The sequence below is a fragment of the Astatotilapia calliptera genome, chromosome 2 (assembly GCF_964374335.1).
Source record: "Astatotilapia calliptera chromosome 2, fAstCal68.1, whole genome shotgun sequence".
Taxonomy (NCBI): domain Eukaryota; kingdom Metazoa; phylum Chordata; class Actinopteri; order Cichliformes; family Cichlidae; genus Astatotilapia; species Astatotilapia calliptera.
In genome coordinates this window covers 36,100,311-36,244,489 of record NC_137423.1, presented here as the reverse complement: position 1 = coordinate 36,244,489, position 144,179 = coordinate 36,100,311, and the positions used below count along the sequence as shown (strand labels likewise).

The window sequence follows — 144,179 nt, the reverse complement described above, 5'->3', positions numbered from 1 at the left end:
TAATATTGATGAGAGACAATTACCCCTGATGGCAGAAAGCACTTTCTAGTCTTTGTCACCTATTAGCTTTTGGCAGCAAAACCTGGACGATAGTGAAGATCTATTGCTTATATCTTAAAACTTGTCCTAGTTATATTGATAATGCACTACCACTGTAGCGGTAGATGGCATTGTTCAATGTTTCATTCAATTGGATAGACATATTACAAGGTAATGGAAAGGTGTACAAATTCATAGTTAGAAAATGACAATAGTAGTGCTGAAAGAAAGTGGCTTAACATTCAGCGGGCAAGGAAATTATTTGCTACCTTTCAGAAAAGCTTTCTCTGAAAACGATTTCTGACATTAGCCTGTTCCATTCTCTGTTATGACTGTTTACTTTTTCTTATCTATTACATGGAAACTACCATTATATAGACAGCAAATAACAGCAAAAACAACATCACTACAAAAAAAGTATTAGACAAACTCAGAATAAGTTGACACTGGTGTCATATGTTCAGTCTTTTGGTGAAATATAGTGGAGTAATGCCACTACTGGCTCATATTTTTTTTCTCTACTCCTATAGTATGTGTTTCTGGTCCTTAGTTTCTCTGTGGTCTGTGGTTACACTACTACAACATATTCGTGTTACTTCGGAAATTGACCTGAAACACATTGTCACATAATTACCAGTTACACACATCAACACAAATACCTATTCTAGTGAGGACACACATAGTAATTTCTATTTCATTTTAGGGTATGAACACAAAAACCAACAACACAAAGCAAAGGTGAAAAGCAGGCTCAGTTAGGCTACTGTAGGAAAAGTACAGAAACAGAGGCTACTACAATGCTGCAAGGTTGACTGCTCATCACTGCCTTTGTTACCTGTTGAAGTTCAGAGTCTGGCTGCTAAGCTGAGGTTGTAAATCACTCAGATCTAATAGCATTTTGAATTCTTGGCTAGCTTTGTGTTAGCATTCTGTCAGTCCAAATGCTTGTTGACAGAAGTTCTATTTGTAGTATAATGAGATTTCCTGTCTTGGATGCAGTTTCAAAATTGTACTCTTGTCCTTTCATGTGATAACAATAATATCCATATCTTCACTCCTCAAACGCTGTAGATTACCCCATCATTTTCCTCCTCCCTGCACATAAACGATAATCGGCTGATTATATGGGAAGCAGGCAGGAAGACAAAAGTTTACTCAGATTTTTTACATTCTGTGCTGTGCAGATAACTCAAGTAATGGCATAATTATAACTGCAAGGTAATTACTGAATTTAGTACAGTAACATGTTACATTACTGCTTTACTGAAAAAATGTAATGTGATTATACTTACTTTGTCCATGTCCCAACTTTTTTTGAGATGACATCAAATTTCTTAAAAGCATACATTTTTCTCAGTTTAAACATTTAACATGTTTTCTATGTTCTACTGTGGATAAAATACAGGTTTATGAGATTTGGAAATTATTGAGTTCAGTTTTTATTTAAATTTTACACAGCATCTCAACTTATTTGGAGTTGGAGTTGTAAAATTACACCCTGAAAAAACTTCTTAAAGTAAATAAAACTCACTTTAAATATCTTTGCCTTGGTTATTTATTTATCCTATTCACTGGTGCAACACACTACACACACAACCAAACCCTGATTAAATAAGAAAAAAAAAAAGATGTTAATAGTTTTTAAGCCACTGGCTTATTCAATTGGTGGTGCATGGGGACATAGGACATACAGTAAGAGGAGGTTTTGAGAATCCAGTGTGAGCAAGTGAAAATATGCTATAGCTGTGATGAATAGCTATGTCAGCCTTGGTAACTTTGGACCTCAGTAAGTATAAAAGGTGGGGAATGTTATCAAGACATTCAGTTGTCTCTCAGTAGTGTTGTCTCTAATCACTATCTCTACTTACTTTATTCATTAATGCTTCTTTGCAGTATGTATATTTCTAAACATATTTATTTCTGTGGAAGACTTCAGCGTCCTTCAGTTTGAAAAAAGTGATTCAAAACAGCATGCTACTGATAAAGCACACAGAATGAAACTATACAGGGGTGTCATGGACACTTTGTCACTGTTTGAGTCATAGATGTTGCCTAACATTGCATTAAAAACATAATAGCCTTGATCTGTTGAAATGTTGAAGACAGAGAATTTAAAAATATGTTTATCTGAAATTTTAAACTCTTAACAGAAACTACACATTACCTGCAACTTTCTTATCCATAATTTGGAAACTAAAGACAACGGGCTATAACACAAAGGGGATTTTGTTACCAAAGCAGCCTCACTTTTTTCGGCTTTGGGGCTGAACGTCGGAAAGAAAAATATTTACACACACTGATTCATTCAGTACAAGGTCTTACATAATTATCCTTTTTTTTTTTTTTTAAATGAGTTCAAGAAAGCCAAGAAGAGAGGTTAAATAGTGAACAGAAAACCTATGCGGGGACAGCTGTGTTGCCCAGTTATGTAAGCGCAATATTTTACATTTTACGGGACTACTGTAGCAGGCAGAAATGTTGTCACTCGTTCTGCCCACCCAGCCTGCCAAATGCAAAGCACCAGTACTGGAAACAGAGGTTAACTGCAATATAAGCTTACCTAATCACCTTTAAGAGACATGCGGCGCAACATCCGTGTACTGGATCAGGGTTAATGACAAGAGACATTCAGAAATTAAATAGAATATATGATATGATTGACAAATCATTATGGTACGGCTACGTCTGTAGCTTGTCCGCAGTTCGGACTCAAGCATTTCACTACATGTTCAATATATGTTGTACTGTGTATGTGACAAATAAAAATTTGTATTTGTAAATCATGTCAAATCCATAAAAAAGATGTAGGTTTAAGGAAAAAGAAGAACAGCTCCAAGTTAATGCAATGTAGGAAAAAGCAATGACCCAAGAGCAATACAACCTTATTTTCCTAGAGTACAATAAGACATTGTGGAAGTGTGGCAATGCAAAACCCTTAGAAATAGACTTCAGCTTCATGTATTTGGTTGCACTTCACATAAAAGCAAACAGCTATTCTAATACGATTGCAGGTGAATTTTTATGTCCAGAGCTTTGATGGGCTTTTAAACACAATGTAATTTCCTTCAAACTGCCAGTGCAGTCATTAAGAATGAGTGTCATTCATTTTAATATAGAAAATGCTCACACTTTTTAATGAAGACAAACTATGCCACTAACATAAGTGTATGAAATAGCTGATCACTATAGCTTCTGGTACATATGTATGACATACAATCATTCAAGCTAACAGACAAAATAAGCATTTCCAGTGTCGGTGCTCTGACTATTGACTTACATGTAAATTGCAGATTGAGGAAGTTACGAAAAGTTAAATTGTTCACTTTCTACTATTTAGTATTGATATTTAACTCTAAAACGTCAAATTACTAGAAAATTGGTTTTGGAACGAGTATGGGAATTGGTTAGCGCCCAACCATCTGAGTGTCAGTTTCTTTTTTTTTGTCTTCAAGGAGGGAAAAAGATCACTGACAACAATAACCGAGAAGACACAATCCCACCCATCAGTCATTAAAAGCCATCGATTTGTAACAGCCGCTATGAACGGCTTCAGATGAAAATTGCTGCAGCAATTGATCCGTCAGCCTGCTGTTAACTACATACAGAACATCAGTCCAATCAAGTACAATTGAGAGATGTTTAAGGATATAGCCTTCTCCCAGAGAGCCTCACAGACTATTACTATCAACACGTCTTCAGGTAGCTCTGCTAAATAAAGCTGAGAAATAATTCCCTGCTAAAACCTTTTTGAGTAAAAATTCATTGCACAGTATAATTAAAGATTATTATACAAATGATAATTGATTACGCTTCAGGCCACATTTTCAAGTATGATTTTTTTTAATTATTGTCATGTCATTGGTCATTTTAACAGAACATTTTAAAGTAAAATACTAAACTTTTCATGTTTCTCAATGATTAATATTTTATGTTTTAGTTCTAAAAGATAAAAAGCTTGACACAATAGCATCAAGCCTATTACATTAGCATTCTTGGTAAATATACTAATTGTAGAAGCAACCACGCATGATTTTATATGTTGAGCAGAGATGTACATGCAGGAGAAGCTAGTGATGATGGGACTCATAGGAATCTGAAAAAATAAACAGGTACCCTAAAGGCACACCAGTGTCAACTTATTCTGAGTTTGTTTCTGTGTAAAAGGCAGCATAAGCCAGCACAAGCACTCACTGATGTATTTGGGGATGCCAGCAGTTTTATGAGTGCACTACGTGTCAGTTTCTGTTTGTGTGACATAGACTATCAAAGTTATGAGAAAGAGAGAAACAGTGAGAGAAACAGATTAGGGTAGCCAACAGGGGTCCTAGGGAGAAACTGTGATTAGTGTATTAAGCATGCATCAGAGTCTGTCCCAGCTGTCTTTGCAGAGGCAGGACATCTAGATAAATAGGTTTAATAACCCTGTATTGCGATAGAGGAGCAACAGTTGTTTCCCATTGATGGCTTAGGGCTATGACAGACATACCCACCAACCTTTAGAAAGCAGTATGACGACCCCGTGTCCTTTCTATTCCAAAAGCTTGTGACCCATTGACGGCCTGGGGACAATGAACCAGCAGTACCGGTGGGAGAAGCCCATGTATGTTAAAGGAACAAAGGCCCGGCTAATGCATTGCCTTTTCTTTTCAAATCCTGGTGGGGATACTCTGACCTTCTGCCTGTTGTTCCAAGATGGTGAAAGCACCAGCGGTAAGACACTGACCTCTAGAGCCTTGTCTTCAGTGTCCCAACCCCCACCCCCATTCAACATGCAATTTAAACTTGAGAATTGTTGTCACCAAAGTATATGCAAAAAAATCTGATGATATTCCTGTATGACAAAGTACAAGGCAATTTCAATAAAGTATGATGTTTAAATAGCCTACATTCCGACGTTGTAAAGGAGACCATGCAAATTATTAATCAAAGCGCCCCGAGAGGCCCCTCTCTTTTGGGTACAAAGAATCCATCACAATCCAGCACACCTATATGGAATGCATCGATTCCACATGGTGGTATTTGTTCTCCAACACGTTTCATTAAACCTTTGAACGTAGATATAATCGACTTGAATAAGAACAGCTTGCTCTGTGATTTTAAAAATAAAACCTGCTCTTTGAAAGCCAATTTACATCACTGCTGGGTAACTGCGATTTTTCTCATGCCATCAACTGATTAATGGACAACTTAACAGACAAAATCAATTAAAAATAGATACATTTGAAGTAAGCAAAAAATAGCATTTAACACAGTGTCATTGGCAGTTTTTCTGACCTAAAAATAGGTTCATTTATCTTAATTACAAGAAATGAATCCTTTGAAAATATGTGCAAAGGAACAGTTTGAATATTAGGAAAGAAAATGTTTTATCTTAACACAATAGAAGTGTAAAAACATGTATTGTCCACTGACATCAAATAGATATGAAGTGTTCCAATCTTACTTTTCCAACTTCTCCAGATATTGACACTCAAAAAAAGCAAAAAGTAATCTCAGTCATCTTCCACTTTCTATATACCCTCTATCTTTCCCCCCTTTTTCTTCACAAAAGACGGATTTGAGTTGTTCAAGTGATAGCTTGAGTGATGGCCATCTTGGGAAATGAAATATTTGCTGAAACTCTGTGCCCTTGAAAGTTAATTCACAAGAACACAGGAGGTATTGCAGAAACCGTGAAGGATGGAAGTAATGGGTTTTCTATCTTTGTCAACCTTTCTCTTGTTTCTTTGGCTTTACTTTAACATTCATTTAACGTTCTGAATACATATTCTGATTAAAAACGAACTTGAAACAAATATTTTTGACTAAACTTGGTTACACAATGCACACATATCGTTAAACAGCTATAGATTCTGCAGTTAATTGTAACTATTTTGAGGGACTCTTACTAAAAGTGTCATTCCTTTTTTTCCTGCATTAATGTGGCCCTAGAGCTAAAGCAATTAGCTGGTCAGTTACCAGAAAATCAGCAGCTGATTTGCTACTGGATTTTTCCATACATTCCACAGTTATAGCTTCTCATTCTTAATCAAGTTGGACTTGAACTTATAGGGGGTGTCTCTTTGCTTACATAAATGGCTTTGACAGATATCGCCGACACATTATAATTAATTGTTATATGATAGGAGTAGTAGGATCTGTTGAATCGAATCATTGTGATGACATTATGCTTTCTTACAAAAAATGGAATTTACAGTATGCTGCTGCCAGTGTTGGCGAGTAACGGAATACATGTACCGCCGTTACGTATTTAAAATACAAAATATGAGTAACTGTATTCCGTTACAGTTACCGTTTAAAAAGGTGGTATTTAGAATACAGTTACTTTGTTGAAATAAATGGATTACACGGCGGTACTTTCCTGTTTCATATTGTGGCGGGTCAGGACTGTTTGGGTTTGTTTGACAGCTACGTTCTGTTGTTCCAGGCGGCAGCGTTACGGTTGCCATGGTTACAGGGTGATGCTCTCTCTCTGCGTGTTTCCTGGGTGAGAGAGGCCTTTTTGTTGTTGTTGTTGTGCTAAGCTAACAGGCAGAATGCTACAGGCATAGCTCTAAAGAATGTAGCATCATGGGCAGTGTAGTCCGTGCTGCAGGGAGAATGGACTGCCATACCCGTTAATGTGTCTGTGAGCGAGGGAGGGAGAAAAAGAAAAAGTACGAGTTGTCATCGAGCAAAAACGGGAGCTGGAAGCATGTAAATATAATAATAACCACTGCAGCCAAGAAGAGTGCCTGACGAGCCCAGCTGTAAGTAAGCTATTTAGACTCCACTGTACACCGTGTTCGTGTTTTCCTCCGAAAACAATAAGTTCCGTTGGAGCAGCCTTTCAACGCCTCTCTCTGTCTCTGCTAGCAAAGTTGACCCACACAACAAAGTAGAGCTAGTTTTCAGCTACGAGCCGACAGGGACCCCACCGTATTAGTCAGAGGTCCCTTTACTACAGTTCGGAGCTGCGGACCTTCAGTAATAGTAATAAATCACACAGCAATAGTACATTCACGTAGTTGTAAAAAGCATGAAAATATATTAAGTATTCCGTTACGTTACTGAGAGTAACGTAACGGAATACATTACAGAATACATTTTGGGGCATGTAATCTGTAATCTGTAATGGAATACATTTTAAAGGTAACCTTCCCAACACTGGCTGCTGGAAGTCAGTTTTTTTATGTTATGTGAAGGATGATGAACATTTCCTTTTTGCATGGTTCAGGTTTGGCCAAATGTGCAAGGTGATGGATCCGTGGTATTTGGAGATAATTTTGCTGATTGGTAAATCTAAATCTTTACTGGTGTCTGCTACGTTTGTTTACATAAGAATATTTTAAACATTATAACTTTATAAACAGTAAATCAACTCTATATGTGTTACAAATATGTTAGGAAAAAATGTGTCAACAACAGAGGCTTGTACAACATACTAGCTGCCATACAAACGAACTACCATCAGTGAGTCCATTCTATTCTATTTAAATGTAAGTTACAATTTTGAAGCCTCAATTCACCATGAGGGCAGCTGGCTATAACGCATCTAAGCTGAAAAAATGACTCTTTCCAGTTCTGTGCAGCATCACAATCAAAAAATTCACTCAAATGCACATCTCTTCTAATACCTCTCTCATACTAGCCAGTGTCGACTGTGCAGTTCTGCGTAGGCTTATGTTTTACTGTAAAAAACATGGATGCAAACCTGGCCAAAGAGTGCTGCTACCTGTACACAGCAATGCTTTTTAAGAGACTTAATAGGCAAAAGTCAATCTAAAAAACAAACAAAACCAAAACACAAAGAAGCTAGTGCAAATCTTGATGACAGTACAGGCGTTGTCACTTTCAAAAGGCACATGTTTGTTTGTTTTTAGTGTTTTATGGTATTCCACAGAGGGACATATCAACCATTTATCTAAAAATAATCTTCAATTCCAGGTTTATACTATAAAATCTTGAACAATTGTTTGTATGCACTAAAGGCATGGAGGAAAACAAAACAAAATTATATTTATTGTGGTTGGACCTCAATGATGTTTCACTTCAGACCCATTTTCTCTTTCCAGACAGCCAATTGTAGACCACAGACATGAGTAATTGGCCAAAAGTGTCAGTGGTACATCTAAACCAGCTCTTTGTTTACACTTACTCACTTTTTCAGCTCCTGCAGATGCAACAGCAGCACAGTGTTCTAGGATGTAATTGCAAAAGGTGAGAGGGCCAAGGCTCTCAGTGAGGCACATAGTTGACTCAGAGGTGACTGCAGTCCCTACAGTTTGAAGACCTGTCTGCTTGAAAGGGAAGTTGACCCAGACAAGACAGGAGCCTCTCTTTGCCTTGTGGAAAGCAAGTGGGAGGGCAAAGGTCACCTCTGTCTGCCCACATAGCATTACTAAGACCTAATAGCAAATTGTCACCATGGAACACACCTCAGCTGCAAAGAGATGTTTCAGGGACAAAGCCAAACACGAGCTCTCCAAGGCTGGACAGTCCTTGCCAATGGGGTTGATTCCAGTGGCATAGTTTGTGGTCTGGTTTTCAGTGGATAAAGCACAGCCCTAGTTCTTTTTATACTGTACTGCATGTTCTTACAGGTCAGAAAAACTCCAAGCAAGAATTTTGGTTTAACTTGTGCATATTTGTTACATTTTATTACTGACTATAGTAATTACCATTCTCACTTTTCAAGGTCTTATCACCATTCCATATGACTAAACCTCATTTGGATTTGAGAGTCCTAGGACCATATTTGTTGTAAAAGTATATTTACTTCATTGTTTTATTTTGCAATTATTTTTCATGCAAAAGACAGATTTTATTGCAGATCCAGAACTATAATTATAGTCTATCTGAAGTGTATCTGATTATTGATGCAATAGAATTTTAACTAGTATGTTCTACAGATCTTTGTGGAGCTTGTAACGTGTACTGTTGCGCAGTACGCATTACAAGGTCATCACATTACAAGGCCTGTGACACAATTAGGGAAAAAAAGTAGATTGGAGACCTCCTGGGACTTTTCTAACTACTGGTCAATTGTAATGGGAGTTTCAGTGACCCAGGAGTAATTATTTTAACAGCACTATCATGTTGCTATTTACTTTATTTTGCATTTGATAAAGTACAGCAAAATGAAGACAAAATAGCAAAAATTAAAAAAATATTTAACACAATTATGTGCAGTGGCCTTGTTAGACAATTTGCAGTCAATTATCTTAAAATGACATTTAATCATGCCAATTAGTTAATGTCAGATTTTGATGCACTGTATATTTTACTACAACAAATTAATTTCTCATGGAGGAGTAATGTCCACTCCCATTATTCTTGCAGTTTCATTTTCAACAAGTCAAGCACCCACAAAAGAAAAGTAGCTGAGTCTTACAGTGATCTCATGATATCCTGAAACTTGACTGAAGAAATATAAAGAATGAAGAATGCTCTTTTTTTCACATGACATTCATACCTGCACATAGAGCTGGGCGATAGAACGATAACGATATGTATCGCGATATAACTTTTACTCGATAGAGAAATTAAGCTTTTTTTTTTTTTTTTTTTTTTTTGGCCTGTCCCGTTTGGCTCTTTTGCATCAGAATTGTTGTCTAAAGGCAAAGAAAGATGCCCAACGGATTTACTTTACCAAACTGACCATCCCAGCCTTGCCGTAATGGTCCATTTGATTCACCTTTTATTGTTTATTTTATTTTCACTTACTGAATACGGGACAGACTTGACTGGGGGAAAGAAGGGGAGAAAGAAAGAGGGAAAGAGAAACAGCTGAGAAGAGGGACAGGGGAGAAGGGCAAAAGACAAAAACCAACAGAACGGGCAGAGAAAAAAAATGCGTATATCAATCACCTGGATCACCTGCTGAGAAAGAAAAAAAAGCAAGCAGAAGAGAACAAGAATAATAGAATAAACAACATCACAATGATATATGGGAATATGACAGTAAATACTAAATGTTAAACATTATTGTGCAGCACATAAGATCAACAGAACACAGTGTGCTTTGAGGTAGGAGCCAAAAAGGGTGTAGTTTGTGGGTGTGATCACCCGTGTGTACACCTGTGAGCATGGACGCGCTTGTTTTTTGTTTTTTTAAAAGGTTCCTTCATGTAATAATCTGCTAGAGGGTGTGGGGGGGCCACAGCCCCGTCCTCCAGGGCGTGAAGCAGGTGTGGAGGAGATCAAAACTCCAGACATCCAGAGGCCCCCAGAACACAAGAGACCAAGGAAGACCAACAGAGGGGCAGCTGCGCCACTGTCCCAGAAAGAGCTGAGGAGAGTCCCAGATGAGGGCTCACTCAGCAGCCGCGGAGCAGAAGCCAGGGGGAGTTGCAGTGACGCGCCCGTGAGCTCCGCCGGCAGCCAGCTGCGCCTGAGTGACCGAGCCCCAGGCCGAGAGGCCGGGGGCACCCCACCTCCGAAGTGGCCCGAGCGAGCCCCAGGCTCCAGGCCCCGATAAGCGGCCGCCAAGGAGTGAGCCGGTGTGTACCTGGACGCCCATCCCCGGACACAAAGAACCACCAACGCACCGATGTCTGAGGGGGTCCGCCACTGGCAGGGGAAGTGCTGGTAGGGGGAGATAGGCCTCCAAACCTAGAGAAATTAAGCTATCGCGATAGACCTCGCCGCTCTTGTCCTCTTTAAAGAAAGAAAGAAAAAAAAAAAAAGGTCAGCCAATCCAAATTCAGTAGCGCAGAGCCGAACCAATCACAGCCGCAGCGTCACGTCGCGTGACTTGTTACATACAGCACAAGTGCCAAACCGCACGTGTGTTTGTTTGGGAAGCAGCCAGTGGGTAATGGAGCCAGCGCGTAATGGAGGAAATGAGTGTGCCGACTAGAAAAATCAACCGAGCGTGACCGAAGAGAAAACAGATGATGGTTCCAATGCCGGAGAGATTGTCGAACAGAAGAGCCATAGAAGCTCCGTAGGGTGAAGGTATTTCGGCTATTTCAAGTCTGACAAAAACAGAGTAGCGTGCACTGTAAATTGTGCCGAAAGCAAGTCTGGAAATACAATAAACTGGTGCATGCGTCACACTGTGCGCCACGTTATTGTTTCGGTGAAATGAATTTCTACAATACTGTTAATTCTACTCTCTGCAGTGTTTACATGCTTACATATACACACAGTTACTGTCCCTCCACACATACGACTCGGTTCTGCTTCTATGCCCCAGCTTTGTTTACTTTTTCCCACCGAGGCTTCTAGACTTCTGATTGGCCAACATTTCTGCACGGTTAGGAATCTAGCGCCACCTGCTGCTTTGGCATGTTCATAGCAGCGTTTTCCTTCATTTCTGCCTTTATGTGTGGACGAGATTATTTTTTAAAACGAAAACGGAAAATCTCCGTTTTCAAAAATACCCGTGTACGTGTAGACGTAGCCTCAGTCTCTGACTGGAAGCGCTGATTCGTCATTCGGCTTTTGTCAGACTAAAGTAACTGTTAAAACTGTTTGAAAAGCTCAGCTATACAACAAGGAGAGATTGAGAATTTCCTTTTAGTTCTCAGTTTATTTGATATTGACAAAAGTTAGTCAGTTTTGTCTGTTATTCTGTAAAACAAACTAAGATTTATTTTTAGAATTAATATTTTGTTTCTAAGTGGAATTGACAATTTAGTCTGTTTTGTTTGTTCTATTTTGAAACTTAAACGCTTTAGCGGCTGCCTTTTGTGTAGTTTGTAATATTTGCCTTTATTTATCTGAAAAAGTCTCATGTTCCTTAAGTACATCTACCCTGTTGAACTTATTATGGGAAATAAATATTTAAATAAAAACAAGCTGCTGATTATTTCACATTTTACTTGTGAGCAACGGCACATTTAAATCTTACAAATATAGTTATTTGGCTTATATCGTGATAGATATCGTTATCGCCTGAAATGAAAAAAACATATCGTGATATGAAAAAATCTCATATCGCCCAGCTCTACCTGCACATAAAAGAAACCTAAGGATGGCACCTTCTGCTGCTGAAAGAAATCAAGTTGAAAAAGCTAGTGTGGTATTACCACAAATTCCTGCACAAAATCTCAGAAAAAAGTAGCATCATGTTAATGGAAACCCCAGATAGCTTTACTCCATCAATACACTGGGAACAAGGTACACACTTAAGCAATATTAGGAAGTAATTTGGCTTTATGTAATTACACAAAGTTGATCAAGTACAGAAAAATACTTTTTCAGTAGCGAAAATAATCTTTTGTGCAACATTACACACACTTGTTGAAAAAAAAGTTACATGTGTTCAACTCGACCCTCGACCTGAATCCTCTGTATATTTGGTTAAATTCCCCTCCACAAAATATTTTGATTTTTCAGTATTTCAGATTCATAAATACCCCACTGTTTAATCAGATGATAACTGGAGACATAAATATCAAAAATAAAAACTAAATGGTAGAAATAGAAAATTAAATGTAACAGTTTAGAGTTTTTTATGAATGTAGTAAGTTTTGTCCTGTCCAGTTTACTGGATACTTACAGTAAAATATATATACTATCCCATACTTGCTGTGTGTGCTAACTACTATGGTTGACATTATGCATATTGTAACGTATTCTGCTGGAACTGCATTTTAGTTATATGTGTAGTCACATCACAGAATCTTTCTAGGTTTGACAGCCAACAGACAAAGAGGGAAACCAAGCATATCTTACTTACAGCATAATTAAAGAGAGTCTGTCTGAAAGACTGCTGCAATTCACAATCACCTGAGCTCTAAGCAGTGCTACTTCACTCATGCGAGCAAAGGTAAAAGATTTTCAAAGAGCAACCACAGAATCACTGAGCACAACAACAGACTGACGTGACAGTCTTGTGGAAACAATCTCACATTGAGAACAACCAATATAAATATGCAACACAGATTTCCCAGCACAGGCAGCCCCACGGACGGCTTTTGGGATTCTCTAGCTACCTGTATGGAAGTCATGAAACCCCTGTAGCACCCCCAATGATTTTCCATGATTCATTAATATAATTCTCATTTTTTTATTGTGTGAATACTATAATTAAAAAATAAAATAAAATAATATTTAGACTAAAACACAAAAATATTTCATTTAACCCATTGGCCAACTGGTGTAATAGGTGTTGAATTTTTGACCTACGCCCACTTAGTTTTTTGGTTTAGCAGGTGCGTGTGTCATAATGGATAATGTATGATGCCTCAGTTAAAACCTGGAAATGAGATTTTGCAGAGCTCTACCTGCTGCGTAAAAAAAGAATAACATGCACATGATATCACCAGCCCTCAAGAGTTGCTCTCCTTAATGAAGCCCTACAAAGATGCATTTATAGGCTTGTACTGAATTGAAAAGAACATGTTTGAGACTTCCTATCACATCAGTAAGTGTGCCATTTGAAAAACTACTTGGAAAAAGAGCAGTGGGGACTCTTGAACCGGTAACCTAGCACTGCTGGCAGTAAACACTGCCCCTGGACTGTGACAAAATCATCAATGTCTTTGCATTTTCAAATGACAAATATATATTTTTTGTAGAGGTCTCATGGTAAGCCTTTTATTATTTTCTTTCTTTATACTGTTGCTTTTGGTGGTTGAGAGACAATTTCCTAGGGTCTGTTTATGTAGGTAGGGTCACAAATCTTATGTTTCCATGTCAGACAAAGAAAGAAAGCCCTAATTACCACAGTCAGTACTGATATGTGAAGGTGTGTGCGCATCTATGTGTGTGTTATGGGTGTAGCAGTAGAGTGCCTAGCATATTAATGGTAAATCTTACATTTCATAACCCGCTCATTAAAAGTCAAGCAACCTCAGAGCACCAGTAAAAAGACCAACAAAAATAATCTGTGACATTGCCATTGCACACCACACAGAAACCAGTTATGCTGAGCATTGAATAAAGCACAAAAATTAAAAAGTATTTATTCCTTTTCCTTTTGCAAACATATCTATCCAGTCTTCAAAGTCATTATGTTTACACCAGTTTGAAACCGTGATAGTGCAGAGTTTGTTCTGAGCTAATATAATCTGAGCGAGTCAAAGATGAGACTAGGAAAAAAAAAAAAAAAAAAAAAAAAAACACAGACACACACAAAGAAAAAGAAAGCCTTCTTTCTCTAACCTGCAACAGGTTAGAGATGAAATGGCTCCTCAAACAGCTATAAGGCTGCAGGGCCTTTTTTCAGAGTCTTTTTTCCTTGGTTAGAACTGATGAGATGCCATCACCATTTCTCCAGACTCCACCATCACTGTGTGCAAACAGCTTCTGCTGGCACAGTTCGTCTTGTGGCTTGTCCTGACTCTTGGCCCATTCTCTGATTTTTGCTTTATCTGACCCTCGAGAGCTGTCGTTTACAAACCTTGCCAAGCAAACACTACTTCCATTGCTGATGATAGCCCTGATGCTGGCAGTGGGACTAATGTGTCTGCTTCAACTCTACCTCTATCTTTACTACAGATGCCTGACTGTGACTATTGCTAGCAGCGACACTAACTGATGATGGCACCTGTTGCTCATTATGTGATTTCAGAAGTTCTCACTACTCTGCAGTGTTTCTAACTGAAAAGCTGAAGTTTGGGACTCATTTTTCATTTTAATCCACAGAATGATGTGAAATTACCTATTATCGCTCTCTAGATCAATTTTTCCACATATACCGAGTCAGGTCACCAGCATCCACCATTGTATAGTTAAATAGCTTAGCAGAAGTCTAAGGAGCTTGGAAAGAAAAGCGTCTGGAGTTCTTTAAGTTTCCTTGAAGACGTTTCACCTCTCATCTGGGAAGCTTCTTCAGTTCTAAGAGCAATTGGTGGAGAGTCCCAGATTTTAAGCACTATGGGAGTGTCCCCAAGAGGGTCATGGACCTCCTATTGATCCTCTACCTAATCACACAAGCCAAGTGGTGAAAATGGGTCTGGGTCACGCACGATCTCATATTGTCGTGTTGGTGTTGTTCCCACATCAACATAGTAAATGTTGTTCCAGGATCAACATTGCAAGTGACCAATCAGAATGTTGTGACGTCATACTTTTGCGACTTTGGGAAAAACCGCCGTAAAACAAAAAACTGTACTTAAGCTGCGAGAAACCGCCTCTGTCTGCCGATCAATGGACCCTGACCCTAACCCTTTAATAAACGCTAAGCAGAATTGATATTGTCCTTGCAACATTGGAATTTCATAAATGCACGAATGGCTTGGCGCGCCAAAGAATAACGTCACAACAATGTGATTGGTCACTTGCAATGTTGTTCCTGGAACAACATTTACTATGTTGTTCCAGGAACAACACCAACACAACGATATCAGATCATCCCTGGGGCACAATCAGCCAAGGTTTCGGGTTAACCCATTGTGAAACCTAGCCCCACCCTATCATGTGATTTACTGAGGCCAAAGGCCCAGGATGTGAGTGGGTGTTAACGGCATCTGTGAAGGGATCTCAAAACTGGATTATAGATGGCAGACAGTTGGTGTTGTAAGCCACCACCTCTGTTCGAAGATGGTCGCTCACAGTGGACATAGATGGCTTCTTTCACTCCTCTTTCAAACAGTCTGTCCTCTCTGTCCAAATTGTGAACATTGGCATCCTCAAAAGAGTGACCTTTGACCTTTAGATGCAGGTCACTGAATGGATGAGCGGTGAAACATCTTCAAGGAACGTTAAAGAAGTCCAGATGCTTTTCTTTCCAAGCTCCTTAGTCTACAATGACCTGGGTAACTGAGAACCTTCACAGACATATAGCTTAGCAGAAGTGCAGTTGGATTCTCCTAGCGCTTGCATTTTCTTACTGCTTATGAATCCTCCTTAAAGTTTTTCCTTGACCCTATGACATTTCCACCGAGATCAAGGAAAAGAGTTAACTTCTTGTTAATGCAATTCCACAAGAAATGCCATTAATTCTCTAGAGGGCACAAGATACTGCTCAGTGAATAAAGGTGAATGAGGTGAAGGGTAAAAAAATAATTACATCTCCTTTAGACAAAAAGACCCACTTTTTAGTTTCACTTTACAAATGTAATATTGATTTTATATTCATTCTATTTTAAAATTGAAATAGAATGATACTGATGTTCTACCTTTCATATAAAACACAAGCATTCTTCTCATAACTGGACATCGCCACTTTATTCATGTTTCTAAATGATAATTGCAACAGATCTTAGAAGCACAGTTCAATTAAGATATAAGCTTGTATATGTATAAAAAGCAGCTGGATTTTGTGGTTCACAATGACCGCTGTCAGGTGGCTCTTACTAGTATTTTTCAGCTTCTGCATACAGTATTTGAAGTGTGAGATCAAACTGGTTAATGTCATAATTTGGCTTTGGTGCATAAAATCATTAATGCACTGAGAAACTCTCTCAACTTCCACTGTGTGTGTGTGTGTGTGTGTGTGTGTGTGTGTGTGTGTGTGTGTGTGTGTGTGTGTGTGTGTGTGTGTGTGTGTGTGTGTGTTTTGTTTGTTTCACCAGTCACCTTTGGTCTGAGTGTTGTCTTCCAGGATGGCTGCCCTTCTGCCATCTGGAGAAATCTCAAGCAAAAACTTTGGACTTATCTGTTATTTTTATTTGTTTGTTATTTGTTCATTTATATATTTCCAGCATGTTCAAAATTTTCTCTTTTCAGTCGGTCTCAGTTCTTTAGCTTCGTTTATACTTACAGTGCAATTACCTATGGCTACCTTGCCATATAAATAAATTAATAATAATTTAAATAAATTATTGTCACTCAGTTTGTTATGTGCACCTTGTGTGCATCTTATAATTGTTCACACAAGGAATCATTTGGATTGGTTTAATATAAGTCTCTTGTGCTGTAACACCATAAGTGTTACATAAGTTAACACTACATGATGTAACTTAAGTATTTTTTTCCAGGAGATATAACGTGAAGCTGTAATTACCATCTTCTTTGTATGAGCTGTGACTAAGGATGTAACTCTAAAAACAACACTTCCTATGACATTCAGCTGTTTGATTCTCTGCAGTAACCTTGGCAATTGCCTCAATCACAGAAAATTAATTCCAGTCATGCCACTCCCTCCCCTGAGTTGTATGAGGCCCATGCATTGCACTACTGGCCTTGATTCACCCTGAATACCAGCCAAGCCCAACGATTTTCAGGTCCCCAGGCCCCTATTGGTATCTGTCTGCATCCGTTCTAGAAATGGGCCAGTCTTTTGTCTGCACACACTTCTTGGCTGCCAGATTGTGACAGATTCAGTCCTTTTTAATTTCCATATTATACGACAATGTCAAAATACTAGGATTTTCTTACAGTGTTCAAAATACGTTGTGGTTTAGAACTTTTATCAAGCCCAAGATGAATTTCAGCACAATGTAAAACAGAAAAAAATAGAAAGAATCTTCAGAAATTACAATGTGCAAGGAACAAATCACACTGGCAGTAGAGTGTTTCAGCAGTCCATCTCTCTATGGATAGGTCGCGGGGGCAGCAGTCTAAGCAGAGAGGGCACAATTCAAAAACCAGTAAGTGCAATGGGTGCATTTGTGCAAATGTCGTGGGAAACTCACTTTAAAGGCACAGATAATCCTGTGCGATATATACATATTTTGGAACTATATATACAGTGCATAAGGAAAGTATTCACAGCTTTTCATTCTGTGATTTTTTTCCTCATATCTTTTCTTTGACTTTTCATCAAGTCTGTCTTTGTACGGACCGGCATTGTTCTCCTTCGTTTTGTACATACCTTTTTTGGGGGGCAAAGAAAAAGCAAGAAGGTACTGGAACCGGAGAATGAACGTTTTGCGGTTCTGCAAATGTTTGCGTTTGATGCATTGCTTGGATTGTTTTGCCACGAGTACCCAGCATGCAATGCGTGAAAGACACGTGGTCTGTCAATCTCTATAGCCTTATTCCAAAATGGTCAATACCATCCCTGCAGTGAAGCGTAGTGGTGGCAGCATCATGCTGTGAGGATGTTTTTCAGCTGCAGGAATTACAGCAATGTACAAAGACATCCCTGATGATAACCTGCTACAAACTGCTCTGGACCTCAGAATGGGTGAAGGTTCACCTTCCAACAGAACAACAACCCTGAGCACATTGCCAAGATAACAAAGGAATAGCTTCAGGACCACCCAGTGAATGCTTTTAATTGACCCAGCCAGAGCCTAAACTTGAACCCAAACTAACATCTCTGTACAGATCTGAGCACCATCCAACCTGATGAGCTTGAGAGGTTGTGGAATGCATTTCCTGAATGGATTTTTGTCAGAGAGAAATGACATATGTATGCTCATGAAAAGGAATGGCGACTCGGGGTGGGGGTTGAATCTACAGTGGGAGGTTGTCTAAGACCAAAGGCATCTGTCTGGGAGTGGCTGTAATTGGCTGCAGTGTGGCATTGTCTCATTAATATGGAGCCCAGGGGAAGGAGACAGCCAACTTCCTCCCTCTGTGTTTGGTTGTTTGACTGTATCTCCATTGATGCTAAACGCAGTGCTCCCGAGGCACCCCATGCTTGTTGCCTGCTTCGTTAAAACCAAGAAAATGAATATTAATGTTATACAGACTGGAAGCTTCACTAGTAGAAGGGGTCGTCAGTCTAAAAGGCAGTTACTACTGATTTCTAGGTGTACTTAATGGGGTCTATTCAAGAGGGTCCGATCCTGCAGGACTGCGTGCTCGATCAACAACCAACCCTTATTTTCTTCTGGAAAGGGAATCAACTAATAAATGCACAGGACACGTCTGGTACAAATGGAAAATAATTAATAACACAAAATCTAAAATGAATGACACTAGAAATAGTTTTATGTTCCTATTATTAGTGGACTCCCATTATCTAAAAACAAATATTTGTAATATTTACTTGTATTCATGGTGCAGAATAAAGTAAAGTGAACAAACTCTAAACTGACAAAACATGGGCAGCAGGAGAAGCAAAACCTTGAACCGAAAAGGCTGCAAATAGCGTGTGGAACCACCACCCTAACATTTATGACAGCTACCACTGCCTGTTCTCAATTTACTTGACACCAGTAACACCAGCAAGCAGACGTGTCAATTAATCCACAGATATTAGTAAACACCCACAGACAGCAGCATTATACACACTTTCTGCAGCTGACAAACTTGTGAGCACACACATCTGATCAGAAATTGTAGAATCTGTAATAAAAAGCTTTCAAAATTATGTGCACATGTTTGCAGGGGCATAGATCCTATTCTTTCATTCTGGGAAGACTCCTTTTGTTCCTTAACAAGCTTGGCTCTGTATACATAAAGCACTGTGCAAAAGTCTTAATCCACCCCTCATTTATTTATACTTTGTTTCCAAGGAGCCAGACTTTCTTGTACTTTTTTTTTTTTTTTAACAATCATCTTTGAATTATTCAAGAATAAAGGCACCCAACTCAGAGATGAACCTGTGTTGTGTCATTGCATAACTGACAACTTAGCAAATAATTTAAAATTGTATCTTCAGGCACTTTGTTACTAGCAGTCTGTGACAAAAACACAGGATTTGTTCCCATTCATTTTGCTCAATCTATGAACGATGCCAGAGAAAATATAGTTTCTCAGGCATAAGATAGTATTTTGTTGCAGCAACAAAGTTATTGCTAAAGAGGTATCAAGCAACTTGGCATTGTGATCAGTGTGTGTTTAACAAACAAATACAGAAAACTAGACAAATGCAGGACAAAGAAGCATTTAGGGATGGGTATCGTTTAAGTTTTATCCGATACTAGTACCAAACCGGTACTTTTGAAACAGTGCTGGTGCTAAAACGGTGTTTGAACCGGTGCTTAAAGAATGGAGAACACAAACTTGTCCAAAAACCTCTCATGTTCAGCTGTTTTTTTTGTAAAAAGATAACAATGTTAGCCTTTTCTGTAGCTATGGGGCATATATGGTATCACTCTTGGCTGGAAGCAGTGCTTAAACAATGGAAAAAACACAAACTTTGTCCAAAAACCTCTCATGTTTAACTGTTTTCCACTTTTTCTTTGGTCATTTTAGTCTTTTTGGCCAGGGTGAAGGGAGCATCTGCCATCAAACAAGAAGACAGCCGCATGTAGCTATGATGATGTTTGCTAGTTCACCTTACATGCATTAATGTAATCACGTGGTTAGCCTACTCAACGTAAATTACACTCGAACAACATGAAGCTACTCACGCAGAGAAGAACGGCTGCTGCTGCATCATCATCCTCATCATTTCTGCTACACTGGCAGGGCTAGGGGCCAGGACTCTCCTCTTCGGGTTTTTGGGGGATGTTGCTAACTCCGGGTCCGATAACAGGCACCACACCCGCAGTAGATGTGCTCGGTCTTGCAGCAAGCTATCAAATACAGCGCATTTCTCGGCTTAAAACCCCCGCTATGCGTCGCCAGGTGTTTCATCAGATTTGAGGTGTTACCTCCTTTGACAGTATCACAGTATCAGCTTAAAGTACTTGTTGCTGCTGAGTTTGCATATTTTGCTGTGAAGTACAGCCAGACTTTGACCGCTTCGCCTTGGGCATTTTTAATCTGTAGCTCTGCTCTAAAAGAACGTACGTACCTGGACCCGCCTACTATCCTCGGAAACGTAAAATGATTGGCTAGAATCCAAAGTGTATCACAGCTCAGGGGAAAAAAGCACCAAAATAAAGCACAGAAATGTGCGCTGCTTTTCAGTCTGGTTACTACCGTTTATGTCAGAACCGGGTACCCATCCCTAGAAGCAGTAGGACAAAAAAAATGTTAGGTTTATCTAAAAGTCATATGCTTAAGAAAAGAAAAGTGTCAACCAATAGTTAAAATGGGATACTATACCTGCTACCAGTGCAGTAAAAGCATACCTGGATAGAAAAGCATACAGTGGAATACTCAGTCATACATTGGCCTCCCCATTATTATTATTATTCCTAAAGACTACTTAAAAAATTCAAAGAAAGCTTACCTAAGGATTTTCAGGTTCAGGTTAAGGCTGTATATTGAGGAACTAGTGACTTTTGAGCTCACTAATAAAAACTGTACTGTATAAACTTTGTCCTTTGTGCTGTTTCATGTTTCAGTTCATCTTTCCACCAATTTTCCTGCAAAATGTAAAGAATGAGATGTAGCTTAAGACTTTTGCATGGCCAATCACATAGCTGATTAGATTTATACAAATGACACTTATAAAACACAGTAGTTGTTTCCTTGTTTTCTTGATATAAGTTTTATGTCCTAACTGTTTTGAATTCAACAGATCAGAATTTGAAAATGCAAATGTAGAACTCAGAAAATGGAATCCTTTGGTTTTGGGTAAAAGGTCCCTTTGACTAATCAGTTAAGGAAGTCTCAAAATTACCAATGTATTCTTCAAATCTACTGATGAATAAAATTTGTTATGTGAAAAGCATTCGAATATTATTAAAAAGTTAATCTGAAAAGAGAGGATCGTCTTTTATCTCAGTTGTGAATCATTCTGACAGCAGTAGAATAGAAAAAGTCTGAATATACATAGTATTGTTACATAATCAACTATAAACACCTCATTGAGGGAGAGTGAAGAGACTGTCCCAACCTACTAATGTGTCAGTCTCTCAGTAGACTGCTATCTGTTAGCAATGATCTGATGAATTATTAATTATAGAATACATAGAATTCTCACCAGGGAGCTACTCAGTATCCTCACAGCAGACAACCACAGAGGGACATCCAAGGTCAAATAAAATAGGTTTCTTTGCCAAATGTATAAGGATAAAGACATTGGAAAATACCTGTAATTGGTTTAAAACACTGCAATGTGGAAGGCTCCCTGCCAGCCCTGCGGTCATATTGGCTGCTTTTCCAGTTGAATTTCAGTAGCATTAATAAAACTTCAATTAACCATCAGGGGTCCGTCTTCCAGCTCACCTTCCTAATCTAGTTTGATGGAAGCAGTTAAAGCATCAGTAGAGCCTATTTGTGCTTCTTCCACCTTAGCAGTGAGTAGCAGATACTTGTAGTTATATGGTCGACACTGCTTCCAAGCTTTCAAATGTGGAAGGCTGCATCATGTAGTGTCAAACTTTCTTAACCTTTATTCTCTTTAGCTTTTCTAAATAGTTTGGAGCTCTATAAAAACTGCCAGTGTAGACCTGGTGTCAAACTGGTTTATAGGATCTCACCCCTGATGGTTAAATTATTTAGGTGCTTTGAAGAGAGGAACCCAACAAGCCTCCCTAATTGATATACCCGCACACAAACACTGACACTGCTGTGAAAGGGTGTGCAGGTCCTCAGCACTGCAGATGCCTTTTGGGCCTATTTTCATTGTTCTTTCAGCAAATGGGAGGTTTTTAATGAGCGACCACCCTGTTTCTGCAACATTGTCTACAGAACAGCTACCCACAGCTGGACTTTGGAGTCTGGAAGACCTTCCATTATGCTTCCTCAGTAAATGAGATGAACTGCAGTAATAGGTTTTCTTTCTGTGCCAGATCAGTTCTCAATTATAGTTTCCTCGTAGTTCTTTTCACACACCATTTGCATCAGTAACAGCACTTTGCTACTCCGCAGTAATGTTTTGTGAAATTATCTTGAAAAAAAAAAAGCTAATTATATTTGTTAAAGAGTATATTATTGATTGCAGTATTAATTATTTTATTCATTTTTTTTTCACTCTCTAGCCTTTCTGAGTTAACATTGCATTCAGCATTTTATTTCTTATTTTTGGTAAGAGAAGCAATTGCACTGGTCTCCTTGTTCAAATATAGAGCTGTGTTGAAGCCCAGCTGTGCAGAGTTTGAATCTTAACTCGACGAAAATACAGTTCATATACTGTTTATGTTTTCTTACTTTTCCATCATCATTACGATTTTAGCAAAATAAGAGTTGTACAGTTTCTCTAAAAGTAATTTTGGAAAAACAGGATGTTTACACGTTAGCAGTGGCTGGACAGCGCTATTCAACATATGAATATTAGCTACCTGTGTACACGCAATATAAGCATTTCAGCAGTCAAGAAAATTCAAAAGGAATATCTGTTAGTATTACAGTGTACCTGGTTCTGTTTTTTTCCTACATATTTTATATTTAACCCCAATTAGCTTTCCAGCAGACTCCCAGGAGTTAGCTTTTTTAACGTTTTAATGCTCTCCTTTAAACAAAGAGAAGCAAATTGCCACTTTGGGATCCAAATCACAAAGAGTAATTGATATAAGTTTTCAAACTTATCTCAGTATTTGCAGCACAAGTGAATGCATACAATATGATTAAATTTAAACCAATTATAAAGTAATTTATGTGGTTTGTTTAATGGTAAAAGCTATATCCATTTGCTAATGCTAACTACCAAGTCTATCATTACTTAGCAATAAAAGCTGCTGGTCAACACAGCACTCTAAATCTTGAGACTGGCTAAAAGAAGTTTAATTTATTGCTCTCGGTGGTAATTGTCATGTTTTTATGTCAGATAATTAATTAATTTTTTAATGGAAACACTCCCTGTCAGTATGTGCATGGAGATAGGAAGTGGGTCTTGCAGATGCCAGTTTGTCAAGTGAGGTAAGGCTGATTTAATGCTCCTTCCATATGCTTAATCATGTAAAACACACAAACACGGTGGTGATTTGTTGGCTGCCAGTCTTCCCCACATTTAGGGTGAGCCAGTGGATAGATCTAGCCAACTGGATGTTCCAACTCTGCGTTCCCTTTAAAGCTATTAATCCAGGCCAGTCTTCATGCCTTTGCTTTGCAGTTGTTGATGGTAATAATAATGATAATATTCCAGTTTTTCAATTATTTTTTAGTTAATTTGGCAGTGTCCAAACATTTTAGTGTGTGTAATTACATAGATTAAATCAAATCAAATCAATATACACCATGTAATGTCCATGAATTGCAGTTTTGAATTTACAATTCTGGATCCCTAACAAGTGTAAATGTGTATGCGTTATGCACTCAAACTCCATTCTTGTTCACTTATGTAAAGTGCTGTGAAGAGCTGGGTTCAAGAGCCACATATATTCAAGGTATATTTAGAGACAGAGTATGGCCATGTGGGTGAACCTCTGTTTGTTGTATGTGTCCTAGCTGTCTCTCAGCGATGTATTTATGTCAAAATATATTTTAAAAAGAAACCCAAGCATAATGCACTGCTACTAACTACATTGTGAGCTTAATTAACATAATTCATGTGTGTGTGTGTGTGTGTGTGTGTGTGTGTGTGTGTGTGTTTAGACTGGAGAAGGAGTATTTAAGCCATTTATTCCAAGATTTGAAAAGGTTAAATTTTCTGGGATGTGGGTCTAACAAATATCAAACACAGGAAATGTCAAAGTTGGTACCCCTGATCAAATGAAATGTCAGAGACAATACCTCAGCTCAAGCCTTTCCTCACTTGGCCCATCATTCTCACATCATTATATTTTTAGTCAGGTATAAGAGGACTTTCTAAATAGGCTTTCTTTCAATGATCACACCTATTAGCACCATATTGTTTGTACTCCTGAATAAAACGGGCTGGGGTCCTTTAGCCCACAGCTAAGTTAAGGTCATAAAGTAAAATTCTCTTGTACTTTTCTCCGTCCTTTGGCTGCCAGCTCGGCTTTCTCCCGTTTCCTCTGCCTGGCACAGAGCCTTGATTCATCCCAGTGTGGACATTCTCCCATGCAGCAACTCTGACTATCAAAACAACAGTCATTAGGCAAATTTGCTTTGGTGCAGGATTACGTTAATTATCATGGAATTATCACTTCATTAAAGCAGGCAGAGATAAATTATCTCTGATGAAACGAATGCAAAATGAGGAAATAATGATCAGGCCCACCAAAAAAAGAGAAAAAAATTAAGAGACTACTTGTCGAAAGAAATCAAGTCGTTGTGTTGCAGAGCGTTGATCCCTAAGAGGAATTGCAGCACAGCACAACATCACAGAGAAAGTGGGGTTTCACAGAGAGGAGCAAGGACCACCCACCCCTTTACCCACTGCAGACACATTTCTCTGTTCAGACCTCAACAGAGCCTGCACTTTTCCTTGCAAATTGCAAGTATCATTAATCATGCCAAATACCAGTTTTAATGAATGCCTGCATAAACCCAGTAACATTCTTTGTTTCCGAGGAAAGTCTTTACTTTATTTTGCTGGAACAGGACCAAGATGTGATTTTACATTTATATATTTTATGTGATTTTATAAAATATAATGACTTTGGTTTTTCTTACATAGCATTTTCAACCCTGGTCAACCACTTTCATATCATTTATTTGCTCACAAAGCAAATTTTAATGTTAGATTTAAAAATGTCTGTAATCTTCATTCTTTTTTTTAATACATTTTTTTTACCGATAGGTATTTTTTAAACCAGTCCCGAGTATTTTTCTTAAGAACCCTGTTTTTCCATTTTGCAAGACCAGAGTGGTAAACAAAAAGATAAATAAGATCTAAAGCATTGAATTGTCTTGTGTTAAATTGCGTTTGTAATATAGCCAATTACCTGCTTGTTTGAATTAAATTATTATTTCCACCATGCTCTTTGTAAATAGGAAAAAGCTGATTTTTTGTTATCCCAGTATTGATGTAAATCACTGCAGCACAAAGACACTGGTCTCTGATTTATAATCATGACAACAATCATATTTCTATGGCAACGTTATGCAACAGCAGGAGCCCTGTCATTCCATTGCTTACCAATATCCACTGTGTAAGAAATAAAGTGTCCTATTAAAGCTGGTTGAGAGGAATAATGTGTGAGAATAATAAAAGAAAGCATTGCCTTAAATTATGTTTGACCTTTTATCTCTTGTTTAATTTATTTGTTCAGCCAGTCATTGTTATGCAGGTAAAACAATAGTGATTGCCATTTGTGATGCAGCAGATTTCATTATTCATTTGTTTCTGTGAGAGCATTTTGATTGATTGCTGCTCTACAAGGTGGTTTACTTGTTGTCAGGAGACAGAAAGAGCAAGACTTTCTTATAATCCTGCCACAGTTACTGTCTCTAAATGCACTGAAAAACATTCAATAGGCCATTTCCTTCAAAATGTCTGTGTTAGTGAATGTAGACCCTTGTATAAGAACAATGGCCTAACCTTTGGTTGTGTTTCAATAAACATTAGCTATATCCTAATTCCCACTTCCACTGCTCTCTTATATACTTTGCTGATCAAAGGTCTTGATGAACTGCACCACTTAAGCTGTGATATAGACTTCCCTTAATCCCTTAAGGAGTTCTTAGACTAGAAGTTCTTATAATGGTGGCACATTGTTCCATGAAAATGCTAGTTTGCATTGGAAATTGGGGTCCAGGTTTATTAGAATCCATCCTGTTGAGTCTGAGAACAAGTTCCCAAGTGAGTTAGAGAGAGAGGCTAAAGGATCCAGATATTAAGGAGTGGAATTTCTAATACTCACACTTTGTCAAACTGAATCCCTGGAAGCCTTTACTGCCCTCACACTCCTGCAGTGTTATCACCCAGGCCTTCTATTATTGAAGCATTTTGGGGGTAAAAACTCACACAGGCTACTTATTCTTCATGGGGTCACATTAAACAAAGACACATACTCCCTGGGGTTTTCTGTGACTTCTAAAAGCATTGCATTGAGCTGCATTGGTGAGATGAGGTTGAATAGCATTTTCCAAAATGGAAAGTGTGTAATGAACACTGAACTGTGAAAACTGAAGCTCATACACTTAAATGATGCTGCTATTAAGCATGGTGTTTGACAACAAATATATAACAAGTATAATACTGGACATGAACGAGTCTTACAAGAATATTAAACCCAAAGAGGGATCACAGGTGTTGATAAAGCTCCAGTTATTGTATGCGCTACCAGAGAATTGTACCAATACAATACAATCACAGCATGAGATATACACTCTGCTGTGCTGACTATCTTGGTGTCGAGTAGCAAATTACATAAACCACCCACAAGAAATCTGTGAAGATGTATTTGTGATGATACAGCCACAATGGCCAGATCAGAGCACACTTTTTCAAGTTTAATATTTCATTCCAGCCTATATTCTTCTTCTTCTTTAATGTTGAGGACAATTCTGCATCAGACAAATGTACAATAGGCAAAAAAAAAAAAGGTCCAGTTTCTTCCAGCAGCTGCCTGGAAGCTGCACGTGTCTGTCGTTGAAGCTGCGAGCTATCCATTTACTTTTGTTGAGAGATTTAAGTAAAACAGAGAACAATAAGTAGCATGCACTCTACACACCGTTCCAATTTCAGCTCTCGGAGTAATCTCTCATTCTTCTCTTCAAAATGGTGAGATCCATTCAGCCATTTTTTGACTACCTAATGGCATTTATTTGCAGAAGCCCTGTGCAAATGTTATGCATATATGTTGTATGCATAACATTTGCATAGTAATAGTAATTCATGTGCATGTTTTTTATTTGTTAATAATTTCCTTTAATCTTTTAGTTGTTGTGAGAAAGACCATTATCGGCATTATCAGCCAGAAGTCCAACATTCTATATTTGCAATAAAAAGAATGAGTCACTCGTGTATAAGACTTGATATATTTTCATCCTTTAGTGGAACTCAGAAAGAAAAAAAAAGTCACAATGTGTGTTAAAGCAGAATTATTCAGGTGGTATATAATGCAAAACAGTGGTTCTTAAATTTCAGCTACCAGGCATTTATCTTTAGTGCTGTTTAATATGTCGCTTTATTTATTTATTAGCCAGAAACTTGGCATTTCTCATCATGGTGTACTGCGTGTCCTTAAAAATGTGAGGAAACTGGACAAGTGGAGGAGAAAAGAGTAAGTAGCTGCTTTTAAATAAGCTATCAACAGCAGCAAATTACAAATAAACTGGACTGAAAATATGTGGCACGAGGTCTGACAGAGTGATGTATCCAGATTTTTGGTTCAAATCGTCATCAATATGTACAGAGAAGGTCAGGAGAGTAGTCCAACAGTGAGTGCTTACACCCATCTGTAAAGCACAATAGCGACATGGTTTGAGACTGCATTTCAGCCAATGGTACTGAGGTTTGAAAAGGTTTTGTTACATTGTTAATAAGTACAGATTGATTCTGAGAAATTTCATTTCTATCCGTCCATTCAAAAAATGTTATAATTCTCAAAAGCATATAATTGGTACAAAAGGAATAGTAGCTCACAAAAGAGATAAACAAGGTTATAGTAGAGGAAACAACAGCAACAAACAATAAAGGTTCTGCATTATAAAATATAATATTTGTCTTTATCCTTGAAAGATTTTATTCCCCATTAAGCAGCTCCAGTGTTTTGTTATGAAAGAAATAAGAGTGCATTCCATGCAGTGTCCATTCATTTAGAGTGATTTTCATTTTACCGCCGAGGAGGCCTTGAAATATATGTTATGTTAATTTCTAGACCTTCCAAAATTAAACTTCTTTGACCAAAGTTATTCAACTTGGGGCACTGATGTATTTTGATAATGGCCAATTTTAAGAGCTTTATTTAATCCCCAAAGATGCACGGGTCTAGTACACAACATGTGCATATACAACATGTTTATCTCCTGGCTGATAAAAAGAAATCTCTCTAATGAGTAAATCACAATTAAAAACTCACAGTGTCAAAGACAGAAATGAACGAACAGCTCCGCTTCGAAAAAGCGGAGTTGTTCGTTCTTGCCTTGTGCTCAAGAAATAACTGTCAGCTAAATGGTCAAGAAATTCCCACTGGGCTGGTTTTCAGAAAATAATTCTTTCCTTGTACCGACACAAAAGAAAAGGCAGAAGGACAAACACAGAGAAATGACACTGAATGAATGTTCAAGATCTTTTCAGCTCTCTTTCTCATCACCTGACACTTTAGTTTGCATTTTGTAACCAACCCAAAGGTGTCAGAAGAGCTCCAACTCAAAGTGTTGGGTATACTGCAAAACCTAATGTGCGTTCTCATAGTCATTCCCCTTTAGCTTGGTGACTGATAAAGAATACAGAGTTTTTCAGGCATGCCCGACGCAAAGATTTATGTGCACACAATGGATGCACTGTTTCCCCCAGTGATAAAACCATGCATTGTTTGTCTAATATGCTGTGTTGCGCATTTGCTCAGGGAAAAAAAAGTATAAAATCAATATGCCATCAGCTATTTAGTAAATTATCAATAAAACAATTCGAACAGCATTGCAATATGAGTCACAACAGGATAAAAAGAAAGTGCTGAAAACACTCATTTTATATTTTGTGTAGTTTGTTGTCAAAAGATCACAAGAAACACAAACACAGCACGTAAAATAACAAAGACCTTTTCACTCCTGCAGAGGTTTTTGAAGATATTGCATATATTTGAAAACTAATCTCTTGTCTGCAAGCAAGCAGACAAGAGAATAGTTTTAACCAGGGGAGCTGACATTTGAAGTGACATGCTCCTTTGGTTTTAGCTTTTCACAGCACATTTTGGTCTCACGCTGGACTGCAATCCATCTTTCTGAATTACAGCACCGGAACAATTGATCCAGTCTTTTTAGTTCCCAGTATATTCCTGTAAAAAGCATCATTCCACAGAGACAAAAAACAGATTGAGATGGACTAAAGAAATGGATTCTCAGTTCTTCTTTTAAAATGCGTACGGTGTTTATACCGCTTATGAGCCAATATTCAAAAAACCTGACATTTTCTGTCACTCCAAGAGGACAGAGAGGTCAGAGAATGTACCTGTGCCAGGGTAAAATAAATCATTGCCAAGCAGAGAGTTTAGGTCAAACAATCACCCCTCTGATAATGCATGTCCATGGAGAGGCTGGCGAGATTCATTGCTGTGCTCCCTCTGACAATAATAGAGGCTTTCAAAGGCCACAGTCTTTAATTTCTAGTCCCTGCTATCAGGGATTTTACCCTCTAGAGAGGGGGAGGTCAACTGCCCCAGTTCCACAGCCCTAGAGCCGACATCCTGGGCATTAAGGGCTGAGAGAGGTGACTAAGGTCAGGCTGTGATTGCTGCTGGAGATGGCATGCTGTCGGGTCCAGGGGCTCATTGGACCCTTTTTTTTGGGACAAAGAAGCTTTATAGAGCAGCTCCTTGGTCAGTCTTATCAGGCCATCACTAATGGTTATGATATGATCTGTCTAGCATCACTTCCAATTAAAGCTTGCTGGGGGAATGTGGCAGACACTGCTTCCCATGTCAGTGAGGGCTCAGTAGCGCTCTCTGACTGTAGACTATTGTTTGAGCCGCTCATTTCAGTGGTGATCAGAGTTTTGTTGTGACTACCACAAAAGGAAATGGCCACTGGCCAACCCTGTTAGATGTGGTTGTGGTGGGGAGATGGAGAGGGTAATCAGTCTTCTTATTGATACCATGACCAGCCGGCTTCTCATTACGACAAAGGCTAACCTCTCCTATACAATATGAAGCTATAGCAAGAGGTTGTTCTTTTTGTGCAGATAGCAGTACCTTCTGACTAGAAAATTACGTCTCTGAGACTACTTATAATTTCTAAAAACTTTCTGGCCTCACACTATAGCCTCTGAGCTGATATCCCATTCTTGGAGCTTGCCACTTTCAAATGACTGTGACTGCAGCAATCCTTAACGGTGGCAAAGGCTGAACTTTAGATCCACAGTGCAGTGCAAGCCAGAATCCATCAAGGACCTCTTATCTACATCCAGGCCTAGGTTGGAAGTTGTGCAGACTTGGTGTGATGACACATATGAGGCTAGATGAACTCGGCTCTGTGCTGATATGAATTTGCTCAGGTGTGGACCTGGGAAACAAACCATCATCTGTTTGGCAAATGGCCTAGAGAGGATATAAAAATACCCAATTGAGAAAATGCCTAAATACTAATAAAAAAAGTAGCACTTTCCTTATTATCCATTAATAGTTTTACATAAATTAAGGTGAAAAAGCTTTTTTTCTATCTTGTGACTAAAAAGTCTTAACCAGCTCACCTGCTTTTCAGTGGTAGAAACATTAGAGAAAAGATGTTAACCTTGTGATGTGAATTTTAGTTACATGCCTGATTTAGAAATCTCTTGGCACACTGCAGTGGACAAAAATGAGTGGATTTTCTAATATGCAGACACAATATTTGTGGATGAAGTTACTGAACTAACAAACAAATGGCACCAGTGTTTACATTTTAAGGCATTAAACATCACATTTGATTAATGTTTTCTTTCTATATATATATTTTTTCATCAATTTTCTGGTGTTTAAAGATTGCAACAGGTTTCAATATGAGATTTAGCACGTTACCTCAAACATGTTGTCGGCTGTCACCTACTTCAATGGTCAACCTCCACCAGAGGTTAGTGAATGGAATAGATGGTCGTAATGAGGCAAGAGCAGCTGCGAGCCCTTTTGATAAAATGAGGTCACTAGAGCGTGAGCTATCAGTGAGCCTGAATGGGGGTTGGTCAGGGGTGTGTCTCACTCAAAAGAACCGGCGACAAACTATTTTGTATTGAAGGAATGTGAGGCTGCAGGCACTCCTTCTGCTCTTTTTCAATGGATGCCTGTGTTCAAAATAAATCATTTTAATTGATCTCAGATTCCCCCTCTCACCATTTTGCTAAATGATAATTGAAACATTAATAGGATGTTAATAGGATGTGTGTCCTAGTAACCTTTTATATAAATCTTACCCTAATGGAGAATATTCTCCATGACCACCATGAATCAAGAGTAATTAAATATGCATGGAAAAACACTAGTTTGGGAATTTCCTGCATTGCAAATAAGGTTTGACTGAGTGGGATAATGGATTGATGCAGGAGACAAACGCGCTACATGTATTTGTTAGAAAATAAAAATGGATTACTGCAGTATTGTGGCACCGAGTCTGTTTTTCAGGTTAATGCTAATGAGACTGGGTTCTCTAATATGGATTTTAAAATGCATACTTTGCCCTTCAGTTGGAGGCAGGACTGTACCTTTGGTTCAGGCAAGTTTGTTATGGGGACCCAAGGGTCTAAACACTGCTGAAAGGGCATGAGTAATTCATATGAGTGAGGCAGGGCTAGAATAGTGGTTTTGCCCATGAGGAGAGACTTTAGCTGGAAGAAACAAGATCCTCCTTATAGACTAATGGATGTGTTAGCAAGTGTGCTTTCAGACCAGCTTTCATGTTGGCTCCACCAGGGGGTATAGAGGGAATGGCAAATTAATTATAGAAATGAAGCCAACCTCTTTTCTTATCATAGAGGGCAGCTGTGTGGCATGTGTGTTTCCTCTTGCTTGTTTGCTTCGTTCAGTCGCTACAGTGGCAAAAAGTGTCCTGCTCTGTATCTAATCTCTGCTTCCCTTTATCAATCCATACCGCCTTACTCGTGAGAAAGACCTGCTGTCTGCGAGGGAGGTGAAGAGTGGAGCCTTTATTGAGTGAAAATTTCATATAAAGTGTTTCAGACTTGCTGAGAAAGAATCCAGCTTTGTCTTGCTTTTCAACTTATTTCATAGCTTTTACAACCTTCCACTCAAAGTCGACTAATAAATCAATGTTTCAAGTGGGATCTAGTGTTTCAGTGACATCATACTGTTGGCTGTGAAAGCACATTACCCACCAGTGGAATGTGAGTCTCGATGACAGCCTTCGTGCTCCTGATCAGTGTCTACGTTGTAGTTTTTTTGAGAGACATTTACAGTGTTAAATCTCCTAAAAGTGGCATGTTTGACCCACTGTTGCGGATGAAGGCGCTCTGTCTGAAAGAGACACTAGCACACACACACACACTAGCCTCACTTTCTGAAAGATTCCCAAAGGTCTGCTTTGGAAATAATGGGAAAGAACAACAGTGAATGCATGGAATATTAATGAAGGCTTTAAGCCAGCCTCAGCAAAAACTCTTAATATCAAACAGATATCACATATCAAGCAGAAAGGACATGTGCTGATGTGTTATCGTGCTGTTTTCAAGAACAGCGTGCTGAAATTCACTTTGTAATACAAAATGTTAATGTATTGTGGAAAGACTGAATTGTCTCATAATAAAGAGCCTGTTGCATTCTCCACTCACCTCCTACACCGGCTTACTTATTACTGATATATTGCTGCATGTTGAACATCAGCGTCAAGGATGAACTGAAATTACAACAATTCCTGGCTGAGAAATATCTTCACATGTCTCCGTTTTTTGTTTCAGTCTGAATGTGAGAAAAGTGTTGCGCCACCACTCATTTGTTTGTATTTTGATTCCAAGGACACAGACTTCCTTTGAAATTTTTAAGTCATCTTGGGCAATAGTTTTCCAGGCTTTCCAAAAGAATTTTGTTTTTCTGTGGACACTGACCAGTTTGACATATGAATCATTCAAGCATAAAAAAGAAACCTAAATAGAAAAGACGACCAGTGGTATGTCCACACATTTCAGACTAACTAGCAAAGAACCTATTTTAAATAGATTCTTTAGGTCATTTGTTTCTATCAAAAACTACTGCAAAAACAGAATTTCTTCTCATTTCTTCAGCTGAATCTATGAAAAATGCCAAAAATATCACAGTTTTACAAAAAGCTATTAGCTGAAAACTTGGCATGTCCAGTGTGTCCTTAAACCAACTGGGGAAACAGGGCAAGTGGATGACAAAAGAAGAAGTAGCAGGGCTAAAAAGTATCTACAGCAGTATCTGAGAGAGTGACACAGGCCCTGAGAAATGCATCTGGCTCTTCAGTCGAGAAGGGCCAGATGGTCTCGGAAATGGTCTCAGTGGAAGCGCGGCTGTCAAGAAGCCGTTCTTAAGAAAGGGAAACAGGAGAACAGGGCGCGGTACACGTACAGTGGAAGCTCTGTCATGGTATTGGGGATCTTGTCAAAATTGATGGAATTCTGAACATAAAGAAGTACTGTCAAATTTGGATCCACCATGCAATACCACCTGGAAAGTTTCTGATTGACAGTGGCTTCATTTTTCAGCATGACAATAATACTGAACACACTGCTGCCAGTGCAGTGAATTTATACCTGGATAGAAAAACACACAATGGAACACTATCAGTCACGGCCTGGCCTCAGAGCCTAGACCTCAACATTATTGAAGCGGTATGGTGTAATCTTGACACAGAAGGAAACAAAAGAAAAAACTATTCCCAAAGACGACCTAAAGAAGTAATGAGAAAGCTCAGCAAAATAAAAAAGGGGAAGTGGCTCAATCCTTTTGCACAGTACTATACTTATAGCACTGTGATGGATAAAGTTCAGCTGAGAACTTCTTTCAGTACACAAAGACACAATGGTTGTTAAGAAGCAGTGGATTCAAATTTCAGTTCAACCCGAAATTTCACCGGTGTCGAGTAAAAACAAGAAAACAAAGCAGAGAACATTTAATAGTTTAATTATAAGCTGCTGTATACATTCAGTGATTATTCCGATTTTCATGTTGCCAGAAGCCATGGGTGAGACCAGCAAAACATTCAGCTACAGAGATCTAGTTTGTTGTATGCAATTTGTCCATTTTCATTCATATTTTTCCACATTGTACATAGTTTACTGCAAAGCAACATAAAACCACATTGCTGATGTGCAACACGGTTCTTCCAAGACCTTAGTTCCCTCTCGCATGATTCCACCCAGTCTGTTGTGTGGTGCTCATAGTAAGGGAGAGCCCTGCTTATGCCACTGTGGTCTCAACCTTAGCTTTGAGATCAGGAGAACACAGATGGTACAGGGTGACAGCAGTGCTGAGTAAAGCTAATCTGCACATCACAATGCCCTCATCTGAAGTTGGAAAAGTCTTTTTTTCCCCACGTGATTGGGCCATATAGGAAAGCCAACCTATTACACAGATAAAATAGGTGGAACCTCGTTGCAGCCTGGAGAACACTGGAAGCTGTTCTTCCTCCTTTGATACTGAGATGAAGCAACATCCTGCAATCATTAAGGTTGTGTTTGCATCTTTTTTGGTTTCTTTTGCTATCTCACTCTAAGCTCATTGAACTGACACACTAATGTTGGTGCTGAAATCGCTTTTTTTTTTTGTCGTTGTTGTTTTATGTAATTTTTTTTGTCTTTTTACATTTTCTGGTAGCCCACACAGAAACTGGATGGCACAAGAACTGACCAATAAGAAACTCTTTACAACAAGGTAGACTGCAAGTCAACAGTTGCCAGGGATCACACAGTAAACAAAAAAAAAAATCCAAGTTTTGAACATAAACAACAAAAAAAACCCCCCAAAACAAATCCGGTTCAATATAAAAGCAAAAGACAAATGAACGAAAAGCAAGTTAATTTCAAGTATAACTTACTGATAAAATAACTACACAGCATTAAATATTCTCATTATACATTTTAAATTATTTATAAAATATATTTTGGCATATATGTTTTTTTTTATTTTTGTGTTTGTGTAACAAACGCTACTGTAGCTTCAGTTGAACACCAATGTTTATTCATTTTTTTTCTCTTGAAACAAAACATTAAAGGGATTGTCACATAACAACAGGTTATTAAAAATGATAATAGTAAACCCTATACAGAGTTTCACATAGCAAGACATGAGTGACGATCCCTTCTATCCTAGCCCCATAGTCAAAAGTCAAAAAAAGTACAAGACCAAAGCACAAAGTTCTAATTTGTGCTCCACTGGCTACAATCAAGGTTGGGCACAGGAGATTTCAAAAGCAGAAAGTCTTTTTTTTGTTTCATACAACGCAATTTGATCACAAGTATCTGTCTGTCCCCACCTCCTGCAGTCAGAGCGGCTTGGCAGACAACGAGAGTTCAATCAGCTCCATCCGTGATAAAATATAAATACTGTAAGGACCTCACAGTCTGATGACACGAGGATGTCCTCAGGGACATGCAGAGAAAGTTTCTCTTATTTGTCAGGGACAGGAAGACATGAGACCGGGAGGCCTCACCTTCCTTCTCCTGAATGCACTGCAAACTTCTGAAGGAGTAAATTGATGATATTTTTGGATGAATCCTGTGTGTATTTGTTTTTGTTTATTACAGTGACAGAACTCTATACAAAGGAACAAAGAGCGATTTTGGCAGCTAAAACAGACTGCAAAACCAAAGAAGGCAAATATCAGTTCGTGATACAAAAGTAGTTCAAAAGGCATAACTGTACGTATGAACTGGCACCTCAGGTGTCCAAACATGTAAAGTCCTGCTTTGGGTCGAGGGCTGGAGAGCTCCACTGGCCGTGTCCATGCAGTCGGCAGTAACCTGCCTGTCCACTCATCGCAGGCTGATAGAAAGAAATCTGAACAAAAAGCAAACAAGGAAAAAGTACTGCGACTACAACGAAGCCACATCCACTACCTGGGCCTGAGCACACAACTAGCTGCAGCATACGTCAGTTTATCTTCAGCCCAGGCTGGTTTTTCAATTTTGTATACTGCAAATGGGTGTGTCTCTCTACTGCCACAGCCAGATTTTCTTCTGTGTATACACAGCTATTGCGGGGTATATATATGTGAGTTTACACTGGATGTGTGTATACATGTTGGTGTGTGTCACAGAGAAGCTTGCTAAAGCACAATGTCCTTCAGGCGCTTGCTGCTGGGGGATTCCTTGTCTCGGCCGTCGTGGAGAAGCGTGTTGATCTCCCTTACAGCCGGCTCACTGTCCTTCCCCTCCGGCTGCCGCAGCAGGCTGTGGTTGGCGATTCGCTCTGCGTCACGGCATTTAAGCGTGTTGTAGGCAGATGACGGCTTGCACATTGGGCTCTTCAGGTGCACAGGGGAAGTGATGGGACTGGCCGCCTCCCGCCCATTGCCAGCTTCACGAACAGCCCCTCCATTGGCCTTGGGGCTACACACCTGAGACTCCTGAGTCCGCTTTCCCTTTATGTCTCCTCGTTCCACATCTTCAGACCCATCCTTGCCAAAGGTGGCAAAAGTCCTCTTTGTTGTGCCATCCTCATAGTGTGGCACGTCCACCGTGGTGGCCTCGATAGACAAAGCGATGACGTTGCGAGCGTGCTCGGGTGACTTGGCGCGTGCTGGGACTGTAACGCGAGGCATCCAGCAGCGGTCAGAGTGGCCTAGGATCCGACACTCATCCTGGCAGTGAAAGCCCTCACTGGGATCTGTGGGGAAATAAAGAGACAACCTAATTGTTATATTTGTTCTTAAAGTTAATTGATTTTCGTCTTTATTCTGATAATCCCCTCACGATTTAAGTATGTCAGAATTGACTTGAAAAACACATGAAAACTCAGTTAAGCATTACTAAATGATTTTTTTGCAATCTACATGAGCGCAATATTGCACTCCCTTTAACACTACTCCATGATAACTAGGGCTGGATGTTAGGGGCACGTCTAATATGCCAATTAAATTATGAATTGTTAAATCAAAAGTCCATTTGCAGCTGTTGTATAATTGAGTTTTCTGTAGCAACATTAGATGAAAGGCAGGTTTAAACATTGCAATCAGATATCTCACAAAGACACCAGACGAGTTGCGGTGCCGCTGCACGGTTCATATCTCTCTCCCTCTTTGTTTCTGTCATCTGGCGCCGGGTTATAAATATGTAATGATGTTTAACGCTGAAGTGAAAAAAAGATTTGTCTGAGTCTGTATAACTGCGTCTTCTGCATTTTGTTGTGTTGAGGGAAAAACATTTAAGAACATTTCTGCATCATTATAACAACAAAAGGAGCCGAAGTCTCTCAAACTCAAATGCTTTAATTCTTGTTTGTTCTTTAACAGTCCAAAGAGCAGTACTCAGAAATCTCATGTACACATAATTTTGTTTGTCCTCTGTCAATTTCATTTAGAAAATGTTCACGGTGTCACATTTCTAGCTTTAGCAGCAGAACGTTGATATTTTTTGGAAAATTTCAAACAAAACTCATTTTTCCTAAACCTCGATATGAAACCGAACCCCCCACCTGCTTCTTAGGAAGAAACCTGCCACACACATGCACAGTGACATATTTCTTTTCTCCCCTACTGCTTGTTTTACTCTAAGCAAGAGCCATCCTACTTTTCAGAGGCCCAAGGTGACAAGAAGGGATCGTGAGAGGGATTGCGATCGACCCAAATGCATACACTTACATCTGGCAATCGCAGCTTGACAGATCACCTAATTAAAATCACTAATGATCTGTTTTTCTCTCTTCTTTTCTGTACTCATGAGAGGCACCTCTGCTAAGCCCCCGGGGATCGATATTTAAAGACTGGAGACAGGCTTTTCAGGAGCAGATATGCCAGAGTTGTCTCTCATAAAGTATAATCTGATGAGACTGACAGATATGACCGGTTACCATGTCATGGAATAACTGAATGAGTATGTTAGGGATATCACGAGCTGTCTTAAAATTGTGAAGGAATCATCGCCTATGGGCACCGAAATCGCAAGTCATGAGTTACCAATGTCCATATGACAGAAGAGGATTTCTCTCATCATGTCTGTCTAATTGTGCACAGGCTGACATGCACTGACATGACATTCTCTCTCAAATGAATGTGGATGAAGAAATCCCGTTGTCTTTGAAGCATCTGAACTATACTTCACAGTAACAATTTAAGTACACACAATTTAATAATATGTAAAATGCATTTTTGAATTATTATCACCCAATACTATCCAAATTATACGTAACAGGCATAACGAGGCTGCTTTATTTAATTACCATACATTTAAGCTCATTTGATGAGGCCAAGAAGCAATAATGTGTGAAAACTGAATATTTCCCACTAGTTATAGTCCTGCATCTATGGAAATGACAATGAATGCTGATTGGTCCACGAAACTGCAATGGCAGCAATCAGGGAGACAAAAGGCATTGAGTTGGGGGTTTTGTTTAAACATTTCCAATCAGGATGTAATAATGCAATCACAACAGAAAGTAATTTTTTCCAGGTACCAAGAACATAATAGAGGATGATGAATAGAAAAATAAATAAACATAAAAAAGCACAATTTCAAAGCCTTTTTAACCCCGCGTAACTGCTTTACCTGTAACGGCACTTTAAAACGCATTTTTTTAAATATAAACTCGAAGAGGCAATGTAAAGATAATTGTTCACATGAGCATTTAGTGCTCTTATTGAAAACTTTTGTTTTACATTCATTCAAAAGTTGAGCTCTATATTTGGCAATCTGAAATCTCACCAAAATTCTTGTTTGGCATGTTTGACAAAGTAGATCTTTTGCTGCACTGATTAAAAATTTACAAGCATCTCGGTAATGAATTCAATTTCCTCTAAACACTTTGGCTTATTTCTATAGCCTAAAGCACTTTCTAAGGCGTGAAAAGCCTTGAGGCACAAAGAAACATACACAAGTTGTATGCTCTCTACTGCGCCGTGCGTGCAAATGCAGTGAATGCCATTTCTCTCCTTTCCTTTAGGGGTCTATGAGCGAGCAACTGGGTTGTAAATGACATTGTTATGAAAGCCAAGTGCTATTAACACTCACACATCCTGCCTTTCCTTGCAGCTTCATAAAACGCAGATGTTGCTCTAAAAGGCCCCAAAAACTGGAGGAGACAAAATTTAAATGAAAAAAGTGACAGGCCATCGACCTTTAACAAAACGTAATCTCCTCCCATTAAAAGATAAGAGAAAAACAAGCTTGTGTAAGGTAGGAGATGAATTAAAGGCTTTTACAGCACTGCTTAGATTTAGAAGTCAACAAGTACAGAATAGAAGACAGTAAAGGCCCTCCTGCTGTGCATGTGTATTCAAAGTTATCAGGAAAATAAGCTTGCCAATCAGCTCCAGGAACAGATTTAGAGTACGGAACAGAGAAGGATGTCATTGGGAGCATTTCCGATCCACAAAATTAATTACGAAGGGAGCTCCACCAGGAGGTACAGGCTGGGCTGCAGATTTTGTGTGTGTGTGTGTGTCTGATTTGTTCATTTAAAATATTGTGCAATATAATGGTAATAAAGTACAACTCTAATCATGTATCAAGATCACAACACTACTATTATATCAAACATGCTGCACTCTAATGTTGACTCCAAGGTAGTAGAAAGGACTTTATATATAGGATTGAAAATATGAAATTAAAAAAATAAAACATGTGCAAAAGCTAAAGTCTCCTGATAGGACTCCATGTTTTTTCTGTTTGTAGTTATAGCACCAATTTGCATCAACACAGGGTGAAAAACCCATGCTTCCTTCCATCTCATCTTGCATCTGTTACCTGCCGGCAGCCGATTCTGTCCTGTCTATTTGACTCAATCAGATGAAGGTGTCTGAACTTCAGCTTACAGCAGACAGATCTTCAGTTTCAGCGAGGGAATCCCACATCCTGACAAGCTCGTTGCTCAGTTTACCCTTGTGCACTGCGTATAATGATCCCTTCATGTTATGCAGCTGCAGGTGCTATTTGTTTGTTGCTAATGTAGCAAGAAAAGAAGAATCAGCAAAAAGACTAAAATCCACTGACACAAAAGGGAAGGGATGCGTTCACTGAGCGAGACGCCTCCCCGTATAATTCCCTGAGCTTTCGCCAGCTATTCTGCGTCCTGTTTGCCTGACTCGGAAAACGCAAACGCTTATCCCTCCAAAAGTAGCGCACACAGCCTGAAGGTAGAAAATGATGATGTAATCCTGTAAAATCAGCGTAAGCAGCGGCAAAACAGAGAATACCAGTTTGGAGGGGCAGAGACAGGGTTGAGTAGATATGAACCAGATTCAGGTGACAAAATCATAATTCTGTATGTCTTAGTTTGACTACCACAAGACAACTGGGAACTGCAGTATGACACGATGCAGTCAGTTTGGTTTTACAGGATGATAAACCCTAAAAAGAATTATGAACAGCAGTGCAGGAACAGCAGTACGGTATGATAAATCATCTTACTAAGAGTGCCACTTGTGGCTTAAACTACTTTTGTTTGTACTTCCTCTATATGTGACATTTTTGATGCAGAAGAAACAATGCATTTCAACTGATGGTCTTATGAAAACAGATGCTACTCAACAGACATCCAGACAGCATCACAGCTTCCTGTGATGGAACTGTTATGAAAGGAAATAATGTAGACTAATTTAAACCTCGCTATGCTTTACTTATGGCCTCCACAGACTTTACCAATTCCCTTTGATTTCTTTTGCTTGTTTTTCTGTTGTTACCTTATTGTCTTTGATATTAATCCCCATTAAATATTCAGTAACAACGCTACCAAATAGTCTGAAAAGATCAAACAGCACACAACAACACTGCCATTATGCTACGTGCCCCTTTTCATTGGTTGGGAGTACAGGTGTAAAATCCAAAAATCGACTCATAAGTTATAAACACGATCGAAGGCCTAAGGAGTCAAAATTTCTTGTCGTGTGTGTGTGTTTTCATTTAAAGCTTTTCATTTGCAGCTAAAATGTCCACTTTTCTGGTCTCATCTTGGTATGCCACAGTATCTTTAACAATGAGAGGGCTGTTTTCTAATTGCTACTCCATATTAATTTTCCATCCTGGCAGTCACATGGCAAAGCATGATTAAATCTAAATTGTTACTACAGAGTCTTGATGGAGCCTGTAATGCAAAAGCTGATGAAAGCGTCACAAGGGAGAGAAAAAATACTGCACGAACAGAAAAGACGGTGCCTGTCTGTGGTTGGTTAGAGTTCAAAATATGCTCAAGAACTAACAGGTTTGGTCCTCTCCGATCCTAACACAACAAATAGAGCTTAACATCTAGTCTGTCCTAACTACAGCAAAGGACAGTTCTACGGCCAGCTGAGGCTGAGGCTTGGCCAAGCAGCCTCCTACACTACTCACAAGGGAGAGTCCAAGCACTGCTGTCATCCCAGCCAGCCAATTCAGTCTGTGGGCCATAAATCAGCCTTGAGGCTTGGCTCCTGCGGGAGCAGCAAGATGGAGTGTGATGGTCTTGTTTTTACAAACAGTAGAGGGGCACCCTTACTGCGCCACGTAAGCCATCATTCTCTGCACAGCATCGAGTCCTCTCCTTCTCCCTACAGCATCTGGTTCAGTCACATCAAGCTATCCCCCCCACCCCCCGAAACGTCTAATTCATCCCTCACAGCTCCCTGCACAAGGCCATCCTTTATGCGTCCCCTCCTTTTGTCTTGCTCTTTCATCTAATCAGTTCTACTGTCTCATATACGTTGATGTAATTAAATGAATCCTTCACCCAAAAACCTTCTCTAATTTCTGCCTATCTGTTCAGAATTCCTTCAGTTCTGCCGGTCAAATATTAATTGTCAAGAAAATTAGACACACTGTGTGGCCTTGTTAGTACTGTCTTATGACTGTTAAAGCCGGGGGTTCATAGGGCCGTCGTTCTATTTCTGAGCATTAGTAGCAGTCAATTTATCAAGAACACATTCACTGCCTAATACATCCCGCGCTGCACTGAGTGTCTGACAGCTTGTCACTACTACCAGGCCTACTTATGTCTTTCCGAAAACCTGATGTAAGATGGCAAGTTAACTTCATTTTGAGCCAGTCTTACGCTTTCTGTTCTTTGGAAATGCTTGTCAATAATTGTTCTAAATGCTAGCAACAGTACGTGCCAAATTCTGCAAATTTTTACTTCCACCGTATGCTCGCTTCCCTTGCTGCTGGCCCATCCAGCAACGCTAGAGCTTTCTATAATGGGTCTGGGTATAAAGAATGAATTTCCAAAGTGGTGTTGACAAACAATGCACTTGCCTCTAAATTGGTACAAACGGCATCTGTTTAACAGCTGTGTAACAGCAGCGGGATGAAAAAAGTGATCACTATGCTGTTTTATAAATCACTATGTCATCGCAGAGCAGTGTTTTGTTCAAAAGCAGGACCACTAGCCAATGGACTGCTTGATGTAGTGGAAACGATGTGAACTGGTTGTCATTATGACATACGTGGGTGGGCTGGTTTCCATGCCCTGGCAACACATGCTGTCTTGCTGAGAGAATTGTCTCACCTTATTGTGGCCTACTCCTACCATAGCTGGCTCCTAGAGGTTGCAGTGTCTCAGGAACAGTTTTAAAGGCTCTAAAAGTATTACCCTCGGCTCGGGTCATGACATAAAGAACATTTGAAGGGGCATGATTTACAGTGTTCAGGTCTTGTTTGAACAGACATCAGAATTTATGCCCTGGTTTTCATATAGTACATCAGCCAGTGACCATTTAACTCTCTCCACAGGCACTCTGGACTAGATTTAACCCAGACAGAAGCGCATAAAGAGCTAAGCCCAGTTGTACACAGCTATACTGTGTTAAAGAGGCAGTAAAAAGGTTCTTAACACAGGCTCCATCACCAGAACAATACACTTACATGTTCACAGAATTCCATAAAAATAAGGCCAGGATCGTGTCTGGCAGAAAAGTACCCCACGCTTCAGCCACAGTGCCAATTCATACAACATGTGATGACACTAAGTGGACACTAAAATTCATATCATTATGATATCCATATCCCACAATTATTCTGTTCAGGTTTTGCTGTTGTAATCAAACCACCATCCTTAGGGCTAATTGCCATTATTGTTAAAGAACTATATAAATAAATAAATAAATAAATAAATAAATAAATAAATAAATAAATAAATAAATAAATAAATACAGCACTTGGACTTTAAAATTCCAGTTGCATTTCAGATACTGAAAGGTTACTGAAAGCAGATTGGATTTTAATTATATATTTCCCTAATTCTGTACAGTGAATAGACGATAAAAAAATCTGTACTGTACACGTGGTTCTTCTTCTGCGAGATAATGATGCCAACCGCAACACTGTCATAGGAAAAAAGAAATCAGCTTAATAACTTTACTGAACTAAATTGGATAATTTTGTGGACATATAACTTTCCCGAGGAAAAAAAACAGAAAAACTAATCAGGGATATAATTTGGTGATGAATTTCATCAGATAAATTTCATCTCTGGATTGGAAGTGTTTTAAATGGATGATTATTTTAAAATATATAATATGCAATTAAAGTCGAAATTAATCTTAAACTTGGGCTCATCTCATTCACATAATTTGATGTATTTCCAATTGAAAAAGCATTTGGTGGCAGGGGGGAGCTCATGCATGAAGGAATCTTTCAAAGGTGCCAGCAACAAAACTGCAGTTTTCCTAATTGGAAAAGCACTGTAAAGCATTTAAAAAGCTTTGCTTTATTATTACCATATTTTTCTATTATCAAGACAAATTGTAAGAATTGTTAGTGTGTACTATTCTCAGTTCTCTTGGATCCCGACTTTCAAAAAGCAGGTAGCATGTTTCAGAATTACAATATTTGCGTTTGGTTTTTTTAACCTACAAACAAGAAGCAACACAATCCCAATGAGTGATTTAAAGATCTCTTTGTAAAGCGACTGCATCGGCAAGTGTATGCATTTAAATAGAGTGTTTTACCATGACGTGATGCACTTTGCAAAAATCGCACGGTGAATTTTGGCCTTGTAAAGTCTGAGCAGCTAAATTGCCCTTCTAATGACGAGCTTCAAATTAACCTGTACTCAGGCGCTGAATGCCCCCAACAACAATATAATACGCCCCTCAAACTCAGCACAGCAGGCTGCCGGCGTCCCTGTTGCAAACTGCCCACTCCACAATGCCAGCCAGCCAGACCGCCTGCCTGCCTGCCTCTGTCTGCTTGGCTCGTTTCCCCTACAATGCATCTGCAGAGGACATCTTTAAATACACTGGAACAAATGCAGCATTTCTGTGTTTAAGCTTGACCGAGCTAGCGAGCTAATTTGCTCCTAAACCCTTGAGTCTGGGAGAAGCAAAGGGGCACACTCTTAAATTACATCAATGAATGGGGTTGGAGCATAGATGAAAGCTACTGTACGTGGTGAGTGGGGATGGAGAGAAAAAGAGCCGGAGAGTCGGCTTAAGGATAGAAGCACTATGGACTATTGTTATATTTTGTCCAATCTGTAAGGTAAAAACAGATGTCACTGCGATCTATGGCTGACAATTAAATATTCTTCAAGGAAACCAAAATATAAGTCTAATAAAAAAGTAATGGTTCCACATAAGAGAAAAGATAAAGCGCTAATGTCAAGGTAATAGCACACTGCAACACAGAAAATATTGCTTTGTGTGCTATGGGGCTTTTAGTGAATAGGAAGTCCAATTCATTGCTTTATTCACAAATATCAAGGATTCTAACTCTATTTTTATTTATTTATTATTCTTATTCTTGGTGCAAACATTTCTCACAGTGAGAAAAGATTACTTTTTCACCTCTTAAGTGTTATTTCTTTTAGCCAACTGAAATGCCCACTTGTATCCAAACAACTGGGGATGGCACACCGGGCAGAAAACCAATATCTTGGATTTCCTCTCCCTCTGTGAGCTTCTGCTTTGCCTCAAAAGACTGGCCTTACATAATTAATATAAAGTGAACTTGACTGAATGTGAAGCCACATTATGCTAGCCAGGACTGTTTTATATTCCATTTTATCTTGTCATAGAAGTACCAGCATGACTCCTGCTCTCTCGTGTTCTTGTGTTTTCAAATTTTTCCTTCCTTTAAAAAAAAAAGGAAGAAAGAAAAGAAACACATTTTGCAAAATAGGACAGTATGTGTTATGGGCAGGTTATTAATACAGTAAGAGGAGGTGGGTCACCACGGAGAAAAGCGGGTCACGGCTTGGGAAAAAAAACAAATGAAAAAAATAATTACACAGTTTTCTCCACCTGAATAGTCAACATCACTTAGCAGCAAATAAAAGAAATCAGACAAACACAGCAAGGTCTCCACTGTGTTGAGATGCATTAGATTTCCACCTACTGGGTAGAAGAAACGCACGAAGGAGGCCTTCCAACGCTTTCTAATGCTCTTCCATTTCTCTGTCACAAAGGCCAATCTGTTTGGCATCTGGGAGGCATTCTGATGCTCTCCCAGGTTCTCCATTATCCACCGCAGTGAGCTTTGCACCATGATACCACTTAATATAAGACAGTCAGAACCAATGTCTGTAGCATTAGCCACCCACCCAGTGCTACACTGTATAGAGGAGTGACACTGGTGAGGCTACAGCTTGTATCTAAGACACAGATTGAAATGGAGGTGGAAGACTGGCCTGAAGAAAAGAGAAAGAGCTAATAAGCACATCTTTTCTGATTTAAGGAACATGACTATAGCATACATAAGGATGATAGCAGGGGCCTGACACAGTGCTAGTAATTGGATTTCTCAGCCCCTGTGCCCACTCGTGATAACATGAAAAGTCCTTATGTGTGGCAAGAGAGCAAGGTGCAGCAGAGTGGAAGTGACAGGTGTCAAAGATCCAATTCCCCTGCTCCTCTCCATCTTTGAGTTCCTTTTCTCTAGAGACAGCTGAGGAACAACTTGCCCTGTGGTAAAGCCAAACACAAGCTTGACATTCAGTTGCAAATCCAAGGTAGTTAAACCTATGTAAAGTGGAACAGAGGGGGAGGAGGGGGAGGAAGGGTGGTATTAGTGGGGGGTCTCTAAGCACTGTGGGTATAAGAGGTCATGGCCTGATTGCTTGCTTTATTTATTTTCTGATGCTGATGTGAGCTGAATACAGACGAGCACTGGATTTCTAAGATGAGCTGGAGAACACACAAAGGAGCCTGAGACCCCCCGCTGCATCTCGGGGGGTCGTGGAGGATACGGCCGCGGTCCCCTCGCTGTCCTCTCCGTGCATTTGGAACTCATCCTTAACGAGGACTGCACGAGAAGAGGCACATCATTAAAAAAAGCCATTCTGGGACATTCCTGTCCGCCATTAAACGTAACAACCGACCTCTCTCATTATCTTTTATCCTCCCCTTTAAAGAGGTGGGGTACAGAGTGGTATAAAAACTCAAATTTGGCTGCCAAGATGCAGCGAATTCTCTCTCTCGTTCAATTATACATAAAAGGAACAACATAAAAAAACCTCCTGGAATTTATCACAAGCATTTTTCTTTATATTATAAACCCTATCTCTGAAACTAAGCAGATTAATGTTAACAGTTACTCCAGTATTTACATGTTTCGCGCTAACCTGATTTTACATAATATACTAATGTGAAATGATAATTAGGTTAATGCCCAGAAAGATATGTGGTAGCCTTAAGCAAATATCTTATTAGCGGCATAATACAAAAATAGAGGGCCTTTGTGAATATTCTTTTTTTAATGCTGATAAATTTACTTAATTTGATTATCCACCACCGCCAGATACACCACAACGGAGAAACACCGCTCTGAGTCAGTTCAGTTCTTGACCTTTCTCACCAGTGAACTAAGTCCAAGCAGAGTGAATCCAGGGTGTGCATGCCAGAGTAGCTCAGATTAAATTCAATGTGATGTTCAGGTTATGTGCTCTAAAATCTGATCCTCACTCAGCGCAGAAGACCCCTTTAAGATAAGCAGTAATATATGCTTTTTTAATCTGAACGACTAAAATTACTAAGGTGCGCATTAATTCACTAAGTCAGAAATAAACAGAGCACAGAGGATTATGAAGACGTGTCGAAAGACAAAATGCCTGCAAGGCATTGTGGAACCTGGTGGCCAAGAACGGGCTGGGGGATGCTATCTGCATCCACACATATCTCAGCAGCTTCCCCCTCTCCATTACTCTGATCTCCCTCTTTCATCAATAGTTTATATTCTGGGCTACTAGCAGCCGCACAGTACCTACCACTGTTGAGGCTGACTCAAAATGTTCAATTACAACACACTGAGCTCATCTCTGCAAGGTCATCTCGGGGACAGAGAGGGGAACACTGACACTAATTGGTAAATGAAAGATAGTAATGATAGTGCTGGTTTTCTATGACTTCCCTTTAACCTCTGCTTAACTACTTTTAGAGTACAAATCCAGTGCGCACAAGCTTCCGTGTTGTTTTACAGCATATGCAAAGTCTCGAGAAGAGAAATCCTGCATTTCTAAAAGTAAAATGTTACAGAATAAATCATTCTCGCTGAATATACATGAGGAGAGCAAACTATGGAAATATTATGGCACTCTGCCTGAGGTAGTAACCTTTTTGTTGCCACGACGGAGAAGGACGACATAACTTTACATATTACCGCTACATATTCCATCTGAGCTATAATGTTGTCAGGAGAAAGAAGGTGATGAGAACTAAGATAAAAATCAGGATGGAGAAGACAAAGGCATCGGGGGTAGACAGTGAAATGAAAGGAAAAATAAAACAGATGAAATCTCAAATGGATTAAGGAGGATGGGAGTGCTGTGTTTTTTTCCCACAGAAAGGAAGTAATAGGGGTTAAAAAAAGAAATGCACATCGCTGCAGCACAGGAGACCCCCCCTCTCTCTCTTCCTCCCTTACCCCAGCTGCAGTGATAAATGTCTCTTTGTATTCTGGACAGAAAACTGCAGGCTACAATGTACTTGTCAAAAGACAGCTGATTTTCCCCTTAAACAGAGCAGAATATATTCTTAATCTTTCCTTTCACACGGGGAGAAGATAAAAGAAAGGCCTCGTGCCAAGACACTTAAAGCCCAGGAAATCTCCCTCCATTCACTACACGTTTGTGTGGCGCGCAGTTATGAATGTGTTCCTGTGTGTACAATATACGTGTTTGCAGCAGCAGGTGTAGATATAGCATGTGCAACTGCATGCTGTTTGTACTTTTCCTAAATTTCTCAGCATCCTTAATCCCCGCAGTGAAGCCATAGTTCCACTATGAGGGCTCCTAAATGGAAGTCAGTGCTACAGGTAATGGAGCTGATTATAGCTATCTGGGCTGTGGGCCAGCTGCCAGACTCTGCCCTGCCTGGAGGGAGCACAGGCCGCCTGGTGTCTGATATCCTGGGATCCCTGTAATACAAGCCTTGCTTTGGCAGTCACTCTGTGACTATCCTGCCCACTTCCAGCCACACATCAAGGCTCCTTTGAGTTTGTCTATGTGTATAGTATGTCCTCATCAGGCTGTTTACTCAACAAAGTATCAGACTGGAGTCGTACAATTTCAGCAGCAAAGCTGTGGTAAGTCATGCTTTCAAAGGACTTTTGTGGGCTCATGATAGGACCTCATGTTGTCAACAGAGGATCAGGCTCTGCTGCAGAATTATAGTATCAGCTGTTTTCTAAACAAAGTGTAGAATGCTTCTGGTGGCGAACTTACTCAAACAAACTGCATTCCCGACACAACACACAACAATGGCTAATCAGCTGGGAATGCATCCCCCCCCAACATAAACCTTTCAGCTGACCAGCAGCCAGTAGGGTTAACACAGTAATCCCCCGCCCTTATTTCCACTAAATTTCACAATAAGGATATTTACCGCAGTGCTGGGCATCAAGTGTTAAAACATGGTATGCTAGTCCCATTAATTTATCGTTGCAGGTGGGACAGCACGGTGCAACAGGTCCTTACATTTAAGTAAATGAAAAAAACATCAGTGATCACAACAAAAGACTAAAAATGCTTAAAGTCCCTTAAGTATAAAACATACTCTGTAATACTATGAGTGGTATAAACGGAGGTCCACTTCTATTTTATGACATGACAGCGCCATGATTAAGACTTGGTTAATCAAAAATGTGACTTGTGACAAATGCCTTGGTATTTCTTTGTGATGCTCTTTGTGATCTTTGTCTTGAAAGGTGCTGTAGAAATAAACTTTTACTTTACTTTACTAGGGGAGGTTTAGTCATGAAATCCCTGGGGGGCACTTTGTCGTAATGTCTTTACGTGTACCACAACAATCTTTTGGAATTTTTTAAAAAAAAGGCCTCTTTGTTAAATATTGATATTAACAGCTCTACTCTCTACAGATTTTGCTGCTCTAAATAAAATCGCTTATTTTCCTGACAAATTTCCATAACATCTCGAGAGCTTTGTCCGCGGTCAGTTGTTGAAATGTCACCGTCGCCCTTGTGAAGAAGTGACAATAACTTTTACTTTGCAGGTAACAAAAACACGCAGCAACCATGGAAATTGGAAACTGAGTACATTTAAAGGAGATGTAAATGAGTGCATTTCAAGGAGAAATTACATTTTGCATTTGCTGCATTATACTGTGGCGGGGGTTGTGGGTGAAACGTGCAAATAGGGCTCTTTGTTTTGCTGAGTCGACTTTACGTGAAAATAAGGTGAGATAGTGATCTCCCAACCCCTCGGGAGAACATCACAAAAACGTGTCAAAATAAAGATACAACAATAAGCTAAAACATCAAAAAAGCTCCAAAGCCCTCTGTTTTTATGTAAAAATTAAATGCCTTTATTCTCAAGGCCTTAGAGGGTTTTTTTATTTTAGCTCATGTGCCCCTTACAAAGAGCACCACAAATGGATGTTTTTTAAATCCAGGAAGGATTCAATTCAATTCTGAAGATACTGAAAAAGATAAATGAAAAAAAGGGTGTTATCTTAATTTTTAATATCATTATTACATCGTAGAAACAACAAAAAGTGAAGTAATGAGCGGCGTGCTGATGTCACCCTCCAGAAAGATCGAAGGTGTAAAATGTTTTAATTCTAGTTATATAATTACAAAATGATTCATCGTACTTAATAACATCAGATCGATCAATTGGCAATTGATTTTTTACAATTTCATTTTAGCACAAATGAGGCTGCAGTTGTTTAGTCATACAGCCCCTGCTTTAACACCGTGTTTAAAATGGCTTGCGGTGCAGGAGAGGTTATGGCATGTGGTGATCTCAGAGAATTATAAGGACAATATCGCGGCTGTAAAAATGGCTGCTGCCTCGGTTCCTCAAACGAGGACCAGAATCAGTCAGAGCCACAAAAAAGCAGGTAGACTGGAGACACGCACACCACAGCTCGGCATCTTGCAATTCACTCTATTTCCCCCAAACTTCTAGTATTTCACTCTTGTGCCATCTCTTTATCTTTCTCCCTCCTCTCCCTCTCTCTCGTTCCCATTCTTTCCCTGATTAACCTTTAAAGACACACACTTGCAGCCTCACACACACTCAACACGCTGTGCACACACTCTCGAACAGGTTTAAAATTCAGGTACTCTCTCCTCTCTCTTTATTACACACTCGGCCCCCATCAACTTCTGCACATTACCTGTTCTTAATCTCCCTCCCTCTGTCTGGGATCATCCTGATCCCCCTGTTTTCCCATCTGCTGTCGATTGGGGCCCAGCTTTGCTAGGTGTTCAACAAACAACGGTGATTCACTTGGTTTCTGCGGAGATTATTAACACACCTAGCATGCCACAGCATCATGAATAAGCAATGGAGATCCGGAGCCCTATTTTCTCTCTGCCTCTGTGTTTCCTCCCTCTCTCTCCCCCCTCTCTCTCTTGCCCTGCCGCGTTGTGAACTGAATGCCAGGATTGTCTAGAAAATGAGCTGTCAGTGGAGGGCCTGCAATGAGATACATCAGGCTCATTGTGAGCCCTAGAAAATAATGAACTATTCCCATTTCTCTCTCTGATATGTTCAATACGCTATCCATGACAAGTGCAAAGAGATAAGCAGTCCCCTCTTGAGCTGATTAAATACACTGGGTATATTCAGGAGAGCTTTGGCAGAGTGTAGGTTCAGGGGATGCCATTATAGAATTATAACATTACTATATGTTTGCAGTTGATGGTGGAAATTAAGATCCTTTGCATGCCCTTTTTGTGTGTGTCTGCAGTAGCTGAGAAAGAGCAGCTAGAGGTAATGTTGCTCGCAGAAATTTAACAAAAAGCACCACGTTTTCTTAAATTCCTCTTTGGGTGTCTTTGCTGTTTGTATATAAATTGTTGGAGTGGTTTAGGCCTCAGGATTTCTTTTAAATTAGAGGACAAATAAGAGCAGTGTTTTCAGTACAGATTTAGACTCTTCTTCACAGTGTGACACAGAAAGAAAATCCTCAGACCTTTTTTTAACAACACGCAAAAATTAGGCAGCTGTTTTACATTATTAGGTGTAATTTCAATGTGACAGAGCCAAGACTTCACAGTCACCGAATTTTATTCGGCGACGTAAACAAGATAAAAAAAAAAATAGAAAGAAATTTAAGCCCAGACGGACACAGCATGAAATTACATCTTTTTTCTTTAATTCTCCGCAGCTCGGAGGCAAAAATCTACATCCAGGTTGTTCATTACAGAGTTCACTACACCTGCTTGCAAGCACTCTCTGGTGTGCTTGAGCATGCAGTGTGTTTGTACTCTATCTTCCTTAATGCTTGTAATGCTCTGAGCTCTTTGTCACTGTCAGCCATTTTACCTCCACTGGTTCCACATTAGATTAGACAAATCCAAATCAAAATGGATGGTCCCAGTATAGAGTTTATATGTTAATCTTATCGTAAAGTATCATAACGCAACACGTGTCATTGACAGCCTGAATTACAACAAGGATTTTGATGCTTAATTCAATCAAATGTTGTTTGAGAATCAGTCAAACCCTCTAGCACGTTACCTCTGAGTGAGAGAAAGGGAAAAAAATCATTCCCACCTGTCACAGAGATTGTTTCTTCTTTTCCTCTTTTTATTTTCTCTCGCTAAGACTGCTTACTAGACTCTCAGCTCATCTCTCAATCTCTGTCTCCCTCACACACAGACTCTGGCTCGCTCTCCCCTTCTCGTGTTGTCAGCACAGCCCTGTTCCTGTTGCCTTCCTGATTCTGACACCTGTCAGCATTTTCGTTAGTAGATCAGAGAACTGCAAACTAGAAATGTTCCCGTGGTGAATTTAGGGCAAGTTTGCAGCAGGAACATGTGAGATGCCTTTACTCTTTCTTTAATTCAACAGGGAAAGGGAACTGCTTGACTGGCACAAAGTTGGGAGATGTGGGCTGGAGATGTTTGCAGTCAGTAGATGGAAACAGAAGAGAAAATAAAGATGGAGAGACATATGGAGGGAGAGAGAAAAAGCGAAAGAAAATCAATTAGGAACAGTGAAACCCTGTGGATCTGCTGATGGAAGAAGGGAATACGGAGAATTTTGCAGCCCACGGAGGGGGCTTCCATTCCTGGGTTCCAGCTTCAGGCACACCCCCACAGGGAGCTAACAGATAGATGAGAGATATTCTCTGGAGGTGGAGGCCAAGGAATATGTCAGAAATAAAAGAGGCCTGTTCCCTGCTCTGGCTAATTGAGCAGTCTTAGATCCCTTTGAGTTTAATAAGCCAAGAGAAAGTGATTTTATTTGAAGAACACTTACACGTTGACCTGGATACAATTCCAAAAGTGAGATCACAAAAATCTAAAGCCACAGATCGGACACTGTAAAATGACATCGTGCCCCCACCATTCCCCCCCGCAGAGATAACTCGAGCGATTTAGCGTTACATGAATCTTAATCCTTGAAATCCACGGCTCATCCATATCCATGTGAATTAAAATGTGAGCTATGACAATCAAAGGATGTCAAAAAAATAGATTAAGCCCCCTTTGTCACAGCTCCTTTAGAGTCGTCTCCTTTGCTTCTCCCTTGACACTAATAGTTCTACAGAGCTAAAGCTAGCATGTCGCACATTTCAACCAAATCCCCCCAACTTCACAGACATGCCTATAAAGATAACGAAGAATTCATTTTATATAGCTGCTCTTCTCAATTTATAGTTGCAGCGATATCATTCATTTCTATTCTGTTGGCAGATACGAGGGGGGCCATTACATGTTAAAGATATCTCTTCCTTTATAGATTTTAAGAGATTTAATGTAATTTGTTCTTCAGATACTTCCTTAATCTAATCCACTGGGTGAGGATAGTTAAGGTCAGGTTTTCAAAAAGAGTACATACACACGTCTTTTTAGATTCTTGGCAGCGATTCAGCAAATTCACTCAGATTTAAGTCGAAAGTCTCTTCACAAGCACTTTGCTCAAAGTTACCTTGGTGTTTGCTCGTGCAGGAACAATGAATAATGTTGTTGAAAAGGCATTACTGACAAAAAAGGCATACAACAGATGGACAAAAGCCAAATATGAAACTCCTAAATTGCTTTAGGTGGGGAAAATGCCCGCGTTGATATGGTGCCGGGCTAGTTAGCAGCTGAATCTCATCACGCGAATGGATTCCCGCATGAAAGTCAACAAGATGACATGGATGCAGGGCCGTTGTGTAACCGTAACAGATTGTCTCCTGGGCAAACAACATCTTTACATGACACTGGGAATAGTAAACATTTGCACTGTAAAAGCCCGAGAGTTTAACCCTACCTCCCTTCCCGTTTCGGCTTCCTTTTGTTCTCAGCGCTTATCAACACAAGAAAACAGAACAATAAAAAACACACAAAAAACAAGCTTCTTCTCTCCTCAGCTTGTGCGTGTTGTTGTCCTTTGGCAATTGTAGTCTCTCAACATGTTTTGTGCTTTTGCTGGCAGGAGAGGTGCACTATACAACACAGTTACTCCCAGAAGACATCTAAACAGCGGGGTGTTTAGTGAACATGCCTATTTGTTTTCTGAAAATTCCCTCCACTCACTCACCAGAACTGGCAGATAGTGTCCATTTTTGTCAATTAAAACAGATGAGCTCAACTACTTCTATATTGTAGAAACCTTTCTGCCTTTGTACTCAAGACACTTTAAGCAGAAGGGGAGAAAAAAAGCGTGAAAACGAAAAAGCTGGCCTTCTCCTGAGAAACAACAACAACAAAAAAGAAGAGGATATTGTCAAATCCTGATACGCCAGGAGACAGGACCATGCATCATGGCGAACCAGCCCATAATGTCATCCTACCATGCCCTTTACCCGTGTAATTAGACCGTTGAGATTGCAATAGAAAGATGATTTCATTTGGAATGTCATTACATTTCCGCATGCGATCTTTGCCCAATTTATTTAATAGTTATAACCGCCCTCTCATTACTTTGTGATGTGACCACTGCTGCAGAATGACTACCAAAAGCAATGGGAAAATAGATTCCACTGAGGTATTTTGTTGTCGCTAAAGAAAAATCAGAGGCCAAACGTGAGTCTGGAGCTAAAAGCGATTAAATTAATAATAAAATAAAGAAAAACCAAACCATCAAATTGTAATTCCAAACAGCAACCTCATTATCATCTATTTGTTCTGGTCAAAGGAAAGGACAGACACTGTGAAATAGCCTGTTGTTCTGTTTACCGGCTATGTGGTGCTGCATTACAAATTCAGGAGGCATGCATCCATTTGGCTGAAACAGATACAATCATTGGTGGTGTTAATGAAAAAAGATCTGCCTCAGAGAGCTCTCCCCACTCGTAATATTCTTCATGTACATTACTTCTAATTGTCTCCAATAATGAGATCCCACTACTAGAAGCATTTTTTAGAGACCCAGGAATTTTTTGCAGGTTCTGAAGTAATTACAGCTGACAACCACTAGTCAGCAGATTCGCTTTTCACTGTTCATTATCGTCTGATGCCACCAGGGTAACACCCAGCACAAGCTGATTCTCTGGTCGTCATACTTCCTGACCCTATGTATTTCTCGGCTAAGTCATTACAAGGTGTGAACTACCAGCCAGGAAGGCATATCCACATGCACGACTCCATTCTTGAACAACGTAAAATGTGGGCTGACTAATGTTATTATTACCCAGTCGAACAATATCAACAGTGAAACTCGTTAGTTAGATATGCCAGGAACCGACAGGAAAGAGCCTACAGATATCCATTGCCGCCTTTTCAACCACACCCACACACTTCACAGTCCACTGACAAAAATAGACAGAATAGATAAATAATTTATTAAAAAAAATCACATAATCTTCATTTCTTTGCGCTTTTTGTTTTTTTTATAAAGTCGTATTCCTTTTCGTTATCTCTTGCTCATTAAAATTTTTTCACTATATGAAGCTACGAAAGAAGAAAGTAGAGTAGTGAGAAAGTACACAGCCTTAGTAGGACAGTGTTAGAAAAAAAAGGAACTAAAAATATGTCAACGTTAAATGAGGAAGGAAAACCTAAATTTGGCATCAGTTTCCAAATTGGGGCAAATGTAAAGTTCCGATGCAAAGGATATCCATAAGAGTGTCCTCAAACGTCCACGCTTTCCTCCTCACTATGAATGAAATTCCTAATGGGGCTATCCTAAAATATCTGCAGCGTTTCACACACTGACTCTTGCGCTGCCATTGCACCTGTGCGTGTAGTGCTTCCTTTAGGACTTAAATACCCTCAGGTGCATATAGTAACATCCTGGACTCCCAGACAGCTATATCCTGCTTTTTTCCCCTCTATCTCCCTCTAACTGACCCACTCTCTACTTCAGTCTGACTGGCAGTAGTTAAGAATGAACATGACCCTTACACTGACTTCTGCCAACCAAGCGGATGTCTTTTTAAATGGGGAGTCAGAAATGAAACATCAACATTAATTCCCTGCTAAATGATCCAATTGAATAATGGATGAGGGCACATGGAGATATGTAGATTTCCACCTTCTACCTTTATGAGCCTAATTGCTGCCATTCAAGCACATCTGAAGTCAGCTCATCCTCAACAGCAGACATGGCTACTATCAGTCAATAACGTTGGCTAAGCCTGTATCAAAGGGTAGCCTTTGCCGTCACAGATCCCTCATATTAGCTGTACTAACATCAAAGACAAAAAAACCTGTGATGTTATTCATATACTTGCACATTTGGGACTTCCAATGGGTAAATGCATCTTAAAAGATGCTCCGGTAGCATAAAAACAGTCTCAGTGGCACACAAAAATACACATTGGTCTTATCTTGAAACTTGAAACACATCCCAAACGATGTAGCGATCCTCTAAACACACACAGTGCGCACACACATAAACACAAACAGACACAGATTTTCTTACCTTGGTCTGGCAGCTGGCAAACATTAGGAGGAACAGTCATGTTCAGCACGTCATTGACAGCCGTGTCAACATAGTGTCCCCTCTGGACATCATGTTCGCTGTCGGTCTGGTCGCTCTCCTCATGGCCGCTGTCCTTCAGACTGTTCCCCTCCAGGTCCTTGAATGTCGATGTGCTACATGGGGGCCAGGAGGGAGGAAAGGGAAATGTTGATTAACTGTCACCTCACCTAAAAACATGCTCTTTTTCATCCATCTCTAATGTGATGGTTTGTGACGACTTGTCTATCTTTCGCTTCGTGTCCCTTTTTGTGCTTTTTGTTGCTTTCTTTAACCTGGTGCATTTCCATCAATTTAAAGTGGATGAATACTAATTTACACTGGCTCTAAGTCTAAGTTAAGCACCACACCTTTTCAAAGAACAAAACCTCTTTCCAGCTTCTGTTTGCACTTCCATGTAATAAGAAGGGCGTTTAAATCTCCTGACAGCCTTCTTGGATTAAGTGGACATTTTTCAACTTCATAGATAGCAAACCAGCCACAGGATGTTTCAGCCAGGGACATTTTGGATGGATGCACTGACTTCAAGGACATCGCATTGAACAAACAGGAGGCACTCACTCACTACAATCAAACAAATACTGCAGTAATCAGGAATTCCTGGAAGGAAGATGGATGTAGAAAATGCTGGAAGCATACAAACTGAGCATCTGCCTTGTTTGGGGCTCACAGTCAATAAAGAGGGTGGGGTGTGGGGGCACAATCAACAGCTGCACAGTAACAGCGTGATTTCCCTTCACTTGATTTCCATCCCACTGGAACAAATTCTGCTTTACAAACAACACTAAATAGGGGTGAATATATGAACACGTGTTCATGCACGAGAGAGAGACAGAGGGGAAAAAACATGAATGAGTTTATGTAAAGACAGACGAGGGTGTTAGAGGTTAGAGGGGAGGAAGAAGACAGACTGAGGAGAAAATGAAAGTAAACAAATGTGCACAAAAAGTGTAAAGGAAGCAAAGGACAGTGCAAGGTAGCTGCATTCCATAGTGCGAGCCTCACATTCTCCAGTGTGGGAGAGAGGACTGCAGTGGAGGTAATGCTGGCTCTCTGATGTTATCACTGTAATTGCACCTGTCCCAGACCAGAGGCTCCCTGGCTCCTGAGGGGATTTCTTTGTAGTATGCTGCAGAGGCCCACACTTGAATGCTCTTTGTTTACATTAATGCAGGGATTCTTTTGGGGAGAAATTGCCATAATGGGTTTTCAAAAGGCTGGGATGGCCTCAAACAAAAGGAAGCCTGGAATGTTCTATAGCTGCAGGTAAGAAGGGAGAACTATAGTTTACAAAGTGAGACTGCTTACAAAACCCTCTTTGGCTTGAGGGAATTGTGAAACCCATCCCAGTCTCCAGTCCTGAATTCCTCAAACCCTAGCCAAGATCTTGGTTTGGGTGAGCTGAATAACAATGCACAATGAAAACATTTATCCTTCTTTCCCTGACAAACGGGAAAAAAGGAGGCAATTATGGTCCATTCGTGACTGTTTTCTTTAAAAAAATTTTTTTAAACATAATATGACGATTAGGTAGTTGTTTCTTTTTTCCGTTTACCTGATAAAATTCAAGTTTATGTGTAATTAATGAAGCAAAGTGCATAAGTGTATCACACTTATCTGCAAATATGAAAATCATTACTTGCAGATTCTGCTGCCCTGTGTAATTTAATAATCCGAAAGTATGACTTTGTGCCTCATCCCAACAAGTGTCTACTAAACGCATTATTTTAGAGTAATACTATTTATCCTAAAATCTTATCCTCCCCTTGCAATTATACAGAATGAAGAACATGCAGGAACACATGAAAACTACTGCAACAGTAGCTGTGCACTCATTAGATAAAACAATTACAGATAACAATGGTAATGAGGTGCTGGTAACAATTCCTAATCAAGACATACCTTTTAATGAGGTGGGCTCTGCTGTTCACGTAACTGGAGTCAATGGAATAATTCTCCGTCTGTAAGAGAGTGATGGCGGAGCAGGTGGGGTGGGGGTTGTGGTGGAGGGATGATGGGGGCAACAGAGAGAGGTACTTTTAATAATGGAAGCAACCAAAATAATGTTACCAGTAATTGGCTTTCAGTAGAGATGTTATTTTACACAAAGGCCCTGGTGAGCAGCCTCGGCTTTCAAAGGGCTGAATCCTATTCTCTTTCAAAGCACACACACAGAGGGGCTGACTGGGAGTTGAGAGCTGAGGAGAGTGCTGCAGTGAGCGCAGCCTCTCTTCTCCTGTTCACCCTCCCTGCTCTCGATCCCTTGCTCCCTCCCTCCACTGCCGGTCAGCCCACTGTCTTTAAAATGGAGTCATAAGGGAGGACAGACTATCATGCAGACAGAGGGAGAAGAAAAGTTTCCCTCTGAACTCTTCACTTTTACCATGTTTGAGAAGACATTAATGTGGATATATTAAATAAATAACTGCGAGAGAAGTAGATGAAATTAAGAATGTACCAGGGGAATCTTAACTTTGCAATTGCAGATGAAAAGGCTTTCAGAATATGCATGCGATAGATCTCTGACCCACATTAGAGAATGCAGTTCAAAGAGATCTTACATTCATTTTTTTTCTTCCCAACATTTATTTAGCAAGGATAATGTCTGACGAGAAGAGCACACGGGCAGAGAAACTAGTGTAAACTAAGCAAGTAGACCCTCCCTGCATCTGCCAAGCGTCTACTTACACAAGGTAAGATGCCAGAAGGCCATAGGATATCAAATCCTCTCAAAGGACACGCTCAGTCCTGCAAAAAGCCGGGACGTGACCCTTTTGACAAGGTTTGATAAGATGCAGGTATTTTCTCCTAAAAGAAAGCGAGGCCCTTCACTTAAAATTCCATTGTGCAGATACTGTATCCTGATAACAGCTGAGTCCATGGCTGGCTTCCGAGGAAAGTCTACAGTGTACCGATATCAAAGCCCCGTTGAAAAAAGTCACCCTGATGGTAAGAAAGGTTAATGCTGGCACCGGAGCGGAGTTGCTTATTATCAAGTGAGCTGCACATTTGACAGAAGCCTGCTGTTGAGGTAGCAGTGGCCCTGCAGCTGTCATACGTGGTGACCAGACAGATTTGGATTAAAACTCAGTGTGCAACTGTGCGAACACTCTCCTTATTAGATGTTAATGGGGTTGAACATTTTGAACTTTTTCAACGTCTGAGTGGAAGTGAAACCCCAATGCAGATGAGTCTGTGCGGTGAGGTTGGGAGGGGCAGAGGAAATGTCAAACATCAGTCCCAGTTTTCTTGGATTTTTTTTTTCTCCCAATAAATAAATAAAAATAAATAAATAAAAGCAACGCTGGAAGATCACAGCGTTTACCCCTGGCGAACGGCTCCTGTGACCTATTTGCAGTTAATGTTAATTTGTTCAGATTGATGCCATTCTCACCTGGCTTTAATAACAAAGTGTGCCGTCGTTATTTGTCAGAGTCTGACACACGTCGTGTCCCTACAGTGGATAAAAACGTTTCTATAGCACAAGCCTGTTTATCTTTAAATAGTCTGACGTGCACTACGTCTGTCTTAAATAAGCACAAGAGCTCCTGCTTGCCTTCTCACCTCCTTTATGCCTCATTATTTTTTTTTTTGCAGGAAAAATGCATGATAATAAGCAACAGTGCAACGTGGGCTTCTGATTGGGGTTTGTTAAATTATGATGCAATATATTTATGCACTGAAGGTTAACATCATTCCTTTTCCCTTTTCCCATTTACCCCTAATTAAACTTTAACTCATTAAAATGGGGAAGATAATTCATTAAAAAAAGGAATTTAATTAACATTTTATTATTATCCCATAATTTGAAGCACGCAGTGTTTGTTCCTTTGTATTACCCCTGACTCCTTTTGTTCCTGATCAGCTTGAGTCTTTTTTATATCAAAGGTAACCTGTAAACCAAATAAATCAATAATTAAAGATTTTAAAGTATGCTATTTTTCACGGATATCTGCGTAGTGCTCTATCAGATTGTCTCTGCGCATTGCTGTAACGATTCCAGTGCAGATACTTGATCTGCTACTGCGTTACATTATTACCTACGCTGCATTTTGATCGCAGTGTACACGCATTAAACTGCTTCATCTGCTATAGCGGCTGTGCATCCAGGAAAACAGAAATGAAAATGCAAGGCGTGAGTAACAAGGAGAAAACTTAATTTAAACGACAAGATAGAAAATTTTCTTGTAAATGTCACCCTGGCTGCCGCCTGTAATTGGTGTGGTTAACATGTTCTATGTGAGCATTGCTTAGAGAGGAGTGTATGCCGCTGCTCTCACGCTGTCCCTGTACTGAAAATGAACTGTATTTTTGATAATGCAAATATCAGATAATGATTTTACATCAAGCTCTTTCAAGAGTGTACAACGCAAAGAGATTCCTCATAATATTCTAGTCGATAGTGTTGCATCACCATCTCTTCCACATCAGCTCTTCATCCACTTTACAGCTCCCCATTAACCAAGAATGTGGTTTATTTTCTCCACTTATCAAATTGTTAGTGGAATTAGGCGAACGCCTATCATGTGAAGGCTTATTCTTGTCCACTGATGAGTCAGTCGGTAGTGCCTATTCTGAGGAATAATAGCTTGAACTTCCTGTAAAGAAATGTAATGTCTTCCCCCACATTTCTAACCAACCTCAAATTGGAGGACATGTCAATATATCTTGCTGGGAGGTCAGGTTTCAGGCAAGAGGATGAGGACTGCTTAACTACAGCGAGGATGCCACAAATGGCTACTTAATCAGGTTGGACAATGTGTTGTTGTGATTTGAGCGGCCCCAGTTTGGCGGCCAGAGCCACTCTATCCCCATAATTATTGTTCCGTTTCATCTGGAGGGCTGGAGGCAGGAATGTAGTCCCTGGTGTCGCCGGGTGACTGATAGGTAGTGTCAGCATGAGTGGGGAGCGGAGTGAAAAGAGAGTAGAGAGGAGCGAGAGACGGTGAAGATGGGAGGAAATGGGTGAGACTTGACCTCTGGGAGACTTGCTGTCCAGTTGCTGCAGCCCAATAGCTTTCCCCTTTTCACCCCTTGCTTCTTTCTCTCCAGCAAAACCCGAAGCACAGGGACGGTGGACTTGCTTCTCTGCAGCTGAGAGGAAAAGCAATCTCCTCGCCTAGTTGCTGCCGTAAGATTTGATTTGCCTTCCTCCCAGCGTGACAATTGGTTCTGCAGTCTGGATGCAAGTGTATTCATTGTGTGGGGGCATGGGAAGCACCAGAGAGAAGAGGAGGAGTGGGGGAGTGAAGACACCAGTTGTTACACCAGTAAACACCCGACAAGTTCAGCAGATGTCACACAGATAGGAGAGAAAAAGAGAGAAAAAAAAATGTCACACAGCTGCCCTACTGTATGTATTATTGAGGCTGATATGGCACAGAGTAACATTTAAACAAGGAAAAAACATCATGCACTAATGACATGCTATTTAAAAAAGATGCTGCTAACAGCTATTTGCTTTATACTTAAATTGGTTTTCCATTACAATCTAAAGAAAACAAGTGGAATGAAACATGATATATATCATATATATATACATATCATATATATATGTGTGTGTGTTAAAAATTAAAAATGCAAAAGATTAAGTTTCACTTTAATACCAGAGCAATCAACCTTTTTCTGAAATACAGCAAGAATGACACATGTCCTTGAAGACATTTGGGTGACGGGGGCTTTAAAAAGGCTACGCATCTAAAAGTAAGACAACATGGTTACAGATATGAGCGATTCGCATCTGTCATGGATGCAACTCTAAAATGTCATCAATTTAGCTGACAAAAAACATCCAGCCGTACTCCATGTGGACACAAAATGCTCTTACTGCCACACTGAAATGCACAGTTTAAAGATAAAGAAAAACAGACCAGAGAGAATCTATTACAACTGTCAGATTAAATTTTGCATTTGAGCAGACCTCCACTTTGTGTTTGAGCAGTCTGTGGTTGTGCCTCAGTCTTTGTTTATCAAGGACTCCCTTTGGCCTCACAAGGAAATGTTAAACATAATGTTCCCTGTTATTGATATCCCATTGCTAAAGCAAGGGATGAGAGGGAAGCAATCCGGGCAGGTTAAAGGAAAAACCAGCTGCAATTAGGGAAGAAAGAATGGGTTCATTATCCCTCTAGGTTCAACTAAAAGAGTTGAAAAAAGTAAGAAAGCGAGGAAATTAAAGAAAAGAATAAAAGTTTATGAAAGTGACTGTTAACACATATATAAATTTGGGGTTTTTTAAGTTTATTTATAAAACCCAATATATTTCATATTGACACCGACAGTTTCATATTCCTTTTTTATTTCTTAATACTCTTTTCTAAATGTACACTGCGAATATGAGCTTTCATCCTCTCGCACATACACACCCTCTATCTGCACTTCCCTACAAAAGCACTGCTCCAGCAATCCCTGACTTGCAGGTCTGTGCTGGCGCCCGCTGTCCTCGTCTTTAGGTCTGCACCCAGGAACGTCTCTAAGCAGCTCAGACTCAGTCTGCTTCTTATATTGTTTACCGTGTAAGAAAAAAAAGGAAAGTTTTTCGGCTCCTGAGATGCAATAACCCTCACTAGCTTCCAAACCTTTGCCCTCTAACCCAGTGACCACCATCACCACTTTCTTCCTGATTATAAAATTTCCCATAGACCCTCTGCCATCTGCTAGATTATAGATTTCCCTCTTCCTTTAGAGAGGCCCCGGCCCCTGAGGGAGGATCAGCGGTAAAAAGGGTGAAAGAGTGCCTGAGGCACAGCCGTGGTCCTGGATGAGATTACGTTTTCTATTTCTGCCTGCTTAAAGGCGTCTGCTGTGATGAATACAGAGAGTTGTTACTATTTAATATTAACTGACTCTCCTGTAAACTCAAATTATACACAATCAATTGTGATAGAGGGGAGCACGTGTGACAAATAACCTGCCACATTGTCTGCATCATTTCACTTCATCAGCCATCAATTCACCCCAAACCCAGAAGCCCATTTGAAAATCAATCATGTCACGAAACTGAGTGATTCTGTGGAGAAAGGTTTTTAAGACTTCCTCTCGCCCAGCTGTAGTTCGTGCATGTCTACACTCTCTGTAACTGGAAAAAAAAGGGTGAAATAAATGCTGTTGCGAGGTCACTTGTATCCATCAACACATTTGTTAAGTGTTCATTATTGTCACAGCAAACTAAATAACAGCTTTTCTGAAAAACAATGACACAGATACGTAACTACGACAGCCCTTCCTGCCTGTGTTTCCTCGTCTTCCCGTGTGAAATTGAGCAAATATTTGCCCATTCAAAACAACACAATCCCCGTCAACCCGTCCGCGTAAAGGACGGGGAAAACGGCCAGAGTCCAATTCTATTGCTTCCTCCACCTGTGTATATAACATCTAAAGAAAACTGCAGACCGCGTGGCCGTCTTCTATTCTGAAACAGAGACAATAGCCCAGACCAGTCTCCATGTCACTCAGGACTACAGGCTCCACACAAGTCCAGTTAGTAGAGATGTGATTAATTATACATACATTGATAGAAACAGCATTCATTATTCATGAGCTGCTCAACGTCAAAGATATTTCCCTCCCTTTCAGCATGATGAAAAGATTTTAAATAATAGCCCCCATTTGCAGATGTCTGCATTCCAGCGGAGTCGGCTGACGCTAAAGAGGCTTAAGTCAGAGCTGTTGTCTTACAGGGAATCACTGCTTGGGCCCAACATGTTTCAAACTGTTGGTGGCTGTTTGGTTTCCTGGGGGGGTGCTTTTGTTTTGCTTTTGTCTGCTGCTTTTAAGGCTTTCCGATGGAATTATAGCTTCCAATTAGAGCGAATAGGTGTCTACTGCCTCAACCAGCCACATAAAAGTGGATAAGGTTTCATTCAACACCTGTTCAGCGTTCAGGGCTGTTCAAGCTACGTGCATGTCACAAAGAAAACCTGTGCTTCTCCATGACATTAGGATCCATGGTTTTACATAGTAAATAAGGGGGAGGAAAGAAAAAGCCTCGACTATCAATGCTGTTTCCTCAAAGAAATCGGCTTACTTTTCTTAAAGCCTGTGGAGCCCAATCAAACTCAAATGGCAGGAACTTCCCCTTTAGGCAAGTCTTGAGGGATTTTCTTTAATTTGGATGTCAGACTGAAAAGTTTTCTCACTCCTCTCATCCCAAAATCCGTTAATGTGTGTATGGCGCCGCATGAGAAAGGTAGGTGGTGATTTTCTGAATAGACTCCGCGAACATCAATGAGAACATCTAATCCAGGTAGACTTTATGGTTTCCGGCCCTCTAGGAATAAGCATTACAAACACATGTTTTAAGCAGTCATTTAGTTTCTCTGAGAGAATTACTAGATAGCAATTTCACTGCTCAGTTGTGGCCTACATTAGCCAGTGTTGAGTTAGTTTGGGTGGAGGGGAGGCGGCTGAATTAGAGCACAAGATATCCCCAAAGGTTCTCCCCACCTCCCCTGGGCTGGGCCTTAAAAAGAAACACTCAGAAACACTGCAGATTATGTAAACACATTCTGCTTAAATGCTTACGTGAGAGCAGTGACTGAATAAACAGCATAACTTTCAGTCACTTTCAAAATCAGTAAACTTGGAATTCATTTTTGAATAACTTGATGCACATGACGACAGAAGTCTATCAATGTGCGTGGCGAGCGGATCAACTTGAACTCTTGTACAATCTCACTTAGCGGCATAAAGGCGGCTGCCAGTCACATCGGTGCTGCTGTAGCCTCTCTTGTTCGTGTTCTCGCTCTCTCTTTTTTTTGTCTTGCTCACTGTGACAAGGCATCTTTGCAGACATTTTAGTTGGATGGAGATTTGCAGCAGCTCATTACAGACTGGGAGGCTCTGTGAGCGGATGCAGTCACTCGGAGATGGATTGAGTGGGTCTGTTTATTGACATGCCTTAATCTGACACTGGGTAAAGGGAATGAGTCACCGCCTCCAGACACACTACCACATCACAGCCACTCCAGCAAATAGGGAGGCAGCACCTAGGATACAAGTGGAACTTCATCAGTGCTCATTAATCCAACAACCCCAGGCCACTCGCTCAAACAAACCATGTTTACACTGCATGTTGGCTGGATGGAGGGGTGATGGAGCTTTTCAAAGGGCATGTGTGCAGGTGCTGAGAACTGCACACACAAATGCGCATACTGTTGCTACACGTACACATATGCACAAACACACGTACAAACAGGTACTCTAGCCTCAAGCTCATGAAAAACGTTCCCGCCCTCATAACCCACAAGCCCCCAAACACATTATCTGTGTAGACCAGCTGCTAAAACTCACTTGATGCACTTTGTCTCGCACATCAGAGCTGGCGCTCAGATCAGGGGTTACTGATTGGGCTTGATGCCAAAGTATGTAGAGCAAAAAGGGGCTTTTATTTAACGGATCTTTTAGCTTTTGTCAGAGATGGGCCACTCCTATCAGCGATTCGGCCACGGAGGCCTAGTTAGCATTTTGATCCTATTTGCTGGTGCTCCAGTGTGACTCACATCTGGTGATAATATTTGGGATGAATCCTTCTAGACAGCTATCGGTGCTGGGATTGACAGCAGAGTATTAGCCGCACGCACATCTCCGCTGCATCTGTAAATCCAGCTTGTTAACAGGACTGTGACAGACTGCCATCAGGACGGAGACGGAACAAAAACAACAACTAATGCTTTGTGACGACACCAGTGCTTGTTTTCCATTTCACCACTAATGTTCAGTACAATGTCTAAATGTGAATTCTTTGTCTTTTATATTTGAATATAAATTTATGAAAAAAGTTTAAAAAGGAGTAAACAAGGAGCGCGTGTGAAACGCATAAGCTAGTAACTAAAATAAACCTTTTTTTGAAGAAACACACAGGCGCACAGGGAAAGCAGGCAAAGGGGAATAAATACTATGTGAGTCAGAAAGAGAATTGCACGACACGGATTTACATTAAAACACTTTGTTTTTCATGCAGAAACACACACACTCACACGCACACAGAGTCGCAGTGGGGCAGAAAGTCTGAGCGGGGCCTGATGTCTGCTCCACCGGGGACTGGGAGCGCAGCAGCTTGAGAGCAGGGCCAGTGGATAGGAGTCCAGATGTAGCAGCCTTGACCCACTCATTTGTAAGGGAGGGGTAGAGTTAGGATGGGGGGTATTTCAGCAGCTGAAACACACAGGGATTAGCCACAGTGACTTCATTTAATTTAATTTGTATTAGGGCCGTCTTTGGGGGCAAACATCGTTTTTAACTGCGAGGGGACATACGGGGTCATGGAAAACAGCAACAGACGGTGGATCTCTGCCTCCTACCCCCGCAGTGCATCAACAGGGGAACGGGACGCACTGTATTCTCAGACGTACAGACACACACACACACACACACACACACACACACACACACACACACACACACACACACACACACACACACACACACACACGCGCGTACACACGATTACACACACATGCACAAATAAATACACCTGAGCAAATGACTTGTTTCCCTCAAATTATGACTATATTATCAAGTCAAATCTCTCAAACTGACATGCATCTTAAACCTTGCATCAACCTTTCCATAGCTCAATTTCTTGAAATGAAGGCCTTTAATCCTTTTGTTCTGCCACCATGAACAACATGTAGTAATTTTCGTTGCTTATCAAAGCTCCGCTCTGTGCAGTTCTGTGCTTGTGTTTGTGTGTGTTGCAAACACTAAGCTGTTATCTACCAAGAACATATCTTAGGGGTGGATGTTTATCTGTGCTGATGCAGATTGGAGGAGTTCTCTTTGTCTCAGTGCAGTGGTACATAACATTATTTGTCTTTTGTTTTTTCATCGTTTATTTCTCCAAGGCTGATATAGTTTGATGTCCTATAGTGGAGAAATCCTTTTAGTTACCCCCAGGCATCTAATGTGCTTTTACTTGTAATCTGGGAAAGGCTGAGGGGGAAAATCTGTGCACAATCAAATAATTTAACTCCCTTTTGTATTCAGTGCAACATGACTTACAATGCAAAGTAGAAGAGGAAAACAAATCCAGTAAGTGAGTGAGTACCCAAGATTCCTCCTTACAATTTACACTAGCTCTGTGGAAAAATATGGCACCGATCAGCTATCAAGTCTGCTGTAGCCAAAGCCTGCGGTCATGCAAAAGCTTCCTCTCAGTCTTGCGCAGGTGATGTAGTCAGAGAAAAAGCTAATGTACCATGCACTGGGAAAAGAAATTTTATTACAAACACCGTCAAAAGAAAGAAAGAAAGTATATCGCCTTGTCTGTGTGAGACAGAAAGGACTGTACTGCTGGAGCCTGTTCAAGACTATCAGGCACTCGTTTTTCCTCTCTCCCCCAGCCCCTATCAAAAGATGTTACTGTGTAAAATGTCAAAGAAAAAAGAAGCAAGAGAAGTAATCTCCTTCTCCTTTTTGATCGCAAGTGGAATAATTGGAACCCTCTTAGGCTCATTACAAGAGTTGCCCGCCAGCCAAAAGACGGCTCCAACTGCCCCTCTTCATTCATGTTAGAGCTTTGAAAAATATTGCTTCCTCTAGTAACAACTCTTTATGAGATGCAATGACTAGAGGTCCTGGTACCTACATTAACGAATAATCCCACAATGCCTTTGAAAATATATCTTTCAACTTCTACTGTCAAACATCAATTCTGAGCAATGGGAGGGAAACAGCAACAATCTGGCTCTGTAATAATGTCATTATGCATATTGCACAGCACTTCTCACCATTACCCTTTTTTTTTGGCAGTGCTGTTCTTCTCAATTACATAAGTTATTCCATATGTATCCCTATAACTGATAGGCTGGTCTTCATTGTTATTACAACTATGCTTGTAATTATCGTGACTCTAATTACTATTACTGTATTACCCAAATTAACCTTATTCTGGGTTTAGATCACCCGCGCTGACGCTAGCCAAGACATGCCTATGAAGAATGGCACCAATGCCCCTTCAGATAAATCCAGTATAATTAGCTGTGTGCCTTACAGGGCCTGTGTGATGGTAATAATTAGAGCTACTGTAGCAAAGGTCATGCAAAACAATTTAGAGAGGATGCTGGCTGCTTGTGTAATGGGAGGAGGAAGGCGGAGCTCCTATTCTGTCTTTCAGAGATCGAAAACGTATAGCTGTTACTTTACCTCTGCATTTGCTCCGTTTTTAACCAATGCTCTCAAAATAATAAAAATTGAAACCCCATTTTAATGGCAAGTAGACTTCCAGCTAACACAGTTTAAATGGATCCATGATTAGATTCGAGGAAAGTGCTACAGGGTGTATCTGTTAACTGGTATCAGCGGAAATCGATTCGCTGCCTTAGAGGTGTGATAGCCGCCCCATCGCACTGTTGTTGCATCTGTTCATTAGTTTGAGTTTAATGTGTTTATGCTTACCCTTAGTTATCACTATTAATTGTGGAAGAGAGGGAGACGGCGAGAGATGTTCTGATCTACCCAAGTGCACAGGTTAATGAGCTGAGTCAAAAATGTTGACACAGAGGTAAACAAGTACTCACACCGAAGGTTCTTCTATTTCTATGCTCCCCCCATGTGGCTTGGCTCTCTCTGCAATTCCCAGATTGCTCCTAAGCTGAGAGCTCAGGGTTCTCAGTCTTGATCCATCAGGAATTCACTCTGCTCCCTCACCTCGCCACCATCACACCCTGATGAGATAAGTAACAGCCTCGTACTCAAAAATAGCATCTCAAACAACACATATGCTTATGTGTGCTAGATTGGTCTCCATCCCCTGCTGCAAAACACACACCTCCTCGTACTCCCACAAGTCTCAACAACACTTCTTTAGCAAAGAGGGATGCAAAACAGCCCTAAAGTGGTAGTATAAGACTTTTGCTGCAGCTACTGTCTGTCACCTGAACTATCACTGTTTTGCATGTTGAAGTTGATTTATTACAGCAAAGTGCCTCACATTACTGTCGACAAAACTGGGATGTTTTTAAATTTTGGCATGCTTTACCTAGCTTTTTAAGAGCTCGTGATTTGCATTAATTTGCACACAGCACTTAGCTAATAGTTCAGAATTTTGAAAATTACCCTAATTTGCTTTCTAGATAAATTAGATGATTTGAAAACTACACTCGCTCGATAAGCATGAAGCTCAAGTAGAAGACAGGTAGCTAAGCTTGCCATTAAGACTGCAAACAATAGGATCTGTCCAAAGGGAAGCCACACACGCTTCGAAAACATACAAATCAACATCTTAGTGTTTGCTTCTACAGGAAGTTGTGAGCTCATATTTTTCCTTCACACATTGCCTTACTTCCTAGCTTTCCTCTATGTATGCCAATCAGATATATAGTGATATCAAAACAAATAATTTAATTAATAATAAATGCAGAAAAAAAACTAATCCATCAATAAATATTATTACAGGAGCAAATATTAAACACTATACACCAGGTGGGAGAATTAAAGCTTTCTGCAATCAAGTACCATTTTAAATTAATAGTGAAACTACAGGAAAACTCACACAATCCTTTTATTTGTCACCTCGATCATTTTATCCTGATATACGTTCGGATGATTTCTGAGGCAGTCTTGAATCCACATTTTTCAGCAACAGCGACTGAAGCCATTGTGTCATATAGTTAATAAATGTGTGTGTAAAAGTACTTGACTGCAATACAAACTGCACTCATCAACTGTTGTTGGATGTCGAATTAATTATTATTATTATTTTTAGTTTTTTATATATTTTTTTAAATTAGAGTCCACACACTAATGGAATTCATGCAGTGGAAGAAGAGGCATACACCAGGATCCATATGTCTTTGTGACAGCAGGGATTTAAAAACTGTAAATTGTGATTATCATTGATCTCATTCATCAGATGCCTAATCTCTATGACTCACATCCACACTGGCCCCACTGGGTGACGATGAACTGTCCACCCCCACATCTGAAGTCCAAAAAAAAAAGTGTTGAGGAAAGCAGCGATAAGCGGGGCCTTATCCTTTTAAAGACACTCCCGTAATCCATCAGCGGTGGGAGGAGGGGGGGGGGGGGGGGGAGGCTTCAGCTTTAAGGGACTTAGTCTGGATTATAGCTAGTCCTCCAAATTAAACCAAAAGTCAGCTTTCTGCAGTTGCTCATGCAAGCTGGCAACTGGCTTGTTACCAGCTCTACAAACATGGCAAATGATGAAGGTCTATAATTAGAACATTTTCTCACTTAGCCACCAGATAAACTAACAAAAGTAGCACAGCAACAAAGCCTGACCCATTCCCCACTAAAGTGACTATTCTATCTTTCTGTCTCTGACCTCCTGTGATTTGACTCGTACCTGACTCTGGTTGCCGGCCAGCTTAACTACAGACAAGCTTCTCAACCAGGGCAGGGCTGTTACGTCCCCATTGATGCCACTTCCCACAGCAAAACAAGGCCAAATCTGAGGCTTAGAGGCTAAAATAATCATTACTGGGTTGCAAACAAATGAAAAGTCAGAACACTACTCCCATGTCTGCCTCCCTCTGACATTCTTTTGGATTGATTTTTGTCAGATATACAAATTCATGCTGCAGTAATTTATAGGAATATTTTAACATGTTGGGAAATATGCTCATATGTTTTTTTTACTGGGACTCAAGATCATCGATACCATTCTCATGCTAGTGCTTCCCAGATGAAGTTAAAGCAAGCAACTGATATGCTACCTGGAAACAGGGAGCCTAGTTCTATGCAAATGTAATAAAATGTGTATGCCACCAATGACAAACCTCAGAAAGCAATGTGTTATATCTTGTTAGGTCCATTTACTGAAGGAAAAAATGCAAGCAGTGGTAAAATGACAGTCGTAGTCTGCCTTTGGCTAAATCTTAACATGGAGCAAATATATATTAGAGTAGTTTTTCTTTATTTTCAAAGATCCAACAGTCAATTTTGTCAAAAGATTTTGCAAACTGATTCTTTTAAGGAGACTATTTCACCAAACTGGGAGGACAAATGTTTCCCTCTGTTTACAGAGCGAACATGTTGTGTTCATCTCTGTGCATGCACGTACATGCATTGTGTTGATACATCAGAGTCTGCTTTGATGTAATAGTCCCCAAACTTGATAAGAGCACTTGAATTTACCTCCACGGTGACCTTCCTGCTTTATTCCCCCAAGGAGGAGTCAGTCTGTCATTAAAGCACAGAAATTATAAACAATCTTTAATTTAACAAGTGCAGACATGCTGGCTTCTCCGTTCACTAGCTTCCCATAAAACTGAACTAGGAACAGCTAATCTTGAACTAAGGAGGATACTGGGGAACGCGCTGCTCTCGGAGCAGTCTGACAGAGGCCAAGTGCTTTTCATTCATCTACTTGGCTGCCTGTGCTGTGGTATGTCAAATCATGGACGTGAGGGGAAAGTCAAAACTGTTGTCCTATTGTGCTCCACGGCCAGACGGCTGAACCCTGAACATTGTTTTATAATGCCAAAAGAGAGACCCGAGATGGGGGTAAAGTTGTTACCAATTCCCATGGAAGACAATAATAAATATCAGTGGTACTGTTTTCATCTTCCACACTCAGCCCAGAGTAGATATCTAATTTATTCCCAAGCATTTTTGCCTTCATAACTTGACCTAATCTCACTCAAGCAAAGAAATGGATTCCCATCTTCTCTAGAAAATGGATATGGGTGTAAATAATATGCCTGGACACTTTCTGAAAAGCCTTAATCCCAAGAAAACAAACCTGATTGAAGCAGGCCCACCTGATTTGCGTTCAGGAAAACTAGATAATCAAAATGCAAAACAGCCTTTGATAGAAAAATTAGCCAAGTTCTAACATCAAATCCCCTACAAACAACATCAGCATATTCGCCTCCTGAACTTTTATTTGTATTCAGTGTTTGGGTTTTTAATGTAATCACAGTGCATTCGGGGCTCCATCAATGAGCTATTCTGATTTGCGTCAGGCTGAATCACACTAACTGCTTAGAGGTCTGCAGACATCATGAATGAGAAAAGGACCCACACACTGAACACATTAGGGGTCCTACCATCGCCTTAGACAGAGGTACAATGGGTAAGGGAGGCGAGATAAAGGAAGGGGATAACAGGGGTGAATGAATTGCTGACGTTGATCAGGCAGAGAAGAAGGGCAGAGTGGGAGAAAAGAAAAGAGGAGGCCCAAGACACTGGCCACACAGGGCATGAGGGAATGGGGGGCTTTGAGAGGCCTACACTCGGTCATAGCCCATTAGCCCGGTTGGGTGAAAATGCTACAGCTCATTACATGCTCTGCCTCTGTTGTGTGGATGAACAATGCACAATTACGCTACCCTGCTGCTTCTCTAGCCATACTGCTGCATGCCTCTGAGGCGGCTGATATTGCTGCTATAGCGGCTCGCTTGCCAACAGCCCCCGTGCTCATCAAACATCCCATACATGGACTCCCTAACGCAAATTCAGGTTTATGTGTAGAAACAAAAGTGCTGTTTGAATGTGCTAAAATAAAAAGGGGAGAAGCAGGAAGGTCTACTCACCATCGGTGTGCACAAAACAATGGCACAATGCAGCATTTGTGTGAGTAATATAATGACTAATGTCTAATCCACCTTCCTTAAATTGTATTAAATGCCAGACAAGCGACAAATGGATAATTCTTTTCTTTTCTTTTCACAAAGTGTAAGACTTATCGCGAATCCAGGTGCAGTCTGAAAATATAGATCCAAGTGTAAGAAAACTAGAGTCCCTGAAACTGCTGTGACAATATCTGCAATGCAGTGAATAAGTGAGCCCAGGATTCATCTATCCACCAGCAAATTGGTTCACTTCAAGTCTTGCTCCTTTCCACTCTACAATTATGCATGCAGAAGTTGACATTTAATCTGATGGGGGAAATGCTACATAAGATCCTCCTGCTCCCTCTTTGTTTTAGGCAAAAAACAGGACACTTGGAAAGGTCATTCTTCCCTGGTGTCAGAGCTGGCTGCTTGGAAAAGTTTCTGTTCACAGCGACTATTGTTATGTTTCACAGAATCCCTCCCCCATTTCCCTGTCATTCAAAAGGCACAACATCAGCACTCAAGAGAAAGCCCTGGGAACTCTTTTAACAATGTGGTAACAAGTCTGACAACCCACAGTTCAACTAAAACAGGACAAGGGGAAAATTAGACGCCCGATATCTATGAATTTGAATTAATACCTTTTCTCTGTGCATTTGGATAAAATTAGTTTTTGGCACACGTAACGGTCATTACAGGAGAATTGTAATTACTTTTTTCTCACTTCGTTTACTTTCCCAAAAACATTGTGCTTTTGTTGTTCAATAACACATCTGGAAAGAAAACAATTATTTTTCCAAATATGGATGGCAAGCCCTTTGCTATTCTTATCTGCAAGAGGGAACAAATATATTGAAGCAGTGTCTATGTTTTCTTCCAGTGCATGCCAGTAGACATTGTAAATATGCTTCTGTTTTAATATTCTTAAGCCACAGGGATGGCAATCGGCACATTCCTCTTGACACACACTGAATGCAACAAAGAAAATAATATTGTGAGCAAATAGATTTCACTTCTGGCCATAACAAGTCTTAGGGTTTGTATTTTTTTAAATATGTAAGCTGACCTTTCCTATCCTATATTAATGTAAATACAGACATTTCCACAAAAGGCAGCAAAATCTGAATTAACGAGAGAAAGTTTTTTTTTTTAATAATATTTTTTTATTATTCTTGTGCTCCCGAAGCTGTGTGAAAAGTTACCTCAGACTTGTATTACTTGATTTCCATGTTTATTTCTGAAAAACCTCACCCCCGCTTTGTTTCACACTCGAGAACAGCCAGACTTGGCACATAAACTTTGCTAAAAAAATTTTTTTTTAAAGTGTGACCTGCTGGAATGACCACTTTAAACGTCTCAGTAAATCACTGGTGATGGTACATTTGCACACCTCTGTTGTCCTCCTCGTGTTGCAGGATTTCCACTTGAGAAAACAAAATGTGGCATATTTGTGTCAGAGAGCATAATTTGAAAAATACAAAAAAACAACAACACCAGAGGAAACTCATTTAAATGGGTAATTACGTCCACGAAGCATCGCTTGCAGGACTTAACAAGGTGCGTAATGAGGGTCCCCTTCCCCAGCGATAAACGTCATCGCCTTGTCCATTTTCTTCATTTTGCCATTTCTCATTTAGGGGTGGACCCATCAATGTACGACCCAGTGCTGTCATACCTCTTTTAGCTTACTGAAATTAGCATATGACTACAACCATTACCTAAATATTTTTGTTTCACAAAAACCCCTTTGGTTAAAGGATTTAGGGGGAAAAAAGCTAAATTAAAGTGTATCTTCCTCAAATTAAGTAAAATTATCTCAAAAGATTGAGGAATGATTATGTCGACATGGTTTTAATTTTTTTTAGCTGATTAAGTAAAATCATCTCAAAAGATTGAGGAACAATTACGTAGATATGCTTTTACTTTTCTAGCTCAGAGTAACTGTGTGCGTGCAATCTTCTGACACGTGCCTCTTGCGGTACGCGGTTATTTGACTCGAGATTTTTAACTGCTGAACGAATCTGACACGCCTCAAAGGATTGATTTTAAAAGACCGTCGAGATTTAAAGGAAAGATATCGAGTGGTGCAAAACTCAAAACACCGTCGTTCGTCTGTGCCACGGAGCACATTCACGAGTCCACAAATGTAATCATAATATTTGTGTTTTCAAGGGGGAAGAGCATCTTGTACATGCAATAAAGAAGCGACATGATTGCTATCTGTATCGCGGTTAATACGATTTGGGCAATAAAATCTCTTCCTCATCCCAATGCAGTATTTTAGACAGAAAAATAACATGTTTCAGGCTGCAGCAGTACAGGTTGAAGAAAATCATTGACATCCTATAAATAGATATCACCCCCCTTTTCCCTCCCACTCTGTCTCGACTCGATTTTTCAGGCCTTGCCATTTTTCTGCAGCATAACTCCCTCTGTACAATCTTTGCAAGTCACATGTAGTTAAGGATACATGCAGTGACATGTGTACATCAGATGCTGTCACTTGTGTGTTTTGACTCTTAAACTCTTTTGGCTGGATGCTCTGATCCTGACGATAGGGCGGCAACCCGGCGGGGCTGGATGCTTCTGACTGGCTGCCTGGGGTTGTTATGTCATTTCATTGTAGCTTTGCGACATCGAGAATGACACGCGGTGATGGGGTGTTGCGGGTTAGGGTCAAGGCTATAAAAACCTAACCAAGCGTAAAACTAGCACTAGTTGTACATGAACTGAAAACCATCTTGCTGAGTAACGCTGCTCTGTCAGCTACAGCTTGACCAGTTTGGCGAATTAATTACAATCAGATATAAGAGGCCACTAAGCACATCACATCACACTTTTAATTTTCTTTGACAGATGCTGCTTTATTTCACTTTATAAACACTGACACTTGAAAAGCACAAGATTTCTGAAGTCTCTACCTTACAAATAACCTCTCTAAATAATTAACAGGTTCAACTGCCACTCAATCAGTGAGCTTCTGAGGCTTTTGTAGATGAAACGATTCTTTTTCAAACGGTCTGAAAATAGGAGACGTTAAAGAATGTAACATACCCCACCCAAGTCTTCCAACGCATCAAAAAATAAATAAATAAATGAAATAAAATGCAAGATCAAGGTGTTATGTATCCCTCCCCTTATTGCACGACATCTGTATAACTGTCATTTTCTCTTTCCTAACACGATTAGTCTTTGACAAACTATTCAGAGTTGCAGAGGTATATCTGTGACCAGAACTAGACACCAGTAAATTTGTGACACCAGAACTGTCCTGTGAGATCAAACACTAAACATGACACTAAAATAAAAACATTTTAGCAACATTTCCACGCGCCGGCAGTACACGACACTAAAAGTGTACTTTAAATGCAAAATTCACAGCATTGTTTGATTATTGAAAATATGAAATATGCTTCTCACTCCTCCTTCTCTGAGATTTCTGAGTCAGTCATAATGATGTAAATGATAATGTCACAGCCCATATTTCAAATAAATGTGACACTCCATAAGAAATATTGTGTGTGCCTGTGTATTCACGAGTACATGTGTGGGGGGAGATTGGCAGTTTCAACAGATGTGTAGTATGCACTGACAGCATGACATCTATTTTGCATGCTCAATATGACACGTCTGAATGCTCCCATGCATATTGTCCCGATGTGAAGTGATAGCAAGGGATGTGCATCCTCGCTGGAACCACTCCCTGTTGTCTTTCCTACATCAATATCAAAATGTCTTCGTTACTAACGGGAAAAACAGCAAGACAGATACGCAGATCTCTTTCTTTTTTTTTCTTATTTAGCATACTTTGATTGACTGCGAGTGCAAACACAAAAGGTACTTTTTTTTCTTGTTATATAACTAAAACTTGGACAGTGTATTTGAAGGGGTGTGGTGGGCATATGGATTGCTGGGTTGTTGGATGACTGCTTCTGTTATCAATCAATTTATCCTGTAAAACATACTTTTGACCGAATGCATTTTACACTGTGTAACACAATGTCAAATCGCTTTTTTCTTCAATTTTACACATCACCTTGTTCTGATAAATCCTCCCTACAAAAAAAAAGATCTCTTACCTGAATAAGGCTAATCGATGAAGTAAGACAACTCATTTTCCTGCTATACTCATTATCTGGAATCACAGGTGTGAGGAGCCTTAGTACACATTACAAATTCAAAAACACATTCTAGCCAAAGGCTATTTCTTTACTGTATAATTGTCTCCCCCACCAAGTGATTCACTATAATTAAGCCATGGAAGACAGCTCTATTCTCTTGTGAGCATTCATATTAGTGCTACTACAGGCAGGTCTAACAAACATCTCACAGCTGATGCTTTTCCAAACAATGGACAGTAATGTTTAGGGATGTATATGGATGATATACTGGTCCACATTCTCACGAGGGAGAATGCAATATACACAATGCAACTACAGGTATGAGGCCTTTGGGGAGACCTGTCACTGTTATCTTGGCAAAGACTGCTGTAGGTGTGTGTGTGTGTGTGTGTGTGTGTGTGTGTGTGTGTGTGTGTGTGTGTGTGTGTGTGTGCCAGCATGCTTTGTCTAACGCAGGAAAAGCTCGACTCCAGCTGCTCTGACATAAGCAGGATTCTCGCTGCCCCACATGAACTAACAATAGAGGAGAACTTTCTATTGATCAAAAGCATAAATTACAAACAGATACAAGCCCATATCCTGTTTCCCTCCATTAACAAACCAAATCTGACAAGGTTCTGATGGCTGATAATTTTAAACTACACGTTTGGAAAATAAACAAATGCAGCGACATCACTGTGCCGTGGTGTAAAAACAAAAGGCTCTTCTGCCAAGGATAAATGAATCATGGATAATTACGAGGTTGCCCTCAGGATGAAAACAATTTTTGGGGACAAAGCAGCCTTAGTAATCACAACAGTGCAGCCACTCGTGTGTCCTAGCCAGTCAATGGGATATGGGTTGAGGACTTGTGGAGTCAAGTGGTTTCAAGCCCAAGCTTTCTCATTGTAACAAAGCAATTAACAGTCATCCCACTGCTGTTTGTTTGTGCTATAAATGGCATTGTAATTATACCAAAACATTCTTTTTTTAATTTAAGAGTAACATTTGTACATCCTGTATAGCCTCTGTCTCTTGCAAGTGTCACAATGGGGAGCCAAGAAAACAGTGACAATGTCATTGTGCTGGGTTATCTGCTGGGGGACAAGGCATGCTCTTGATACTGTTTTCTTTACTTAGTGAATCTCACACACACACACTCTCTTTTCTCGGTCCAGAAAATGTGCAAATGTCGGGTCAAAGAGATGTTTGTCAACATCTAGTGGAAGAAGGAGAGAGAGGGAAGCTGCATGCTAAACAGCCCCAGCCTCTATTAGGCCAACCAACTGCCTCCAAGAAAATGAGAAAACGTGGTCGAGGCTCAGACACCTGGCACTAAGACTCAATATTCACCCTGGCTCACTCCTTATCTCTTTATCTGGCCTCACACAGCTCTATCAAGACAACTCTAAGCTTTGCATATGGAATCATCAAAATCAATCTTTCTCCTTACTTGCTCCCTCTCCCCTTTTTCATTAGGTGAAACAAATAAAGGGTGTCCTGATCCTGCGGCAAACGGGCTTTTATTGGATGCTTCAGCCAAAGAGACAGGATGCTGTTCAAGTTTTTGTTTTTTTACCAGGTTAGTGGATATCTTGTAGATTTTTTTTTGAGAGAGAGAGAGAGAGGGAGGGTTGTGTTGACCTGCATAGCACTGCCTACCAGCTGCCACAATCACAGAAAACTGGTCACTTCATGTACCTGCTGAATCCCACACCTCTGCCTCCACTGACACAACTACATTTTTCATTTTTTCCACCTGTGTTATTCACACACAGTCGCTTGGAACCAGCTCAGACAGGCTCAGTAAATCAGCATGCCTGTAAGTAGGTCTCATTGACCTCTCACAATCCATTGGTGCCTGGATCTTTCAGGATCATCCAGTCAATATATCAATATCCATCTTGTGTTCCTTGTTTTAAGACCCCCTACCCCCACCTTCTCCTCACTGGAATGTCAAATGGAGACTGTAACCATCCTTTACAAGGGTGTGTGTGTATATGTGGAGCTTGCCACTAATATGAGTGGGTGTGGTAAATACTCTGATACAAGTACACACACATACAAATCTAAATGTCCCCCTCTCCCATGGGATTGAGGAGAAGTGGGTCATGAAGAAAAAAAGAAAGGTTGACGACAGAATCCAATAGATGAGTTCATACATACAAAAAGATCTATAAACTAAGGATCAGCTGGTCGGCATACACCTGTCAGCTTGAATAGCCTTTCAAGTCAGACCTTCACTGCTCTGCTGGAGCCATGCATGGTGTGTCAGGGTAATTCAATGGCTGGCTGTGCAGAGCAGCCATGCGGTAATGCTGTAGCCAAATGGACGACATACTGATTTAAGCAATGATTATTCTTTCTGTTAGCACCTGAAATGCTGTGAGGTAGAGGTGATTAGCCAGGTCAATACATCTGGCAGGTGGACAAACTCCTGGTTTTTTTTGCAATTGCTCAGCACATAGAAATAAAAAAACAAGTGGAGTAAGAGATGCCAAATAATCCACTTTGTTAGGCCTCCAACTTCTGCTTGGCAAAGCACTCTCATCAAAGGACAGCTTCAGTGCCTCAGCACCTTAAAATGCCTTGAAGGATTCCTCTCAGATCGACTGACATATTGCCATTTCAGTGGCTCAGCTTTTCCATCAATAATAGACCAACATTTCACTGGCACTGTGTTCTTTGGTACAGTGGAATGCTACATATCCCTGGACCCTTTTTTTTTTTAGATATTTTTGCCCACATATACCTGTTATTTATTATCAAGCAAACTAAATGCTAAAATTACAAAAGTAACAATTTCTTTGTTTCTCCTAAACCATTGCATTTAATCACAGGAATCAGTTTCAAATTTAAAATGTATTCTAAAGCCAAAGCAGCCCAGCCAAGGATCAAGGACAGAGCACAGTGGATTTTATCTCACCTCTGGCAGTGGCATGCCGTTGATGATGAGGTCTGGCTGCTGCTGGTGACCCTGCCCTGTGAACGGGTGCTGATAGCCATGGTTGGGAGCTGCATTGCGTGAGTTCTGGTTCTCCACGTTGAGGAAGGTGCTCTCAGAGCGCCTGCAGCCCAGCGGCAGGGTCTGCTGGTGGTAGTCGAAGTAGTTGAGCGAGGAGGTGAGAGATGAGCAACTCACCACATTCATCTTGTCTGTCTCTTCAACGTCTCGGGGCACCAGGCGGATGTCGTTCTTGCTCAGCTTCTTCTTTTTGCTGGACTTCTTCTGGTTGCCGTATGAGTACTCCGCGACCCTGCGCAAGTAGAAGAAACTGAACAGACTCAATAAAGCAGTGTTCTGCCTTCCCCCTCCCCTGCCCATATGGTCAAAAAGTTTCCCCACCATGCCAGCTAGGACACTGTTCAACCATGGGATAATTGCCCTTTTCCAAAGGTGGAGCAGCGCACGTAAGTGACCTTCCACTCGAAGCTTGCAGTGGAGCTGTTATCCCTTGTTTGTTTGCATTTGCATGCTCAACAATTGACATGTCACAAACAGGCAGACAATATGCAAACATGCCAAAACCACAGAAGCACAGCAAAAAGAGCACACTGATACCGAGCAGCATCGGCAGTATATGCAATCACATTCAAAGCACACATCCCACACTAATTCCATTTTTTCTTTCATTATCAAGGGAGCCCACTAGCAACACGGAGTGCAGGAGAACTGCAGATTCAAATTCATTTAGCTGCTCTCAGTGGCTGCTGCAAACTTGAACTGAGTATTTTGACTTTAACGAGAGCAAATGAGCAACACAGCCATGTTTTATCAAAGGATTCTCAGACTGGGGGAAATATCCATTCTTCACACAGCCCTGCAGTTTTCCACAGGAGAACAGATGCTAAATACTCTGCAGTGATCAGTGCAACCCTCACTAGACATATTCAAGAAAATATGTGATCCTTTTTACCACCTGCATTACCTCAAAGACTGGAAAGGGTCATTTTTAACCTTATGGCATGGGGGATATGGTTTGTTTCCCACAATAATTTGATAACAAAACTATAGCTGCCAAGTAAATTGAATTACCTGAATGTATCCGATCCTTTCTGATGTCAAACATGTCTCTGCTTTACTAGGCCTCACTGACCTCTGTTCTTCTCTGAAAGGCAGCGCTTATCCTCTATCATTCCTAAAATCACACTGACTAAGAAGGTGCACCACTGTAGTTTGTCTTTTTCCTTTTTTCCTTTTTGTCTTTCAGATTGCATCTTGAAACAACCCCCATTCTGCTCCTCCTTGATTCAGAGGAAAGAAAATGGGCAGCTGCAAGGGTAGAAAATGCTTCATCGCTGTTTCATTTATCATTTTAACATGTTTTCTTTCTACTTTGTGCCCACAATGAAATCTGGGAGGGAAAATCTTCAGAGTCAGAAAGACTGACAGAGGACAAGCAATAAATTGGAGACAACTGCTCCTCATATTCGAGGTGGCGACTGAGAAGCAGAGCACATCAGTGCTGATTAAAGCACCCAGCAGGGATAGTGTCGCACACTCGGAGAGCAAAGTACTGGGAGCAGTTCTGAATTTTGAATTTGTTGTTGTCTATCATTGGGGTTTTTTTCTCTGAAGAAAATGCACAACTGACATTAAAAAAAATGTGAGAAATGTTTCTGTCGAGATGTCAATAAATAGATTTCCCTGTATTTCCAAACAGGCTCAAATAAAAACACGTTTATAACATTTTTCCAGGAGATATTAGTGTCTCTTGTTAACAATTAAAAAAAGGGGTCGACTGTGATGGAGACATAGTTTGTGATTATGTTTTCCTCTTAGAACTCTCTAGTCCAAGTCCAATCTTTGCAATTAAGAGTGTTGAAACACGCCTGTGATAATTTCAAGGGAACATTTTTTATACATATATGTACATCATTTGTAATTAATGGTGAAAAAAACAACAACAATTATTCTTAAGTCAGTTCTCACGTTTTCATGACCACCACTGCTTAAAAAAAATTAAGTAACTTTAAATCAACAAAATAATGTTTGGAGCAAAATATGATTATAGCTTCAGGTTAAATTCTCAAATCCAATCTATATGTAAATTTAGTGGTAATGTGGCACGGGGAAATCAAAGCCAGAACTGATGTTCAGACTGATGAACACAACAGAATATCCGCTATGCAAGTTCAGGAACACAATAATCTGCTCCTTTCCATGAAGCAGTCTTCATAGTTAATGAGTGGGATATGACTTACATACTCTCATAGAATCTAAACTCTTTTTCTTTTTATGTTATATTTATATTTACATTATTATACTTTTTGTAGAGAAAGGCAGAGGGGAGCCTGAATGATCCTTGAGGACTATCCATAATCACACTAGATTAAAGCTGATAACAGCCAATCAGCCACGGTGGAGGTTAAATAATAAATGTCTGGTTCTGCTATCGAGCCAGTGGGGCGTTAATTGTCCGGCAACACATCCGCAAATTGAACATGACAGTTGAACCGTCATATTTATGAGTCAATTGGTTACAATGAAAGAATTAAATCCATCAATCATGTTCTGCTAACACGGAACAGTGGGCCTTAGCGAATGTTTCTGATTTAATGCAGTAGAGATTATTTAGATATAACTCAATTTCAGCTGTGGAAAGAAATCTGCTGTCCTCAGATTAGAAGCCTTTACATGCTGCATAACAAAAGCAATGCACTGACAACTGACAGGTTCAAGCGTGACTGCGAACACACAAAATGTCTCTCTCTCTCTCTCTCTTGCATACACAAATCTATACATCCATACACACAAGCACGCACGGGCTTTAGTCAGTACCTGCAGTTGTACGTCCGGATCTCCTTGTTATCCCTCTTGCACTTGACCGCCACAAAAATCATGGTGATAAACAGGATAGCTGCGATAGAGCCCAAGGCGATGATGAAGATGAGAGACAAGTTGACAGGTCCTATAGACTCCTGCGCGCTGAGGTCTGGAGAGAGGTACACCACTATATAGGCCGAAGAGGACAGGGAGGGCTTGCCGTGATCCCTCGCCACAACTGTGATTTCGTAGGTGGATTTGGCGTTTTCCCCAAACATTTTGGTGGAGCGTATCTCTCCGTTCACCTGGTCGATTTCAAAGAAAGTCCTGTCTCCCTCTGAGATAGTGTAGGTCAGCCGCCCGTTCTCCCCCTCATCATAGTCGTCAGCTTTAATTTGGGTCACCATGTAACCCTTCGCAGCGTTTCTTGGGATAGAAACTTCCGCTGTGCCATTAACCAGCGGAGGGTTTGTCATAACAGGTGTGTTGTCGTTGACATCCAACACGACGATGCGCACTGTTGCGTTACTTGATAAAGACGGATTGCCGTTGTCTCTGGCCAGCACTTTGAAATCAAAAGTCCTAGTGTATTCATGATCAAACGACCTCATTGAATAAATGCGGCCTGATGGGTTTATGCTGACATATGTGTTTACATCCATGTGCTTAATCTCACCAGGGACTATTGAGTATGAAACGGTGCCATTCATCCCCAGATCAGGGTCTTCAGCTGATACTGTTAGCAGGCATGAGCCAGGGAGGTTGTTTTCCATCACCATCTCTTGATAGTGTGGCTTAAGAAAGTGGGGAGGGTTGTCGTTTTCATCTGTGACTTTTACTACCAACGACTTTGTGGCGCGTAAAGGGGGGATGCCACTGTCCTCTGCTTGGATGGTCAGGTTGTATGTGTCCTTTTGCTCTCTGTCCAGCCTGCCATCAACAAGTATAGTGGAAAAGCTCTCATATTCTTGTAGTCTGAACGGAACATTACCCTGCAGCCTGCACTGCACTTTGCCGTTTGCCCCAGAATCCTTATCTGACACCCTCACCAGCGCAATGACATATCCACGCTGCGCGTTTTCACTAACTTCCACCATCTCTGTGTTCAGTGAGAGTAAACTGATGACAGGTGGGTTATCGTTAGTATCCATCACATTCACGGTGACTTTGCAGTGAGCTGGGATAGAGTTTGGACCTAGATCTTTGGCTTGGACGTCGATTTCATATATTTGCGTCGTTTCATAATCCAAATCACCAATGACAGTGATAACCCCGGTTCTGGGGTCAATTTTGAAAGCATCCCTCGTTTTCTCGGTGACGTAACTGTTGAACGAGTACAAGACCTCTCCATTAGTGCCTTCGTCGGGATCCGTTGCATTCAAGTCTATGACTAATGAATTACGGGGGGAATTCTCCATCACATTAACTGTATACACTGGCTCGTCAAAAACGGGGTTGTTATCATTAGAATCAATTACTTTAATATTTAACTGGACCGCACCTATCTTTGGTGGGTCTCCTCCATCTTCTGCGCTGATTTCATATGTATAGTGGGACTGAGTTTCCCTGTCTAACGATTTTTGCACAACAAGCTCAGCAATTTTCGACCCATCCCCTCTGGTCTTTATTTCTAGTCCGAAAAGCTCATTTGGAGTGATAGAATATGATTGCACTCCAAAGATCCCCGAGTCCGGATCGCTTGCCCCCTCTAGGGGAAACCTGGTACCAGGGGAAGCATTCTCAGAAATTTCTATGTCAATGTGGCTCGTAGGGAATCTGGGTGCGTTATCGTTCAAATCCTCAATTTCAACTTTGATGACACAGATCTCCATAGAGTTTGACATCACTTCTAGGGATATAATGCACTTTGGGTTTTGTCGACAAAATACGTCCCGATCTATTTTCTGTTGGGCTGTAAGAATTCCTGCTGGACTCAGTTCAACATATCCAGGATGTGAATTGGATATGACCCTCAAGTACGGGGGCTGCGGTGCAATCTGAAATCCTTGCTTTAGTGCGTCGTTTGTCACGTTTCCTATCACTGACCCGGCCCTCATTTCCTCGTTTATTCCATACTTTAAATTGATAACAGCTTCAGTCCCGACCCAAAAAAGGAGGAACACAGCAGTTAATTGTATTAATTCCATCTCCTTCGTTTGCATTGTACCTGTTGACTTTTCCTGTGCCTAACAAAGACCTTGATAATTACGCACAGAGGTACACGTCAGAGACAACTGGAAAAATTATGCAAATTAACCATCTCATTAAAATGTCCAAAAAGTATCTGAGTGATGAAAATCTCGTATGTATGAAAATTATATCTAGGTGTGAAAGCTAAAATTCTAACAAGTGCCTTAGCCTATTTCACTCTCCACAGGCAGGGAACATCCTCTGGTCTACTGCAGCGGACGAAACACTGGGGACGACAGATCTGTGAAAACATGCTGAATCTTCTCACAGTACTGATTTAGTCGAATAAATCCGTGCTGCTCTTATCAAGCGGCAAAGTGGTCTTACACAGAACTCGTGCGATGAATCGTCCATTTTCAAGTGGGCTGGAACTAGAAATAAATGTTCGGACTGCATAGACACAAAATTCCTTTGAGTAAGTCCACAATTTAAAAAAAAAATCTTCTTTGTTGATAAAGTAAAGGAGCTTAAAAGTCCGTGTTAGATTTTCAGCCTTTATCCCAGTCAATATTTAAGTCGCATTTTGAATAAACATCTTGTTTTGTGCAATTTAATACAGGCAGTGGTCAAATTTCCTTATCGATAGACAGCTATAGGCTTTTAAACAATTGATGAAAAAAAAAAAATAAAATAAAGAATCAGCAGTCGCAAAATTATTCAACAGCCTAAGTCCGGATAGCTTTGCTTAAAAAAAGAGGGTGCAATTGCAGGAATGTCTCATCACATCACTCAAGTCCCGATTACCTTTTTATTTCCAGCAGATTTAGTCTTTCGTCCCCTCCGTAAGTCTTCAAGCTTTTACTTACTAATTGATTTCCTTCTGTGTCAGTTGGAAAAGGCTTCACATATCCCGATTATTAGTCCATGCAACACAGAAAAAAAGAAAAAAAAATCCGATGAAAATGTAGCCAAAAGCCTGTGGGAGGAAACCTTGTCAGAGCACTACTGTATGTTCAAAACGCATTTCATGTTTAGCTGCAGCAAACTGAAGCACAGTCGCCTATATCCAGCCTGGTTGAGGCAGAAAAAAAGAAATCACTACTCGTTGCCAGAAGGCTGTCTAGTTGACTCCAACAAGCGCTCCTCTCGCTTCACTGGTGCACACTGGCGAACTCTCAGCTCCGAGGCGAGCGCTCGGTCTGAGGACCCGCAATCCCCTCAGCCAATCAGGGGTTACACAGGAGGGCTGGAGCTGCTGGTGGGTGGGGCAAAGTACAGCAATGAAACGCGGCCAACTACCTGTTCTCCTGCAGATGGACGACTTGACGGGCAATTACGTCGTACACGCCGAAACACGAAGCTGAGTATTAGATGATCGTTAGAATGCGGTTCCAAATGTAGGGTCTGGGGACCCATGGGGGTCTTTGAAAAGACTCCCACGAATGCCACAGACAAGAGTAACAGACTAATTTCTTCCAGCAGAAGCGGAGAAGCGAACCCACGGATAAGTTTTCACAGATTTGCCCCTGCGTTCCTTTCTACTGTTGTGCTCCATTAAATGTAACAAGTCATATTTTACTATACAGATCTTCAACAGGAGAATACTCGCTCTTGTTTTTGACTTTTGTTAGAGACAAGAGGTGATACGTCAAGGTGTGGTCACCTCCGTGCCAGAGCAGACATCGAAACTACTCGACAGTGTTTACTGTTGGCTTATGCTGCATATTTTAGAGTCAGCCACGGCCTGCTGATCTATAGCCCACAACCGTTGCAAGTGCACGCATCGTGTTGCATCATTTAGACCCTAGACGTGGCTGTCATGCATCTAATGTTCTGAACTTCAGCAACACCGGGCACCACGGTGAGGCAATTTCCAATAATGAACAAATATTATAGGCCTAGATGATGGCTTCCATGTAACAACAAGCTGGGGGGGGGAATCAATAGTAACTCAGATTTATATAAAATAAAAAGAAATTCTCAAGCTTTTACCCCACGAACGGTCACAGCCAGTTGTCTGTTTCATACCTCCTTGATGCTAGCGTTGTTGTATTTTTTTTAATCGCTATTAGTTCATTATTTTGTTAAATACTTTGTAATGAACACGAGAACCATAGAAAGCCTACAACAGAGTGTTTTTAATTATAGAGATAATGATTTTTATTACGCCATTTAATGGCTGTAAATATTAAACCTTTTGTTAATAAGGCCAGTAATGAGTTGGGTTCACCGTGACCTTCATCCTACCTACAGCTAATGGTCATAATGGAACAACACATTCAAGGCGCCCGTTGTGCTATCTCCACAATGGGTAATTGACATTATGGCTCCATCTAATGTGACCAGTTTACCACCATTAAATCTCAGCCAACACAAGCAGGAAACTATGGCAAGAAAAAAAGGATTGAATATGAAGTTTAGTCGTTCTGCACATATTGCAGACTGTCATCGCCCTCCTTGAAATCTCACTCTTTTCATTCAGATGGAAGCGACACTCGCTTACAGCCGGCCCTTTGCACGCAGACACGCACGCACACCTCCTCCCATGCAGCCAGGCTGCTTGCCTGACTCTAACCGGCGCTCAGCCGCCATCACATCCTGTCTAGGGCTGGCAGATTTCAAAGTCACAAGGGTGACACCTAGCGTCCGCAGCCTCCGCTCGATTCTGTTATTCCAGCTTGTCCATTTTACCCCCAGACTGTTTCACCCCCACGAAAAACAAATAGCGTGCCACAAGAATAACAATGAAGCACATCGGCAAATCAATTCCCTGTCTTTATTGGAACAGAAGTCTAGAGTTTGACCACAATTAATATTCTGACCAGGAGGAGAATTAGTTCTGAGCCATATCCAATCATTGTTATCGATATAGGGTTGTTGAACTGTATGTGGAAAGGAGAATGCGGTCGTTGTTTTGCAATGTAAAGATGTAATTTACCAAATTCATTTATGTTTCTATTCACAACAAAAGCTTCAGCTGTGTCCGTTTAATAAAAAATCAAGCTACAGCAGCTTCACTGAGCCTGATTTTGTGTACTCTCTTGACCAAAAACCCTTCAGAATACATGGATATGAAAGAGTACATTACTGTATCTCCCGCACCAGAACAGAACAAATTTTTGTCCTTAGAAGTTTAGAATTACTATCAGCTCCATACTCTTTAAATGTTGAGATTAAGAAAAAAAAAGAAAAAAGAACCACTTAATGTTTAAGCGATTCAGATGCCCTAATGTCTTAATGGACGTCTAAACTTCTCTTGCACAAAGAAATCACATTTTGACAAAAAAATCAAGTGTGACCAACTTGTTTGCTTTGCTGCAACATCTTTAAGACGTGTTGCAATTGTACAAAGACGGTGCCAGTAGAATCTTTAAGCTCATACATTGTTAATGTTGAGTTAAACAACCTTAGGCAATGGCAAGGGACTTCTTTTCTCCTCCGGGCTTTCTGATCACTGTATGTGCAAAACAGTGGAGAGGACGCTTTGTATTTCTGTCAGTCTGAGGTTATGATGCAGAGGCTTGTATTGTTTGCTTGATTGTAAGTAAAAAAGAGAGAAAAGTTCTTCACAAAAACTGTCAATTAAAGTAATGAGCAACTTAAAACTGCTGCTTTGATTGTGCTCATATATGGTGGAAAGTGGGTGAGCAACAGTTTGCAATAAGTGAAGATGGACTTATTGTTTCTTGTGTGTTTTTTAGGTGTTAAGAGATTGACTTACTAATTGCAAAAGGGCTTGAGTTCTGCCATCAACCCAGTACAGTAAGGTTAAAGAGAAAACCTTAAGTATGAAAATTTTCTGATTGAAGAGCTGCAGTATGTGGCGAGGGCTAAGAGGTTAAAAATGTTGGAGATGTTTCTCACCCTTCAGTTGAGTGCTGTGTGAATAAACGCAACAGCACTGCCTGGAGCAGCAGGGTAGATCATAAACTACAGCAGTAATTTAGCCACAATGTATTTCTTTCTCTCAGAAAGCGATGGCATGTTTCATTTATGAGCTACAATCTACCTCAATATACTTCCTGCTGTTGACGTACCTTTGTGTCTTTTATTGATTTTACAGCTACATTAAAATCCTTAAATTTTCTGTTGTGGGTGAGTGATGATGCATTGTCTGCTTTAACATTAGTGTTTGGTTTTTCTTTAACCACAACAATTACTTGTTCTGTAAAAAAAAAAAGAAAAAGAGGAGAACTTATTGCGAGAAAGTAAAGTAATGTGTTTACTTGTCCACCGATTCATTAAACTGTCAGTCAGGCTCAGGAGCACACATAATATTCCAGCCTCAGTTCTCTTTTACACCACGTTACAGTCTTTTTAACTCTGAAACAACATATGATACATTTACAATAAAAATATATATTATACATCAAAATAGGAAAGTGATAATCAGTACATTTCAACACCTAACAGAAAAGATAGAAAACTATGCCCTTATTTGAGTCGTGACACATCTGTGTCACAGTTTAAACTCACGCAGCATTTATTCTTGATAGAAACTATTCACCACGAGCTGCACTGAGTGTTTCGTTTTATACTGGCTATTAATAGGTTTGTGATTCGGAAGAAAATTCAGTCTTTTTAACCAAAATATCATTTTCTTTTTTTTAAAATGTAACATACATTTATTTCCTCACATGTATGTAGCGCCGTGTTGTGTGTGAATTAAAGCTGGGTGGAGATTAATTCTTTAACCTGAAGTCTGAAGGCAGAGCAGTCTTAAATCCAAGGGAATTTCACAACCTCACATCACTTTTGAGTTTATTTGAAGCATTTGTGGTGGGAAGCTTGAACCAGTCCACACAGAGAATGACTGATTTTATTTCATAACCTTTTTTTCTCCTCTGCTGCCAAGGAATGGCACAGATCTATAGTCTGTCCCTGCTGCTTGCTGGGAAAGGAATATCTAAGCTTCTCTGACAGATGCTGGCATTATCACCTCGATGTCCTGCCCAGCATTGGATCTTGGCCCATGCACAGCAATGGACTTACAGGAGCGACCATAGGACAGCAGAGACAGTGGTACATCGATTCAGACTGGGCAAGATGGCCGTGCTTATTTTGGCTGGAGCTGAGGATGATGTTATTATTATGGTCCTCACCCATACGGCTTCTCAAAAAAATTGATTCCTCCTGAGCACCCCTTGCCAGAGGCATAAAAAGGAAGGGGAACTGACAAGCTTAATCTATGGACCTCTCGTCAATGACGATACGCCCTCCACTCCATTCCACACTGTGCCTGTCCATGATACATCAATTAGTATCAACTCTCACCATCCATCTGAGTGTTCACACAGTCCCTTGGGCACACCAACATGGCTGTGTGCACAATGCAACGGCAAAATTGACGGGTTTTCTGCTTTTCAGCAACTTTGTTTTGTCTGAAATGCTGGTGGCTGATGTGAGACTTTTAATTGAATCGCATTTTGAATCCGGAGTTTACCAAAGCATTGGTATGGGACCCAAAAGTGGCAGATTACAGTGGCTGCAGCTTTGTTTTATGTCATTCATCCTGTTACCACTCGATACCATTTCCCTCCCTCCCAGTCACTTCTCTGCAAATCAGTGAGTGGATATAAAATGCAAGTATTTCTATGGCATCATACTTTCCTCTCTTATTTGCTGGAGTGTTGTCATATAGCTGAAAAAAAACCTTGGATTTGTGACTTTCGCTGACAAACATTTCAGGCACAAACATTATCTCATTCTTTAAGAGCTGGTGTTCACAGATCTGATCTTATGCCTTCCTGTGAATGTCCAAGGCTTCCTTGAATAGCCTCCATCAGGTTTAATGGAAATACAGCTGTTTCCTTGCTTTGCTCAATACAAGCAGAAAATGGATTCAGATGGCCGTGCATTAGAATGGATACGGTCCTTGTTATATACAGATGCAAATGAATGAAAGGATTGTTGAATGTGGCTGTTTGAAGTTGTAGGGTTGGTTGGTGGGGCTCCGGATCATCAAAAGCGGCATCATTTTAATATGCAGTTTGTTGATGTTTAAACAATTAATAATTTGTAACCCAATGACCCATTTGCTTCTGAATGAAACATATTTAAGAGAAGCTTATTCTATTTATGCATAATTGGTTTAGCTATTTATGCTGTTAGATGGCAATTAACAGACTTTGTGTAGAATCCTCTCATGTTCTCTCGTGGTTTCTATTTGAACGTCTGTATGATAAATAACAGTTTAAATGCTTTTTTGTTCAAGTGGAATTACAGTTTTAGAACATCAGCAATTCGTTGTATTAAATTATGTTTGAGTCTGTTCTTATTGTAAAATTACTGTATAGTCCGATGAAGTGAAATATAAACAATTTGTTGTCATTCTAGTTTACTTGATCATTTTTTCCTCTTTTAAAATTTTGAATGTAGCCCAACAGGTTGGATAATAAAGGAATATGCTTGTGTAAACTTTAGAACAGTTAATGAGATGAAGGATAAAATCTGAAAAATATAAAGTACAGGGCATATAGTTATTTTTTTTCCATCTATTGATTTTCTCATTTCTGCCTGATGGAAATCCATTTAGAAAAAAGCAGGATATACTTTACCGACCATTTTTAGCCTTACATCAGTCATATCTGCCATTATAGTAGCATTCCTCCAAAATCAACAAAATGCTTCTTTTTAACATTTTTCTTTTTCCCTTGACAAGCATTGACCTCTACCTATTCTTTAAAACATTTCTGTATTGGGAAATCAAGTATTTTAGAGCTATGAATGCTTTAGGCAACCTGAGCCGGTAAAGAAATACTCTTTTGTCAGTGTGCTTTGGACCAAATCTGCCTTATTGATTAAAAATTCTAGAGCTTCATGTTTTTGAATCCTTGATCATTTGAATCATGATATTTAGCATCTCTTTCCTGTTTCCATAGCATGAAGCACAATAGGCGCAATCATGGGCACAATACCAAAAGATTTCCTTTTGATCTGATTACCACAGCGTGCAAAATCAGTTGTCTTTGTTAGGTCTAGGCCTTTTCAAGGAGCAAAATACACACACATCCATCTATCTATCTATCTATCTATCTATCTATCTATCTATCTATCTATCTATCTATCTATCTATCTATCTATCTATCTATCTATCTATCTATCTATCTATCTATCTATCTATCTATCTATCTATCTATCTATCTATCTATATAAAACAACAAAGACACACAAACCTAAGGCTTTGAATGGACAATAGACAGGATCTGTGAACATGTGTTCACGTGGTGTATGGTCAATTAGCTTTGTGCTACTGTGTTTATTCAGTGTCAGCTCTGATTAATAGGCACAACATGGTGGATAGAACACCTGAAAATAGTGTGTGGTGCCTGGGTGGGACGTTGTCGCCATCTGATACCATCTCAACAACATGGCACTTATCTCGTCGCCCCCCCTCTTGGGGGTGTTTACAGCTGTTTTCTCGTCAAGACAAATTAGTTTGGCTGCGTACCTTTTTTCACCCCCTCAGAGTGAAGCAGTGAACGGAGACGTCATGGTCACTAGGGTCTGGCTGTGATTCTGAATTGATGCATGTGTGGCCGTGATTAGCTGCGTTTAATAGGTGGTGACATATGCCAGTGTTAAGTAAATGTGTTGATTGATCTTTGCATTCACTGCCTGGGGAGCCAAGAAGGGAAAAACATATTGTTGGGCTTTAAATTCCTCTCTAATCTGTCCATCTAATCTAATATCCAAAAATGTTTTGAGCTGCTGTGCCTGACTTAGCCGTGGTAATGCGTTAAATCCCGACTAGCCTTACTGGACTGCATGCTCTAAAATGCGACAATAAGGTTATATTCACAGATGAACACTTCCCTCCACAGCATGGCCACACTAACAAATAATCCTCTCTGCCTACCATTGCCTTGCTCTATCTTCTGCAGTGGTTTTCACTTAAGACAGAAACTTCTCACTTAAACAATTGCTGACTTCCTTTTGACAAAAAAGTATTCATTTATTTTTTTTCATCAAATTACATTTCCTTTTTTAGTGACCATGACAGTGCTGTTAGCAAACCCCAGTGGGTAAGCACAGTCACCCCTGCAGGCACCCATATGTTGTCTGTGTGATAGATGCAGTAGCACGCAGGAGGGTCATGTTTATTGCTTCTCGTAATGTGCCACCAGAGGACTTTGCCCTATCATTGTGCCAGTTTAACATGTTACACTTCAGCACCCTAATACTGGGTTTGAGGAACATTTGATGGCACAGGGTACAGAAGGCTAGCCGCAAATTAGTAGGTTTGTTATTTCAACATTAGCTTGTCAACACCTCATCTTAATTTCACAGCTGAACCATATAAATGGAGACCTTGAACGCTTTGGCTGCTTGTGTCGAGGGGAGATAGGAGGTGAGAGTGCGTGTGGGTGTAACCGCACAGGCGCATTTGTGTCTATGCCACTATGTATGGATGTGAGTGTGTGTGCGTGCCAGCATGTGTCGAAAAGGCATTCTCCTCCTCAGAGACATGTGAATTCAAAATAACAGACACAGAGATAGAAATAGAGGAAGAGAGACAGCGAGAGGGAGCGAGAGAGAGAAAAAAATAATCTCATGCTATGTTATCCTGCAAAACCTGACAAACCACCCCCGAGACTGATCTGGCTTAGCATTCAGTGTGGTTAGGAGCTTGTTTGTGCTCCTATGATTGGAGCAGGCTGGCTAAGTTGGCTTCATAACAGTCCAGTCACAGTGGAGCCCCAGTGGAGTCATGCTGCCTGAGGATGGCGGGCCTGTCTCTATCTGACCACAGATATCAATAAAGGCAGCAGTGCAGTCCTCTGGGAGGCTGGACAGTCCAAAATTTCTTCCCTGAAGGAGGGTTATTAATTGTCTCGATGTTGTATGTGGTCTGCTTGCACAACATGCTTTTTTTGTTGAACATTTTGAATTCCAGGCATGTATCCCAGAATGCAATTAGTCCCCACCATTAGATCAAGCAACACATGTCTTCTTGCCTCGTGCCTGGTCTGGAATTATGGTGAGGGGGGGTGGGGAGAAAAGAAAGAAATTAGTATGGAAATTAGCTGTCTTCAAAGCCTTTGGCGTTAAAGGTGGTGTAAGGTGCTACAGGAAGGTGGCAGTTCCCTTTGCAGATATCTGGGTAACAGAAAATGTAGGGATACAGAAGGATTGGCTTCCGTGGGAGACTCATCCCCCTGTGCAAAGTGCGATTACTGAGATGGCACATGAAAGGCAGTTCATGCTGTTTAGTATACTTTAATTGTGCATTCAGTACAGAGTGGTCTGGGGTAGCAGATTGTATTTTAGCATCACACACCGACTTTTGATCCATAGAGGGTTGGAGCTCCTGAACGTTTGTAATGTTTACCTAATGGAACCAAGCCCAGGCCTGAGAAATGAGTCTGGTTTGCATTCGCATCCTTCGCTCACTTTTTTTCTTGGTGTTATCGTTGGTGATAAACTAGCACAAATTCAAAATGCACTGCAGTAAACTGTGGGGTCTCCAGAGCATCAGAAGATTTATTTAATTTTTTTTTTAAATCCAATGGATTTAAACCATAAAATCAACACAGCAATTTATAAGTTTGAAAAAAAATCTGACAGCATCTCTGACATTTTAATTTGGTGCGTTAAATATGAGGTTGACACTTACAGAACACACACGGGAATAAATGGACATAGTTGATGAAAAAGTAAAACATTAAGCCATTAAGCTTGACATCCTTCTGGGGAGTGCAAAAAGGAGAGAAATGGCAATAAATAAATAAAAAATAAACAGAACCCCCAATAGTTTCAAGGGAACATTAAAACTTTATTTAGAAAAATAAAGAAAATTGGCAAAACAGTTTTTCGGCAATCAATTAATGAAGTCATTGTAGTTTAGACTTTTATGCATATTACTAAAACAGGGTTGGTGCCAGTTAATGCTGGAGATTGGAGATATTATTGTCTTTTTAATGTTACTATTGTATTACATTGTTGCTTTTTAATACCATTTTTATATTGTTAAGCACTTTGTGCAGCATCGGCTGTTTGAAATGTGCTATATAAATAAATTTGACCTTGACCTTGAGATCAGTGTGGTTTTGAGATGTGATATAGTCTGTACTGAGCATTTTACTACAGTGAGGTAATGTGTTAAAAGTGTAATAGTGGCCCATCATTTGAAGCATGGGATGTTATGATTCAGATATACGATAATTGTATGCTGTGCTTCAGCAACATTTTATAGTTTTATGGAGTAATGCTTGGTTGTTGACTTGTTTTCACAACCTCTTAGTAGCTTATAATGGAGATAATGTTTGGGGTCATATGCTTATTTACACAAATTGAACTGAAGTGGATACAAATTTTTACTCTTATGTAGACAGTCAGTTCATTTGAGCAATAAAAGGTTGATCCCGCATGTTGTTTTTTAACAGCATCCAGCGTCACATTTGGATGCGCGCACATACACACTCAGACAAGCCCATGTAATAATGCACACCTTACAGTAAATACTGTAAACAAAGGGTCTATCAGCCTGAGACCTGAATTCAATTTTAACACTGCCCCCAGCTGAACTAGATCTCACACAGTTGAAATCAATCAGTTTCTTGCAAAAGTTAATGAAACATATGAGAACACAGGAGTCAAATCAATGAAAGTGTTTTCATGGAGGTGTCTTTCAGCGATTCTCATTTCACAGCAGCGTTACAGTATGCCCGTATGCTAAACTTACTGGCATAATTAACCATAGACTAAGTTAATTAGTGAGTTAGGTTTAGGTTTAGTGGCCAGCAGCTAAGCTCTGTGCAGTGAAGTATTTCAACTTGTCAGCAACACTAAAGGTGATGAGGTGCACTTTTCAAAACATTCCCGCACTACTCAAAAACAGCAAATCGCTTTATCAACCCAATAATTGAAAGAAATAAAAAAACCCTCATATATTAGCATTTCTACTTAAATGATTTTTTTAATAGACTAAATCCACTGCTGCTTTTTCAATTACTGAAATTAGCTAAAACTTTAATATTTAATTCTAACAATTCTAGAGTGGGTTTACAAAAGTGTCGGTATTTGTTTATTGTGTACTTACTTTCGGGCAAACAGGAGATATTGCAGCTGTCAGAAAAATTCTCACTCTTGCACTAACCACTGGGAGGCTGATGCCGGTATTTTTCTCCCTATCAAATGCTCGCTTTTATTGCCAGTATAATAAACACATGCAGTACTACGAGAATAAAACTAGTACAGGTGAGTGATGTTCACAAATGGTGCTGCGTGTTTGTAATGTTTTCTTATTGTTTTCTGCTTTCTTGTTATTGCTTTAATATTTCATTTCCCCCTTTATTATTTCGCCATATTTGCTATTTATGGAACAGGGGTGGTAATTCCACTGTTTTCATTTTCTTGCCGTCACTTGTTCTTTTCTCATTATGTATATTTGCGCTGGTTGAACAAGAAACTATTGAATACAGACTTCTGCCAGTGCAGCAGTCAACCAACAAAACACTATCAGTTACCTATTCATAGTGATACAATGCTAAACAATTCACCTTTGACTCAAAGTGCACAGTCTGCCCGGAATACTCATGTGCTATGCCCGCAACGCAGTGCACTTTCATATCAGCATAGAGAAGGGACCAGTTAATCCAGAGGGTTATGATAGGAAAGTTCTTCTTTATCCACCTTAAGATGATCCTGCTTTTGCAGTCCTGCGTGGCCCCGATAACAGGGAAAAGCTGAGGAGAGAAAAAGTACGCGGGTATGCGTTGAATGTACATGCTGCAAAGGGCCGTGATGGCTCGCCCACAAAAAACATGGGGTTTTGTTACCTTTGTGTTCACTGAGGAACATAGCAGATGAGCACCAGGTTGTAGTTGTGACAGCAGTATAAACACATACTGATGGGGGAAGTTTAACAGTTTGACTACAGGAGATGTTTGAAGAAGTTGTTTTAGCCGCTCTGTTGTCGGGCAAGACTTAATAAGGTGGGCAGCAATAAGAAAAATGGCTGGTGTGTGACAGTTGCAGAGTGCATAATTTAAAAGTACCCTGCGGTATCGCACAGGATCTTAGCAATGAACTGGAGGCTAGGAAGCAGAAAGGTGCAATCAAATGATCGAAGATGTAAACAATACACTATTTTTAAAAGTTTGAAAAACAGCAAAAGCATAAAACATTTCTGTTAGATGTCAAGCACAAACAAACTGAATATTTACAGACAGTGTTTGGGAGTGACTGGTTACATGTTGAGCTGCAAAATAAATGTCACTGTAATCAGTGTCAAATATACGTCATTTAGTTGCCCCTTTTTTTGCTTCAGCCTATTAATGTTAAGAGGGATTACAAGGAGCTGTCTCTGTTCACTCCTAAGCACGAGGTCAAATTTTGAGTGATGTTTTTTTCCCTCTCTGAATTTGCACTGCCTCTTATTTGCTAATCAAATCATTTATCTAAGCAACCACAGTCGGCTACGCCAGTGAAAAGTCAGCCACACCAACATGTTGTTGGATAAAGATGCCTTTGAGTGCTAAAGATTCCACAATATTTTCCTTCTGAAATCACAAAAGCTCTAAAATTACTGTAAAGTGTAAGTCTTCTAAGCGAAACACCTGAATAGCACTGCTACTATAATTAGAAAATAAACGAGCATCAAAGAAGGTGCGCTGCTGCTCTGCAACATACAAAATATTGTATTTCCAACATTTCACTTGCACAGTCAACGCTCAGGTCCCAGCGAGTTTTACCTCCACTGCTGCCATTCAGCGTTCACTCCCACAGTGCATTGATCCTCTTGGAACATAGCCAGAGTCCAAAGAGCAAGAAGAAAACTGTTGAGTAGCAATTCCAGAGATGTCCCTCCTTTCTTTAAGAACTGCTGACATCATCTGCATCTCGTGACTTATATAGCTCTCATAAATTCAAATACATAGTTGGTTAAAACACATGAATAAGACGAAACAACTCAGGTGGAATACAAACAGCGAGGCTTCACAACCAAATCATGAAGCAGCTCCTGGGGAAGCAGGACACTTGAGTGCGGACATCTCTCTTGCTATCTCCTCCCTCTCTCCCTCCATTTCTTTTCTCCTTTCTATCCCTGTCTCTGGCTATGGGGAAATTACCCATGAATGAAACAACTGTTGACACAAAGAGAATTATTTTTTTGCCCTTGCTCCACTGTACGGGCAGTGGATTATGAAATCCTGTGATCCAACCTCAGTCCTCAGGCCTCAGTAAACATTAGCTGACACATGGGGGAAAGGAATCCCCATAGCCTCGGGGCAGGACTGCCTCTTGCCAAAGTAAGCACCACCATCCGACTACATAGTAAAAGAAACAATGAAGGCAAGAGGTTCTTAAGAGCAATTATCTTAACTATTTGGGTATTAATGGCCTTAATGTGCTGAAGAGAAAAAACGTGAACATGTGGCAGAGGTAGAGACTCACATTTTATGTGACCTTATATTAATGAATGTATGTAATCTAGGGGAACTGCTCATCCACAAGAAAAACAAACAAAATGTTTGGAAAGACATTAACATGACAAAAATACACAATCATAAACAACAACATGCATGTTTTGAAAACATCACAACTGGTTAATAGATATTAAAAATATTTACGTTTAATATGGAAACACAACTATGTCTTGAGCTGATCTGGTGATATTTCACTTTCAAAGAATTAGAATTTCTAATAATTTTTAAAGTGTGTCTGAAGGTCTTTCAAAGTTTTTGTTTGGACATCGGCTGCTTTTCCATTCATTTCGGTCCTGATGAATGTTTATTTTTCTTTGCTTGCGTTTTTCACGAGTCTTAAAAATGACCCATGAATCATTCAAGCATTGAAAAAAAACTCTTAGATCTTACACATAACAGAAAACTTAGCAAAGAACCAATATTACATTTTAGGCACATTGTTATTAGCGGCCTGTTGCATAATTCGCTCCCATTTCATTAGTTGAATCGATATAAAATTCCAAGGATAACACCGTTTGTCAGGCGTTAAATAGTATTTTTGCATCAAAAAATATGCTGTGCACTGTGTCCTTCAAAATACTTGAGAAAACTGGACAAGTGGTGGACAAAAGAAGAACTAACAGGCTTTAAAACACTACCTCAGAAGAACAGCATCTGAAAGTCATGTGCTGAAGAAATATGGGGAAAGAAATCCAGCAAAGACCTGACACAGGACGTGAGAGATGCATCTGACCCTTCAGATTATCCATCTACTGTTTGCTGAACGCTCATCAGAAATGGTTCTATAGACGCATCGCTGAGAGGAAGTCAGTCTTAAGGATGAGAAAAAGGTAGAAAAGGCTGGGATATGCTGAGTTATCGAGGTCAGGTCATATGGAAGTGAGGGGAGAGGTAAAACAGTGAGTGTCTATCATACGCTATCTGTATAACATGGTGGAGGCTCTGTCATGGTTTGATACTGGCAGTGGTGTTGAGGATCTTGTTGAAACTGATGCACAGTACTCTGCAGAGGCTAAGAGCAAGACATGGCTTGACCTTCGTCACCTGCTTCACCAAAAGTATGTGCCACTTCCTGCCACTGCCTTTGTGAATGTTACACTTTAAACAAAACAGACCACAAGCTTAGCAGAATAGCAGAGCAAATGAGACAATGATAGACCAATCAACTAATTCACACCGCGTTAACAATAAAACTTTAATTTTGCATTTTTACAAGGAGTAGTGAGGCCAATCAGCACATTGACTACCCAGCCTCATTGAAAGCTCACTACTCCAGTGATAGATAAGGTTGTAATAAGATATAGTGAAAGCCAAGCAACTAATCTGATATTTCACCTCAGTGAAAGATAGGAAAGATATAAAAACGTATTAGGAGTGGGCACTAAGAGGATTAGTGTATGGAAACGGATGTGTGCTGCCGTTTTAATCCACTCATGCTTAACCCTTTGAAGCTGCCCAATCTGCTTCACCCAAACAATGATTATTTAGTCTTGCTTTTTATGGAACCGTTGCTCTTGTTTCAGACCAGCAGCTCTCCAGACACACACAAATCCCTCCCACTCATTTAATTTGATTTTGTATGAACGAAGGGAAAAAAAAACAGGTGAGCGGTGGACTGACAGAGCTCAGGTTTGATTAAGATTCTCTGTCCTGTGACAACGCCGCACGGGACTGTCTCCAGTGAATTACTCTGGATTGATGATTGACATTTAGTGGTTTTGCAGCTGTGTGTGTGTGTGTATGTGTGTGTTTGGCTGTGTGTTGATCTATGTTGATCCTGTGTGTGCCACTGTCCTTCTGTGTGTATTCATGCGCATGTGTGTGTGTGTTTAACATATGTGTGTGTATCTAAATATGTCCCTCTCTGTATACCAAATGCTTGGTGGCTTAGTGCAACCTAATCTAACATAGCCACACTTTGAGGACACAAGATTAAGTACAACCTGACTGTGGAGGGCAATTAATCTTCCTTCCACATACAGGCAGCAGCTTAAATTTGGTGTGGGCATGAAAGGTAAAAACACACAAGGTTGACCTTTCCAAGTATGTTAAAGCTGGTATTAGTTTAAGGGGGGGCAGTGCCGCTGAGGAACCTTTCAGGGCGATCATCTCTGTCAAACTGAAGGCCTCACTCTGAGAGAGACAGATGTTACACAGGATATGAGGAGTTGAGCCCAAAAGCGATCCTGTTCAGTCACAAAGGTCTGCCCTTAAGGGTGGCTCCCAGCAGCCCACCTATCGTCACTGTCTGTTGGGACATGACCCTGGTGACTGCGAGCTCTGAGGAACTGCATGTATGTTACAAAAGGGCACGGCCATTATTAAATCATAGTCAGTGGTGGGTGGCGGAGACTGGGAGAAATAACAGGTGTCGATCTTCATTAAATGTGATCTGCCACCTCTCCAAATTCCAAATTATTCCCCTATTAAGAAGAAAAATGAAAGCAAAGATGCTCCCTGAATTTGACATCCTAATTAATTACTTCCTTCACATGAGGAATTGACTCATACTTCATGTCACCTTGGAGCCCTCGTGTGTTTTGAATTGCAAAATTAGTAAAGAGAGTTCACTATAAAATAAAACTTTGGAAATAGCAGAGGGTTATGAAAAGGCAATACTTTTAATTAGTATATTCAGTTTAATTATCTGTATTTTCACATCACGTCGTTGAAGCGCAAACATGCTGGTTTCGAGCATGCCACCGAGTTGATTGTGAGGCATAAAACTCCAACACCCGTGATGGCAGAGCTCACTGACGACGTAATTGGCTATACTGTGAAATAGGCTCGAGTTTTATTATCAAATCAGTTGTGGTGAATTAAAGTAGTGTCTTTCATCCTGTCCTCTCACTTGTTATTTAGTCCCAGCACCACCACCAGCACCACCACCGCCACCACCACCAACCCTCCGGCAATTCCATCCCCAATTGTAACAGGCAATTTCATTCTTACAATCAATTACAGGTTGATTGTGAATGGTCCACAGTGAGAGGAAAAATGTGAAAAGATTAGAAATATGATTTGACTTCCATGGCTAACTGAAAAAATGGGGTGAGAAGCGGTTTTATGACCGTCTCTTGCTGTCCCTCTCTTCCTGTCAGACACACAAATCACCACAGTATAAACTTCTTTACAAGCCCAAGAACAGATTTTTGCATAAATTTCACTTTCCAGAGTAACCAGTGTCCTTGTGAATGGCACAGTGATAGTTTTGCAGCATTACAGATGGCTTGATATGATGAACTCAAAAAAATCCCCACTTCCTTCATAATCATGTCTGCAACATGACAAGTGAAGAATGCCGAGCATCATTGCAAGACTTGGCTCCCTCCACGTACAGTTGTACATCAACTGAAGCCTCTCATGCATGCTAAATGTATGTCATTCTAGCTTACAGCCAACATACTCCTTTGGTGCAAATTTTACACTTGGCAGGGTGATTAACGCTTGTGATGCACTGAATCGGGTTGCCCAGAAAGCATCAGAGCTTGATAGAGCGGGACTCAAAATCCTTTTCTTCTTTTGCCTTTTAGGACGTTATTTTCTTCTGATGATCACCAAAAATATATTTCCTCTGTGAGATAACAGTGATATTATATTATCAGCTATTAAAACTGTTATATTAGTTATTTGAGACAAAATATCATTGGACACTCAGTGAAAGGATGCACTCCCACGGGAAATCTGTGAATTTATGTTCCATGCAATTTGTGAAATTTTGAAGTTAAAGGGTCCCTATAACCTTGGAGAACTGTCTGTAGAACCTCTTATTCAGGAAACGCTCTGGAAGCTACTGCACTTCTCACTCTTCTTGTGTCCCCGACTCAACTGCTTAGCAAATTGTCAGACAACCTACAAAGAGAATTATGGGCCCTGAGGGGTCTTGGGGAAATTGCACCACTGGCAGTTTTATCTGGGGGAGCTGCAGGGCCTAGACAATGCTCCACTTAAGTATGATGACAGACTAGAGGGGATGTACCCAGGCCCTTTCTATAAACTTCACAAAACCCCCACAGCTGAAAACTAAAAATCCTGCCATCCCCTGCTGAAGCTGTCGCTATAGGGCAAAAGTCAACTATAATAAATTTTAGCTTATCAGGCAACTTGAAAACAGAAAACATATATTATTTCTGGATGTATTCCATTAGCAAAGTAAAGTCAAGTTTTGCCAATCTATAGTTTCATAGCATTAAACAAATAGTTTCTTTAACCATTCATTTGGATGGTGTCAAGCCTTGATGAATTCTGCATGTGAAAATCATCCATTATAAGTGTGGGCTCTTGCAGGAAAACAAATCAAAATCAAAGCCCAAACCGCTGACTTACTCGATGACAGACTGCAGCCACGGGTCAGCATGCAGCGTCTGATATGTTTACATGAAGTGTGCAGTGGGGATTCGTAACAGAGCACGACAACCTCTAAATGAACGTGAGTCACATTAAAGGGAGCATATTTATTTGAAGTGATTATTATCACGCAGACTGAAGGTTTCTGCTGGTATCAGGAGGAGACACCAGAAAGACACAGTATTATTCTGGTAAGTTAACATATTGGTTTGACATTTCTGATGCTGCTGTGTGATGTTGGTTTAAAAACTGCACATGACAACAGATATGAATGAATTTCCATCGAACTGTTTCTTTTATAATGACTTGTTTATGAAGGTGTTCCTTACATGGCTAATCTCCTTTCACATTTGTGAGAAAACTCCACCCACAGCTCCTACTAAATGCATATTCGTCTTATCTGAAATGGGCGCTCCCTGTGTGCTTTGTGCGGTGTATGCAGAAGTTTCTCATTAAACAAAGTAATGAACAAGTGTATCAGTAGCAGGTTAGTTTTTTTTTGTTTTGTTTTTAATCAAAACCAGGAGTGGAGAAGTAAACCAAACAAGCTTAATATCTGTCTGACACAGAGAGCTAAGTAAGAGAACACTGGACTTTTCCCTTATTACAATAGAGTGAGAGAGATAAATAGTGGAGCGAGGCTGACTGTGTATGTGGTGCTAGTGCAGCCTCTAGCTGCCTGACCCGTCCGTGGTGATGAATAATAAATGAGCAGGACAGAAGCAGTTACCATTTGGAGACAGTTTCCTGATGAATGATTACTGGCTCCATTGGGTCTGTATTTGCATAGGAGATGAAAATGTCGAGGGGAAGACACATGGCTGTTACTGTAGTGGAGCTATAATACTTTTGACTGCTGAGAAGGCAACTCTTCTAATGTTATAATCAGCTAGCATGGCTGGTCATAAGAGACCACACATAAAACAGACTAAGTGAAGATGGGTGAGGGGCACATGAGATGACATTTCAAATGAGATGTATTTATCTGTTGTGCTCTTAAATTGGTTGTCTGCTCCAGCAGAAATTCCGATTTATGTTTATACTATTCTGTACAGCTGTTCCTTTAATAACCCCATTCATTATCATTGTGACAGTGATTAACACAGTGAAAAAAAATATGCATGTATATCTATATCTATCTCTCTCTCTCTATATATATATACACATACATATATCAAAAACACTAATGAGGTTTTGCAGAAAATGAAACAAAACCAGTTGATTCATCCTTTTGCAGACAGATAAAGCCTGACTGCCACTTATTGTACTACAGCAGCTATGCCACTGTGCAGCAATATCTACTAGCGCTGAAGTGAGCGAGATAAGGATTTCATGGTCATCGCGTCAGCTCACAAGGCAGTTGTGGTGCTGCAAGGGAGGGTATGGCTTCTGGCTGTTCCTGCAGGGCAAGATGAGAAGTGTCCCTGTCAATGTCAGAACTCTGTTTACACCTCAGAGCAGCCACCTATGCCACCACTTCTCGCCTCACCACGCAGAATCTTGCTTGGTTTGATCATCTTTTTGAGTCAGCTTAATCTTGTCAGGCTTGACAATGAAGGCTGATCTCCTCTGTTCTTCTTAGCAGTGGAATCAGCCTACAGCTCACCCTATTCAAACAGGGCCCAAGATTCCCCCAGAATCCATAATCATTTCTACGAGGGATTTTTGGATGTATCAAACATTCTCAAGTAAAAGCACTGATCTGCATTCATTCCTACCATAAGCCGGCCTGGCTGAATACTAAACGTCCCTGCTAAATTCTGAAGGCCCCCTTTTAACAGTGCCTAAGATATGCATAAGGGGGGAGAATAAGAGACAGAAGTCATCTTCTTTTCTTTGTCGTTGAAAGGAGATGAAGAGACAAGTGTCTTTTAGTGCTCTCAGGGTCGGTTGGTGCTAAGAAAAAGATAGAGAGGAGAGGAAAAGCGCTAGAGAGTAAGAGAGAAAGCAGAGAGAGAAGGTGGGAGCCATCATTACCACAAGGCTACTTAAAAATCCTCCACTGAGGGCACTTAATAGAACCATTTGTAATAGAGGCTTCCTTTCACGATACACTATGTCTGCAAAGTATGGAGACGCTCTACATGTGGGTGGATGAGTGTAGAGAGTACAGAGTGGATGTTCTGCCCCCCAGATGTTTGCCTTCTTTGATAGAAAAGAAAGTCAAATGTATTCGGAATGGTGTGTACTTTTGTCTCTAAGGAATGTAATTAGCATTAGTTGTCTAGGCCACAGCACGGACGGCTCTCCTGCTCTAGCATTTAGCTGCACCTGTAAAGCTCTTTTCATACATGAACTGAAATATTGTGAACCTTACCCTTGAAACGATATGTTGTATGATGTACCCTTCACAGTTCGATTCGGCTGGTTTGGAAATTAAACAGACTTTACCTTGCCAGCAGTGTGCATGCATAAACTGATTGAGGGCAAGAATAGAACCAGCAATTGTTTGCTGCATGTGGCCAATCACGTATGAAAACAGCCACAATGAAGCCACCCTAATAATTACATGTATAATTTGTTTTTCACTTATGATATGATATGTTTCTAAATATATCATATCATGTCTGTCTCGTTTTATAATGTCTTGCTATCACTCAATCTCTAAATCTTGTCACGAGGATTTTGTTGTCTCTTGACTCTTTGATTAGTCTTCTGATAATTAATTATTTCAGTATTTATTTAAGGACAAATGACAAAAACAAAATGGTTTTGATTATGTTAGAATATTTTCTGTGACAGATTTTGAATCGCTGATTGGAAAAGAGTGTGTGCGTGGGCTCTCTCCGGGTACTCCGGCTTCCTCTCACAGTCCAAAGACATGCAGTTAGTGGGGCTAGGTTAACTGGAAACTCTAAAGTGTCTATGTGACGTGACAGACTGGCAACCTGTTCAGGGTGTACCCTGCCTCTCGCTCTAAGACAGCTGGGATAGGCTCCTGCCCCCTGGCGACCCTGAAAAAAGGATAAGAGGAGGTGAATGGATAAATGGATGGATGATTGGAAAAGACAATAAAATTTGTCAAAGTGGGTTGTGAAAAGTTATAATGGGCAATTCTAAAATCCTAGATCACAAATAAGGAAAATAACAAGTCGAAGGAATTGTATTGCAATCATATCTTTCATGCAACACTCCAAGCAACGCCCCTTTTATTGCCTTTACACCTAACAAATTTATAGCTTCTGTTTAAGCAAAGACTTCATCATAGTGGTACTGTGGAAGCACATGATTTCAAGCTTAATCTGATTCATGGATTCATGGTGGACACTTGCCAGCAGTTAGTGGAAACAACTGAAATATTTGCTGAGGCAACTCTTTTAAAAACCATATCAAATTGAAAAAGAAATGAATAACTGTGGCACAAACACAGCTTAAGCCAAAAAAAGAATTCAGAGGAATTATGTTCAGTGTACACCGGTGCTGAAACAAGCCACACTGTATCTCCACTCTTCTCTAAAACATGTAAGGTTTGGTGAATTATTTCTGAGCACGCATTAATCAGTCTTGCTGTATGCACACTTAATACATCACCAGCATGCACACATTTGTACTGCATAAATAGTATGTTCCAGCAATTATATTTCTAATTATAAGCATGGATTTTTTTTTCCCCTTGTGAAAACAGCCCATGCAATAAAGACAAATAGTAAAACTTTGTTCCCAGTAATTTTAGGCTTGCCTGTACTGGTTAACATTAGCACTGCAGGTGAAGACTGTTCTGTTTTTCCCCACTGCTATCACTCAGATAGAAACAGAAAAACAGAACAGTCTTCACCTGCAAAGGTAACATTGTGAACAGTTCAATAACTATTTCTCTAGATGTAATAAACTAATCTGTTAGCAAGTGGTCCCTATTCACTTTTTTAATGCTGACTCTGTGGTTATCAGGCTTCCCTAGTCAGACTAAATCATGCTACAATAACACCACATAGTTGATTGACTTCATTTGTTCCGTGCAACCGTCAAAACCCCCGATGGAGTATCTTAGCACACTAATGTTAGCAGGCTAAGCAGTGTTCACTAATGTTACCTGTTTCACTGTGTTAAAACTGTCCCCTCTAACCCTGAACAAAACCTTCTGTGTGTCCATTTCTGACATCTCAGGAAACCTGTGTTAATTAAGGTTAAGGTTCTCTTCATGAATTCAAGGTTTTCTTAGTCTGCAAACAGTTTGTTTCCAGGTTTGAGATTTGACACCACTGCTGGAGCTGCAATTGCACAGATCCTCCCCAATTGTTGCATTAAAAGCAAACTGAAATGAGAAAATTGTACTCCCTTCCTTCCATTCAGACATGCACAAATTGTAGGAAGATACTTTTGCAATTTGGCTTCTACTATTTATCGTATTTTTCCAGCTTTTTCTTAGCACATACAATCCACTGTATAAATAGTGAACTAAGTAGATCCTTCAAATCACATAAACATTGTGCTAGACCTTTAAAAAAGAGAACAACTTGACTGATGATAGAAAAGCTGCAGCTGCTGGAAAATGCTTGTGCTGTTTCAGTACAGGGTTAAGATATTTAAAAGGATGTTCTCGAAAATAATTTCAGCAACCTTTAACCATAAAACTTACAATTAAACGCTTGGTTTGTTAACAAGAAGAGCATTTTCTTACTCAGAAGGTGGTTTGAAGTGTTGCACTATTAGGTGGCTGTTGGAAATTTGGGGTCCTTAGGGACTAATAAAGCGCTCTACAAATACAGGCCATTTTTTTTACCATAAAACCGTCTTGATTTAAAATTAAATTTCAAATAAATAATGAAATTAAAGTAAACAATTTTTCAGAGTGAATATCATTTTATGAACAACCATCCTTGACAATACATCTTTTTTTGTTCACATAACCATGACTGAAAGTAATGTGCTCAATAAAGATGACCAAAAAAACAAAGCAATAAATCAAAACAGAGCATAAAAGGCTTAAATGGGAATGCAGCCCTAGAATCTGACGAGGCGCCTCAACTACAGGATAAATGAATTCCTCTCAATCTGGTGGCATTTTGTTCGTCTTTGGAGCCGTATTTGACTTACCAAGGAGTGACTCATGGTTATGGGCTGTCACCTTTCTTGTTCATTCTCAACTCCAGCACTTTGAGATCCAGCTAAGGAAAATGCCACCTCCAGAAAAGTCTTCTCCATTCTCACTGTTGGAATACAGCTGTGAAGGTAAGTATAAAAGACAGCATGTATGTAAAGGAGAGCTTTGTTGGGTGGTGGAAGAAGAAAAATGTTCTGCTTAGTGTCTGAGGTACAAGTTAATAAGATATATTCAATGCAACTGTGTAGTTAAGATTCTATACTTGATTGTGGCGAGCTAGCCTGTCCAAATAAGTCTAATTTATTCACAAATGCTCAAAAAAATGTAATAGTATTACTTAATACCATTAAGTTGACAAGACAGAACATGCAGAAGCATATTCTTAGGTAGCATTACAAGAGTAAAGACTGAAAAATTTGAATGGTTCATCTATGTTTACACATTTACCCGTTGTACTCTGTTTCATTATTTTTATGCATCAAACCAACTCATTTATGGTACTGCTGATGCTAATGTTGTGATTCCAACCCTAAGTTACAAGAGTAAAGATTTATTGAGGCCCTACATGCAAATTTTGTCTCCAACCGTACAAAATGGACAATCATGGGGCCGTGGCATACATACTGAACTGCTCAGCGCCAACACGAGATTGCAGGGTAGCCATTGTGTAGTGACGTAAAAGTTTTCTTTTCCAGCAGATCGCCAAGCCATTCTGAATTGAAAGAAAAATCGAATAATATTCAAAGTTATCGAGTAGATTAGCAGAGTTTATCAATTAGTCCCACCAATCCTACTTTCAATGGCTACATCATTTAAAAAAAACAAATGTAGACTGAAATGAGAAGATTCAGATAAACTAATATTTGCAACTGAAAACTAGACAATTAAAGTTGGTTGTCAGTGGTAGATGGTAGTTATTTTTAGCAATAACTATAGCTATAGCTATCTATTTAGGGTTTTTTTTCACTTAACTCCAAAAAGTAAATACAAAAGGTCCAAAGAATAAAGATAAAAGTATAAAAGTAACTCGAGTGCTCATAATATCCATCGGTAAAAAAGTGAAATATTAGTTGGTTTTGTTTCAGTTTAAAATATGAGTACATTCCCACTTGGTATTCAACACATTTTGTCAAAATGTGCTTTGCTGCGCTTATGGTTGTAAAACGGCTTATCTTCAGGCTAAAACTGATTCACACAGGCAGCAGAAAAAAGGAGTATATGCCACAGGTGATTACTGGAGCTAAGGGGTGTGTCAGCTTCTCTCCTTCAACTTTGGCCCTTGTTCTGAAGCAGGCAGTTAAAGCAATGAGCGGGAGTTGGCGCCACAGGTTGAGCACTGAGGTTAGATGTCGGAAGCGCTGGTCTCTTCTGGCTTAGAGGCGTAGGTCTGTGCAAGCATGCAAAATTGGCTGTGAGTTCAAAGAGAATCAGTGAGAGCGGGGAGTTGAGGTAAAACCTGTTATTTCTCTCTCTCTCTTTTCTCCCCCTCTCTCTGTTTGATTCCAACTCCCTCTCTCAAGCCTTTTCTAATGATGACTCTATCTGCCTCCCACTGGAAGGCAGAAGAGCAGCGGCCTCAGGGCCTGCAGCACTAACGTATCAGCATCGCAACTCATGCTTTCCTCTATCCGTTCTTTTCATATCAACCCTCATTGAGCTATTTAGCCTTGAATATGAGCAAGTGGAATAATTTAAGGATGTCAAGAATTTTTTTAAAAATCCTGTCTTAAACTCACCCGCGATTATCTTTTTTTTTTTTCCGCCTTTTTCGAAAGCTGTCAAATAGATATGGATATGAATGTTAGATATTTGGAGTATAGTTGATGGATCAAATTTAAGCAGCAGAAAAACATTTGATCTTGAAAATGTGGTGGTTTATTAACAGGAAAAAACTGGGGAAAGACAAACCCGCTGATTCATGGAATATTCTTGCAAGAGAGAAAAAGAAAATCCTGATGCCTTTCACCATAGGCATATAACACAGCCTAATTATGCTTCTTCTTTGTAAAACCGAATGCATTTAGTGTTTCAAAATTATGTTTTTTCCCCATCTGCTGCCAATTAGCTCCACTACAACAGTGTAACGGGCAGATCCCATCCTACTCAGTGCAGGTGCTCCTATCAACCAGCACAACTCACAAGGGCAACAACAAAGATGAGAGCCCTTAGTGGCTTTCAACCCCTAAGTACTGCCTGTTATGTCTGTTTGAACAAATGACCAAGCCAAAATTTATCAAACCATGCATTAGTGATAGCAACACAAACTAAATAATGGTCAGTCAAAGAATGAGACCATTTTAAAGTTTATTTGTTTTATTTTTTTTATTTCAAGAGCTTGGTGCTTTTGCAATCAAGGAAATGGTGCAATGGAGTTGACATAGTGTATCTCCTCTGTTCAAGTTTTTTGCCAGGCTAATCCCATCTATATCCAACTGGATGAAGGTATGATACGTGATGAATGATGTAGTCTGTTTATTTTGTGTCCCTTGAAAATCAAAACTGAACTGAAACCAATTTGTTTTTGCACATTTGTGTGACAATGCCACTATCTCCAGCCTTCAAAACAATTCTGAGCTGTTGAAGCATGCACTGTAATGTGATAGAGAGCATCAAGATGTTAGCAGGAGATCCTTTAGGTCCTTTCCGTGAGCTGCAAGGTACGGCATAAATGGACTAGACGTGTTTCTTTTCCACAGACGCCACAGATGCTCGACTGAACTGAGATCTGCAGAATTTTAATTCCTCAAACACTTTGTCATGCTCCTCAAACCATTCTTTATCATTCTCTACCACAGCCATCAGGGAATACAGTTGCCTTGAAGGGGAACATAGTTTGCAATAATATTTGGGTAGCCGTAACAACAAAAGCAATATTCATATGAATACTAGGACACAATTCTTCCCATAGGATATAGTGCCGACATTGCTTCCTGAGGTAAATGGCCCACAGGGCTGTCCACATGATGTGAAAGAACAGCTGATTCATCAGAACGCCTACATCTTTCCTTGCTCCCCTGTGTGGCTTCGATGCTCATGTGACCATTGCAGGTGCTTTACTGTAGGTGGTGTACAGGGGTCAGCATGGGCACTCTGACTAATTTGCTATGCGGCCCTACCAGCAGCATGCTGTGAAGCACTGTGTGTTATGACAGTATATTAAACATAACATCAAGATTTTCAGCTTTTTATGCTTCAGAAACCATTCTATGATGGACAGGATTAGGATTTTCAGTAATTTGTTGTACAGTCTATGTTCTCCATGAGCCATGGTTAACCACGAAGCTATCACATCTGGCCCTTCTTTGGAGACATGTCCATTTGGGACAAACTACTGTAAACCAAGAGAACTCCAATATCTTTAATCAAATGATTATGATGATGTACATCTTCTCTTCACCCATTATTGGTTTTACTGTCGTGGATAATTGGTAGACTATCAGTCTACTTTATAAGGACAATGGCAGAAGTGGACTAGAGCAAGTACAAGACTGAGAAAACAGTGTTAGATAACACATAATAAATCTGTTGATTATCTAATCCTAATTATACAGAATGGTTTTCTAAGAATCACTTCTATTAGGTTACAGCAGATTTGTAGACTTGTGCCAGAAAAAGACAAATTGTAGAATTACTACAGAACAATTTTAACATGAAATTATAACATTAATCAAGTAAATCCAGGTACCTAACAGTTACTAGCTTGGTCCATGAATACATAAATCCATGCAAACACATAAAATGTCTAAAACCTGCTGATGGCAAAACAACTTTACCTTGTGCTCATCTTTAAGGTCCAAAGCAATATTGAGTCATTTTATACCTTGAAAAAATAAAATAGTGTAACACAACGCTACTTAAAACGTGTTGTTTATAAATGTAATCTGTGGTGCAGATTAACAAATGCTTTGCAGTATTTGAGAAAAGTTGATAAAGTAGCTGATATTGCTCACCATCGGGGGATTTTAGAGCAGTGGTAAAGAGAGAGGAGCTGGATTCTATATTCTGTCACCCATTATAATGCTACTTTAAAAAACTTCACAAGAGGTCCTAAACTCAATTAATTGTTCTCTTTGTAAGTACTGCATTACTGTGAAGAGTGCAAAAAAAAAAATTTCACCAAGACACAGGAATGTGTTTGTATGTGTGTCCTTGCACCATTCTTACCCAAGAAGTGCTTTAGCCTATTACTTACAATGTTTGGAAAATGCTTGTGGGTCTGAATTTAATTGAAACCCAATTAAAATCACAGCATGAAAACTCTAATAATAGTCAAGGGCTTGTCGTTAAGAATTGAAGTTCATAGAAAATGCCTCATTTCCTTCACACTTCCAATTTAGTCTAAATTTTGAACAGGGGCTAGGTGTACAAAAGCCAGAAGATAATGCAATAGCAAAAAGACACCCAAAACAAATACCCTGTTGCTTAGAGCAACTCAAACTGCAAAACCTCAATTCATCCAGAACCCTTTGTCAAATGACCTTGCCAGACTCAAAGGCAATATGAGTAGCAGGTTCTTGGCTGTGATATCTGAGTGCTTACAAGAAAAAGTACTTGTGTTCTCATTTCCACCGTGACCATAGCCTTTTTGGTCCAGCAAACAAGAGTTCTTTTAAAGGTTGCACTCAATTAAGGACTCCCAGTTGGGCAGTGACCTGACAGCTGGGCAAAGTATGCACTCATTTTACTCTACACTTCTCACTTGCGCACACCTACAATAAAAAAACAACAAAAATAAAAAACAGAAAACCTACAAAGAAAATGCCAGCTCTCTCTGATTCAGTAGTAAATGTATAAAAACTGTGAGGGGAAACATTTGAATTCCAGATACCTGATGTTTGATCAAATACTTATTCCTTAAATCTTGCATGTCCAGTTTTTGTTACATTAAAGTATAAGTGCATACTGGTCAAGTCTGTCTTATAGCATCCTCCCCACTGTAAATACAGTTTTTGGCTCCTGCTTGATAAGATGGTACATGTTAATAGAGCTACAAAGAAGAGATGAAAAACAAAATTCTCAGTGTTGGGAAACTCATTCAAAATCTGAGTCAAACATAACCTGAGGCTTTTGGGTAATTTAAATCCAGTGGGAGTCTTTAAAAACTTCTCTCTTTTCAGTCTAAAATTCCCTCTATGTGTTTCCCAGGACAGTCCTTGCTGAGGTGCAGTGGGGGGACTGTCAACTAAAATATTTTGTGTGCTTTAAAATGTGTGATAAAGGGTAGAGTTAATGATATTATAAAGGCATTATACATGCCCATTTTGGTGAATACATTTTTAAATTATGGGAAAAGCTTAAAACCAACAATTAGTTCATTTGTAATTATTTATTTCTTTGCATGTTATAAGCTTTGCAAGCTATTTAAGTATAAAAATGGCGGGTTTTGATAACAATTGCACCTCACACGTGAAAGGAAAACTATGTGTCATAAAAGGCATCACCTTTCAAACAGGGTAACCCCAGAGGTTGTATTTGCCACCAGGCAAGGCAGACAACAGATTAGGGCCCCAGGCCAGTGGGATACCTGACAAGCTTTAAACTACAGCAGTGGCCATGTGCAAAGTTTGTGAAGGCAGTAAGAGAGGCCTGACCGCCCTTAGGGTGCCCCACCAGACTCTCCATTCTGTTTAAACAACCCTAATGGCAACAACAAAAACCACTCAGTAGAAACAAAGAAGAGTTATTTTTCTTGGAGTGGAGGTAAAAAAAAAAAAAGGGAAGAGGAGGAAAAAAGCAAGACGGTGGTGAGTGGAGCAGATAATAATGATTAACTTTAATGGTAAATAACTCAATACTACCAGTCAAGCTTTAACTGTGGGAGAGCGAGAAAGAGACATGAATAATGTAACTTCCATGTGCACCACATTATTTTTAGTTTACTTTGACATTTAACATTATTAACCTAGAGAGCAGATGAGTCTAGAGTGTCCAGCTCTGCTGAACATACAACTCAGACTCGGGACCCTGCCGTTCGACTTGTTAGCACAGCTAGCAGGGAAAAGGAATCTAAAAGCTAATACTTTTAGCTTTTTTGTACTAAAACTGTTAACATATCATAGCCGACAGCTTGATCGCTGGCATTGCTAGTGAAATAAACACGGTATCTGACATTTACAGAGTAAATGTTTTACCTGTTGTTTTATAAAACAGATTCATGACCTGCACTTTGCAGCACTGTTTTTTGTTTTCTTTGTTTTTAATGTAGCTCAGCTGCCCAGTTCATTATCAAACCACTTTCTTTTTTTCTGTGTGTCCTTTGGGCAACACAGCAGTGATGTAATCAGCCTGGTGTTTAAATAATACTGATAAATGATTAGATTAAATTTAAGTGGAATAAGCCGTATCTGATGAATACTATGAATGGTATAGGCTTTGGATTATTTGGATGTGAACATCATTATTTTTACTAGTAAACCTTCAAGCGATGCGCAGGTCAGTATTCAGCTCTCAAATGAACTGTCAAATGTACAAATATATACAATTGTGGGATTTTTATAAAATATTTATATATATCACAGGTGTCGGCACTTACAGTGTCCTACACAATGACTGGGCCACGCAATCTAAGAAGAGCCAGGCGATATACAAGCATACATATATATGCTACGATCATTATACAGTATGATTCTTCTTAGCAGTTACAGAAAAGCGCACTTATTGCATTTCATATATTCAGAGTTCATTCAGTTTTATTGAGCAGCACAAAGACTTCAACCAGCTTTCCACTTTGACAAAAACTCTTCCCTTCTTTAACTCTATAAGGAGTAACGTGGCTGCAGGCGACTGATAACCTAAATAGGCCAATTCTCTTCAGGTCAGCAAACAACAGTATCATCTACAGGTGACAAAGTCAGTCCCGTTGCACCCACTTGTTCTACTGTAAGTACTGTGTTTTGTTTTTTTAATTTGATAGTTGTAATGTTGCCTAACTTCACAGTTTCCATCGGATGCAAACTCAATAATCTTATATGTTTAAAGATGCTGCAGCATTTCCTTATCAAAGAAACTTCAGTGTGCATGGTTCCACACACACTGTTGGCTTTTTCCACAACCTTAATACTAATTATTAGAATCACAGAACAAAGCAAAACATATTGAATTTTTTTTAACCCCATTCATTCATCTGTACATCCATTTTTTCTACATATCCAAGTCAGGGTTGTGGCAGAGCTGAAGCCTTTTTCAGCTGCCACAGGTCAAAAGTCAGGGTCCATCCTGAGCAGGTGACCAGTCTATCATAGGGCTAACACAGAGAGATGGGAAATTAATCACGTTCAGAATCACTGCTTAACCTAACCCCTTTGACTGTGGTAGTACGCAGAGAGAACCCACACAAGCACATTGAGAACATGCACACTCTGCAGAGAAAGGCCCCTGACATCCAGTGGATTTGAACTCAGGACCTTCTTGCTGTGAAACTACATTTTCCCCCACAGTAATAGATTAAGTTCTAGTGCAGTAAATGAATGTGCAGTAACGCCATAGAAGGAATGATGATTATGCCAGGCTTTTACATGTGATGAAGGAAAGATAAGTCATAACTTTCCTGTGTAAATGAACATATGACTAATTGCAGGGGCCATTCTAGCTTTAAAGAGTGTGATATCACACACTTGAAGGTTTTGTGTATCACCAAACATTATAGGCAGTAATAAATGTAGCAGTAGCAATACATGTATCTTCTTTACGGTGAATATTTCGAAAGCAGTGCAACCCCCTTTAGCAATACATATAGCACATGGTGAAGTACTGTATTTGCTGCTGTTTGATGGAGAAGGCCAGCCACTACCATATCTCACTTGCACCAGCACCCTGGGAATCTAACAGTATTTCAGGCTCCACTACAAGATGCTTCTAGCAATGTACCAAACAGAGAATGTATGGTTTATGAACAATGTGTCTGTGTACTTGATTTCCTATACCACACTGGCCCCTCACTTCTTACCATCTCACTGGCCTGCCACACATCCACACACAAAACAAAAAAGAAGCCACTAAGATTCTTCCAAGTCATGGAAGTACAATGTGGTATTCACTTCTAAAGTGACTCATAGTTTTAACAAACAACAGTATTGCTACAGTTTGAAGTTTATTGTGGATGGAATAAAGTGGAGTTGGGCTGGCTGCCATCCATAAGTGCTAGTACTAGAGTGAATAGAGCGGATGTGTTGCTTTAAAGCAGAGTCACTCATGGATGGGGTTGTTCCTATCCACAGACTATTAGAGACCTGTTTATCAGTGCAGCTGCCAATCAGGCGAGGTTCTGGTTTACCCATTTTAATTTGACTTTGTAAATGCTACATAGTGTATAGTGCATTATGTACTTCATTATGCGTGGCATGTACTCCCTGATCCCACTCTCACTGTGTTTCTAGAGAAGCAGTGGGTAAACTGAATGCTACAAGATTTCAGTACTCTGTGCAGATGGTTGCAAGTGTGTGTGCGCGCAGGTGTGCGTGTGTGTGCATCAGTGGAAGGAAGAAAAGACAGACACAAAATAACCCGTCTGATATACAGCAATAATATATCATAGGCTTACTGATAGCATTAACACATTTTGTCAATGCATATACTATTGGACGATTTGCTAAGCAGATGTCCAGTCGCAACTTGCTATAGACTGAAGAGCTTGGATTTTTCTACCCTCTCTAAACTCTTTTTCTGGCAAATAAACTTACTGCCTGCAATAATATTCAGAAGATGGAAGTAGTCACCATGCTGCCGCCCACTGGTTAGAGGAGTCCCATTGGAGTTTTTTGGCCGTCACAGTCTTGTTTTGCCAATCTACAATTGTTGTGATGGGGAAATAGATAACAAATAACTCTGCCACCTTAAATCACAGACTACTTGTCACATGATCCAGTCATGCAGATCCAACTGACATTCATCTTTGCATAGATGTAACACATGGCCAATGTAATGCTGTGCATCCTATTGTCACAACAGTGTGCATCTGCACAGAACTACAACTATGCCTTATGATCATAGTGCTCTAAAAAATTAAAATAAGAACAAAAAACCCCTAAAAGTGCACTAAGAAAATAATACGAGAAATGATTTTCACCCCCAATGCCTCCTCAATGATTTATTCTGTCCAGTGACATTTTTATTGTTATCCCCTTTCTTTTTAATAAATAAACAGACAGGGGCACATACTTTCTCATTCTTCAATAAGAATAAGCAATAGATAGAAAGGTGTGGTGGAAACTCTACAGTGAAATAACACAAGGTTAACACAACTAACCTTGAAATGGGCAGTTTTTGATTTTAATGCAGTTGGATAAAGTTAAACTGAACTCAGCATTCGCTTGTTGACAGGTGACAGATTTCACTGTCTGTCGCGATGCTTACACTGTTGTATAAAATGAACATTTTATCTCTTGTTGTCACTCTATTTGTAAGGCTTGCAAGCACAAAATGAAACGTGCTTGGACCATAAATATAAAATGTTATTTTTTTTATCTCATTCTTATAACAAACGACTTACTCATTTAAAGTGTGTGTCTGTGTGTGTGAGCCGGCATGCGTGTGGATTGTCACTGCTGTAGTTAGTGCGTTCTGTTCCTTCCAAATATAACCAGTTGTTACCAATGTCAGTTGCACAGTGTATAATTACATCAGGGATTTCTCATATTTCAAATTCATTTGTTTCTCAACACTGTGAATGCAGGCCTATAATGTAATCTCAGTAGGAATTTGGACCAGGCTTGCAGTGGTTAATAATTCAGCTCAGAGCTGGAGGCTTGCATTGAGGTGAACCATGCAGCAGTCTTGTTAAACATTCATGTTCTCAGCTGTGCCTCGGTCCTAGAAGGCATTTGACCGCTAGAGCGATAACTCAAAAGGTAAAGGCTTCTCATAGATATTAATATCAATTTGATGTCTGTGGTGTCTGCCCCTACTCAACAATAGGGCTGAGCTATTCAGCATCTCCACACTTTCTTTTTCTATCAGTTACAAAGAAAAGAGTCTCTGTGTTCTTGCAGGATTCATGTACACTTGCATGTGGTTGTTATTGTTATTATTAGTATGTAGCAATGCCCAAGTTCTGTCAGTTTTCTTGGAGAGTAACAGCAGTTTAAGAATCACAGGACATCTGCCAAATGACTCCAAAGCATTCACAAAAAAAAAAAAAAAGAAATAATTACATGGTGTGACAACAAGCAAGGCTAATGCACTCCATGCTCATTATCATTAGGACATGTTCTCAGTTGGAGGCGCTTTTTGTTTCTGGCAGGTATTATTTAAAACGGGAAATGAAGAAGTTTGTCATTCATTATAGTCGGCAACAATAAAGATTCAACAAGGCTACACTAAAAATGGGACTGGAATAAATTTAGACTGTAGGCTACCATCCTAAGTGACAGCTGCTACACATCCTTTCAAGATGTAGCATTCGCCTTTTTTGGAAGTGGGATGGGGGGGAGGCGGGGTGTTAAACAAGAACAAGGAAGGCAATAATTGTTTTGGCTTTTGCTGGGGAGCAATTTTGTTTATATGTAAAAGTACTGGTGTATCAATATCAATAATGGATGCTGGTTAAAGAGATTAAAGACTGGATTTTTTTTTCCTTCAGACTGTTAAAGATATAGTACAGCATCGTTGAACTGTGTCTCCTTTACTGCAACCCAATGCGTACTCATCAATCATGCTCACAGTACAACAACACAAATTAGTTCTTTTTGGGTGGCAGTGATTTATTAGAACGGCAGCTGGATATGCAAGACTAAATTGTTTTTCTTCACTTTCATAATTCATTTAATTCTCCAAACAACAATTTTCTGGCAGGTCAGTGTTGTGCCCAGGGTTTGAATTTTTCAAAGTGGTAGCTGATGTAATTGTTTTTTTTTTTTTTACTCCCATACAAAGTGAACTGAGCCTGTGGCCACTAGTAACAACTTGTATGTGATGCAGGCAATTTGACAGATTCCTTTTTATCAACTTTTCTTTATATGTACCTTTACAGGCATCATGGACTATGTTCACCTCCAGAGTACAGACAACTAATTATAACCCAAACCAGATAAACAACATACATGGCTGCAAACAGCAGGTAGTGACCCAGTTCTGGTCTTTTGGTAGATCAAAACAAATATATACATGACACATCACATTAATATTGTATAAACAAGATAAAAAGCATTTGCTTGTCATATGCTTCCCAGTTTCCCATTTGCACTGTGTGCATTTTGCCAAAGTCAGTGTCACTCAAAACCCCCCCACAAAGAACCATAAAACAAAAGGATGTCAGGATGGGGGAGTTAATTACAGAAATAATGGTGTGCAATGCATGATGGGTTAATTTAACTTAAATTGATATTAACAAATCACAGACAAATTCTAACAATTCTTCAAGTCACATTTAAACTTGTAACCAACATTCCTGTCTTTCTCATAAGTTCTAAACATAACAAAACCTACATTTATATGATAGAATTGTTGGTTGTATTGCAAGAGTCGATATTACAAAGAAAAGAGACCAGATAGAATTTTGATAATCATTTAGCAGATACAGTGGGACTCTCTCCCTCTGAGTTTGAGATCTGTGGACTCAGTGATCTCTTAACTAAACCTCATCTTTTTAGACTTGTCTTAGTTGGCTGTTATTTTGCTGTGAAGCACTTTTTGATCCTTGTCTTGAAAGGTGCTATATAAATAAAATTTCACTTACTTACTTACTTACAAACATTTGCAAACTTAAATATTAAAGCGTTTGATAGTTACCGGTATGTCTTCTCAGAGATACGGTTAGGCAGGCAGGCAATCACTGAAAGTGTGGATATGAGCTGCAGGATTCTGCCACTTGTCCAGATGATCTTTCAAACTCAAACCACATCTCCAAGTCCTTACAGCAACCCCAGCTGACTCTTAAGCTGAAATTATTATTTGCTTGCAGCCACTACAGATAACAATCTGGCTATGTTCATACATTAAGGGTTTATCTGAAATGTATTTAGGTGCAGATCATTTAGATGTAGTAAACACTATATATTTCTTAGTAGATCAAAACGTAATAAACCACCAATGCTTTTGCTGCTAACACATGTTGCTGATGCAACCAAAGCCTGTATCGTTTTATATTCTCTCGTCTTTCTCCTAGATTAAAACAATACACATGAAATGTGTAAACATGAATACAATAAATGTAAGCACGCTACTATATCAGGACATTAAATGCTTGTAATGATGAACTGAAACCATCATCTTTTGCTAACCCAGTAATTTCAATGCTTAAATCTATCTGTTCAATCTTGTTTGAACTTTGTCACTCATTCATAAGATCTTTGCTGTCAGCAGAGGCCATGGCCAGCGTATGAAGATGCCACTGTCATCTCTGCTGCTATTGACCTGAGTAGATTCCAAGTAAACTATAAGGTTGTTGAATATACTTGTAAGCACTTCAGTTCCATGACTGCTGAAAATATTTAGACACAAACAGATGTAGCAGTCTTCAAACATGGGTGCTGCATTTATTAGCATATTAGAACTGAAAAATGTATGCATGACTGCCTGAGCCACTGGTCTGGCTACAGTTATGTTAAATAAGGTTGCCTTTAATATATAATTTACACATCCAGCCCTCATATCTCAAATGTATATTCTTAACATGCTGGTTCACATTAGGCTTATAGCAGAATAAGAGCCAGTACATTTCACTAATTTATCTTTTAGATCCCTATTAATAAATATTCTAAACAATGAGGAAATGAATATGTTGCATGCATGGTCATGAGTTGAACTGGTTTATTATGTGGTATCACATATGCTGGCCACCAGTAGCATAATTTTACACAGAATATTCAAAGACACACGTTCTCTGGCGCTTTGAGCTGTAGGTGGAACCATTGCATGAAAATGCCCAGCAGCCTGCATTTTCACTTCAAGCCTGTCAAATCTAGATATGTAAACACACGAGACTTTACACAGCAACAAGGGCACGGGGAGAGATATCTATCACATAGATGACACCCCAGGATTGTCTTTAAGCTTTCTTGGCGTTGCACACATAAATTAGCCTGTGCCAAACTAGGATCAGTCAATTATGCTGGGGGTGGTGATTAGTGTTTGAACACAACCGTTTTGGAGGTGGGGATTATCCCTGTCAGGCAAGAGAGGACCCCAACCTTCACCTTTACAAGGTGAAACTCTTGACTTTAGCGAAACGTAGAAGTGAGACAGACATTTGAGTTTTGCGAGACCACTAAATACAATAATAAACTTTAGCATTTTTACATTTGCTTTTTTTGTTAGATGTAATCACCTACAGTGGTGATTCAAGGTGAGTCCACAGAACTAGAATTCTTTATACCTATAAAGTGCTGTGAAACAAGTAAAAATTGACTTAAATTCAATATAATGCTGTAAACAACAGTTTATTGCAGCTACAAACTAATACATGTCCAACACGTCACTTCACAAATCAGAAGGTTTTGTTTTGGGTTTTTTTTCTTTTTATGTAATTTTCTTTGGACTGAAAATCAAATTGGTTGAACAAAACCAAATGTGTTTTTGTGAGGGGGTTCTAATCTTATAAATATGGTTGATGAATTAATTAGTTGCTGCATCTACAATGATTAAGTCTAATAAAATATTGCTTCTTTTGATTGCTTACTCTTGGGCTTATGAAAAATAGGGATATATTTTAATAGGAATTGCATTTATTTGGTACTAATATGCAACAGCAAATAAATTGTGTGAAAAGCTTTATATACAATGTTACATTCACAGGGACAACAGTGGTGGTGATGATGGCATGACCAAAATTATTTCACTCTGTTCACTTTGACTTGGTTGCTTTGCAGGCAGGGAACAGTGACAACTGATTCGGTCAGCTGCTGCTTTTAAAGTATGACATGGTAATAAAATGGCAATAAGACAGAGTCAGTCTGCTATTAGTTTGAGATTGAGTGGAGTCGAGATGGCAATACTATGGAATCTATTTGTGAAAACGCAGAGATAAGCTTTGATAAATCAGCAAAAATTGCCATCTGTTGCATCTGTTGTAAAACAGAAACATTAACTACCTACATTCAGAGTCCAGCCAAAACTTTAAAAATTTAAACAGAAATTCAGAAATTCCTCCACATGGTGATGTGGTTGCAATAGGGCAGCAATTTCAAAGAGGACCGCGAAAGGGCATAGAAGTGCAGCAACCTTGGTCTGAATATAACCAAAAAACAAGCATTTGCATCGAGTCAAATCACCCCAGACAAGTTGCATCCACTGGCACAAACGGACTCATATTGACTGCAACGTGATGGCAACCTGTCTGCAGTACCACATGAAAATTATTTGCTAATTTTTGCCAATCTATGATTGATTGCAGTGATTGCAGTCAAGTCAAGTATGAGTGAGGCATAACGTGTGACTAAATAAAAACACTGCCTCCACATATGACTTCTGTGTAGTACAGGAACTATACAACACTGAGTGATTATGTTTCTTTCATAGCAAAGTAACATAATCACTTAACATAATTTAAATGTCTATTTTTTACAATAACGTGTTTTCATTTTTATTTGTTATGATGTATCCATTTTCAAGTTTCTGTGCACTTGTGTATCTGCACTGTTGTGATTAAGCAGCTTGCCTTGTTTGTTTAATTTTGTTGGATTTTTAAAAAAAATCTGCAACAGTGCTTGCATTATTTTACAGTACACATCAGCGCTGAATTGGTAGGCTTGCCAGGTTTTCATAAGACCTGCTGTTGTGAAACTGGGGGAGATTGCTGGGTTTACACATCCTCTGCGCAGTGTCATTTTTTGCCATTTGGTGAATGTGGGTAGTGTAAATTTCGCTCCTTCACTCATTTCTTAGCTCTGTTTTACAGAATCTGCCCTACAGTGCTCACTCTCCACATGTATTATAGTACTTCTTTGTTTAGTATAAGTCATGGAATTATAGATTATTAAAAGGTTTAGTTTCCGTGGCAGGTGGTGCAATAAGACAAATTTATTCACCCATACAATTCTCCATTACAACATCTCTCTCTATCTCACTTTCATTTATGTGCACTCTTTCCTCATCCCATCTCACACTTATCTTCCTGTTCCTTCCTCACTTACAGTCATCTAATGCTGTTTATCTTTCTTAATCTACTGTATCTGTTCTTCGATCGTCGTGCTCATTCACCCGCATCCACCAACTGATGCAAGGCAAGGTAACTCACGGGGGAATTAACAGGTGAAATGTATGCTCTATATTTCAAGCACTGCTGTGCTGCATTACTCCTTTTCCTGTACACACCAAACCAGTATCGTTCTCACATTGATCACACCAGAAGTTTATATAATCAACATTTGACATTTTTTAAAACAACTTTACATTATAGAGGAGAAAGAGAGCTAAGCGCCTTTCCCCCATAACTGCAGGAGATTAAGGTAATGACACAGGAAGACAGGAGGAGACAGGTGGCCTCCAAGAAGTCTCCTCCTATTTTATACAGTAATGAAATTGAATTATAAACCTCTACTAATCTCTCCCACAAAGGTCTAGAAGATATTTTCTACCTGCAGGCATGTCAGTAGCCTGCAATCAGCACATGGTTTAAATTAAGAAGTATTTCCTGCTCCAAATACTGTGATTTATCATGTTCTATGTGAATTTTGCTTTTCATTGAATGCTATTTATATAATCTTACATGTGACATTTTACACTAAATCCCAAAATCAAGCATTTGTTCTTTATATTAAATCACAGTTTGACCTTTATATGAATTTAAAAATACTCAATGCTCTAATCGAACTGTCCTTCGTAAGCTAAAACCATGAATTTTTTGGCTTCATTATGACAGCTTGACATCTCAGTGGCAGCTCGATTATATCCCCTAGCAACAGGTGATGGGGCTGTACTCACATACAATAGCCTTTTCTCCACACAGTGATAACCATTGTACTCACACACACACACACACACATGCAAAGCATTTTGTACAGTGCACAACGTATACTTTTAGCTCCATATGATTCTACAGGGGGGTGAGTGTCAAGCTCCATGATTCTCTAAATTTAGTTCAAGGCCATGCCAGTCAAGGAGGTGAGCTCATAACTGTCAAAGCCTGTGAAAAAGAAGTGGAAAGAGACAAGGGAGCACACACCAGCCTGCAGATGCCGGCTGTATTATTCTGTATGGAGGAGCCCCTCAGCATGTTTATACTCATTCAGTGAGACAGCTGTGGGCATCTCAAGCCTGCCTATGCCTATGCTTCTCCTAGACTCTCTAAGCCAGCCCCATTCATCATCCTCCAACAGCCCTGCTCTAATTGGGCTGCGTCCCCACCTGCTGTCACTCACCACCTCCTCCACAATGTGCCGGAAGAGATACAGATGTACCTGGTCCGGTACAGCCCTGTCGCAGCTCACCAGTCTCTACGTTTGAATCAGAATAGGGGCAGTTGTGCCCCAGCAGCTACGCTGAGCTGATCCCAGGCACTGCTCTTTCCTTTTCACCCAGTCAGTACCTGACTTTCCCTCTATCCACAGTGGTGTGGAAGCCCAGTAATGATGTGGCCTATCATTTTAACAGGAGACAGGGCCACAACACTCTGGAGGCATTGTCATGGGTACCTCTGTCCTCCAGAATGGGAAGGGTATTAGATATTTCTCTTCATTGACATGACTCTTAAAGTTTGGCAAGGACTAGTTTCATAATAGCTCTTGTCTTATTTGAGTGGTGCCTGCCACTTCAGATAAGACTTGGAGATACCCTTTAGCTACCCAGCACAGCCAGAAGACATCTAATGAGCCTTTGAGATTTCCATGCTAAACCTACCATAAAATGTCCAGCGTGTGTCAAGACGTGGCTTCAATTTGTTTGAAAGAAACTCCACGGTTTGAAGTTTCAGCATAATAGACAAGACAGCAACCCAAAGTCTCATTTGTTCAATTTGATTTTATTAATAAATAAAGGATTACACTTTTGCTCAACGGAAGATTGGTTTAAGATTTGTAAGGGCTTGAATTGGTCTAGTTGGACTAACCATGAGGGAGATTTGCATTTGTTCACTCTGCGTCTTCCTTGATCCTGTATTCTGTATACTTTAACCTCCTGTCAAGCATTGGAAATGTCCTTGCCTATTTCCATTAGTAGCCAACAGAAATAAGAGGAGGAACTTTATGTGAGTACAAAATGACACTGGCTGATATCTAATGTTTGGACATGCTCAAAGGAATTTTGTATGTTCATTAACCCTGTGACCCTATTTGCATACAAAAAAATGTAAAGAAGAAAAAAAAGAGTGTAAAATGGTTCTTCTGCTACTGTGTGACATTAAGGGTTTGCTGTATATCAATGTAACCAACAAAAAAGGAAGATGCATTTGTTGTGAAAATGTATTTGTCGATTCCACCATATGCCACTCATGGAGACACGAGCATGATATATGGTAAAGATAGAAAATACAAACTGTGACTGTGGAGTCCACGGTTGGCATTAAGGTCCCGTGTGTGGTTGGATTTTAGCAACAGAATCACTTTGTTCATGCTAAGGAAAGTTTTTTCTGGATTAAAAGTCAACCTTTTAACAACTAATGTAAATGCCTGCATTTGACTACCATCAATCATTATCAAAAATTGCATTTGGTACCATTTTTGATAGGTCTGAAGCTGACAGAACTGCAGTGAAGAAACTCGTGTATCCTTCTTACTATTAATTGAATATGTTCTTTCGATGTGACCATATGCTACTGCCATATCCTGTCTCCCAACTTTTGAGACAGGAAAGTTTGAAATGTCAATTTTTATGTTTCAGGCTACATAAACATGAATACTTGGCTGCTTCCTGCAGACAACATTACGGTTTAAGTGATCTAACCCTAATGAGGCGTCAGCCGTACAGACAAAACACAGGATGTTGACTTTGATTGTAAAAACACCAGAGCATCATTTCAAGTTGCTTTGATGCAGAGTGCTCTGCAGGCAGCGATTATGTGATGAATCACTCAGTAAACTAAGAGTCCCAGGGTCTGTAAAATATAGCACTCTTGTGAAACATGGATTTCCAGCTAATCAACTCCTTGTTTGACGTATATCTGTTAATTGTCAGTGGTGCACAAGTATCTGTTAAGTAAGTGAATAATTTTGAGGGCACACTTTTTTAACGAGGTCAACAACCTACTCGAGTAGAAATAACTGAATAAATATTAGTAATCAAGCTCACTGACATGATTTCATTTATTTTAAAACAATAGAAAACCACATGCAAACATTATCATTGCATTTTTAATTGATATGTCTTTTTCCCTTTTTTTAGTATGTCCTAAACAGTCTTGCAGAAGACTGTTAGTTTTATCAGTATTGGCTGAAGCAGATCACTAAGAAAGACTGTATTAATTTGCAATGACCTTTACCTCAAAGGGACAAGTTAATCCAGGCTATGCCAGCAACAGGGCCCCGTACCACCACACAGCCAGCGGATCAACTCACCACTGGGTTCAGTAGTTCCTTTTTTTTGTTTAAGTGACTAAACGTGAATAAAATGCACACTGATTAGGTTAATGTTCTTATCTTTAAGTTAGATGATAATGGTTGTTGGGTGCATTACCAGAAGCAATCAAAAGCTGCTGTACGTGCTGCATCTATATCTTATCTGAAAATATGATAATGGAGCATTATCATCATCATTAAAGCCAATACTGGTTAACTATATTTTGCCATTATTCTTCTTTGTACAAGGTGGCATGCTTTATTCTGATAGAATGAAGCTAGGATTCATGTTTGTAAAGTGATCAAACACCATAAGGCTACTTCCTTTGCACCGATCTACATAATTTTCATGTAATTACGGCCTTCAATCAAAACTGCTTATGTGTGTCAGACAGAAGCTGAAAGAAAGAAGGTATTTCCTACATTCCTCATCAACTGTCTTGTTTATTTATTTATTTAGGTTCTCTGCAGATGTCTAAATACATACAATATAATTTATCACGATTATGTTACTTAACATGTGTGGTACCCTTACGGATGGTATACTATATAATCGAGTCAAGTTTAAGTCTATTATGCATGTAGGAATCTCATTTGGTCAGTGTAGTAATGTACACAAAGACAGTAAACAGAACGGATAATGGCAAAGACAGTACACAAAACAATGCATCATCCGAAGATGATACCTCCTCATCATCTGCTTCTACCCTTCAGTAAACACATAAACAGACTCACATACACAGGAAAGAAAAACAGCTGTGCAAGTCTACTCCCCACGAACAACACACACATACAAATAATCACATAAATAAAGGAACATGTGACAATAAGGCATATGCAAGGATATTCTATTCCAACAATACACATGGTGCAGTCAGCAGCAGCTGACTAACATGCTAATAGAGGAATGAAAGATTGCCTAAAGAGGACATGAAAAACTACACATACGCTAATTTACATATGACAATAGACTTACATTAGTTTATGTTAGCTAACTAGTGACAGAATCGATAACTCAGAGGAAAATAACAACACTAAAACTAAAAATCAGTTTAAGGAGATCACTTTTGGGCTGCACCTGGCTGCAACAATGAGTTTTATGTTAATAAACCAAGGTTATACTGTCCATTTTCACTGTCTGTCTATTTAGAAGTAAGTGGCTCTATGTTGTTTGGCTAGCTGCACTTAAGTGAGAAAATCCATCTTTTAACCATAATGCTTGGGTCTGTAAAGCACTTTGTGAATTAGAACACAAGAAGAGTATGTTTGAATCACCAGACTCCTCACCTGGCCGGATGTACCAGAGCAGATGTTTGCATGATCAGCAGTCATGCAGTCAGTGCTATTTTATGCAATAAAATATTATCCCTTTTCCCAACACAACCAAGCAGTTTACTACATAAAAGGGCTACTACAAAAACATGAACTGATTTTTAGTTTTAGTGTTTTTGGTTTCTGGGTCAGTAAAGTTAGCTAACTTAAACTAATTCAGCCTATTAGCCACAACAAACCAACATGAGGTCATGTACCATACTGACAGAAGATGTAAAGATCTGCAAAGTGTGGTGCACTCGGCCAAACGCATCATTCAATCAGAGCTCCCTGACCTGCTGTCCATCTACACCAAGCGGTGCAAGTCCAAAGAGGAAGATTATGATGGACCTCTCCCATCCCAACAATCACTCACTGTTGAGGTCTGGGAAGCGCTTCCACTCCCTTAAGGCCAAAACAGAGAGAATGAGGAGGAGCTCCTTCCCCCAGGCTATTCGGGCCCTGAACCAGGTGTAGGACTGGACTCTCCCACACATCACATCACCACACGCACCACCACACATTTCCTATAATTTATAATCTTTATAATCTCTTTCTGCTATTTGCACATTTTTTACTGTAAATTTCTAAGTTAATTTGTAAATTTTGTAGTAACCTGTAAATTATAAATACAGTAAAACTTTTTTCTGTCATTTAATGGTCGGGCATTGTACAGCTACAAGCATTTCACCCCCATATGGCTGTGTGTGTGTGACAAATAAAATTTGAATTTGAGATGGTGCTTAACATGTTTTTAAAATGTTAACTTTAAGCATTTATTTCTTAAATCCAACTTCACAGACTGTGTTACATCTATGTCAGTTTTTGAGAGCAGGGCTCCATGATGTAGCCTTTATATGTTTAGTGCTTCATGACCTCTTTGATTTGTTTTCATTTCCATTATTCTAGACCTCTGAAACAGCTCCACAATAGTGGTTCACAGAACACCTTTTATCTGAACTACTGGTCAAGTTTTAGAACACCTGCAGTTGTAACTGAAATTGACATACATTTATATCTACATACATTTGTATACCGCTATATATTTATGTATTTTTATATGCCCCTTTGGCTGTGATGCCCTATTTACATATGCGCCACTGACACATCCCTTTTAACATGTCAATGGGGCATTTCTGCGTGGAGTTTGCATGTTATTCCTTTGTCTGTGTGATCCAGGTTTCTCATTGGTGTTCGAAATTTACAATTGTTTTTCGGTCATTGAACATGCCATGGCGATGTTGTGGTGTAGCACAGCGGTCCCCAACCCCCGGGCCTCGGACCGGTACCGGTCCGTGAGTCGTTTGGTACCGGGCCGCGAGAGTTGAGGCTCAGGTGTGAAATGTCTGGTTTTCAGGCCTATAAATTCTGTGATTCTCCAAACTGCTTAAAGGACAATTTACAAACAAACAACACAACAAACTGAACTGATTAAAGTGATAACTCAAATTGTGCTTATGTAATATCTGATGTATTGTGTAATGATTTGTTGTTTTGTGCTGTAAGTCTTTTTTTTAATATGTTTTCTGTTCTTAAGTGAGTGTGGTGTTAACTGTGAGCTGGAGGTCTAATACTATTATGGTGGAGCAGCTACTGCCAACGTCCTTTGAGAATCTAATTTCTGATGAGATATAGATATTTAGAATTCTTTGTAACCTCTTGCCAATAAGACTGTATGAGTTTAGTTGTAGTGAATATGAGAGTATAGATTAGTGAACTGCCCAAGGTCAGCAGTCCTGACTACCAAGCATTAAAGTTTGGTGTAAGTACAGATGCATTACATCTATATGTGTTGTCTCTATTCCTCCCATAGTCTAAGAACAGACATGGGGTTAACTGGCAATTCTAAAATTACGGTGGCACCTCACATTAGTTGATGATGCCTGATAGCAACTGGTCTCTATAATTATATAAGCATTCCCTGATCAGATGCAAGTGGTTACCAGTCGCTCTGAAAGTGATTAAGACCCAGTCAGAGGCATGTGGCGCTCCACCGAAAACTTCCTTCCAATTGTCTTGGTCGCTAGCAGATTGAATTTAATTCATTTTTATACAAATAGTGCCGAGTTACAATAATAGTTGCCTCAAGGCACTTTATATGTTAAGGTAAACACCTTACAATAATAGAAAGAAAACCCCAACAATCAAACAAGCCCTTTTAGGAAGCACTTAGTAGCTTTGTGCAAGCACTTCATTCAAAACCCACAAACAAACTTGGTTTGTATTTTGGGTTTTTTTGCATGAAAATTTTTCAGTGAGTAGCTGCCATCCAGAAACCACTCACCAACTGGTTAGGGAATAGCAACTGGAAGTTCCTAGGGCCTTCTGACATTGGTGATAACCTTAATCTTAGCCTCTGAGGTCATCAGGCTCATACTGCAATTTGCAGAAGAGTTTGGAGAGTTTTGGAGAGGCAAGAAGGAGAATTGGCACCTTCAAGTTTGCGGCCGTAATTCTCAGCTGAAAAAAGGTGAAATATCTTCCACTTGGGGAGCAGTTGTTTCCCTTAGTGGAGGAGTTAAAGTACTTAAGAGCCTTGTTCACAAGTGAGGGAGAGTGGAGCAGGAGATTGACAGATGATGAACTGCTGCAGCATCAGCAGTGATCTGGATGGTGTACAGGTCTGGTGTAGTGAAGAGAGCTGAGGATAAAAGTGAAGCTGTGAATCTATTTTCCTTTCCCCACCTATGGCCACAAGCTTAAGGTAGTGACCCAAAGAATGATATGTGGATATAAGTGGCGGAAGTGAGCTTCCTCAGTAGGGTCTGGGCTTAGTGTTACAGACTGAGGAGCTCAGTCATTTGGGAGGGGCTAAGAGTAGAGCAGCAACGCCTTTACATCAAAGGGAACCAATTGAGGTGGTTCAGGCATTTGGCTAGCATGCCTCCTGGGGTGCCTCCTAGATGAGGTATTTTGAGCATGTCCTAACAGAAGGAAACCCCAGGGCAGATCTTGGACACACTGGAGAGATTATATCTCTCAGCTGGGTTGTGAAATGCCTTGGCATCTCCTCTGGGAGCTGGAGAAGGTGGCCAGGAAGATAGGCGTCTGTTTAGACTGTTGTAATGGAAGATGGATGGATGGATAGTTCCATTATGGTTAGGGCTACAGCCATCACCAATGACGACTTAGTCCTCACAATTGAGTCTTTTCTTCTAATTATCTTGCTGTTGGATGAGCCCCAACCCACCAGTCTCTCTCCCTTATTTTATTATCTACTTTGTCCTTTTACCTGAGTTTGATTACATTATTAAATAGATTTTTTTTTCTTATGTAGTTTTCTGAATGAATGATTGGGCGTAGTATCACAGTTTGCTCTGTAACAGCTTTGTGCAGCTGTTTTCACATATGCAATGAAGCCCTCAACCTTTCGAGGCATTACCCAGCGGAGATGTATGTGAGAACACACATGTCCTTATTAGTCAAATCAGGCGTTTAATAAGCCTATACTACCAGGTTTTTTTACTGAGCCCATTTGAGAATAGATCCGTTAATTGTCTTGAGTATTCATAACGAGTGAGTAGGCGTCATGTATACTGCCTCCTGAATGTCTACCCAGGCACCACCCCTTGCCTGACCAACCAGAGCATTTCCCACAATGAGAATGCATCTGACACAGCCTCGTTTTGTGTGTCATATGTCATTTTGAATAGGCCCAGACCTTATTTTCTGATTCTAATTGAATTAATGTGTCAAAATGCTTATGGGATCTACAAAACGGTAACATTTTTCTTTAACCTAAGCAAAAATTAGCCGGAAAGCTGTAAGAGAACTGATTTTTTTTTTTTTTTTAATGCAGAAAAAGGCTTGTTTTTTATGGATTTGGATGTGTTTTAGATTTTGGTGACCTCCACCTTGGATAACTTGTGTTCTTCCTCTATACTGGAGTTATTCAACAGACTTCAACTTGAAAAATTTAACTTTTTCAAATATTTTTTGAGCAATTTCAGTCTCCCAGTACCAAAAACTCTAAAAAAACAAACAAAACTGAGACAAAATAATATTTTTTTTGCACTTTATATTAAAACAGCTGTTTTGTTGTTAGCTATAAAATTATATTTTTCTATTTAAAAGGTTTTTGTTGATGTTAGTGTTTTTTTGTGTTGTCTCTTCTGTAATTACCAGTTTGCTTTGGTTTATTGACTTTACAAATAAAATATGTTACTATGTCAAGTTCAAGGAGTGCAGAAGTGAATAGGGTCTGGTCTTCGCTGGAAGGAAAAAACCCTTATGCTTTAAGTGCTGCTCACTCTGAGGGCTAGTGTTGCACATGGAGATATGCTAATGAGGACATGCTTTGATTGGGCCACCCACGTCAGTGACTCCGGCTGACAAAGGTGCACAAGGCTGCATCCGCCAGCCTCATTAAAGCCCTGTCCAATTATAGAATAGTAATTGATCGTCTGCTTTGTGTGTTTCTGCCCTCTCTCCTTGTCTCCAAAGTATGCTCGAGGTCAATTTAAAATGCATCAAAGCTGTAACATGGTTAAATCCCCACAGACAGTTGCTGGCCTTCCTTGGCTTTTTGTTAAGCTCATACAAGCACCTGCGTACTAAGTGTTGTCCTGTTTTCCAGTTTATCACTGCCTCCCTTCGCATCGGCAACACGAACTGTCATACTCTGGGGACGGTGAGGGTGAAATATGAAGGGCTGCTATTTCAGTGCATGCAGTATAATGCATCTGGATCATTATTTTTTCTGTAAATAAGGCTAAAGTTTAAATAGGTTTTACCTGTGCTAGGAATAAAAGTGTGAATGAATAACAAATGGTACGGCAAATTAAAGTAATGGCTTTTATTTCGTTCATGTTTTTGTCTTGTGGTTGGAGTATGATGAAGTACAGGGACCTGTAAGAGTGACTGTGTCAGTCAAACATGCTGAAATCATACTTTGAGCAAATATTCCCCACCCTACCCATCCCTCTGCTGATCTGTTGTTTCAAACTGGGAGAAATGATTTGTTGTTTTCTTTTAGATGAGATGAGACAAGGTGGCGTGGGATCCTGAACTCTCCAGCACAAATAGAGAGAAATAAACATCGAAGCGTACTTGTCACAGCCACCGACAACCATCAGGATGTCGAAACAACACAGGCACAAACACAGCGATGCCTTCAGATCTCCATATTTAGACACAGGAGTTGTGTGTAAGCAGAGAAGCAGCAACTTTCAGCAGATTCACAGAGCCTAGGCTCTCATACTGACAGGGACTCAGTTCAGCTGATTCTCGAGTCAACCAGTATCAGAGGTCTGATTTATCTCTCAATTAGATCTCTCCTGCTATATTGCCTTGGTTCTTCATGATTTGTATGCCAACCAAGATGGCTCCACTGCTGCCCCATTATGAATAGAGACACTGTCTTGTGTGGTCTCATTATTAAATAAGTAAGGGGATGGAGGAGGCAGACAAACGTTTTTAAGCCTTGTCGGAGAAGACGCCATGGCCATTAGAGCCTGAGCATTAACAACAGCGAGAAAGAACATAAACCAGATGAGGGATGAGGGGTGGAGTTTGGGGGGTTGGAAGGAGGTGGAGAGGCAATGAACTGGCTGGACAAGAAGGAAGAAGCTGTAATTATGGTAATATTGCCACCTTGTTATTATTGTCTGTATTGCATGAGGTCTCGTTGTGAAAATAGCTCAGTAAAGACAGAGTCAGTGATAGTCATTTTATTTTGTTGAGGCCTTACCTAGTTCTCTGTTGTTTATGCAGCTCTTTCTGCAACATTTCTCAATGAGGATTAATCAAATTCTTCACCGCATCAAAACAAAGGAATGATAAATGAGAGATAAAAATCATCTCTTGGCTTCATAACAGCCTGGGCATCCTCAATGGCAGGACCGAATGCATTAAATGCAACATGAATTGTCCCTTTATTGATGCCATTCATTACAATGATGAAACCTCTTGGTAATTATCAATTTTGTTTAAGCACATCTGAGAGCTTTGTGTGGCACTCTAATGGATGCCACCGGTGAAGCCAGTCATTCAGATTTGTGTCACCGAGTCATTAAGCCGCCTTTGAGGGAAGTCAGCAATCTGATCCATCATGACAATAATGAGACAAAGATGAACTCATCAATTTCACTCTCCCAAGTACTACGCATTGCTTATGGATAACAGTCGCTCTCCCCTCTTCCGTGACTCAGTCTTCTTGCCACCATCTTTTCACCCTCTTTTAACTTCTCCACCTCTCCACAAGTGTTTCCGTCACCCTTTAAGTCTAACTCCATCATCCAAAACACTTTGTGAAAGAGAGATAAAAAAGATCCAAGAAACACAGAGGACCATAGTAACAGAGGAAACAGATGGATACATCTCCAGCCAATATGGCTCCAAAGCTGGCAGAATGATTGTGTGCTTTATTTGTGTGGCTTATTTGCTAGCACCTTATTCCTTGTGCATCACAATAAAAGTTTTTAGTAAAGGAAAAAAAAATGTGTGCATAAATAAAAACTTTTGTCTTTGATGTTCTCCTGAGAAGATTTTTGATTTTTAATAAACAAAGGTTTGAAACTCGAAACTGTGCTGTGCTTTCTCTGCACAGGAACAGGGTGAAGACAAGACACAAGGATAAGAGTGGTTTGACAAAGTTAATTTGTTTTTCTGTGTTCATCTTCATCTCAGGGGATTTTGTGGATCTAAAAATGCAATAAACTGCCTTAAATTGCTATGTTTTGATATGAATTTTCTTTGTACGGTCACACGGTTCTTGATTCTTCATACTCCATATAATACCTCATCTCAGAAGACTACCTTAATATGCAATTGTTCATTTAGCCTTAGCATATTGTATCCACCTATGACCTCAGGCTGCTCCACCAGTTTCCATTTCCTCAATCCGCAGTTCCTTATGAAGCTGGCTGATCATAACCAGCACTTAATGATTCATGAACAGAGAAACTAATGGAGTACTTTACACGTTGTAATCGAATGAGGCCATTATAGTGAAGCTAGCTGCTTACTGGGGACTTTGATCAAAGAGAGAGTCAGGATATGATCATGAGATGCATCAGATGTGGATAGATGGCACAGACTGACATCAAGCTTTTGGAATGAGGTCTACATTAGCATGTCTTTGAAAAAGAGGGAGCGTGCCGGTCCATATTTACTCCCAGGGCTATGTCTCATGAAAATGATGTCTTCCCAAAAACAGACTCTTGAAGTGGCTAAAAGCATCTTAAAATCTAGAGAAAGATACATGACTATAAAAACAAACCAAAGAACAGATAGGACTATTTCTCATAATGCTTGGGTAGGCTTCTTTTACAAAACACGAAGCAGAAATCATATGAGAGCTATAAAAATGACATAGGAATAAAAACTGCTTAGTAAGGAAAGAAGAGACTTAAAGAAGTGTGTGAGCGTCAGACCTCCTGCCCCAAATCCACGCAGAACTGCATCCTATTTTTACCTTTATGTGGTATTATAGGAACAAAGCACGTCTTTGCGTCAGAATGTAAACAACCAGTTAAAGAAAAAAGTAGTGTCAGTTTTCTTGGTAAAGATGTACATTATTCACAGAAACAATAGGTTGCTTGTCATGAAAATGTGACCATAGCTTATTTTTATAGAAGCTGTTCAAAATTCTGGAAATTTATTTCGCTGTCTTTCTATGTCTACCTAATAAAGTCTTGGTAAATTGAAGTCTCTTTAAGCGTTTAAGCACATCACAGCTGTTGTTATTTTATTTTCTGGTTCGAAAAATAAGATAAAAATGTGAGATTTTTTTCCTCTTTTGTTTGCAAATTTTACACCTACAAACCAGCTTAAGTCTGTGTTCATTCCAGCCACCAGCCTTTTGGAAGAGCTGTGAAAGAAATTAAAATTTCACAGCATTTTAATTTTGATTATTTTCTGTAACGGTCAGGATATGTTTATGTGCGATTCTGGACAGCCTGACATGTCTGCACTTTCATGTTATGGACTTTCTCCACTTATACTGTGGGAGTAATTACATGCACACATGTGAGCTATGCACAGAACACCCAATAAATGTCAGACACCTTTCATACATTTACCTTATAAAGCTTAAACCAGTTCTCACGTCTGTATTCATGCACGAATATACACACTAACACACATTCACCTCTCCTCCTCTCTCCCTGTCTCTTGCTCTGTGAGCGACATCTCTTAGCTTTGCACCCACTTCTTGGGTGCCAGCACTTGTTGGAAGGAAAGAAGTGTTGACAATTGTCTTCTCCTGCCTTGTCACCAAACAACTTTGTCACACTTCACTGCCAGATTAATTCTAAGACATCCCTGTCAAGAAATGACATTTAATTTTCACACCTCTTCTCTCTGCTATTCTTTCTTTTATGAATTTTATTTTCAAGCACACCCCCAGTGCATTAACTGTCTGGGAGTATCGATATTCTGACAGTATGGAAGTCTTTAACTCAAATGAACACTCCCACTTTCTTTGTCTTTCTTCCACTAACAATGTATTATGACAAAGGTAGGTTAGCTTTAAAATCTAATGTCACCGTGACACTGCGTAGCTACGGTAAAACCTAAAGATGCTGCATTATTTGGTCTTTAGAGTTAGCTGACTATACGTTAATCCTTTTGTTCTATTTAGCTTTGAAACTTTAGCCCCTTTTTAATTTTTTTTCTTTTGAATTAAAAGCAATAAGGATGAAGGAGTGAATTACCAGTACTTGTTTTTTTTAGGTGAAAAGATTCATGTTCCAGTCTTCTGTGCTAAAGCGGTTCATTTGTTGCTGTTTTCTGTCGTTGAAAGAGCAAGGAATAAACATTTTCCCATTTCTTTCTCAGCCCTTTAAATTAAAATGCTGCTCCACTTCTTAGTTTTCATAAGATTAGGACAGAGTGCATGCCCCAGTCTATCTAGTTTTATCCTTCCCATTACATGTAGGATGAGAGCTTAACTTCCTAAGGGGTTCCATTTTAGACAGGATCAATAGCCAAGTGCTCGCTGGCCAAAGTGACTTCGGTCCTTAAGCATTCAGTCTTCTGAGTGTCCACATGAGCAGAAAATACAGCTGCGCTATCTCGACTCCATCTCCTCTCCACAACTTTCATGCTGTTATGACAGGTCTTTTTCATGGTATAAGTAGGTGACTGGAGGGAACAGATCCAAATGGCCAAAACATCCCCTGGTTCATTATCAAGAGGCCTAGAATTTGAGATTATAGGTGATTACACTCATCCATCCCCTTTTCTGAAAAAAAAAAGAGAAATCTGTTTAATCCCCCTCTCTGGTCCAGCTTCGAAGGGCGCCCAGGGACGGCTGGCATCCATCACAGCCCTAAAAAAAGCGCAGAACATACGGAACCAGGAGGAGCCCTGGCCCCGGCTTGCAGGGAAGAAGGCCAGTTGGCGAGCGAACAAGAGGTGCTGGGTCTGATTGGGCAGAGGGAGACGCCACTTGGCCACAGATCACAGCGGTCAGTGGGGACATCATTGGCCTGCCGGCTTGTGTGGGGAGCTCTCATGGAAAATGGAAGGGCTGAGCAGGGAGTTCAGTGTTGACCTTAGAGTCTGAACTGCATTCACAACACATTGGCTCTCTCCTTCCAACCACGGCTCCACCATCTCTGACAACATTGACTGACAGCTCTCAAAGCTGCATGTTTGCTGCTCTCCTACACTTTTATGGATTTTCAGTGCACACTGGGTTGGACTGAGTGTCTTTTCTTTATGTTTTTTCTTCACAGATTTAAAAATAAACCTGGTACACCTGATTTCTTTTAAGTGAAGCACTTTTAACAGAGGGACTAAACCCACATCATAGGTCTGTGACCTCATTGTTTCTTCTTTGAAAGTCCTTTGATTCCAAGTATGGATTTATGGAATGGGAGCCTGGTGAGCACACTCCATTTAAAGTTTAAATTGATATACAATATTGATTACCTAGAGTTATGTTCTCATTAAATTCTGCCTCTCAGGTCAAGTTCACATAGAGCCCCTCTCTCCAGAAATTTCATTTAAACAGAGCATTGAGCTTTTCACTTTTTTTTTTCAGCTGTGAAACACCAATAACAAGATTTTCCCTTTTTTTGGTTAATTTAGCATTTATTTTTTCCTTCCGTTTGTGATTTCATGGAAGTGTGCAAAGAAGAGAAAGAAGGATATGAGCTAACACTGGGGAGAGGTTAGCAAAACAGTTTCAAGCTGTGCAAATCTTCCTGAATGAAGTTTAATTTGTTTCATGTCAGAATAGAGGTGTAGATTCAAATGTAACAAATTAAAATTGCTGTTAAAAAACCTTTTGTGTAATGTGCCTACCAGTGTAAAGAGTCTGTCCAAATATGCATTTAAAGAAATATATTGTCGTGTGGTAGACAGAAAGCGTGGCATTCCTTGTTTTCAATAGGAGAGCAACAGCAAATCCATAAACTACCACCTACTGCTCTGCAGACAGAATTTGACAAGAAAAGCTGAATCCTCCCAGCTTCCACCTTTTACAGAATAAAGGATAAACAAGATTGGGGGGGGATGTAGCCAGATATGACTGTGCAACAGCTCTTTTTCTTCTGTCTTCTGATAAACATAAATCTGTGAGTAGACCTAAGTTCTTTTCATTTTCTTCACAGTTCATAATTTAAGCTTACCCGTGAATTTTGGCTTAGTTAATTCAACATAATTGAATCTTTGCAGTATTTATCTAAACCAGTTGTGCAAGCTTACATCTTCACATGAATCAAAGCCAGGATTCTCCACACTGCTCTTTGCCATACTAAAGATGATAGCAGGCATTTATAATTTCAGATATGGTATTGATTAAATAATTAGATCTCTGGCACTATTTTTATGTTTTGTGACAAATGGTAAGTTGCATCTGACATGGTATTCATGTAAAAATCCAAGCTTTTTTTTTGGGGGGGGGGGGGTCTCTAAATAACAATATTGGAAGAGATAAATGATAACTTTTCACACTCTGTGAGAAACAGAGAGACCTCACTGATTATTCGGTGGTCTAACACTTTCACACTCAAGTTCATGTTTTTCATCACCATCATCCATACAACAACGGTTCTACATTAAAGTCACCCTCTATCTCGGATTGATTGATTTTCTTTGTTCTGTTCTTGTGTAGGAATGGGGTTGAAATGCATAAATTATTGTGGGCTGATACATGTGGTGGCTTACACTAGAACTAACAGTAGATATAGCATGATATACTATTGTATCATTTTTGCTGTTTGCAGCCAAATTCACCAAAACTTGCACAAAAACTGTTCTTCTAAAGTCTGTATCTCATCAGCAAAAAATAAAAAACACTTGATTTTACTGCATTTATAATATATATATATATACATATATATATATATATATATATATATATATATATATATATATATATATATATATATATATATAAAATTTATTGACAACGATTTGTGAAGCCTGGGGACTTAATGATCTTTGCAGATCTGCAGTACAGATTAACATGCTATTTGTTCCTGCTTAATTGTCTTGTTATTCTGACACAACAGCAGATGATCAAGAAGTTGAGGTGACCGACAAAAGTCCCTTTGAACCTCACTTCTCAAAAACAACTTGTCTTCCCTCACTGCTCTCCCCACCTGTCAGTGAAAGTCACGTAAGGACTCTTTTTGCAAGGTGTCACAAACAACCGAGATGAGGGCCAGACCACACTGCTGGGAGGAGGAACAGCCCTCTGACCAAAAACGATGCTCATGATTCATTCATTACATCGTTAACAGTTTCCAGAGTGTCAACAGCTCGTCTTTGAAGTGATAATCTTAACATTGAGGGTGTCCTTGAATTTCCTCTCTCCATTAAAATAGTTAATGGGAAATGATTTCTATAATTCAGCAAGGAGGAGTTCCCTGAGCCTCCTGTTAGTTAAACCATGTCTAATAAATCTTTAGGGGAAAGACAAAATATGGTAAGCTCCTAGAGAGCCCAGGGCAAATTTCTCTTAATTAGCATTTGATAACATATTTTCTCACACTATATGGATGTTTTGGTGGGTTACTAGCTAGAAAAATATAGTAAGAATACAGTACAGTACTGTATATTTTTCTTAATTATGAAACACAGCGCAGTGCTACTTTAGATTTAAATTCTTATTAAAAAACAATACTTTCTGTGTGGCGTCCCAAGTTTATTCTGGAGTATGAAAGCACAAAATTTACAACGTTAGTAATAAAGACATCATTAGCAAGAAAAACAAGCAGTTTTGCGACATATAGTAAGGTCACTGGTTAGATTATTTTGGGACTCACTCTAGTATTAGATGAAGAAACAGAAGCATCTGACAGAGTTAAAATCTTCAAAAGGTGGTAAGGTCACTAAGATGCTTTTATCAACTTCTTGGACTGCTGAAATATCACACATGGTAACAATAATCAGCACCTAAAAAAATAGCACTACGGAACAGAAACCAACTGAAGCACTGGTGCAGAACTCTCCGGGTGCATGACACTGTACACGCAAAACAAACAGCGTCTTTAATCCCCACAAAGCCCAGTGATGACACATGTTTACACTGTAACAACAGAGCGTTCTAACACACTGCATGCAGAAATTATTTTTGAGTTGAGAGAAAATATGATGTTGTTCAGACTAATAAAGTCCACAGACAGAGGAAGTTGACATGGTTGGATAAGTAAACAGCACAGACTTGAACGTAAAGACTGTTTTCCCCTTTTCCAATTACTGAATAGGCTTCTTCTCCGTTTGAATGGAATAGCAATATTTCAAATAGACTGTAATTTGAATTATTAAGATATTTAAACCAATCTAAATCATGAACTGTGAAATGATTTCAAGTTTGTATTTTCTCTGAAACGATTTGTTAAGACAAGGACTATGTCGCACTGCCGTGATGGTCTCAGAACCATTCAACAGTGAGCACTGACATAAAATTCACTTTATGTTTTAGTTTTGGAACTTTTTTAAATGAAAAATACTTAATGATCATGACCTAGTAATTAACCTACAACAGATACACCAAACCTTTGATGAGGAGTTCAGTTATTTATTAAATGAGCCAATAATGTGGATTTTGTGGTTGCAACACAAGTGGAAGCGATGATAGACTTGAAATTAGTTACAATTATAAATTGCTTGTGTTACTATTATACTGTATCATGCTTTGAAAAATGAAACTTTTTATGGGGATTGATGATAGCCCATACTCTGCTGGGGAGGGGTCATGGCATTTCAATGGAGTAAATAACAGAATTTAGCAGTCAGTGTATATTCAATGTTTGTTAGAAGATCTGGCATAAGGGCAAAAAGCATAAAAGGATAAGACCATCAAAGTCTTGGACGTGTAGTTCCCTTCAGATTTAGTGAACAGTTGTGTTTAAACAAAGGAAAAATGATAAATAATCAAATAACAGTATAAATACCAAAACAAAGCAGAGTTAAAATGGAGTTAAAATAAGATGAATATTATAGGACCACCCAGATCAAAATCCAGCACATCACCCAAAAACACTGACTTAATTTCAGAGTATTATTCACCGTGTGGTTTAAAGCAGCCAAGAGCAGAAGTTACAATTCCCACCGTAAGCATAATCCATGCTCATTTCAAGCTTATGTTCTAAAGGGGGGGAATTTAAACACAGGCATATGGTGATGATCTTGTATCATACTCACTGATCCCAGCAGGGGCTCTAATCGATGAAGGACATGCTCTTTAGATGTACAAGTCTGTTTTTTTGCATGAAATCCAAAAATTGAGCTGAAAAGGAGAAAAGAATTTATCATTGTGCTCTGAAATCCCAGGTACGGAGCAATACAGCCATACTGTATGCTTTTAGTCATTTCATATACAGTGATTAAATTATCTGTATGCTTCTTTCTGTTCACATCAGTGTGAGTAAACACTGACTCACATTAAATGTATAGTCAAAATGTATTTTGAAGTAATATGATAAAGGGGTGTATAGATGGTGATCTTTTATTGTCCCCAGTTTTCTTACAGATATGCTTCCCATAGGACATGGAGTATGTTTAGTTTAGCTGGAGGTAGAGGCTGATTCAGAGAGGGAGATAAGCTCTGCTCTTCATAACTGGGCCATTTAATCCCTTGTGACCCAGTCTCTCTGCCTTTGGCAAACACATCATTTTATTGTGACCCTAGATGGCAGCCAAACAGCCAGCCTACGAGGCATCAGTAATGAAAAGCACTAATTCCAGCCTAGTGAACACAAACGCAGAGGCCCGATTCATATTCATGTGCTGAGCTTCTTCCTTGAACTTTGTGTCAACCCATTCATCCATTCACTGCAGTCAGACCACCCCTACCATATAGCATTCTCAATATACTTGACACGCAGAAGACTCCCTCAAGGTTTGTCTCAGCTATTACAATTAAGCAGCCGACAGCAAAAGGGGTCGGGAATGATTAAAGCTTTTCTCTTTTTGTGTAATAAAATCCTTTTTATTCTTTGAAAAGTATTGCTTTTTTCCCAGTCTGTCACAATCCTAAAGTTAGGGGCTCAACACAGGATGTGGGTTTCAGGCAGGTAAGCTAACAAAAGATATTTTTACTAACGCTGAAAAGACAAAAAGCACTGCATGATACTGGCAGGACAGAAGTCCAAAAAAGTAAACAAGTAAAAAACTATGACGGCAGGAGATAACATGGCTGCTGAACAGAGGTGGGTAACCCAACAGTTAGATATCGATCAAAAAGAAGTCATTTTAATACAGGATAAAATAATAAGGGCAGGAAAGGAAAAATATCACTATGGAAAAACAGACAACAGACAAAAATAGGAAGTAAAATCAAAAGAAAACATCAAGACAGAATAGACACACCAAGAAGCACCAAAGACATGGAAAAGACACTAAAAACATAAGGGAGGAACAAAGGAAAAGCTTCTGATGACACCACCTTATGCTTCTCTAGATGCCCTATAACTGCCATATACATTCACAGAAAGCTTTTGACCTTTTTGTGGTAAATTGCACATCTGATCCATCCCAAATGCTCTTTCTTAGCCGAAAGCTGGAGATTAAGAAATGAATCCACAATTCCCCTGTTCAGCAGTCACACATTTAAAGGTATTATGCACCGGGAGACTTTGCATGTAACAAAGTGTGTATTCTCAGCCGGGTGCATTTGTGGAGGCAAGACGTGCCAGCATGGCTTCATAGCCCATGTCTGGGAGATTCCAACAGCTGTTTCCATGAGCCCGGGGAGAGAGAGAGCGTCGAGTAGGATGCCTTCTGCCACCACAAGCTCCTCAAGGTGTTTATTAAAAAAATGTTAATGCCATCAGCATAACACACACATCAAGACTTGGTCCTTGTGACAAGGATCTGGCAGTGCCCAACTGTTTCCACTTGTGGGATGGTCTGGAAGTGCATGCTGGTTTATCACACCCACACAGCAGAAGGTAGGCAACATACTTCTCTGAAGTCCCCGAGGCCACGAGAGATTTAGTTTAGATGTCTTAGATGTTTAGATGACATCTCCAGCACTGAGAAATATTGATTGAGAATCCTAAATAAAAGGGAGAGCTATTCAAAAATTCACTTTAACACAAGTGGGTACACACATGCTGACCACAAACACACAGTCTCTTTCGTCTTTCTCCCTCTTTTTCTCCAAATCCCAGTATATAATGTTTTAGTCATTTCAAAACTATTCTTTAATTCATGCAGACTGTAATGATATGTCAGCCAGCTCAACCCATGGTCCTACACCGATTTAGCCATGTGAAGTGGAAGACCAAGTTAAAGGGGATTTAAGTAATTTATGACTTCTATCGACCTCTATCGGCAACTGAGGAATTGCATCAACATCCTTGGGTCTCCTCAGAAGGTTACAGTTACTTGTACTGGAGAGAAATATAAAACTCACAATTTCATCATAGAAAGGTCGCTCATCCAAAAATCCCAAAATGTCTGGAAAGTAGATAATACATCATATCACAATATTATTTAAGGCATTTGTTCAATTCAACACTTATAAAACTGTTGCAAAATCCTAAATGCTTCTTGAATCATCAGATGTATAAATATCTACCTTTAACATGCAAAACTTGCTGTACCCAAGCACATTTGTGGGAGTTACTTCATTGAACTATAAATTATATTTCAGCTGGAGATAATGCCATATGTTTATCTCAACACAGATGCAATCCTTTTTTTCTGCTAGTTCCCTGTCACTTGAAATAAATACTTTGCATGTTCCCATGCATATCAGTTCCCTTTCATGCAGGTAGCTGGAGTCAACACAGTGTACTCAGCTTTCAATGAATAAATAATTTAGCTACATTTTAGTAGTGACAAGGTTTGAAGTGTAAATCTATGGTTTTCTTTGCTGGTTATTACTGAATAAAATTATGCATTAGTATTAAAATTCCTTAGATTTTATTGAATTCAGTTATATAAAATAAGCAATGAGGAAGGTGAAAGAAAAAGACGACAACATATTTAGACATGAAATCACAAAATGAGCTGTTATTAGCTTTCCTTTTTTTACATTCCAAATAATATCGACCTGCCTGTTTGTGAGGGCTCTGGGTGCATGCAGGTAAGCAGCAGTGCAAAAAAGTATTTGCTGAAATGCAGTCTCGAAAACATCAGCTAACATTCGTTAATGTTTCAGCCTGTTATTACAT

At 39.8% G+C, this 144,179-nt stretch overlaps 1 protein-coding gene across 8 annotated transcripts; it reads right to left on the bottom strand.

Annotated features, from left to right (window-relative positions):
- Window positions 1-35,254: 35,254 nt before the first annotated feature.
- On the bottom strand, window positions 35,255-86,263 carry pcdh19 (protocadherin 19). 8 transcript variants are annotated; one of them, XM_026146126.2, is made up of 5 exons: window positions 82,937-86,263; window positions 80,081-80,429; window positions 58,440-58,498; window positions 56,481-56,653; window positions 35,255-36,923 (listed from the first exon to the last, which is right to left on the bottom strand). In XM_026146126.2, exons 1-5 carry the CDS (start codon window positions 85,081-85,083, stop codon window positions 36,364-36,366), a joined length of 3,288 nt encoding a protein of 1,095 aa, XP_026001911.1. In that variant the 5' UTR covers window positions 85,084-86,263; the 3' UTR covers window positions 35,255-36,363. The 8 variants fall into 8 exon arrangements, with proteins under 8 accessions (XP_026001911.1, XP_080164550.1, XP_080164573.1 ...); XM_080308424.1 differs by having other exon boundaries at window positions 56,481-56,666; window positions 58,441-58,498; XM_080308447.1 differs by having other exon boundaries at window positions 80,297-80,429.
- Between the last annotated feature and the right edge of the window lie 57,916 nt (window positions 86,264-144,179).

Excerpts from the sequence above, each read along its gene's own strand:
- pcdh19 (XM_080308424.1), bottom strand. The coding sequence starts at position 85,083 with ATGCAAACGAAGGAGATGGAATTAATACAATTAACTGCTGTGTTCCTC. Across the intron at positions 58,499-80,080 it reads ACGGCATGCCACTGCCAGAG|ACGGAGAATTATTCCATTGA; the intron begins GTGAGATAAAAT and ends ACTCTCTTACAG. Across the intron at positions 36,924-56,480 it reads TTGCCAGCTGCCAGACCAAG|ATCCCAGTGAGGGCTTTCAC; the intron begins GTAAGAAAATCT and ends ATTTCCCCACAG.